Source organism: Cimex lectularius, unplaced genomic scaffold, assembly GCF_000648675.2.
Source record: "Cimex lectularius strain Harlan isolate CLEC.00 unplaced genomic scaffold, Clec_2.1 scaffold100, whole genome shotgun sequence".
Lineage (NCBI taxonomy): Eukaryota > Metazoa > Arthropoda > Insecta > Hemiptera > Cimicidae > Cimex > Cimex lectularius.
Window position 1 is genome coordinate 1,067,667 of NW_019392663.1, and position 144,179 is coordinate 1,211,845.

General features: G+C 34.7%; 4 protein-coding genes across 6 annotated transcripts; 2 read left to right on the plus strand and 2 right to left on the minus strand.

The window, feature by feature from the left end:
* The first annotated feature begins 33,812 nt into the window (after positions 1-33,812).
* Positions 33,813-102,977, plus strand: LOC106663779 (peroxidase-like). Its single transcript, XM_014388871.1, has 14 exons — positions 33,813-33,842; positions 93,220-93,319; positions 97,205-97,418; positions 97,473-97,660; positions 98,750-98,926; positions 98,986-99,185; positions 99,249-99,444; positions 99,498-99,695; positions 99,753-99,900; positions 99,957-100,113; positions 100,573-100,743; positions 100,810-101,008; positions 101,120-101,225; positions 102,575-102,977. The coding sequence occupies exons 2-14, from the start codon at positions 93,220-93,222 to the stop codon at positions 102,747-102,749; spliced, it is 2,229 nt and encodes a 742-aa protein (XP_014244357.1). The 5' UTR covers positions 33,813-33,842; the 3' UTR covers positions 102,750-102,977.
* A 3,053-nt stretch (positions 102,978-106,030) lies between these two features.
* On the minus strand, positions 106,031-110,719 carry LOC106663748 (leucine-rich melanocyte differentiation-associated protein-like). The gene is made up of 3 exons (XM_014388825.2): positions 110,611-110,719; positions 107,104-107,236; positions 106,031-107,019 (listed from the first exon to the last, which is right to left on the minus strand). Exons 2-3 carry the CDS (start codon positions 107,226-107,228, stop codon positions 106,545-106,547), a joined length of 600 nt encoding a protein of 199 aa, XP_014244311.1. The 5' UTR covers positions 107,229-107,236; positions 110,611-110,719; the 3' UTR covers positions 106,031-106,544.
* Positions 110,720-117,114: 6,395 nt separating this feature from the next.
* On the minus strand, positions 117,115-120,237 carry LOC106663771 (telomerase Cajal body protein 1). Of its 3 annotated transcripts, XM_014388862.2 has the most exons (10): positions 119,838-120,063; positions 119,385-119,757; positions 118,758-119,184; positions 118,486-118,692; positions 118,338-118,424; positions 118,128-118,264; positions 117,968-118,060; positions 117,669-117,908; positions 117,425-117,545; positions 117,115-117,364 (listed from the first exon to the last, which is right to left on the minus strand). In XM_014388862.2, exons 2-10 carry the CDS (start codon positions 119,425-119,427, stop codon positions 117,193-117,195), a joined length of 1,527 nt encoding a protein of 508 aa, XP_014244348.1. In that variant the 5' UTR covers positions 119,428-119,757; positions 119,838-120,063; the 3' UTR covers positions 117,115-117,192. The 3 variants fall into 3 exon arrangements, with proteins under 3 accessions (XP_014244348.1, XP_014244349.1, XP_014244347.1); XM_014388863.2 differs by lacking the exons at positions 119,385-119,757; positions 119,838-120,063 and adding an exon at positions 120,094-120,237; XM_014388861.2 differs by having other exon boundaries at positions 119,385-120,063.
* A 2,613-nt stretch (positions 120,238-122,850) lies between these two features.
* Positions 122,851-138,483, plus strand: LOC106663747 (very-long-chain (3R)-3-hydroxyacyl-CoA dehydratase hpo-8). Its single transcript, XM_014388824.2, has 5 exons — positions 122,851-123,143; positions 123,215-123,332; positions 137,554-137,786; positions 137,841-138,007; positions 138,099-138,483. Exons 1-5 carry the CDS (start codon positions 123,052-123,054, stop codon positions 138,179-138,181), a joined length of 693 nt encoding a protein of 230 aa, XP_014244310.1. The 5' UTR covers positions 122,851-123,051; the 3' UTR covers positions 138,182-138,483.
* Positions 138,484-144,179: the final 5,696 nt, after the last annotated feature.

Genomic DNA, 144,179 nt, shown 5'->3' on the forward strand with positions numbered 1-144,179 from the left:
TATATTAATCGGGCAGATCGAGTCATGCCAATCTGTAAAAATAATGAACCCAATTTGAAAATATGGTCCCGGCGCGGGATCTATCATGAATTAAACATAAAACTCGAAGCCGGCGGTGCTATTAACCAATTCTCTTAATATTTGTTGGTTCTACACCGGCCTCTTGGTAAATTAATCATTATTTAAAAGAAACCGGCTAATGGACGCACCGGTGAAATAAATATCCGTGTAATTCGGGGATTAGTATTACTTCGGTGTATTTAACGTTTCAAACCGCTAAGAGCGGCTCGATAAATAACCCTGGACCACGCTCGGTTCAATTTGTAGGAATTACAAATTCAATCGGCCCCGTTTTAGAAAATGAGGGAATTAGTTTGTTAAAAGTCTACATCAAATTTCCGATTATTCCGACTTCCCTCCACTTCCCGGGCTAAATCGATAGTTGTGAAATGTCTCCGCAAGGTCCGCGGGGTGACTAACCCTGCTGGATCGTTTCCGGTGCTTTTAAGTCTTTCTGTTTTTCATTTCGGCTTTTCGCCATCATCAGTACTAACCCTACAGACAAGTCAAGCTTCTAACATTCGTGCTACAAGCAGACTCGATCTGCTACCGTACTGGGTATATGCAAAGCTTAAGCCGGAAACACACTTACCCGATGCACCGCTATGTGATGCTACTCGAATGCTAACCGACGCCTTGCCACGTTTTGGTTTAAAAACATATGAATTTTTGATCTCGTTTAATTTGGTTTACATTAAAATAGGTATGTTGTAATTCATTTAACGACAAAATTGCATATACTTAGTTTGAAATAATCTACAAAAAATATTTGAGTGTCCTGTTCTGACGCTACTCGACGAAAATGGTGTAATTTTATGAGCAAAAGCATGAAATAAATTGTTGGTTAAATTTTATGAGCAAAATTGGGTAATAAATTGTTAGTTAAATTCATTATATCATAAAATCGTATTCCGTTGTTTTTATCAATTTTCTATTAAACTATTAAAATTAATTTTTTTTAAAATCAAAACTAATGAATTTTTGATCTCGGTTATTTTGGTTTATATTAATATAAGTATGTTGTAATTAATATAACGAAAATAATACATGTATTGGGTTGTCCGGAAAATAATGCAGGATTTTAAGTTTTCATTAAAAAAAATCTATATAAAATATTCTGTTTACGTTTACAGGATTACTCATTTGTATGNAATAATAAGTTACCAACACGTTGGGAGAAATGTATTGAGAGTATGGGAAATTATTTTGATTAAAGAACATTGCTTTAAAGTAACTAGTTTCTTTTTTTTTTGTTTAATACCAAAATCCTGCATTATTTTCCGGACAACCCAATAGTTTGAATAAAAATATGAGTATCCGGTTCTTTTGCCTTCGACTGTCCTCGATGCTACCCGACGAAAATCTGGACAGTGGGGATCGCGTAGCGTGGAGTAGGGTAGCGTTTCGTGGCATCTGGTAGATGTGCACGGGGGTAATGCAACCTTATGGAAAATCGGAGTTTGGATTTGCGTCGGGTAGCATCGGGTAGATGTGCACGGGGGTAATGCAACCTTATGGAAAAATGGACTTTGGATTAGCGTCGGGTAGCATCGGGTAGCGTCGCATAGCGTTGCATCGGGTAAGTGTGTTCCTGGCTTTACTTCCGTTGCCTACTTTTATCCTGTTTATTTTTGTTCTTTAGCTGAGAATTGAAGTCACATGGAAGAGTTTATGAATCGGATTAGATTGCCGCCAACTCTACAGGCCAAGTGGTACAAAAGCAAAACGCAGAAAGACAAACTAAATTTTCTCCATCGACAAATAATAATACACTACCCACTGGTTTTTGCACAAAAAATGGCCAATACCCCCCCCCCCCCAATCAACCGATGTTAACATCGATATATTTTTGGGCATAAATTTATTTTGCGTAACCATTTTTGCGTCATAGATTTCGCGTTACGGAGGAGTGCGCGCGGGTTAGGGTCTACCTTCATCTCATGTATCATTTCTATCAATGTAACAGCTACTCAATGGTCGAAGAACGGCAAATGTTTACTTTATGAAACTGGATAGTTTGATATAAATTTTAAATACAATTTCGTACGTTTAGATATCTGTATATCGAGGGGAATGGCTTTTCTGTGTCAAAGAATAAAATCGCATATATACTTGTGTGTTTTCATGTGTATTGAAGTAGTAATTTATCAAGTACTCTGTAAATGAGTCACAGTAATGTGATTGGTCTCAAAAACAAAATAAATTTATATATAATGTTTTTTTTAAATTTAGTCTTATAAATTTTAATTCTCTATTGAGTACTTTGCTTAGCAGTTTAGCACCAAAACTTTTCTACTAGTTACACGCCAAAATGGGTCGATTCACGGCCGTCGAGAGGCAAAACAAGCCCTTCGTCCCAAATATTTCCATTCAGCGCTGACTACACGACCCGGATCCAGGGCGGTATTTAAAAAAAAATCGTGAAACAATGAATTGCTTTATCTCGATGACCGTAGAGCGGTCACCTTGTAGCTAGTTGGAGGCCGGTTGCTCAATCCGTTAGCATGCTACCGGTCCCTGAGAAAGGGACGGGACTTCTATCTTCCAACTAAGATGCATTTCAATTTAAGTTCCCCATATTCCGGTCTTCCACTGAAAAATACATAACAACTTTGAATTTCATTCATGCTACCTTTTTACAGCCGTTAGAAAATTGATTTTTCTTATTTTTCAGGTTATGACGACAATTATTAAATTTTATAAATGGGAACAAAAGGATGAAAAAAAATCCTCAAACATTTTATTTTATATCTTAGGTTTTGGTTTATTACGGAGGCCAGCTTTAAGTGAAGTTTTTAGGGTTCTAAACTCCCGTAAAATTTCCGGCAGATCAGTGTAGTTGTTTCAGTTTTGTGATTTTGGAAAAAAATATCGGATAACAAAACATTTGGGAGAAAAGTTTTACTCGTTGAATTTCCCAAATAGCCGCATTCGGTTTTTTAAAGTAAAAAACTCCTTAATAACCCTACGTAACCTAGCCATAACCTTACTTTAAGCTAGCCTTGCCAAACCTTAACCTTACCTAACCTAATCGTTCACCAGTTACTAACCAACTCATGTGCACTTCCCGGTAATATGAAACCGAGGTTACGTTAAATAGAGTTATGGTTAAGAATAAAATTATGTTATTTTGCTACTTCGCAAGTTTTAAATTAATTCAAGCTAACACAACTTAACCTAACGATAACCTTGCCCTAACCTAACCCTGCCAAGCCTTAACTTTACCTAACCTAATCGTTCACCAGTTACTAACCAACTCATGTGCACTTCCCGGTAATATAAAACCGAGGTTAGGTTAAATAGAGTTATGGTTAAGAATAAAATTATGTTATTTTGCTACTTCGCAAGTTTTAAATTAATTCAAGCTAATACAACTTAACCTAACGATAACCTTGCCCTAACCTAACCGTGCCAAGCCTTAACTTTACCTAACCTAATCGTTCACAACATAATTTAACCCATCCCATACGCACTCCCTGCTAACATGGAATCTATTGCTTGAGTAATAATAGGCTATCAATAGAACCTATGGTAATTTATCCTGTCTATATAGCTCAGCAATCAAGTCAGCAATTATAAGATTGGCTATAGTGCACGTCAGTGTATAGGTACATTACATTGTTGTTGTCTTTAAAAGCAATTATGTCACATTAGAATGAACACGAACCAAAAAACCTGTAATTGGAGGAGTATAATAAAGACGGATTTAGCAAACGGAGAAAAGTACAAAAGTTCATTGTTTCAGTACGAAACCGGCAGGAACGCGGCTTTGTATTTCAAGGTCTGTTCTCGTTTCCAAGTTGTACAAATATTCCCTTAGAAAGTACCGAAAAACTTTCGACAAAATTGACCCGTTGGAAGGTCTCAAAAAGAAATTACGGCGCCAAATTGCCACGCGTTCGAAATGATATGAGTTTGTTAGTTTCTTGTGAAATAATTATAAGGGCGAGAGCTGATAATGAGCAGATAATTTGGATCAATTGAGGTATACGGGTTAGATATAAAAAGTTACGACGGAAATCCGGTTTAATTGGAATTCTCACGAAAAAACACAAATGATAATTTTGAAAGTTCAGACAATCAAACCGACATTAAGTATGAAAATAACACCGCGTTGTGCTTTTGAAATGAAACTAGCAAGTTGAAATACTGAAAGGGTGGAAATTGACCTTTTTTTATTATTTTCGTTTCTGTTAGTCTGTACTGTTTCGTTAACAATAACAATAATTTAAAAGAAAAGTTAAACAAATATATCAGTGTTTTTCTGGTTTCATAAATAAATAAAAATGAAGTGAGTGAGGCTACGGATGTGGGATTTTAACCACCCTTAAAAACCCTTAAATACGAATTTCCTTCGCCATTAAAAAACATACATCTTTTAGCTTTTCTCCTATGTCCGGTGTTTCATCTAAAAATACATAACGGTATTCTACAGTTTTGTCCAAATCTAAAGTTTAATGTAATTAAAACATTGCTTTTAAAACATTAAAAAGTTTAATGGGTATTTAAACAATTTTTAAATTTTACGTAAGTATATAAGTGAGAACAATGAATGGGAAAGACCCTCTGAAACATTTTATTTATATTTCCACTTTCATTTATGTACAGATGCCAGACTGATGCCATTATGTGTAGTTTATAAGGTTCTAAGCTTGTAAAATTTCCTGAATGGCGGAAAAAATTCATTTTTCAAAAAAAAAAAAAATGCACGGTTTGAATTCACGGAATTATTGAGGTACAAAAATCTAACCCTGACTTAAGCTACCCCACCTGTTCCAAAACCTAACCTAACGTAACCAAATTCAATCCGTTCGCACTCCCGGATAGCGTAAAACTGATGACCCAAAAATGTTCTTTCAAAAAATTTGCCCAGAAACTATCCATATTAAAACAATTAAAAACAATTATCTCGAATGATTTTCTTTACTTAAATTACCCCTAATCTAACGCTAACCTAATCCAACTCTAACTTAACCGTGCCTAACCCTATAGTCTTTTTATTAACAAATTATCAAAAGGGGTTACTTATTTACGATACTCGTTTTGAATTAATTGCTTTAATTAATGGCTAATTTTATTAAGCTATTAATTGCTAATTAAGCTTAAGCTACCCTATCTACATAACCTGCCCATAAACCTAGCCTAGCTTAATCATATTCAACTCATGCGCACTCCCGGATAACATAAAACCGATGACCGAAAAATGGTCTCGCGAAAAAATTGTGTATCCAGCCCAGAAACCATCGATATTAAAAGAATAAAGAACAACTATCTCTCATGATTTTCTGGGTGGAGGAAAACGGTTGTATAGCGTTTTTGGATGTGAAAGTAACACATAAGGTTAATGGAAATCTGAGTACGAGTTGGTACTCCAAACCCATGGCATCGAACCGGCTAATACAGTATATGTCCTCCCATTGAACTAAAGTTAACGTGCTGATTGGATTACTAAGAAGGGTTTTCAGTTTGTCGTCGAAAGGTGTTACAAAGAAAGACAAAACACTGGTTCGGGAAATTTTAAAAAAGAATGGGTACCCGAGAAAAATGGTAAATAAATTTATAAACAGTAACAATCTATGGAAGATAAACCCAAACGAAAACTCGGAAATTCTAGAAGATGAAAATGATTCTGAAATTTCCTATGTCACTTTTCCTTACATCCAAAGGGTGGTCAGAACAGTTGAGAAGTTGTCTGAAAAGGAAGTTCCCTCTAGTTAAGTTGGCCTCCCGAAACAGTAATGCGGTTAAAAAATACTACTCACCGCTAAAAGATAAAACTAAGAAAGGACTACAATCAGGCCTGGTATACAACATTGAATGCAAAGACTGCAAGAAAGTATATTATCGTGAAACCAAACAATACCTAAAGAATAGAATTTATCAACATAAATACACAGTCCAAAATAGTAAAAACAATGAAACTGCCTTGGCACAACATACAGTTGTTGAAGGTCATACATTTTTATTTGATGATGTTAATATTGTTACAAAGGAACGAAATAGTAAAAACCGAAAGTTCCTGGAGGTCCTTTACATAAAAAAGGATAAACTGTCTGTTCATTACCGTCAAGACTGTGATATGATAAGTGATTGCTATTTTAATTTGTTAAACAATATATAAAAATAATCTAGTCAATTTTAAAATCTAGAGGAAACTTAAAATCTGTGATAGTTCTAATAATAATTGTTAACATATTGTTAATACAATAAATAAAATTTGTTGTTTAAAAATAGATTTTTAAGAAAAATGCAATTTTAACTGTTGACTGGTTTTTTTAATGTTGATTCGCTGGTCTGTGATAAGATGTTGATAAGAGGTCGAACGTCACATGAGAGGTTGTGATAAGAGTCTAGTCAGGTTCAAATTCTTCAAAATATTAAAACGTTTTTCGTAGTCTGAATAATTACCACACTGACTCTTTTTTAAAATAAACTGTTATAAAATATTAATGACTGACGACCACTTTTTTAACCATTGTAAGTAGTGAAGAAACAATGATAACCATGTTGATCTAAAAATGTAAAAAATATTTGTTCTGTGTATAGGCGTTACACACCTGAGGAAGGATTAAAATAAATCCGAAACGTTGTGGATAAAAACTGGTTGTGGTTTTTTTGAGATGACCTATTATCCCACCTCAAGAAGGAAAAATCATAAGATTAACTGTTGAGGTCGAATATAAGAAAACGATTTTCTCTACCTAATCCAACTCTAATCTAACCTTGCCTAACCCTGTACTCTTTTCATTAACAAAAGGGGATACGTACTTCCGGTACTCGCTTTGAGTTAATTGCTTTAATTAATAGCTAATTTTAGTAAGCTAATAATTTCTATTAATAATTATAGAATTAAATTAAATAACGAGTACAGTACTGATCGTGCGACATTGCTTGATATACTGGGCGTCACAGGGTGTTCAAATGGGTTGGGTTAGGTTAATTCAGGTAACGGTAGATTTGGGGTAAAAGTAAGAGACTGGTTAGATGTAGACGTAGATGTGGGTCGGGGTGTAATATACCGCGCCCTTTAAGAGCTATTGTATTCCCGTTCGGTGCCTATACCGGCGAGTCCTATTTCATCAATTTTCAACTAACTTCATCAAGGATTAGTAGGTCCGGTTTCAATGGTAGAATCTCTTCTATGGTCACATAGTACATCCCGAAGCACATCCTCCTGCGTAGCATCACAGTTTGTTTATAGGTGTGCTTGTGTCTCCTCAGCCTCTTTGAAGGATCTGCATGTGCCGTCTTTAGAAGGGTTAGGTTAGGTAGGGTTATGGCAGAATTAGAGTAAGGTTACTTCACTATCTTGATTTAGTTTTATGGTAACCCTACTTAACTATGCATACGCGCAAAACCAGCCCATGCGCGGTTGTAATCGATGCTGCGAAAATAGTCACACAGCAAACATTTTATTCCATCCCAAAAACTATTCATGTTTCCTGTTCAAAAATAGTTCTAACCTATCAAAGTAGGTATCTCACTCGGTCACAATTATCTATTTCAACCCCTACGGTACACAATACTATGGTTAGGTTATAATACAATTTTGAACTTTTTGGCTCTTAACAAATAAACCCTCCAGATCGGACCATCGCGATCAGGCCCCCTGACGCTAAACACGCAGTTAAAAATATGATAAAAGAAAGATGGCAGCGTCAGTGGGCGGGGTCGTCGGAGAGGCTCTTGCGAGTCAGGAGCACGACCGGTAGATGGCCCTCAGAGAATCTGAGCAGGAGACGAGGGATCGTCCTCACCCGACTGAGGATTGGCCATACTCGGTTGACACATGGGCACCTGCTTTTGGGCCAAAGCCCGCGCAGGTGCCCCTTATGCAGAGAAAGGTTGCTCGATGTGTCCCACATAATAGAGGCGTGTCATCATGCCTTGGCTCCATACAGAGCGCGTGTAGGCATGCCGCCGGACTTAAGAAGAGTTCTCGAACACAGTAGCGAGTTTCAGAGTCCCCTGTTCCGCTTTTTAGAGGAAATTGGATTTTTTATTGTATATAGTATGTCTTATGTGTTGTCTGAGTATTTATTAGCGTAGAGATGTTCTGATGTTTTATAGTTGTACATCTTGAAAAAAGAATTTTATTCTAAATTTTTTATTTATTATCTATATCAACTGCAAGTATTGATATTCGCGTCTTACACCGAACAAATTTGAATAATAACAATGGTTTTTGCTTAAATATTATGGGCCCACCACATCTCATTTACTTTCCTAACATTTTGTATTAACTGGTCGATTTCTTGTTAAAAGAATCTGGTCCGCAAAGATTCGCTATTTGAGTCTGTCGGAATCTACCAAACTATAAGTTCGTCAACCTGCAGACACCCAAACACATGACAATATCTCGCATCAATTTTTGAATTGTTTGAATTGTGACGTATTTTCATACCGCTAATACTATCTTATATCAGAAATAAATTTATGAAACACAACCACTTAGTGTATATAAGTACTACCTTCGAATAATTCGACGCTTTTGCACAACTTGCTCATAAGTTACTCACGCCGGGCCGCGCGCCGTCCATCCGGCTGGGTTTCACCATAATAAAGACGTCTTTACGGCTTACATTTATGTAGAGCAAAACCTTTCGGACGGGTGAAATTACACGAGTCGCTACTGCTCTCTTTAACTTAAAATGCAAAATCGCCGAACCGGCCTCATAATTTGCAAATATTTCGCAATTGAAACACATTGAAAATAATGCGCCCTCTTTAAAGGGCTGTAATCTATTTTCGAAAACGGATTGATTTCTATCATTCCAATTACATTTGCTACATTGATCTAAAGATCTAACAGTTTATTAAGTATATAGCGTATATATTGCATATATATTGCAAGAAGTAGATTAAACGACTGGCCAACATGAGGAGCTAACACCACCATATTTTAAACCGTTCATTAAAAGCAAACCTGTTTATTTATCATTTTATTTATCTCTCAGCTGCTAAAGCAACTTTAATTTCTAAATTTCTGTCACACTTAAGAACGGATGTTTCAATTTTTTACTTGCACATTCACTGTACCTTTATTGCTCTTGACTTATTCTATCCCTCTCGCTCTCTTTCTCTCTCTCTCTCTCTCTCTCTCTCTCTCTCTTTCTCTTTCTCTCTCTCTCTCTCTCTATTTCTATCTATCTATCTCTTTCTCTCTCTCTCACTCTCTCTCTCTCTCTCTCTCTCACTCTTTCGTCTTGTGGGGATGGCTTATTTTCAATGGTTATTTTTACCTCTGTCTTTCTTTCTTTCTTTGGGATTCTTATTTTCTTTCCTCCTTTTTCCATCTCTCTCTTTCTATCTACCTAATCTGTTTATCTATCTATATATCTATCTACATATTGATGAGATAAGTCGATCGATCTACCTATTCTTTCTCTTTCTCTTTTCACTTTTCTTTTTCTTATTTAGTTTTCTAATTCTCTTTCATACTCTCTCTCTCTCTCTCTCTCTCTCTCTCTCTCTCTCTCTTTCTCACACACACTCACTCACTCACACACACACACACACACACACACACACACACACACACACACACACACACACACACACACACACACACACACTCACANTATATCTATCTATCTATCTGTCTATCTATCTATCTGTCTATCTACCTATCTATCTGTCTATTTATCTGTCTATCTATCTGTCTATCTATATATCTATCTATCTATCTATCTGTCTATCTATTTATCTGTATCTAATCCTTCTATAGCTTCATTTTAGTTTTTGTTCTTCTATGCTCCACCTGAACGTCTCTTTTCATCAGTGAAGAAGCTGGTTCTCTTCTCCGGAACATATATGCATATCGGCGACAGGACCAGAACTAGTCGTCTTGGAATTTCCCTTCTTACAAATCTTAGGATTGAAGAAAAAAGTATTCCATGTACTCTCTTTGAAACGGAAACAACTCCAAAAATTAACAGCTTAAAATACACAAGGTTTTTTTTTTAAGGCGAAGCCGGACAATCCTTCCCAAATTTGATTCACTTCGAAGATAAAGAAATTTCTCGAACATCCATTCGATAACCGACGCTTTGCCACTAGATTTTTTGCAAACTACTACCTGCGGGATTCACTATTTTGTTCCTGTTCAGCTTTCCTTAGGAAGATTCTCGAGCAAAATATTATTTCTATTATGTTGTTATATCTCTTCTCATTCACCCTACTACGACCTTTTAGCAAAGGAAACTCGTGAATTATCTTATGTTATGTTTTATTCTATTTCATTTGAATGCGATTTTGTTTATTAGTCGCTAATGCTTACTCATGCGTAATGTCCGTCTCGTATTTTTTATTTTTTTATTTTTTTTTCAAAAATCGCCCCTACTTTATGAAATCCAGGGCGTCAAGGTTTCGAGAGAGGAAACAAGGAGAATAAAAAATCACGCGACTATTACGAAAAGAGATTGTCTATCTTTCCTCTTTCAACTCCGGGGCCAATTACAGTTTGGACCGGTTATACAGCCGGGTACCATTTGTGACAATTTTTATTCACGAAACGGCTTTGATTTGAAACCCCTCCTGCAACGACAACGAATGTCAATTATTTCTTGTTTCTCTTATCACTGAATATTTCGCAAATAATTTAAATTTTCAGTATATTCAAAAAATCTAAGTTTGTCACAGAATCGAAACGTTAAGATAGGACTTAATGAATGTTAAATTTAGATATTTTACCGTGTGATTTATTTACCGTTTAAATTTACACTTGAACAATTATCTTTTTTATTCTTAAGTAATTAAATCATATAAAACATTATTAATAAAGACAAGTACTATAAAACTACACATAACTATATTCTGGAGGTCAAATGGACTAATAGTAGAGTATATAGTCTTTACGACGTCCATAAACCTGAATGGAGGTTATAATAATAAAAGTAACCGTAAATAAATATATAAAATAATGACAAAAGGCAGACTTTCTGGCTGGTCATGTAATTTCATTAAAATAAAGCAACAGTCTTGCGGTTTTGTGGCATTAGTGGGTAAAGGTCGATGGTACACAATGCGAGTCGTTAGTCAACGGATTTTCCAGTACAGGTCTTTGGAATTGTCTCCAACCGAGACCTTCAACGGAAATAAAACTGAATCAATGAATAGCCTTCGTTTTTTCTTAATTCTTGGTCGTTTGAACCTGCAAAATGTCAATCGAGAGCCGGATAAAGTGATTGTGAAGACGAAGGGCTGATGAGAGGGGAAGTAGATGGGTGGAGAGGAGCCTTAATGATTTAGGACAGAGTTGGTTCATTTTGACCAGACTTGTATAATTAAAGGTATTAGTTTCAACTGTACCGCCTCAAATTAAGTCCCTCCTGCGTGTAACATTTTCTGGTGTTTAGAATTTGGTTTTAAATATTAACTATCAAACTGTCATATTTGATTAAGTAACCATACGAATATAAACTTGATGTAGAAAAGAAAGAAGTTTTTGAATATAATAAATATAGCAGAGGACAATATTATCGAATTTGTTACAAAATATGAACTCGACAACAAAGGAAGAAAATTCCCCGAGACAACGAGACATTCTGACGATCTAGAATTCCTCATGAAATTTGCCAAAAAGAATCTTCTCAGGGTGGCATTTTTCCCTCTTTTGTGTATGTATAACGAGGTCACAAACAAGGGTTTCTCCTTCGTATCACCCATCATCAAAGCCGATATATAGAGTAAAAATAAAATAAAAATGGAGCAAACTTACAACATATGAACAACTTTTTACCTTTTTCTCACTCACCTCTTCCCTTGAAAGAAGAAAGACATGGTGCCATTTGGGAGTAATTCTTGAAAAAAAGCTTTACAAAAACACGGTTGTTAGAGGTTGCGTTTTTCTCACAACGGGCTTCATTTGAGGACTTATTTTTATAGGAACTTTTCAGTTCAGCATGAAATTTCCTATAAACCCTCAAAGTATCTTTGTTTCCTTTAGGTCCACCCTGTATATCTCCCTTTATCTATCTATCTACCATTTTACTTGATTTATTTATCCGTCTTTCTATTTCACTCCTGCTCTTTCGCTCTCTCTCTCTCCCTCTCTCTCCCCTCTATTTATCTATCTATCCTTCTATATATCTGGATTGGGTTGGAATTCCAACACAGCCCCTGAAAAAAGGGAGTGGAAGCAAGTGTAAGCTCACAAGCAGTGTAACTCAGACGCACACATCAATTTCCTCTTATATATATATATATACATATTTAACTTATGTATGTATCTATCTCGTTATGTATGTTCCTATTGAATCGATCGATACATCACAATACCTTATATGAAGATTAATTAATTGAAAAAAGTTATTCGGTCAATAGGACCACCAACTCTAATAGAGTTAGGTAGACAATTGATCAAAACTGAGAATCAAATAGATACGACATTTGAAAAATGGTAAAAAAGGAGGGAAAATTTAAAAGGTGGGGTTGAGATGGGAAGTTGGTGTCCGAGTGGATCGAGGTCACGATAGCTCAAGTGGTAGAGCAGTGGCGTAAGATCGTGGGTTCGAATCCCGCTCCTGACACTGACTTTTTTATCTGAACTAAAAACCTTAATTAATTGAAAGATATTAATTGGTCAAGTGGACCACGAAAACTAGTGAATTGATCAAAACACCTGAATACCATTTTTTGATATAATGAATTTAACTAACAGTTTATTAAACGGTTTTGCTCATAAAATTTAACTAACAATTTATTACATTGTTGTGCTCATAAAATTTAACTAACAATTAATTACATGGTTGTGCTCATAAAATTGCACCATTTTCGTTGAGCATCGTCAGAAGAGGGCACTCATATGTTTTGTAGTTTATTTCAAACTATGTTGTAATTTTGTCGTTATATTAATTACAACCTTCTTACTTTAATGCAAAACCAAATTAAACGAGATCAAAAATTCATGAGTTTTTATAAAAATTATTTAATTAATATTGTTAGGAAGAAAATTGATCAAAATACCGGAATAACTTTATATAAAAAAATTAAGTTTAACAATTACATGGTTGTGCTCATAAAATTTAACTAACAATTTATTACACGGTTTTCCTCATAAAACTTATCTAACAATTTACTTCATGTTTTTGCTCATAAAATTACAGCCTTTTTCGTTGAGTAGCGTCAGAATAGGACACTCATATTTTTTGTAGTTACAACATACTTATTTTAATATAAACCAAATTCGGAAGAGGTAATTCCGAAGATCCTCTGAAAAGACTTCTTGTATCCAGCAGGTCGATAATCTAGTTCATCGTTATAAACCAAATTAACCGAGATCAAAAATTAATTAGGTTTTATTTTTGAAAAATAATCATTTTAATGGTTTGGTAGAAAATTGTTCAAAACACCGGAATACCATTTTTTTAAAATGAGTTTAACTAACAATTAATTACATGGTTGTGCTCATAAAATTGCACCATTTTCGTCGAGTATCATCAGAAGAGGGCACTCACATGTTTTGTAGTTCATATATTTCAAACTAATATGTAATTTTGTCGTTATATTAATTACAACCTTCTTACCTTAATGGAAACCAAATTAAACGGCATCAAAAATTCATGAGTTTTTATAAAAATTATTTAATTAATATGGTTAGGAAGAAAATTTATCAACACATCGGAATAACTTTATTTAGAACAATTAAGTTTAACAAACAATTTATTACATGGTTGTGCTCATAAAATTTAACTAACAACTTATTACAAGGTTTTGCTCAAAATAGTGCATTAAAAACAAAAGAGGCGTTTCGATAGTGATTGATTAGTGATATACGTTGTGTGACTGTACGTGGCGTGCGCTTGACGTCGCATAGATGTGCACACCGTACCAAAACGTGACAAGGCATCGGGTAGCATCTGGTAGCGTCGCATAGCGTTGCATCGGGTAGGTTGTGGCTAGAGTTAGGGTCGGGTTAGGAAGTCACATAAGCTCGAATTGCCAAGCATCGGAGTATTCCGAAGATGGTGGGTTTGAATCCTTTCTATGGCAGAAATATTTCATTTAGAAAAATCGTACATATTAAATTATAAAAATTTAAAAAAATTTAAAACAAGAATCCAAGAATCGATTAATAGCCAGGACGAAGTATTGTTTTGTTGTGTGTTAGACAAACACCTAAAAAACGAAATTGTGACTCGATTAGAATGCAACCAGAGCAGAAAAATAAATAAATAATGCGATTAGACGGACAAAGAGTGAGTGGTACGGTTCATATTCAATTTCAAGAATGTGTCTTGCCCGAACCTTTTTTGGTCGCCGCAATTAAATATATATTGTTTTTAATTAGTCTTCATATGGGGCAGGTGTCCTTAAAATAAATATTTGCATACTGGAAAAATGGAGCACAAATGGTAAAGATCTTTCTCAATTTTAACGTATTTTTTATCTCTGATGTACGAATCGTGTCGAAATCGAAAGTGGATGTCAACTGGGTATTTATTAATGGATAAAAATGGAAATTATATTGGTGATAGTTTTTAAATCGTTTCGATTATCCGTATCGCTCGGTTGGCATATATTTAAAAAATGGTCAACATGAGCTGCTAGTAATCTTGAACCTGACTGTTGACCCATTTGTCCGTTATTGGGCAACTTTTTACTCGCGACAACTCCCAAGCAAACCTGATTCGCCTTATGGAGGAAGTCGCGCCTTGCGAAACCCGTCGGACCCCAGTACGATTAACTCAATGGAATTTGAATACTTAATTTTTCACTGAACCATTCACCGGCGAGGATGTTTGAGCAGGCCAATAAAACAGCAGGAAAGACTGATTAATCAAGTTGTAATGTTTGTTTAATTGTTTTTTAATATTTGATGCGTATTATATAATTTTTGTCGTTGTTTTGTATTCTAGATTGTGTAGGTAGACTTATCATAGATTTTGTTATGTCACCAATATCAATGCATAACTTTGGATGGAATTTTTCGTCGTTTTCACAACTATCATTGACTAATCCGGGGTCAGCAGGGTCACGAGTCTGATTTTAAAAATGGTACAAAGATTCCGTTATTGTTTACGAGCACGTTTGGTCTAATTGGGCCAATTATTTTATATTTATTTATAGTTTCGTTTTAGCTTCGCTAAAATATATATATATATATAACTAGAATATGTGTTTTTTGCGTATATAATATTTATTTTGAGATTTAGGATTTTAATTCTTGAAGGATCATTTGCTTAACTCAGAAGAGTCGATAGAGGAAACAAGTATAAAGCCATTAAATTTTTTAATTTTATATCGACTTCCCTCTCTAGCCTAGCATAACCTGACCCTAAATCTAACATAGCATAAACTAACCTAATCTAGCCCGTCCCTGAACCAAGCATAACCTAACCTATACTCTAAACCTACGTAATGTAACATCTCGTCCCTAACCTAACATATCCTTAATAGCACCTAATATACCCTAACGCGTCCATAACCCTACATAATTTGACATTTCGATTGATCTTCGGGAAGGTAATTTTAAAGAGAAAGCGAGAATAGTTTGAGGTTCACGAGTTTATTTCTTGCAGCGTCTTCTGCTTAACGCAGAAGGATCTATTGTAGAGGAGACGTGTATAAAAGTTATTAAATTTTTATCACTCGTCTCGACTTCGATAACACTACGGAACCTAACCTAGCCCGTATCTAACCCTAACATAACATAATCTAACCTAACCCGTCCCTAACTCTAACCTAACATAGCCTTAACCCTAGTTAATCTACCCTAAACGCGTCCCTAACCCTATCTTACTCAACATTTGGTTTAATCCTCAAAAAAACAAATTGTATAATTTCTTATTTTCTTGATCCAATCTTCAACAAATAAATGTATTTGAAACGTACGAACCAAGCATAACCTAACCTATACACTAAACCTACGTAATGTAACATCGCGTCCGTAACCTAACATAGCCTTAATAGCACCTAATATAACCTAACGAGTCCATTGACATTTTGATTGATCTTCGGGAAGGTAATTTTACAGAGGAAAGAAGTATACTTTGAGGTTTACGAGTTTATTTCTTGAAGGGTGTTCTGCTTAACGCAGAAGGATCTATTGTAGAGGACACATGTATAAAAGTTACTAAATTTTTTATCACTCGTCTCCACTTCTATAACCCTACGGAACCTAACCTAGCTCGTACTTAACTCTAACCTAACATAATCTAACCTAACCCGACCCTCTAACCTAGCATAGCCTTAACCCTACCTAATCTACCCTAAACGTGTTTTTAACCCTCCATAAATTGACATTTTGATTGATCTCCTGTGGAGGTAATTTACAGAGGAAGAGAGTATTCTTTGAGGTTTACGAGTTTATTTCTTGAAGGGTCTTCTGTATAACGCAAAAGGATCTATTGTAGAGGACACATGTATAAAAGTTACTAAATTTTTTGACACTCGTCTCCACTTCTATAACCCAACGGAACCTAACCTAGTCCTTACCTAACTCTAACCTAACCTATCCCTAAATCTAACCTAACATAGCCTTACTCCTAAAGGAAAAGGCAAATATACAGAAGAAAATGGTATAATTTCTTATTTTCTTGATCCAATCTTCAACAAATCAATTGTATTTGAAACGTACAAAAAGGGATAAAATCAGTTAATTTTTGGTTATATTCTTGAGTTTATTATTTTTTTTTTGTTTTTGCGTTTGCCATGCTCATTTTTAAATTTATAAGCTTGATGCATTTACACTGCAGGCAGGGCGAGGCGAGCAAGTTCTAGTGCCAACAGACCACGATTATTTCGACCACTCTTTTCTAATATTCAATGACCATTTAAATTCAATCGTCAGATTAACTTCCAAAAAAACCTCATAGAGTAGTGAAGGGCATTGTTGAAAGTTACGTTAGGAGGAAAGGCGCGCTGTAACGAAAATGGTGTTAAAATAGGGCCGAGACCCTGAGACAGTCGAAATAGAACAAACTCAGTAGTGTGTTATTAACAGAACAATTGACTTCGACCGCGAAATGTATCTGTTCATCGTTTCACGGTTTGCTTCTGATTTTGCGCAGCAGTAAGACAAATAACTGGGTCGACAATGCACACACGATTGTTAGAAATAATATAATTACTTTTCAATACGTACTTTATTACAATTGACTACGACTGTAAATCTTTTCACAATAAAGCACACTGAAAAATATGAGCCTCTTATCAATAGAACGTGCAAATCATTTATGGGCACCCTCAACAAGACATACAATAATGACACATCTACACAGAAAATACTTTGAGCCCTGAAGATGATTTCAATAAAGATCGAAACGTTGGCACGATAAAGATTGTTTTTCTAAAATCTACGTCACACCAGACCGCAACTCACGATTTCCAAATAATCAAAGCATTTATATTTTTTTTATTGGTGATATGTGTTAAATACACTAACTTAAAATCTAGAAATTAAACCTTTTTTGGCCTAAAAGAAATTTGTACATTTCTCGTCAGATTAAAACTTCATCTTTAATGAAATCGGTTACTCAATGAAATTATAATACGCTCATTTCCAAAAATTTCTTTTATAAAATAAAATAAAAATAAATAAAGTTCTATCGGCCCCTTTTCAGGATTTGATCGGATAAAAACCGTAAAGACTTTTTCGTGTTAAAAACATTTATTTATTCTTCATACATAAGCACTTACATACATTATAACCCCCCCCCCCATAGAAGTGACCAACGGATTTTGAACATCACAGTTTGACGTCACTCTGGCGCAACATTCAAATTTATTCTCCTACAGTTCTTTTGTTTACATAGACTTTTATAAACTTAGACAACTGTCTATATCGACCGTCTTTGCATTGTGTAATATCAAATCAATAAGAAGGTCCAAAAGAATTTTTTTCTGTTTTCAATGCTTATGTCGCATTCCATCGTTCCATTATGTTGTATATCGTATATCGCAAATTTTATATCGATCACAATCGGAATTTTAAATCCTTTTAAATTAATCAGAAGTAATTATAATTCATTTCAAAATACCACTGGTCTCGTTATCGGTCCTTTTTTTGAATTGACGTCTTTTTTAAACCAAAAATGGAAAGAAAAACGTAAAATTAACATAGATGGAGAATAGAATGGCGATTCGCCTATTGTCTCCGCATCAGATAAAACATTGAAGGATATGTAACCTAGGCTGTCCCTAGCCTAACCCTTACCTAACTTAACCCTACCAAAACTGTCATGACCTATGTTTAACCCTAGATTCACCTAACCTAACATAAATTAGCTCTAACCTAACCTAATCTTTCCAAGAGACGACATGAACAGGATGTTTGAATTTAACCAAAAATTCCGAATACATCTGGGCACCAAAAAGGAATGGGAAGGAAAGGGAAATAACTCCTTTAAAAATGGCACCATCCAGATGGATCGAGAACACAAGAAGGTACGGGGGCAGGAGTATAAAACACCAGTATCTTCCAAGCTGAGATTCACGCAATTGAAAGATGTATCCAATTCAATCTAAGTAAAGGATACAAAAACAAGAATATAGCTATCATGTCAGATAGTCAAGCAGCCATCAAAGCATTAAGCTCAAGTATCATTAGTTCAAGGATGGTGCTGAACTGCAAAAACAAATTAAACACACTAGGTATGCAGAATAAAGTCAGCCTCTGCTGGGTCCCAGGACACATGGGAGTAGAAGGCAATGAGAAAGCGGACACCCTTGCAAGGAAAGGGGCTGCCACACCGCTGATAGGACCCGAACCCTTCTGTGGCATAGGAATCCACACTATTAACGAATATCTCAGACAGAAGGACAAAAAGAAAATGAAGGAACAATGGAATTCACTCATTGGACATAGACAATCCAAGAATCTTCTAACCAATTTTGGCAAGAAAGAAATCACAGAATGTGTCAAAGGAAGCAGGAACAGACTGCGAATTCTAACAGGATTCATAACAGGACACTGTAGATTAAATGGACACCTAAAGAAAATTGGAACAATCCGACATGGCACATGCAGATTCTGCAAAGAGGCAGAAGAGACATTAACACATTTACTAACAAACTGCGGAGCTACATTAGCCCGCAGGAGGAAATGTTTTGGGATGTATAATGTGACCATAGAAGAGCTTCAACCATTAAAACCGGGCCTATTAATCAAGTTTCTTGATGAAATAGGACTCACCGATGTGCTTTAGGCAGAGAACGGGGGATACAATAGCTCTCAAAGGGCGCAGTATACCATACCCTGAAAAAAATTACATCTACATCTAACCTAATCTTGACTCTAACCTAACCCGTCCCTGATTCTAACCTTTACTTGACATAGCCCTAACCTAAACTTCTTTATTGCTTGATGTAAATTTTGAACGTTTTGAAAGCACTACCAAACAATGTGATGGCCCTGCTTATCGGCTCCACCATTTGACTTAGTCATATCATCTGATTGTTTCTAATCGAGGAACATTGGAAATTGCGAAAATATGAAAATATAAAGTGGTTCGTTCCCTGCAATAGGAACAACGGGGTTCAAATCAAATTCAATTCCTGCCTGATGGGATATAAGTATAATGTATGTCGTAACAAAACTATTTTCAAACAAGAGTGAATTTTTTAAAACCTAGCATTATTTTAAATAACAGTTTATATTCACCTGCACCCCGAGGGTTGATATGACCTCTGCTGTTGCGAATCCTCGTTAAAAAAAAGCTTATATTTATTGCAACTTAAAATTCAAAAGGTCTGTACCGTTTATTTAATATAACTTTTCAATAACAAACCTGTTTATTTTTACAAGAGAAAGGAAAAAACAAAATGTATTTAAAAACAGAAAAGGAAAATCCAGCTGGCCAGATATTATTTGGAGTTGACAAATTTAAAAACATGTATTATAGTGTAAGTGAAAAATTTTCAACAGCTTAAAAACAAAAGATGACTACTATCTAGAACAATATTTTTTGTTTTGTGAGAAGGTATGCACTACTTGTTAAGTCAACATTTCAGCACTATCTCCACGATTGAGAAAAATACAGACGAAACGAAATGTAGGCTTAAAAAATAGTATTATACACCTTCTTTTCAATGCGGTTCAATATGACCTTAAAATACATATGTGCAATAAAGTTGTCCAAAATATGAAAAAGAAGAAGGGCGTGAGAAAAAACTCCTGTTTATTGTGAAAATATGTGTTTATATTCTTTGTTCTACGTTTAAATTTCATTATTCATTAATTAAGGTTTTGGTTGAGATAAAAAAGTCAGCGTCACAAGTGGGATTCGAACCCACGACCCTTGGCTAGTGTCCGAGTGGATCGAAGTCACGATAGCTCAGGTGGTAGAGCAGCGGCGTATTCAGCCGAAGGTCGTGGGTTCGAATCCCGCTTGTGACGCTGAGTTTTTTTTATTTCAACCAAAACCTTAATTAATTGAAAAGCATTCATTTGCTCAAGCGGACCACGAAACCTAATAAAATTATTCATTAAGATGATATACCGATCAGATTTGAACAGAAAAATTATGCTCCGTTTTTAAAATATGGTTCAATAATATTTAAAAAAAAAAACTTTCCCAGCCTTGCCCCAAAAACCCAGTCCATTTGGTGCCATCGGTGAGCAATCGTGACGTTCCCCGGATAATGATACAGTTTAGAAATCATTGTAACAAAAATACCGACTATTTTCGACGTACAGTTCGTCATTTTCGATATAACGGAACCTTAAACGTCAATCAACTCATACGGATTTGAACACTGTAATAAAATCCGTACGGTTCTGTAACACCGTGGAATCGTTCTCAAATAATATTTTTTTACAGACAAATATCGACGGTTCTGTCTTCTTTTTTATAGACTTGAACTACAATAAAAGAGGAAAAAGCGTGGGAACAGTCGCCCGGCTTTCCTGAGGACCGAACATTGCCCAGGATTAGAACGACGAACCTTGGAGGTTTCGGTATAACATGCCGCGTCTGTGTTCATAATGAAATTCTTTCCACAAAGGAGGTTTATCTTACCTCATCCCTCATAAATCTTCTTTCATTGAATAAAGGAAATTTCACATTTTTAATCTCACCATTCTTCAGAAAAGATAAATTTTATTACATTTAATTTATAATAATATTGCGATACTCAAATATTAAACTCAATAAAACTCCTCCAAAATTAACAGTTCAAACTGCTCACTTTTCAATGGCTATTTCACTATTATCCCAAACAAATATTACGTATTTAAAAAATTATGAGATGTACGAATTTCAAGAAAATTAATTATGATTATTCGGAGATCGTGAGATGCGGTCTGGTGGGACGTAGGTTTTAGACAAATATTTTCTTTATCGTGCCAACGTTTCGATCTTTATTAAGATCATCTTCAGCGTTCAAAGTGTTTGTTTTCCGTGTAGATGTGTCATTCTTGTCTGTCGTGTTGAGAGTGCCTTTTGGGTCTGATTTGATTGTGCTATATGTGTCGTTGATAATTTTGTTAATTTTTTCTTGTACGCTTTTTTGCTGATTGCTACTGTTTGTTTTGTTTTATCAGCAAAAAGAATGAGTATGTCAGGATTATTTTTGAAAAACTTTTTTGTTTTGTTGTATGTTTGTTGATTTGTAGTGAGGTGTTGTAAGTGATTTGTTATTGTGTTAATGCATTTTGATCGTGTTACGTCTTTTTCTTCTTCTGATTTTATTGACTTTTGGATTGCATAGTCTAAATCAGTAACGATGTTTTCTTATATTTGGACCTCAACAGTTAATCTTATGATTCTTTCCTTCTTGAAGGTGGGATAATAGGTCATCTCAAATCATTTGAGATGACCAAATCAGTAATTAATTTCGTTGTTGGGAAATCTGTTTTGTTGTAAGGAATGTTTGGGACCAAGTGATAGGAAGTTTTGGATTTCCGGAGGAATGTTAGTCTTTGTTAGGTTAAGAAACCAAATTGTTTGTGTTATCAGCTGTTTGTTGATTACGTTTTTAAGTATTGTGGTGTGTTTATTTTTAAATTGGTTAAAGTGGAAATTGTATGTATCTTTTTGATGTTTGTACAATTTTTTAAAGTGCCTGTAGGTATTATGTTGGCGGCACTGAGTCTTAATTGGTGAAATTTTTGTGTTAGTGTCTTAATGCTGATAGTGATTTCTACGTTTAAAATGGTTCTTTTGAAATTGTGGCCTTATGTATGTCGTTAATTCTGGTGTTTGGTTGTGTTATTGTGGCATTTGTGAAGTTAAAATTGTTTTTGACGTGAGTAGGAAATACCTTGTGTTGTCTGCATTTCAACAAAAACGTTCTCTGATTGATAGCCGATGCAAGTTTCTTCTGTTGGCGACTCCTTCAGAATACTCTTTGCTTGGTGTCCAATGTAGTTGAAATCTGTTCAGAGAATCCCGTGTTCTTCGTTCTTCTCGTGTAGAAATGTGTGGTGTTTAGTGATAAAGATCGAAACATTGGCACGATAAAGAAAATGTTTTCCTAAAACCTACGTCACACCAGACCGCATCTCACGATCTCCGAATAATCATTAACTAACGGTCACTAAACACCACAGAAACTTAATTATATTAATTGTATTTAATGCTTAAAATCTTTAATTGTTGGAAATAAGTTTTTCGTGGGGTACAAGCTAAGCTTGTTAAACTGTGAGATTTGCTCTCGGAGTCTGCGGTATGATGAGCCTTGTCCGTTTCCGATAATAGTGGTCTGCCGGTCCTGGTCGTTATGGTCTGTCAGGCGCGTTTCAGCTTCACGTCATCTTCAATAGCGGTTCTAATAGTAATTGTTTACTTTTCATTCTAGAGCCACTGATTGTCTTATTTTTATAAATAAATATTCAACTGAGTCGATAAAGCTCATACAATTCATTTTGATGACAAGAAATATGACGGTTTCTTCAAGAAATCCTCGTCGAAATTAGGTAAATATTGTGCATAAAAATGTTCAATGCTGAAGCAATTGTAGAATTATTAAAGTTAAAGAAGAAAGATTTTTCTACCATACCATGGCGCATGGCTGGATTGCAAAAGTTAACAACAGCTTAAACCTTAAAAATGAAAGAGGGCACAGGGCGACCGACCATGCGGTTGTTCAGCAGGTTGTTCAATCAAGGCGAGTCACAAGTAGGCGTGCACCATAAATATCAGCATAAAAGGGTAGACTGACATCTGGAATGATCTAAGACCCAAACAATCCGCTAAGACGGTAAAAACTTCCAAAAAATGTTCAAAATCCTGGCTTAATTGCAAAAACCTGACATCCCTGGAGGTTGGAGAACGGCTGTGAAACGGCTTTACCGTATGCTACAACCAAAAAAAGCCATCCAGATTGATTTCTAGAACTACGAAGGAGTTATTAATTATTGGAATTTTTTCCTGATAGTGTTCTACGAACTCTAAACTATAGTGCAAACTGTTCGAGAAAAATGGGTTGCGCTGGTTCAAGTTGGGTCTAATCTTCATTAGTTAGAGTTAGAGTGAGTTAAGTAAGGTCAGGATAGATAGAATTAGGGTTAGGTAGGGTCAGGTCAGGTTAGATAGGTATGGTGTAGAATTACGCAGGGATGGGTTAGGTTATTTGAGTGAAAATAGGGTTAGGCTGAAGTTAGGGTTGCATATCAATGATTCAATGTTTTTCCGTGATGCAGATAACAAATATGTGAGTCGATTCTTCTATCTGTCCAATCTCTCTATGTGTTTATCTATCTTTTTATCTCTGTTTGCTCTCTCTTCTCTCTCTCTCTCTCTCTCTCTCTCTCTCTCTCTCTCTCTCTCTCTCTCTCTCTCTCTCTCTCTCTCTTTGTGTCTATCTATCTTTTTATCTCTGTTTGCTTGCCTGTCTCTCTCTCTTCTCTCTCTCTCTCTCTCTATCTATCTATCTCTTTGTGTCTATCTTTTTATCTCTGTTTGCTTGCCTGTCTCTCTCTCTCTCTCTCTTTTTGTTGTTCACTACATTTGTGTGTTGTTGAATTAGGAAAAACTACAATGGCTGAAAACCACCGAACTTCAGTTTCAAGAGGAAATCTCACAGATTATTGACTCCTCATGGCTCACATTGACTAATGAACCGAAAAAAAAACAACCTATTTTGGGAAGAAATTGAAATATCAATTTTTTACTGAAAAATTCGTGCACCCACTACATTGTTTACATTCATTTCCCACTTACTTTCTCCCAAAATTAAATAAAACAATATTATTGCATTACAAATACACATTTTCTTAATTATTTCGTTAGATAACCAACCTGCCAAGCAGCCTATAATTAAATACAATCCCCTCTCCTTGTACCATTACCCTCAAACTAAATTAGCTTTCTACGCTCGTGGAATAACAAAACCCTGCCAATTGGAGGAGCGGTCAACCCTCCCCTAACCACTGTCATGTCGGATATAATAAAAATAAATTGCGCATTACGCTGTAAGTAATTTTCTGTCTCTACTAGACGAGAGCATTAGAGAAAATTGAAATAAATTTATTAATTATGAGTTTGTACTATAAAATGCTGTCACTAAAATCATACACCACGTCACTCAATGTAATCGTGTTTATTCACAAATATTAAATGTTATTATTTTTATGTCAGGTTTGGTTGAAATGAAAAAGTTAGTGTCACGAGCGGGATTGGAACCCACGACCTTCGGCTAAATACGCCGCTGCTATAACCACTTGAGCTATCGTGACTTCGTCCACTCGGACATCAACTCGGAAAATCCGAAAGGTTGTAGGTTGACGGGAGTTGGTGCCTGAGTGGATCAAAGCCACGATAGTTCGAGTCGTTAGAGCAGCGGCGTATTGAGCCGAAGGTCGTGGGTTCGAATCCCCCTCGTGAAACTATCTTTTCATTTCAACCAAACCTTGCATAAAAATATTAATTAATTGAAAGAAGTAATTTGGTCAATCAGACCACTGAAATATCATGGATTAAATGTTATCTTTATTACAGCCATCGTATGATGTAGAAAAATGTTAAGAAAATGCTACATGTTTTAATTCAAAAATTTATTCTCTTCTGAAATTATATATTTTGGTAATAAAAAATGGGAAGAAATTGGGGTAAAAATGAAAAATATAACGTCAACTTCCAAGCACGATGCATATAAAATAAATGATTATTATATATTAAAATAAATATAAATTATAAATGAATAATTACTAAATAAATAATCATCATTTCTGTTCCTTTTCTTTCCATGTTGAATGTATTTTTAAAAATTATTATTGTATATTTAGTGGGATTTCATTGTATAATTTTATTTATTCATTCTACGTTTATTTTTTTAATTGTTAATTTTTTTTTAAAGTTCGCCGCGGACCACCTAGTTAGGACCACAGTTTGGGAAGCTGCAACTTAGAAACTTCCTTTTAGAGGTGCGGGGGGGGGAATCTGGATATTTAAAGAAATGAACTTCTCCCGAAAGCTATTAAACGATCAAATATTTAAGTAGAGCAATTACCATTTCTCTTGACTTGATGAACTTTCGAACCTTTCAGTACTGCACGCTTTTTTTATTATACGCCATCATGCAAATTTGGAACTTTCACTACGTTTAACAACGTTAATTCCATCAATTTTCTAAATATTTAATTCATTAAAATACGGCTTGGTAATTAAAGCTTTTAATAGAAAGCAAACTCTAAGAAAATAAATTAATAATAAAAGATTATAAAATAATTTTTCTATAGGAAAATTGAGATATACTTATCAAATTTAATTGAACATTTAATTATACCGCTTTTTACAGACGTTCCGCATTATTTTCCATTTTTCAATATAAAAGTAAAATAATATAACAATGATCTGGTATGACTGCCCCTCATTCAAGCATACTTTTTTAACGTTGTTTTCTAAGAGATATTAATTTAATAGAATCATTGTTAATGTTTAAAGTATGCTTGTTTTTAATGAAGACATCATGTATGCCTACTTACCCACTTAAAACACCGACATAATTCAAAATTTTGAAACTAGTAAAACATCTAAAATACCAAAAAGACCATCCGGGTCAAGACAGCCAATGGATGCCCGCAGGGGGAGAGTTCTTTCACCTCTCCTTTGGACGACACTGGTAGACGAGCTCCTACAAATAATGAAAAAAGAAGGATTGTACTGCCTAGGCTATGCCGACGACCTTGCCGTAGTAGTAAAAGGCCGCCATGCGAACATCTTGATGGATCGTATACAAAGAGCAATCAGGTTGACAGATGGTGCATAAGGGAGGAGTTATCTATCAACCCTCATAAACCCATAGTGATTCCATTCACAAGGAAGAGGACAGCAGGAAGCATAAAAACTCCAAGCCTATGCGGGACTCTGATTCCATTTTCCAAGGAGGCAAAAATTTCTAGGGATTACAGTAGATCAGAGGCTCACATGGAACTCCCATCTAACCAAAACTACCCAAAGAGCGAAAATTACCTGAGGGAGATGCAAAAGGATCTGCGTCAAGAACTGGGGTCTAAACCCCAAAATGACCCTATGGCTATACACCTGTGTCCTAACACCAATCTTGACATATGGGTCGGTAGTGTGGTGGACCAAAACACTTCAGGCCAAATCAATAAGGCTATTAAGTGGTACCCAAAAACAAGCTTGTCTCAGCGTCATTGGTGCCATGAGCACAACGCTAACTGCGGCCCTGGAAGTTTTGTTCAAACTCCCACAACTTCACATTTTAATCCAAGGAGAAGCCAGAGCAGCACTAAAGGCAAATTCCTTCTGGTACTGACGGCTCCAAAACCGACAAGGGGGATGAACCCACAGACCGAACTGACGATAACCCTAGGCAAGTATGCTACAGTTTTTCAGTCTCATCATAGCGATTGAACGATGTGTTAGAGAATAAAAAAGGCTAGGAATACATTCCCGGACGATAGCCATTTTCTCTGACAGCCAGGCAGTTCTCAGGGCCTTAGCCTCATGCGAGGCGAAGGTAAAGAATGTTTGGAAATGCTAACGGAAGTCAGCGACTCTAATGACCTGACCCTGGCATGGGTAAGTAAAGAACCAACAATATTACGTCCACAAACTCGCTGCAAAGGAAACTCCTATTGCTCTATCATAGTGTGCTGGAGGTCGTCGGTCCCATGCTCCGCTTTTAGAGAAGTATACAACACAGATAGCTAGTTTCCCATGTCCAATAATAATCTGCGCTTAATATTGATAAGCTATATTCAGCCGAACAGATATGGATGAAATGAATTGTCTGGCCTGTGTTTCCCTCAGTGTACTTGCCTACTGCCATATGCATCATTGAGATGTCCACCTTTTCAAAGCTATGAGGAGATACTTGCAGTTAATGCAAGCATCCTTTCTTGATTGGTATCCTTTGCTAAAGTATCTGCATAATTGTTTTCGGTGATTCGAATGTTTCAAAATATTGCAACCCTGCTCCATTCCTACCAGTACTTGTCTGATATCTGATGAGACGTAAGTAGTTGCAATTGCAAGCTTAATTTTTTTCAGTGATCAATCTGCCATCTGGTAAAGGGCATGCCACGTACTCTGCCCCAACCTAAATTTCATTGAGGAGTAATAGATCTCGAACATACGTTTTTCGCTGCAATTGCGCATGCGACAGAGTAAGGAGATTGTACGATACCCCTTTAATAAGCATGTTAGCAATAATTTCCGTACTATTTCAATTCCCTTTCTATTTACGCCGCGCGAAACATGACTGACGTATGAGTATTCATAGAGCTTGGGAGGTAGAAGAGCTACTTTACAAATTACTTTAAGTGCTTCATTAACTCCACCCTGTTGCGATTTAGCCGCACGTGAGAGTACGTTTACCAGCTGCCAGCTTTTATTACATTTGTAGATATCCCAGATAAATTTCTTTTCAAAATATTACCCCTATATATTTCATATTTTTCACAACTATCTTTATTAGCCAGGAAGACGAAAATAAATTCTCCGGATTCAATGTTGGATTTTTCACTTGTAAAACGTTTATCCTGTGTCAGTTATAAACAAATTGATCTGGCACGGTCATAAGTTTAATTTTGTCATCATTATCTAACATCTTTTCTGAACAGGTAGAACTTTAAAATATTCAAGCTGTTCGGAAACATTTTTGCATATCATAGACCCACTCATCGCCTACCCACATATAAAAAAGCTTTGGGAAATATGGTTCATTTGTAAAAACTGATTCGTTGACAGCCTGAACACATTAACAATGTCATTAATCTGTTAATCAATAGTAAAATGTAAACTAAAACCGAGTGAAATATATAAAATATTGATATAATTGTTGATAGGATGAAAGAAAAAAATGTACGATTGATCAGGACATGCCAGGTCAGTAAATAAAACATAAAAAAACATCGACTGATAAGAGTTCTAGTAATTCTCATAAAATATCTGAAAGTATAATAGATTTACATGGGTGAACCAGTTTTGAGAAAAAGCAGCATACTTTACAAATTATTCAGAAATCGTTAGATGCGGTCTGGTGTGATGTAGGTATCAGAAAAACATTTTCTTTATCGTGCCAACGTTTCGATCTTTATTGAGATCATCTTCAGGGCTCAAAGTGTGGCACTCTCAACACGACACGCAAGAATGGCACAATTACACAGAAGACAAACACTTTGAGCCCTGAAGATGATCTCAGTAAAGATCGAAACGTTGGCACGATAAAGAAAATGTTTTTTCTGACTCCTACATCACACCAGACCGCATCTCGCGATTTCTGAATAATTATCGATTAACGGTCACACATACTTTACAAAGAATAAACCTTCATCCTGAGCACTTTAAATCAAAGAATATTTATTTATTTCCATTTGTACAATATACATATTGATGGAGGGGAGAGAAAACAGGAATACATTTAGTTAAGACACGGATTGGGTGAGGATAGGTCACGAGGCCATCGCCGTCTCAAGTGGAAGATTACAAGGGTAGCACTTTGAGGAAGGAGCATTAGGCTGGAGAGAGAGATCATAACCTAAGAGGCAATTGTGGAAAAGTGTTCGGATCAAGTCCGTCACGAAAAGGATGACCATTGTGGATCGTTTGGTCAGCGACTTAGAAGGAAGCGTTGAGGATGCGGCAAACTATGGATTGAAATAATTTGTTGGGTGTTGTAAGATATGGCAAATCTCCACAGCTAGTAGTAAGTACAAATCGGTCTAATGTGCGATTTGTAAGAGGCTAGTTTTTAACTATGTTTAGTGTACATTTTGGCCAAGTAGACGGCATAGTATCCAAGTATACTATCCAAGTAGAGCTCAACGTAGCGGACTTGGCTGGATGGTGGGATTGTCTATTGTTGATTTTTGCTCATTCTGTTTGATCCGCCACCGAATGCAGCAGTCGAGGGTCTAACGAGGGTATTGGAAGTATGTAAAGTATGTTAGCATTGTAGGTTGTGATTTATATATTAGACTTTGTGGGTATGCAAAGGATTTGTTCTAGGATACTTCCTTGCGGAACGCCATATTTGATGGCATGATGTGTGAAAAAACGAAAGATAACCAAAATTTTCCCGAAGATTCCGAATAATGAGATGTTCCCAAAACTTTAATCAATAGCATCGACAGGTTTAGGTAGAAACGGTAATAGAGAGAGAAAGAAGGAGGGAGAGAGAGATTCTCTATTTCAACAAAAACTTTTAAAAAATTTTAAACCGAGGAGTACTTATTCCGTTTTTCCCACCTTTCATTACAGAACTATCGACAGCTTCTTTTCCTATCGATAAATTTTTGACTATTTTTAAATTTATTTTCTTATTTTATTTATTAATTCATTTTTTTGGTAATTTAGAAATAAAATGTTTTTTGTTTTCACATAAAATTGAGACATTGAGATATTTTTCAAAACATTTTGAGACATTTTTAAGATGTGAAACTTATTTTTCACACAAAACTGAGAATGTATTTTGAAAGGCATGACCAAGTTTAATTTTCAATTTATTTTTCAAAAGATTAAGCACTATCAAAAATGTGGAAAAAAGTAACAGGTAATAAGTAATAGAATTAATAAAAATAATAATATTAATATTCCTATTTGACAATAAAAGTTGGTTGGCGGGTTCTGCAATACCTAGGGAAAAAAATCAATTTGTATTGGGCAAAATAAAGTCAGACACCATGAAATATGTGCATTTTATTTATTTATTTATAATTTGCCTTTATTAAAAAAGTGGGTGGAACAGATAGTGTCAATCACCCTGGATCTATCTAATCTATCTATCTATCTATTTACCTTCCTAATGACGGAAAAATCTTGTAATTTACTATTTAGTCATTTTTACCGGCAGACATGTCAAAAAGACCAATTTTGTAAGTCACGTTCGATAAAAAATTGATGTTTTCAGAAGATTAAACACTATCAAAAATCTGGAAAAAGTAATAGGTAATTTTTTATTAGCAATACTAATAATAAAAAATAATAATAATAATTTCCTATTTAAAAAAACAGTTGGTTGGTGTAATCTGCCATACTTAGAGGAAAAAATCAATTGGGCAAAAGAAAGTCAGAATCCATGACATATGTATATTTAATTTATTTTTTATATTTTAAATTTGCATTCATTAAAAAAAGCGAGTGAAGGACATCCCGTCAATCACTCTGAATATCTATTTATTTTTCTATCTGATTTACCTACCTTTTCGTTTACTTTCCTAAAGACGGAAAAATTTTGTAATTTACTATTTCATTTTAACCTGCAGGCATGTCAAAAACACCAATTTTGTAAGGCATATCCGATTAAAAAAATTAATGTTTTCAGGAGATTAAGCACAATCAAAAATCTGGAAAAAGTAATAGGTAATTTTTTATTAGTAATACTACTAATAAAAAATGATAATAATAATTTCCCTATATAAAAAAACAGTTGGTTGGTGTAATCTGCCATACTTAGAGGAAAAAACAATTGGGCAAAAGAAAGTCAAAAGCCATGAAATATGTGGATTTAATTAAATTTTTTTGTATTTTAAATTTGCATTCATTAAAAAAGTGAGTGGAGGACATAGGGTCCAATTTGAAAAAAGTTGATTGGTGCACCCTGCAATACTTAGAGAAAAAATCAATCTGTATTAGGCAAAATAAAGTTAAAACCCATGAAATATGTGCATTTTAGTTATTTATTTATTTTAAATTTACCTTCATTAAAATACCAGGTGGAACACATACCATCAATCACCATGATCTGTCCCTTCAATCTAAAAATTTGATTAAAAACTTGATAAAAAGAAAATGGCAGTGTTGGAGGGCTGGGTCAGCAGAGAGGCTCTCACTTATCAAAAGCACTGTCGATAAGTGGCCCTCGGAGGATCTGACTCGTACAAGATGGATCATTCTCACTCAATTAAGAATCCACCATACAAAGTTGACACATGGACATTTACTTTCGAGCCAAAACTTGCGTATATGTTCAGCATGTAAAGAAAGGTTGCTCGATGTGTCCCACCTATTTTATTTAATAAATAATCAAAATTCTTAACTTTCTTGTGAAATGGCAAAACTTGCCTTTTCAAAAACCATTATGCACTTAATATTGTAGCAAAAATACAAAAGCGAATAATTTTTTTGGGCGATAATATAAAATACACAATTACAGCTGACTTGTTAAAATCGTTATTGAGATGGTCTTATTTTTAGGTTTCTTATAAACAGAAAACTAATAATATTTTTTATAGAAAATTTTTGCGGCGCTTTGTAGCACAGCTTTAATTATTGCTGAATAATTAAAATAAATTACATACCATTCACAATGAAATAGTAGATTACAACATTTTTCCGTCTTTAGGAAGGTAAAAAATTAGACAGAAAGATATCCATTCTCTGTAATTTTTTACCTTCCTAAAGACGAAAAAATTTTGTAATCTACTATTTCATTTTAATCTGCAGACATGACAAAAGGGCAAATTTAAAAAAATGGACAACACGGAGTTATCGATTTTCTATCAAAACTTTAGACATACGGGGTGGAACAGGACCATAGCCATTCGATATCCAGCGTACAATCTTTCCAATCAAAAGTCCTCTGACAAATTGGCAAAGATTCTTAATACGTCGCTAACTTCACTGTCTACAGCGACCACAACATCGCTTTTATCAAAGAACTGATAAGTTCCAGCCTCCTAAAATTCCATATCAACATCTCTTTCCATCTTGACTTTATGCTGCCCTATATTATCCCCTCCACGACCACTGAAGATCTCCTCGCCCCATAACCATTTAAGACTTTAAAAACAATAAATATTTATAAGTGAAATTTTATTTCAAAATTGAAATCGTGTCTCATGACATGAATCCTATCGGAAAAGTATTCCATTTGAGTCAGATACTTACGAGTTACGACTGACTATACCTAAACGGTATAGACTCTCTCTCCCTCTCTCACTCTCTCACTTTCTCTTTCTCTCTCTCTCCCCTCTCTCTTTCCCCCTCTCTCTCTCACTCCATCTCTCTCATTCTCTCCACCTCTCTCTCTTTCTCTCTTTCTTCCCCTCTCTCTCACCCTCTCTTTGTCTCCCTCTCTCTCTCACTCCATCTCTCTCATTCTCTCCACCTCTCTCTCACCCTCTCTCTCCCTTTCTCTCTCTCTCCCTCCCTCTCTCTCTTTCTCTCTTTCTTCCCCTCTCTCTCTCGCCCTCTCTCTCTCTCCCTCTCTCACTCTCTCACTTTCTCTTTCTCTCTCTCTCCCCTCTCTCTGTCTCCCTCTCTCTCTCACTCCATCTCTCTCATTCTCTCCACCTCTCTCTCTTTCTCTCTCTCTTTCTCTCTTTCTTCCCCTCTCTCTCGCCCTCTCTTTGTCTCCCTCTCTCTGTCTCCCTCTCTCTGTCTCCCTCTCTCACTCTCTCACCCTCTCTCTCTCTCTCTCTCTTTCTCTCTCTCTCCCCCTCTGTCTCATCTTCTCTCTGTCTCCCTCTCTCTCTCTCACTCCATCTCTCTCATTCTCTCCACCTCTCTCTCATCCTCTCTCTCCCTTTCTCTCTCTCTCTCTCTCTCTCCCTCTCTCTCTTTCTCTCTTTCTTCCCCTCTCTCTCTCGCCCTCTCTCTCTCTCCCTCTCTCTCTTTCTCTCTTTCTTCCCCTCTCTCTCTCGCCCTCTCTCTGTCTCCCTCTCTCTCACTCTCTCACTCTCTCCACCTCTCTCCACCTCTCTCTCACCCTCTCTCTCCCTCTCTCTCTTTCTCTCTCTCTCCCCCTCTGTCTCATCTTCTCTCTGACTCCCTCTCTCTCTCTGTCACTCCATCTCTCTCACTCTCTCCACCCCTCTCTCACCCTCTCTCCCTCTCTCTCTCTTTCTCTCTCTCTCTCTCTCTCTCTCTCTCTCTCATTCCCGCAATATCATATTGAATGTGGTCAATTGTTGGAAAGTAATGGACAAAAATCTATTTAATATTTTTCCAAGATTCAGGAAGGTCAAATTAAAATCGTAACTAACCGGAGATGATGATAAACGGTAAATTACATGTCTAGCGCGCACATAAGACAAAATATTTTTTTTAATTTGAGTATGATTGTGTTTTATTTATCAATAAATAAAGTCTAAATAACTAAAAATAATAAATTAACAGATCTCAATAAAAAGAAAACCCCTATATTTTTTCAGTAATTTTTTGAAGAAGCAACCGAAGTCCTGGTGCGTGAGATGGCAGGTTTCGGTTTTTCAAGTTTTCTTTATATTTTATATTCCAAATTGTATTAACATCTATACTTTAAGAAGATAAATTTACAAGACGGCGTGAAGGGTGTCGACAGCGCGTGGGGAAGGGTTGCATAAGAATTGGAGGGGTTAGTCGTGCTCGAGGTATATAAGACTAAGTGAGGTGATCTACAGGACTTTTACAATCCAACGGAGTCACTGGCCACGGACTGAAAGAGGCAAGGTGAGTCTGAGCGGTTTTTCAATGCATTTCTATTTCTCCGAGAAGCCGAGGATCGACAAATTCATCGGGTGTGAGCCCGAAGTGAAAGGGCAGTGCGAATATGTTGTGTTCGGCACATCTTCGGGGCCGATTTGTCCATTTTATTTGGGACCTGAAAGTACGCTAAATTTTCCGGTTTCCAACCCGACCCCTCACCGAGAGGAGAGACTTCGAGAGACAAAAGTGACGGAAACGTTTGAGGATCCCGATCCAGGAAACTAGTTTGAGCCAATGAGAACGAGTTAATTGCGTTGCTATGTTAAATTTTGGATTGCAAAATTGGTAAGTTGTCGAAGAATGGCAAATGCTTAATTTTCACAATATTCCATTACCAATTTTGCGATTTCTTATAAAAAATTAACATTCTTAAAAATGACAGTTAACATTTTTTTTATCTAACTCGTCCTCATATGTTCTCTGTATGCTTTACGTCAGACTGCTAAAACAGACTTAAAATATAATCTTAAAAATTCCCTAAAATTTAATAAAAAAATAAAGACAGTAAATAAATTACAATGTTTGAATATATTTTTAATTCAATTTTTCGGGAAAATAGTTGATTTACCGTAAGAAGATCGTGGGTACCAATTCCGCCTGTGACATAAAATTTTCATTTCGAAAAAAACGTGTATCATCAATTGAATATACTACAATTATAAATTTAATTTAAATACCTAAAATAACAATAAAAATAAAAATGATAATAAAAACGTATGGTTTACTTATAAGTTTACTTCTTCACGCCGACTACTAAAACGCACACAGAATTAACCCAAATTTCAATTGGGAAAGATTTTTTCTAAAATTTCTTAGAATTAAACTATTTATGGGAGAGTCAAGACTTCAAATTTTTGAATCTCGATAGTTCGAAAAATACTACCATAAGAACCTAGTAGAAAGACTTTCTTTGAAATAAGACTAGCCATTCATAATTAAATATTTTTATTAAAACTATTAAATTTTTTATCTCATTTAATTTGGTTCACATTAAAATGTAACGACAAAAATACATTTCATTATTTCATTTCAATTTCATAAATTTAATTTGAAAGAAACAAGAAAATACGAAGGTATTTTTTTGTCTTTGAATATACATAAAATTTCATTTCAAAATTAAATTTTTTGTCTTTGAATATACATAAAATTTCATTTCAAAATTAAAACTGTGTTTAGCAGACGAATCTTATGGAAGAAATCTTTCTTCTCTTTTTCTTTCACTACAGTCAAATACTTATACTGCAATATTATTATACTTACATTGCATATTGACGTGGTTTCCTCGTACAAGGCTCTCTCTCTGTCTGTCTGTCTGTCTCTCTCTGTCTGTCTGTCTGTCTCTCTCTCTCTCTCTCTCTCTCTCTCTCTCTCTCTCTCTCTCACACACACACACACACACACACACACACACACACATACACACTTTCTTCACTCCAACTCCGCACCAACGCCTAGATCTATTCTTACTGCCTCTCCACACTTTTACAACCCGAGAACCATCCACGTCACCTTAAACCATTATGGCAACTTGATCTCCTCACCTGTACAGTATTACAGAAAATAAGGGAATATAACCTTTGCTTACAATTTACAATACAGACAGTCTTTTTCCACAAAAAAAGGTAAAATTTTATGAATATCGTGAAGAGTTGGTATTCCTCAAGCAGCCTTTTGGCTTAGTGTACTGTTCCCAGTTCCGTAGTTCAGTTCAGTTGACTTCATCCTTCTTTTAAGACGTAGGTCATTGATTGTGAATGTTTTAATTCTTTTCCCGGGTCTTCTTAGTAACCTAGGTTATGCCTCCATTGCGCGGTTGCGTCCTCTTCTAAGGGAACATGGATGGCAGTCTCTTCACAGAACATAGTCGGTTAGATGCCAGTAATCTGTATATATATATATATATATATATATCACTCCTCTGGGGTTTTACCCTGTCTAACTGTAGAATGTATCTAACTGTGTTTGCCAGTTCTTCAATCTTATGTTAACTGTTTCTGGCACCTGTGGAATTCGTCCATTTTTATTCTATTTTTAAGTCTATGTTTGATTTGGTTACCAAAATTATAAGTTCTGGGCCTATAAATTGTCTTTCAGATCCTACTGGCTAGTTTGCTTGTTGATTACCCAAAATTCCTTGTGACCTGCCAACCGAGATATTGTCATGTTGTTATGTTTTCCCAGGTTTTGGGGCTTTTGGATGTTTTAATGTTTGACTTTGTAATGCTTTTAGGGCCGCCTGGCTGTCTGTTCTTATAAGGATTATCCTTTTTTTCTCCTCCTTCCAGTAACGCTGTAGGGCGGGCGTTTATTTGCTGCCCGTTCGCTAAATAAGACTACGGGTGTAACTTATTTACCGCAACAATTATCTGATAGTTCACTGTTGTTGGTTAAATCCATTATATTTCGTGGTCCGATGGACAAAATAACTTCTTTCAATTAATTAGTCTTTATATAAGGCAGTGGATCGAAGTCACTATACACGAAGGTCGTGGGTTCGAATCCCGCTCGTGACGCTTACTTTTTTATTTCAACCAATACCTTACACACAGATTAATTAATTGAAAGTAATTAATTAATTTACATTATATTGTATTTATAACAGTGACAGTCTTTTTTTAAAACTTTTTTACAATGAAAACTTTGGCTAAATTCACGTTGTTTTTTTTAATAAGTTAGTTATATACAATATAGTTTTAAATGTGCATATAAATTAATAAATAATTTAAATAGCAGGCAAGTGAATAATTAGTCTTAAACGTAGTTAATTATAACTGGAAGTCCGATATAACTGTAGAATTCCAACAAAACAGAGGATTTTATTTATACATATAAAAATACATAGACTGAAAAACTACTGATTATAAGTTTTATTTTTGAAATATATTGACCTAAAAATGTACAAATAAAAATAGGTGTCCTCTTTCTTTAAAACAATACTGTGTAAAATCATAAACAATAATGTATAAATAAATAGTTGTACGAAATTTCTCGAGGTGTCTAATTAAAAAGATACTTGGGCCGTTTCGTTTATTTATATATTTATATCAAAATGTAATCGGGGTTCATAAAAAATGTTTTCTAGTTCATCTATTTTCAGCCGTAATCACTTTTGACGACGTGACGTATTTCAGGCTGCCCCGAAGCCCTTTACATTGATGAATTTTTCCTCCTTCAGAGTCAATTGAATTAATTTTCGAACATTTAAAACCGTTCATCTACTGTAAAGGAACGATTCGCTTTAGTAAACATAAAGACGAATATATCAATTCAAATCCATTTTGGAGAAAATGCGCCATGAGCAATTTGTTAAAAAAAAGAAAGTCGTATGCATTCTGGTTTAAAAGATTGTTCAATCAGGAAATCAAGAAATACGCGGTTGCACCCTGCAAAGCCGCGGAAATGCAAAGTATCGATGAATCGTTTTTTATGTAAATACGACAAACCACAGGGAATGCCACGGCTGAACGATGTAATTTCAAAGATGTAACCAGCTTTTGGTCGGTACTTGAGGTATTGAGATACAAGTTTCTGGTTTAAGATGTTAAAAAGCCTTAAGTTTTTATCGTTACCTTTTTTTAAATAGCAATCGTAATCAAGCGATAAAATGAGCTGAGTTAAAGCTGGATATTTTTCTGCGAGAGAATGAACCGGCATTGGGTCACTTAAATGACCAAAGGGGAGAACAATAATACCATCAAAATTTAACTCGTAAATGCAAAATCGGTATAATTTTTCGAACTAAAATATTTCCACTTCACCGATCGAACTGTTGGAAGAGCGATGTTCAGATTATCTGTACTGAAATGTACAGTTTTTGTTTGTTGTGCTAGTCTGCGAGTCGATGAACCGGCATTGGGTCCGTCTTCCCTCGCGGGTTTATTGAACTACTCAAACGCGTTTCAGTACTCGCTAAAGAAAAGGAAACGAACTTCCGCACTGAAGAAAAAAAAGAGTAGTTAACAAACCCGCGGGTAAAGACGGACCAGTGCCGGGTCGGCATGAGCACCGACTCGCAGACAAACACCAAACAAAAACAATACAATAAAGTACAGTTAAACCGAACATCACTAATCGAATATTTCGATCGGTGAAGTGGAAATCTTTTAGTTCGAAAAAATATACCGTTTTGCATTTGCCAGTTAAATTTTGATACTTTTTAGTAATGTAAAGAGATCAAGGATGGAGCCATGCAGATTAATGAACCAACTTGTTTTTCCGCTGTCCAGCTTTCGGCTGTATTCGACGCCTTCCTCAGGACTGTATTTAATTACAATAAATGTTTCACTACAGATTACATATATAAAAATGATAATGATAATTCAACAACTTACTTGAAAGAAAAGTTCAAGAACAGCTGTTTCCCGGCATTGTCACAAACTCAAACATAAATTTGATGATTATTCGTAGATCTTGAGATACGGTCTGGTGTGACGTAGGTTTTAGAAAAACTATTTCTTTATCGTGCCAACGTTTCGATCTTTATTCAGAAATCGTGAGATGCGGTCTGGTGTGATATAGGTTCCAGAAAAACATTTTCTTTATCGTGCCAACGTTTCGATCTTTATTCAGATCATCTTCAGGGCCTGGGATTTACAAACATTGTTTACATTTAACAAAAATTGTATATTTGTTATATACATTGTATAATATATTTTTCTTGTATAAATTCACTTTTCCACATCCTAAATGTATTTGTTAAATGTAAATAACGTTTGTAAATCCCAGGCCCTGAAGATGATCTCAATAAAGATCGAAACGTTGGCACGATAAAGAAAATGTTTTTCTGAAACCTACATCACGCCACACCGCATCTCACGATTTCTGATTATTTATCGATTAACGGTCACTAATCACCACACGTTTCGATCTTTATTGAGATCATCTTCAGGACACAAAGTGTTGGTTTTCCGTGTAACATGTGTCATTCTTGTGTGCGGTGGATTTTTTTTCTTTTTTGTTTTGCACTCAACACGACACACAATAATGGCACATCTACACGGAAAACAAACATTTTGAGCCCTGAAGATGATCTCAATAATGATCGAAACGTTGGCACGATAAAGAAAATGTTTTTCTAAAACCTACGTCACACCAGACCGCATCTCACGATCTCCGAATAATCATTGACTGACGGTCACTAAACACCACACATAAATTTGATTTTGAGAAAGTAGAGATGATTGATAAGGAACCGAACTTGGGGAGGAGGTTAAGTAAAGAAATGCTCTACATAAAAGCAGACAATTTGACAATGTAATTTGAAAACAGATATCTCTAACTTGACTATTGTATAGTTTTTTATTTATTTTTTTTTAATTTTTTTATTAGTAATTAATTTATTTATTGTTATTATTTATAAATGGTAATTTTTATATGTGAAATTGTTAGCGTTGATAAATCTCGGTAACCAAAGAAAATTACTTTAAGTCATTTTGTAAGTCATTGGCATCATTGTTGTGTGAGATAGGTAACATGTAGTAATTTCTCCTGGTGGTCTAGGTTGAGTTATCGGACTGATTGTAATGTTTTTGCAATAGATTTTCAAGTAAGGTGTTGAATTGTCATTAAATGTTTATATATGTAATCTGTAATGAAACATTGATTGTGATAGAGTCCTGAGGAAGGGGTCGAATACAGCTCGACAGCAGAAAAACAAGATGGTTCTTTCACCTGCCTGGTTTCATCCCTGATCTCTTTACTTTACTATTTATCATTAAGGCGGATACTATACTCAACGATATTTGATGGTATTATTGGTCTTCGTCTTGGTCGTTTATGTTGGCCAAACACTCTACAAATTCTACAGCCTGTAGTAACCTGTAAGTAGTTTTCTGGTGAACGGTCCATCGAGAGCTTGCTGATTAGGCCTAATGTCAATGTTGTGGCCGAGAGAAAAAAAAACTTTAATGTAAACAAGGCTATTATGTATTAAGTACTGTAAGAGACTTGATTAGCCAAACTTTCGGAATTGTGGACCAATTGATTGAAATTCTAAAGCCGGCCAGATTATTACGATTGATTATCGTCAGACCATTTTTCTACCATATTACCAACCCGGCCGACTAATCTATTTAACTATGTCAAAAGGTTTTGCGCAACTCACCTACGGCGGCGGGTCGTACGCGTTTCGGGGAAAGATCCGGCGGTTACATCAACCCTCGAAAACGCCGTGGGTTAATTGCCAAACGGCCGGGTTAATGACGATCCGTGTAATATACTCGCATTTTTAAACATCACGTTGACACGCTGATTTACAGTGTAATTAACGTCATTTTCCAACTGACGGCTTTGTAATTAATTCGTAATAAAACCGGTGATCGTTTGTCTTGCAAAATGCCCGATTCTAAGCTGTAAGGTTAAACAAGAATAACCACAATGAAATTTGGATAAATGCAATCAAATACCAATATAACCAAAAGAGACTGCGAAGAACGCAAAGATTACAGCAGGGAACATACTTACCCGATGCAACGCCATGCGACGCTACCCGATGCTACCCGACGCAAATCCAAACTCCGATTTTCCATAAGGTTGCATTACCCCCGTGCACATCTACCCGATGCTACCCGACGCAAATCCAAACTCCGATTTTCCATAAGGTTGCTTTACCCCGTGCACATCTGCCCGATGCCACGCAACGCTACCCTACTCTACGCCCTGCGATCCCCACTGTCCAGATTTTCGTCGTGTAGCATCGAGTACAGTCGAAGACAAAAGAACCCGATACTCATATTTTTATTCAAACAACATGTATTATTGTCGTTATATTAATTACAACATACATATTTTAATATAAACCAAATTAACCGAGATCAAAAATTCATTAGTTGTTATTTAAAAAAATAGGTTTGGTAGAAAATAGATCAAAACACAGGAATACCATTTTTGATATAATGAATTTAACTAACAATTTATTACACGGTTTTGCTCATAAAATGTAACTAACAATTTATTTCATGGTTTTGCTCATACAATTACACCCTTTTTCGTTGAGTAACGTCAAAAAAGAACACTCATATTTTTTGTAGTTTATTTCAAACTATGTATATGTAATTTTGCCGTTATATTAATTACAACATTCTTATTTTAATATCATAATTAAACGAGATCAAAAATTCATGAGTTTTATAAAAATTATTTAATTATGATGGTTAGGAAGAAAATTTACCAAAACACCGGAGTAACTTTATTTAAAACTATTAAGTTTAACAAGCGATTTATTACACGGTTTTGCTCATACAATTACACTATTTTTCGTCGAGTAGCGACAGAAGAGGACAATTATTATTTGTAGTTTATTTCAACCCAAGTATATGTAATTTTGTCGATATATTAATTACAACATTCTTATTTTAATGTAAGCCAAATTAAAATAAAAAATGCATGAGTTTTTATAAAAATTATTTAATTATGATGGTTAGGAAGAAAATTTATCAAAACACTGGAATAACTTTAATTGAAACAATTATGTTTAACAAGTGATTTATTACACGGTTTTGCTCATAAAATTTAACTAAAAATTAATTTTATGGTTTTGCTCATAAAATGTAACTAACAATTTATTTCATGGTTTTGCTCATACAATTACACTATTTTTCGTCGAGTAGCGTCAGAACAGGACGTTATTATTTGCAGTTTATTTCAACCCAAGTATATGTAATTTTGTCGATGTATTAATTACAACATTCTTGTTTTAATGTAAGCCAAATTAAAATAAAAAATTCATGAGTTTTTATAAAAAAGATTTGATTATGATGGTTAGGCAGAAAATTTATCGAAACACCGGAATAACTTTATTTAAAACAATTAAATTTAACTAACAATTTATTACAAGGTTTTGCTCAAAATAGTGCATTCAGAACAAATGAAGCGTTGCGATTATGATAGCGATTATTGTGATACACGCTGTGTGACTGTACGTGGCGTGCGCTTGACGTCGTATAGATGTGCACACCCTACCAAAACGTGGCAAAGCATCGGGTAGCGTCGCATAGCGTTGTATCGGGTAAGTTAGTTAAACGCTTTGGTTTGGAAGAAGACCAATGCAGCTGCCAAGCTGGAGGGATACAAAATTGGAAACACCTGATATACACTTCTTCATTCCATGAAGCGACTAGATGATAAAACCAGTACTCCAAGAAGGTTCCAACCTTTACCACCTCACGAACTAATACAAAAACATCTAAAATATTTGATTAATTATATGAATAAAATGGACTTCAATTCAATTTTATACATTTCAATCATAATTTTCAACCAACTGCAAAATCTATCTACGTATTTTCTTTTGGGGAAAATAAATGTTATATAATAATAATTATTAAAGTAAATAATTTCCATAAAATTATATGCCAAAAATGTACAAAATTAAAATATGTAAAGTATAAATAAGTGTAAAATAATCCTGCAATCTCAATGGGAGCGGGTTGAATAAACTCCTCTTTGTAAAGGTTACTTACAAGGAGAGAGTAAAAACACAATGAAAACAAATTTTATTTTCTATAAGTTAATCATGAACGTCAAAGTAAATAATGAAGTAATTTATTAGCTTTAATAAAAAAAAACAATTGTACAGTTGTTGAAAGAAACTAAGCCGACATGTGCCAAAGATTCGAGACATACGCGCAATTAGAGAAGTTCGTTCGAATCATGATGCGATTATCTTAATGACGACCTTAATGACTAGCCGGTTTTATAGAGAGATTCTAAAACACACCTGTTTCCCTACCTGTTGATTCATTCACCATACCGGATGAAATAACCAATAGATAATTTTCTCTCAATTGTTATCACAGATGCAGACAATGAAAGATTTTTAATTTTTAATTTTCGCCTAGGTTTCTGCACTTTATTGTACCTTCGTGAGAGCTTTTGTAGAGCCCTGAAGAAGGTACAATAAAGGGACGAAAGTTAGCCGAAGATTTAAAATAAAAAATATATTTCATTGACCATATTATCACTGATAACAACTAAGAGAACACTATCTGCATAAGTTGGTCGATAATTCTATAAAACATAATCAATAGAGTTTTATGGTTGAGATGTTGTTTTCGGGAACCGTTTTCAATGAAGAAAAAAGAGTCTTATTTAAGAATAAAAACTATTAAAATATTAAATATTAATTTAATGAGTTATCGTAATTTTGAAATAAAACTGGACTAAACTATAAAACACTATTGCGAAATTATGCTTGCAAGTGTAGAGATTTAATGATCGGGTACGGAAAAGCCGTTATAATTGGATCAATGATCTCATTTCGATCTTACACAATGTTTAGTTATTTACGGTACGGGGAGATTCGATTCTTGTAAATGTATAGTTTTATTTTCATAAAAGTATTTAATTTCTTTCTTCGACTGCCTCAGTTTGTTAGCGTGTGTTAGAATTTTGTGTTTTGATAGTAATTAAATCCATTATATTTCGTGGTCCGATTGACCAAATAACTTCTTTAAATTAATTAATATTTTTATGTATTGTATTGGTTGAAATGATAAAAGCTAGTGTCACGAGCCGGATTCGAACCCACGACCTTCGGCTCAGTACGCCGTTGCTAGAACCACTTGAGCTATCGTGACTTCGATCCACTCAGACACCAACTCCCCATCTCAACCTTTAGAATTTTCCCTTCTTTTGGCCATTTTTCATTTTAACCAAAACCTTACATAAAAAGATTAATTAATTGAAAGAACTAATTTGATCAATCAGACCACTAAATATATTGAATTTAATAAGTAAAATGAAGTAAACTTCACTAACAGCTCCCCGTGGCCACTTCATATGTCTCCGAGAATCAAATCATCAAATCCTGATTACACGACATTTGAAAAATGACAAAAAGGAGGGAAAATCCGAAAGGTACATTGAGGTGGGGAGTTGGTGTCCGAGTGGATCGAAGTCACAATAGCTCAAGTGGTTAGAGCAGCGGCGTATTGAGCCGAAGGTCTTGGGTTCGAATCTAGCTCGTGACTCTAGCTTTTTCGTTTCACCAATACCTTACAGAAAAGATTAATTATTTGATAGTAATGTTAAACGATTATAAATAGCCAATATTAAAATAAAACATGTTGGTTATTCATGCTCATCATGTATCCTTTGCAGATTGTGTTTAAATGGTATACATTTTCCTTGTTACAGTACATAAGTCGTAAGGAAAAAAGCAGTATTTTTTTAAAATTTGTAGTACATTACAACTACCTTCAAGTAGATAACAAGTAACAATGAGCAAGGTAATATGTATAAAATTAAAAATAAGAGTGGAGAAAATATTCCAACAAGAAATTACTCCAATGATACTGAAATATTGCCTGTTTAATTTATAATTGTGTCATTATCATTTTCACTGTCATCACCATCACTTCCTAGGAGATCTCGCGGCCATTGTGTCTTCAGTCGGCGGGGATAGTTTGAGGGGATTCGTCGGGATGCGTGGTTTCTGATGTGCCGATTTACGGTAGTAGGGAGGGTTTTGTGAAATTTGCGATAACGGGAACGGATTTCATCTTGTACGAAAAGGATATATAACTATGTATGTGTAGGTTCGATACATAAAATGGAGCATCTAGTATTTTTCGAAGGATTAAGGACGGGGCAGTTTGAATGCGGCGGATGTAGGAATGTTTGGCTGAACTCTACATTTCCAGTCCTAAGTCCATACCGGATGTTGTAAAGCACTCTTTTATTTTTGAGAGTAAATTAGAACGTTTGTCAAGAAGTCGTGCAAGAGCTCTATATCGTATCATAACCTCCTGACGTTTCAGTCCTGTGTGAGGATTCCACGTCAGGCGTTTGTCGATGTACATACCGAGGTACCGCACCTTGTACGCAGTCGGGAGAGGAATATTATTTGAGAAAATAGGGGGGGGTCTTTTAACAGAGAGTGAAGGTAATGTGGGTGGATTTGTCTATGTTAAATTTTATCCTTTTCTTTTTACACCAAGACTCTAGTATTGGGTTGTCCGGAAAATAATGCAGGATTTTAAGTTTTCATTAAAAAAAATCTATATAAAATATTCTGTTTACGTTTACAGGATTACTTCCAAATGATATTGTTTGTTTACCTCTGTAGCATTCCGCTACTTGGAAATAATTCAGTCATCCTTATAATGTCAAAGCGAGAATTTCGTACGATTTTCTTTTACGAGTTTAAACTCGGCCGAAGCGGAGCCCAAACGGCTAGAAACATTAACCAAGTCTGGGGCGAGGGTTGTGTTAATGAGTGCACTGTGCAAAGGTGGTTTAAAAAATTTCGGGAGGGAGATTTCAGCCTTGAAGATGAAGAAGGTCGTGGAAGGCCTTCCTCTCTTAATGATGATGTTCTGCGATCAGTGGTGGAAGAAAACCCCAAAACAACTGTTCGAGAACTTGCAGAGCAACTCAAAGTCAGTAAAACGACCGTCGCTGACCACCTCAAGGCGATTGGAAAAGTGAAAAAACTCGAAAATTGGGTTCCACACTCATTAAACGATCGCCAAAAAAATCAGCGCTTTGATGTTTGTGCATCACTTCTTTGTCGAAACAAAAATGACCCATTTCTGGCCAGAATTGTTACATGTGACGAAAAGTGGATTCTCTACGATAACACTAGACGTTCTGGACAGTGGCTCGACAAAGGAGAAGCTCCAATACATTTTCCAAAGCCCCCAACTCATCAAAAAAAGGTAATGGTTACGGTATGGTGGGCTTCATTTGGTTTAATACACTACAGCTTCTTAAATCCTGGCGAAACCATCAATGCTGAATCATACTGTAACCAAATTAATACCATGCATCAGAAATTGGCAGTAATGAAGCCCTCTTTGGTCAATCGGAAAGGGCCCATTTTGTTGCATGACAACGCTCGACCACATGTGTCACGTGTAACGTCACAAAAATTATTGGAGCTTGGCTATGAAACTTTGCCTCACCCACCCTACTCTCCGGACCTCTCGCCTACTGACTACCATTTTTTTAGACACCTGGACCACTACTTAGAACACATAATATTCAAAAATCAAACGGAACTGGAAAATGCATTTATTGACTTTATCAATTCTAAAAATTCTGAATTCTACTCAGACGGAATTAATAAGTTACCAACACGTTGGGAGAAATGTATTGAGAGTATGGGAAATTATTTTGATTAAAGAACATTGCTTTAAAGTAACTAGTTTCTTTTTTTTTGTTTAATACCAAAATCCTGCATTATTTTCCGGACAACCCAATAGTATGAGGTGTTGTTAGAGGTTTTGAGTGGAAATGGCAAGGTCTGAGTTGCTAGAGAGAATTGTTGTTTCGTCTACAAATGTGAATATGCTGGTTTCGGGATGTGATGGCATGTCAGCTGTGAACACCTGGTATAGTCCATCCCTAAACATTCCTAAGCTGTATTAATACCTGAACATGACAGAACCTAAATTTAAAAAAATTACAGTTAATTGTAATATAAATAGAAGTTAAACTTGTTATTATTTAGTTTTTATGTAAGGTATTGGTTGAGATAAAAAAGTCAGTGTCCAGAGCGGGATTCGAACCCACGATCTTCTGCTAAATACGCCGCTGCTCTACCACTTGAGATATCGTGAAGTGGTAGAGAAGCGGCGTATTTAGGCCGAAGGTCATGCGTTCGAATCCCCCTCGTGACACTGACTTTTTTATCTCAACCAATATCTTACATAAAGATTAATTAATTTAAAGATGTTATTCGGTCAATCGGACCACGAAATCTAATGGAATTAACTTGTTATTACTTTTTTAGTTTTCTTCAGGTATCAGAGCGTAAACGATTAAAAATGAAATTTGAGCTTTGATTGGAAGTACGACTAACGATAACAACCAACTTTTGATAATTGCATATATTTAGATGGCAGTTGTTAACTTTTATCGGTCCTTTTATATCTGGATCAACTCGTTCTCCGACTGTTTTCGAAACGGATATCATTCTCGATTGGTGGACAAGTGTGTGATTAAAATTCTCAACATTTCTTTTTATTGCACAAATTGGCGTTTGCCTTTATGGTTACAAATGAGTACGTGGTCCAAAATGCACGCGGTTTCGATTACATATTTCGGAATCTTGTCCATTCGGTTTTATTCGAACGGGCTAAACCAGCCTGGACGGGTGGACCCGCAAATTGCGAGTGACGTGAGCCGGCCGCGTAGACCAGCCGACCAACGTATGCAAATGAAACGAATTTCGACTTGGCGACAGGTGCGGGCTTTGGCGTTTAAGTTGACAGGAGACGAAGTTGATCGCATCGTACTTCCGACGCCTATTCGAAAACGGTAGAAAATAAACTTTATCGTAATTTGTTGCTCGATTTTCAAAATTTACCGTGCATAGGATTATCATAGTTTCACAAATAAACGTCTTTTCCTTTAAATGAATTGTTGTTGAACGGAAAGAGCCGTACAAAGATGGCGCCGCATATAATATTTACAAGTCTATAAGCTGGGTGAGGAAATTACTCAATGCATTTATAATATTTGCCTGTTGTAAAACGCAAACAACGCATCTTCACGTTATACAGTTTTATAGATTCTACCTTAACATCTGTTTGTTACAAACACATATTTTACCCTTCACTTTCACTCTCACTCACCCTCTCTCTCTATCTATCTCTCACACTCTCTCATCCTCTCGATCTCTACGTCTATCTCCCTATCTATCCATATAAGCTATATATTCAAATATATATGTATCTATCCACATAACTATCTATCGATCCATCTATCCATCAATCTATACTATACATTTATCTAAAGATCTATTCACATAACTATCTGTTGATCCATTTATCTATCCATCTATATTATCTCTTTCTCTCTCTCTCTCTCGCTCTCTCTCCCTCTCTCTCTCTATCTCTATCTCTATCTATCTATCCATCTCTCTCTCTCTCTCTCTCTCTCTCTCTCTCTCTCTCTCTCTCTCTCTCTCTCTCTCTCTCTCGTAATATACCCATCTATCCATCGATCTGTACAGAGTGTTCGGCTGCTCGTGTTACAAACTTTGCCAGTAGATTCTACATTCAAAAAGCACCCAAAAAGTCCAAATTAACTATGGACCAAATCTTTACAATTTCGGTGTTATTCCACTTTTTCTGATTTTTTAAAGATTTTACAATCTTCCTTCAAATAAACAATCATAACTTGGAAACAAACGGGTTTTGGACAAATCCATTGATACCATTGAAAACTACGTTCAATTTCCAATAAGATGTGATCAATACTAAACTTGTAAACGTTGGTGAAATAAGCGTTTAGTAGCGAGATCTTTCAAAAGAAAAATTAAAGTTGAAAAACTTACTATGGTGATTCTAAACTACTATTTTCAAACGTATATAGACCAGCAAATTTCAGAAAACGTACTCCAGTTAATATCCTTTTTAGTGGTGCAATTGCTATTTAATTACTTTTTTCAAAGATGAAGAAATTCTATTAAGGAAAAGAAAAAACTGTGGCAGACGGATTGGTAGGGTGGAACATTAAAAAAACTTAAGGAAAATGTGAATGAATTCATTAAACGTTTTAATTTAATTAAACACAACGTCGTAGTCGGAGTAAATAAGTAAACACTTTCACTATTTCGATTTCGAACCCAATTAAAAAAACGTTTAATAAATTCATTCAAAATTTCCTTAAGTTTTTTTTTTTTAATTTTCCACCTTACCAATCAGTCAGCCACGGTTTTTTCCTTTCCTTCATCAATTTCTTTATCTTTGAAAAAAAGTAATTATAAAGCAATTACACTACTTAAAAGGATATTAAATCGAGTACGTTTTCTGAAATTTATTGGTCTCTAGGTTTGGAAATAGTAGTTTAGAATCACCATAGTAAGTTTTTCAATTTTGAAAAAAATATATTTTTCTAAGTTCTGGATACTAAAACGTTAACATAGGTTTCGACTGTATAAACGGATTTGTCCAAAACCTTTTCGTTTTCGAGTTATCATTGTTTATTTGAAGGAAGGTCGTGAAATCTTAACAAATCAGAAAAACGGGAATAACTCCGAAAACGCTGAGATTCGGACCGTAGTTAATTAGGACTTTTTGGTTCCATTATGAAAGTAGAATCTACTGACAAAGTTTGTAACACGAGTAGCCGAACACCCTGTATAGGCAACTAAGACTGGAGTGAACTATAAGAATTTGGGGGTATATCGATTCAACGTACATCCATTTATCAACCTATCTATCCATTAATTCATATATTTATCTACCACCCATTATATACCTAATCGGTGTAACCACCTAAATATATTTTATCTAGTAAGACAGCCATCTATATAAATCTTTTGTAGAGCCCTGAAGAAGGTACAATAAAGTGCCGAAAGTTAGCCGAAGATTTCAAATTAAAAGTATCTTTCATTGACCATATCCCGATAACAACTAAGAAAACATTAACTGCATAAGTTGGTCGATAAATCTACAAAACATAATCAATTGAGTTTTATGGTTGAGATGTTGTTGTTTTCGAGAACAGTTTTCAATGATTAAGAAAAAAAAGTCTTATTTAAGAATAAAAACTCATCCTAAACAGAAGCATAATCGGATTAAAATTATAAAAAAATTAATCAAATCATTCGACCTACCATACAATGCTACGTTAGAAAAAATTCGAAAAATTGTAAGTTGTACTTACTATTTAGGTAAAATTTGTTCCAAAATACGAAATAAACAAACACCAAGCTTTTCATTCAGAACGTTCACTCTATTTCAATCTCTCTCTATTATATATCTATCCTGTTTATTTATCTTTCTATCCACCCATCTATCAAACTAAATAATATCAACTTATCTATCTAGCAATCTAGCTATGTACTGTCTATCTATTTGTCTATTAGATCTAGTAAATTTCTATTTACCCATTTGTCTATATATCTATCTACCTATCCATTAATCTATATGTCTATCTATCTGTAAATCTATCTATTCATTAATCTATCCATATATCTGTATTTCATAGCTATGTCTGTGTTTCTCTCTGACTGCCCGCCTGTCTATTTTTCTATATATCTGTTAGTCGATCCATGTATCCATCTATCCATTCATATGAATAGTTTTGTAACTTTTTATCTCTCTCTCTCTCTCTTTCTTCTCTCTCACTCTCACTCTCTCTCTCTCTTTCTTCTCTCTCAGTCTCTCTCTCTTTCTTCTCTCTCAATCTCACTCTCTCTCTCTTTCTTCTCTCTCACTCTCACTCTCTCTCTCTCTCTCTCTCTCTTTCTCTCTCTCTCTCTTTCTTTCTTTCTTTCTCTTTCTCTTTCTCTTTCTCTCTCACTATCTCATATACATAATACATTTTAAATCGATATTCTATACGAATCGTACACATTATATTTTATAATTGATTTTCTGTGAATTTACTGTACTCTCTGTACAACAATAATATTCAATTTTTTTCGGTGCGTCTGAAATGGACATTCTTATCAATGTCCTTGTATACCTTAGGTAATGAAAAGTGTGTACAAAGAAATTAAGATGGAAGAATAAATAATTATAATAATTCAATTGAGGGAAAGGAGTACCCTTTGTCCGGCCGTTTTATAATATTCACTCGTAAGTACGCGGCACTTAATTTCTTCTCAATATTTCGCTTTTCTTCAGGAGCCAACTTTTGAAAGAATCTCGATTGTTTTTGCCCTTACAAGGCAGTGGTAATTGTCCTGGGATTAGAAGCGTACTAAACGGACAAACGCCCTTTCCTAGCCCAGCGGTGAAAGGAAACTTGCGATAGAGCCTAGTTGAGAATCGATCTCGAAATACCATTGAAGTATTATTGTAATTTAACCACTCACAATGTCGGCCTTTGAACGAAACCGGTCAACGTGATTAAAGAGAATTTTATCGGTTGACACAAAGCGGACCTTCTACTTTCAAGTTCGTACGTGTCCCGGCTCCGCTTTTGCCAGTCTCGGTTAAACGAAAAACGTATAATTGATTTATTATTCACCATCAGCAAGATACTTTTTTTCTACATTCATATACCTCATAAAAATTTGAAATTCCTTCAAAGCAGAGCCAGCCGTTGAAAGTTCACCGAGACGTGCACCGGGCAGGCGGTGGGTTTATCAGTACGAAATGAATATTCATTTCCTACAAAACTAATTAAGTCCTGATGAAGCCACTCGTAAAAATTTTATAACAAAAGGTGCCCATTTGATCCATTCAAATTGATTTAATAAATTAAATTATGAAACAAATGAGGTCGGGTTCTGTATCGACTTATTTCAAGCTACAAACTTACATTAATAATACGTACCGAAGTTTGCTGTTTAAGGAACGGTTTACTCGGTTTCTGTAAACATTTAATCCGTTTACTACAAATATTGGGTTCCCTATTTAACTTGTTTATGTTTCTGTATTGCTCAAAGTTGTTCAGTTATATAAGAAATCTGACAGAACATGGCCTTACGGAATAATTTGTTATTGCGTTAGTTAGCTCAACTTTATTCTCACCTCATATGTATTTATTTCTAACTTAACTATTTACCTCTTTCTGTACCTCTCTATCTATTTTTCTATAAATCTCCAAATCTATCTACCTATTTATTTATTGATCCCCATTTACATCTACCAAACTATCAACGAAATGATTTATCTATCTACCTATTGATTTATCCATCTGCCAACAGTTTTATATATCTATCTCTCTTACTATATATCTCTTATCTAGCTACATATTTTTATGCTGATCTCTATGTCTCGTTCTATTGATTTGTCCTATCGATCTCACTCTATATCTATCTTTCTATATATTTCTATATCTTGCTATTTGTTATTATAATTTCTATCTATTTATCTATCTACCTACTGATTTGTCTGTCTGTCTATTTATTTAACTATTGATTTATCTATCTACCTACTGATTTATCTGTCTGTCTATTTATTTAACTATTGATTTATCTATCTACCTACTGATTTGTCTATCTGTCTATATATTTAACTATTGATTTATCTATCTACCTACTGATTTATCTGTCTGTCTATATATTTAACTATTGATTTATCTATCTACCTACTGATTTATCTGTCTGTCTATTTATTTAACTATTGATTTATCTATCTACCTACTGATTTATCTGTCTGTCTATTTATTTAACTATTGATTTATCTATCTACCTACTGATTTATCTNATTCCCTAACTCCTTGCAATGTTTTTTCTGCTCCATCAAATGATGTTCCGTTCTCTTTTTTCCGCTGGTGGTTTAAAATTCGAGGGGAGTTGTTGTTCCTGAATTTCAGGCCTTGGGTTGGGAGTACTCCTGCCACTGCAGTGTGCTCTCTGTGCAGCTCAGGTGATCGTGAGGATGCATTTCATTTTCTCGCTAGATGCTCGGTCCTGAACGAATTGAGGTATCTGTATGTGGGTAGGGGTTTTCTGACGAGGGAAGAGCTCATAGCCCTTCTGAACGGCTCCGATTGTCGGGGTCTTGTTGATTTTGCTCGGAAAGCCTGGTTTTACAGATATGAATACATTGGAATGTAGGGAATTAATATTCTGTTCGTCTTATTTTGTTTCTTTTTTCTTTTTTGTTTGTCTTTTTTTATTTTTTTTTATTTTGTTCTGTTTGTTTTAATAAATATAATTTGTAATTTGTGGGCTTCTAAATGCGAATTCTGTTGGCCTGTGGGGGACCCTATGTAAGTTAGAATCCTTTTGTTCTTTGAAGTGTCATTTTTATTATTTTCAAAGTTTATCGCAATTCAACCTTGTAATTTGAAAATCCTGTAAATAATTGTAACCTCTGAAGTTGATATTTTAAATTCTCCTTTTCTCATAATTATATAATTATGCATATTCTTGGGATAGTAATGCACTCCGAACTCTGGCTGACGGTTTTAATACCATGCCATAATAATACTGTTTTTTATTTTTAACTTTAAATTTTTTCATTTTGTAAATAAAGTATATATCTATCTACCTATCTCTACATATATATATATATATATATATATTTCTCTCACTAATATATCTCTTATCTACCTACCTATTTATTTGCTTATTCCTATTTCTATCTATCAACCAAATGATTTATCTACCTATTGATCTATCTATCCACCAACTGATTTATATATCTATCTCTCTTGCTATATCTCTCGTATCTACCTATCTATTTATTTGTTGATCTCTATGTCACTTCCTATTGATTTGTCTATCCATCGATCTCACTCTTTATCTATCAATCTTCCTATATATTACTATATCTACCTATTTATTGTTGTTATTTCTATCTATTTATCTATCTTACTACTGATTTATCTTTCTATATATGTAACTAATGATTTATCTATCTACCTATTGATATTTTTATCTACTCTATTTATTTATGTATCTAGTCTTATTTTTATGTATTTTACTATATATCCCTTTATTTACTACCTAATTATTTATCGATCCATATCTCATTATCTATTGATTTATCTATAATTAATCCCAATCTCTAACCAACTATCTATCTCCTCTATTTATCCATCTATCTGTTTATCTATCGTCCGACTATCCATCTGTCTATTTATTTATCTATATGTCTATACCTATATCTCTTCTTGTAAGAATGGGCCCTTATTTTCTTAGCCCAAATTCTTCTAGTATAAATCTTATCAATCATCTAGCTCTCTACGTATATTCATCAATCAATCTATTAATCTCTCTCTCTCTCTCTCTCTCTCTCTCTCACTATCTCTTCTTTTTTTCTGCCTATCTATCTATATCTAGTTTTACTTTTTATCTCTCTTCCTATTTTCTGTTTTTATCACTCAATCTCCTTTCAGACACAAGCCAATGAAAGCAAATAAAAATCAAGACACACATATTTGACCGTTACTTTCACAATTTTCACATATAGAAAAAACAAACACAAAACACATTAATAAAGAAACATAAAACAAATACAATAAAAAAATGCACATTATAGTATCCAAACCTGATGGGCATAACTAAATCAGGTTGCACCATTTTTTGAAAATCATTATTATATGCTGTAAAAATTTGTGGATATATCTATATATATATATATAATAAAGAAGAAAAAGAATATATATATAATTTTTTATTTATATTTATCTAATTTTTTATATATAAAACATATGTTGTCGTTCGTAACACGTTTCTCCTGTTCAATTTCTATTTGTTATATACTAAGCCGGAGATTTTAAATAAGAAAGTGGCACAAAATAATTTACAACGAGGTACAGATTAAAAATAATTCGTCCGACATTTTAATTAACGGTAGTTGTTTATCAACAGGCATCAACACTTTTTGATGTATTGGGGGATATCGTTGAATAATTCAATAGGTATTTTGTCGTGGAACTAATAATATTTTACAAACGATTATCACGACGTTAATTGATGAAAAGCCAAAGACTTGAATTTTCATCGGCTCTTATTTGCATATTGGACGAAGAATTCCTGATTCGTTTGAATTCGTTGATATTGGCGTGGGAGGAAATTTTAAACTGATGCCGACATATATGGAAATCGATATATACTTATAGAATTTAATATGTTTAATTTTAACAATTCGTAATTATTCAGAAATCGTGAGGTTTCAGAAAAACATTTTCTTTATCGTGCCAACGTTTCGACCTTTATTGAGATCATCTTCAGGGCTCAATGGGTTTGCCTTCTGTGTAATTGTGCCATTCTTGCACTCTCAACACGACACGTAAGAAGATGTTCTCAATAAAGATCGAAACGTTGGCACGATAAAGAAAACGTTTTTCTGAAACCTACATCACATCAGACCGCATCTCACGATTTCTGAATAATTATCGATTAACGGTCACTAATCACCATACATTTTAACAATTCTGTTATACACAAACAAGTTATGCAACCTACTGAAGAAGCATGTCCAATTATTCTCCAAGTGTTCATTTTGTTTTGCACCCTTTCTTCTCAATAATAACCTAATTATTTTTTTATGGATGTGCATATTTTCCACGGGAGTCAGGATCGTGAAAAAATCGTAAAAATCCACGTCATATATTCTTTTACCCGCCTTAAAAAGAAATTGCACAACGGCAGTTGTTAAGAGAATACGACTAATAAGGACGCCCCCGGCAATATTCTCCACAACAACAGTGTGTCCAACAAAACAATAATATTCTACATTAATTACGTACACTATTTTTTACATTAGTTAACACTTCACTATCATCTAGCTATCACCTAACCTTACCGTCCGTAACCCTGTATAATTAACCTTACCATCCTTATTGGATAATGTTTAACATAAGAAATTTTAATAAACATTCTGGTCTCAAATGTTTTCTATTTTACGCCATGATCTTAACTTTTGAAAATAATTATTTTAATTAATTTAATTTGGTTGCAAAATGTTATAATCTTATTATCTAAAAATAGGTTGTTTTTTTACCTAAAACTCTATTTATTTTTTATCCCATATGTTTCAAACGCTTATGCATTTTGGACCAAGCCCCCGGTCTCTCTTCAAAGCTGTTATTTAAGCTAAAAAGAACTCTCCAATAATCATTCAAACAAAATTATCTATGTGGGCAAGTTGATTTAAAGACCGTCAATAAGTTTAATTAAGAATTTTGAAACACCATATTTAAAAAACATCCCGAATGTCTATAGGTTCGAAAATTAAACTAATTACTAGATGCATAGGAAATGTGCTAATTTTCCAATATTCAGAAATCGGTCGAAAGGTGGTGATCAGACTGGAAACGAGTATTCCTCCGAGCTAAGTAGGGGCTTTAGAAATGATGCTTCTTCAGCCGTAACGTCATTAGGGCATACACGTTAAACTGATAAACGAGGGAACGACTTAAGAACACCTTTCACAAGAATTATAGCCTGGGCCTGTTTCCTTGATTAATCTTTCTTTGACAGATGTGTAACTTACAATTAATAATGGTTTACTGAACCAGTGTTGAACTTTTCCTGAAAATTAGAAGCGATGTAGATTCAACATGCGGCACTTATAAAAGCAATTTGTGAAATAGAGAAAGGTTAAGAACTTTATTCTTCATCACTTATTGAAAAGCTTTTTAATAAAATATTCGTAGGATCTTTTTGATCAAAAAACTTTTTTAGTGATATAAAATATCTAAACTGGCCTATTTTCTTGATTTCACGGAAAAATATTGAATCAAGGATATGTAACCTTTCACAAAAATTATGGGACTCGGGACTGAGACGGTCTTTAAAGAAATTTGAGATCGCCTGTAAAAAAACTTAAATATGTCAATCTGTAGACATACTTAAGATTGTCCTGGTGAGGACCTTATAGAATCACGGGAGGAAGTTTGGGAATAACAACTGAATTTGCTTTTTCTTCAAGATCATATTTATATCCGGAGTGTTCGTGGGACAAAAATTGTACCTATAATATTATACCTTACATAATCTTACCGCCCCTAACCCTACCTAACCTACCCTTACCGTCCGTAATTCTACCGCCCCTAACCCTACCTAACCTAACCCTTACCGTCCGTAATTCTACCGTACCTAACCTTACAGTTAACCTAAAGCCTTGCGTCTTAAGTGGATCAAATCTTAACGAAATTTGTGGATGATCAGTTTTTATTTAAATGAAAGGAATTTGTTAAATTTTCTCCCGACGAACAATGCACACCTCCAACCCCGGTAATTTCTACTGAAACAGAGCATATTAATTAAATTTTCGACATAACCTTTGCACGTTCTGTTAACGTTAATTTTCTCGATGGTCCTATAAATACTACCTATCTAGGATAATTAATTTTTAATAGTCCATGGGAGACCTGAGGACTCGTTCAACGCAATATTTCGGACAAACGAAACTAGCACAGGTGAAATGAACGAGGGCAAAACTTTCCTAACTCTACCTAACCTAGCATAACATAAACTAACCTGTCACTATTTCTAACCTTACCTAACCGTAGAAAATCCTGAAAAATACGCAATGAATGTTAATTTTTCGTTACTTCCTAAAAGCCTGTTAATAATAAAATATATCAATATAAGTCTTAGGATGTATGGGTGGGATGACCGTCATGACATTTGCTTGCTTCTATTTCTATGAAAACATGTCATAATCAGCAAAACGTAATTAATAACTATTTTGTATTTTATTCTGTTTAGGTAAGAACCAATTTATCGTGTGACTTCATAGTGTATATTACCATACGAGTGAGGTATGTTATGAATAATTAAGTCAATTAATTAATTATCATATATTGGATTGTAAAACATGTTTGCGCATTTTTTACTTTAGTATTACAAAAATGTATTATTATAGTACAGTATTTACATACTCATAAAAATTTAACATGATACAACAAAATAATGAAAAACTGATTGGTTAATTATTTTATTGGGTCCTCGAGTTTTGGTTTCACGCCATCTTCAATGCACAAAAATCCATCTATGTAGGTATATATCTTTCTATCAGTCGCTATGTATCTGGCTATGTATTTATTTATCTCTATCTGTATATCTCTCTTTCTCTATTATATCTATCTACATATCTATTTCTCTTCCCATATTTCTCAAACTCTCACTCGGTCTCCCTAAGAGAGGTCGTTTGCGACCTAAATTTGCGAGATTTTTTAAATAAAAATGTATTAATTCATCTCTCTCTCTCTCTTTCTCTCTCTCTCTCTCTCTCTCTCTCTCTCTCTCTCTCACTCTCTCTCTCTCTCTCGATATGGCATGTTTACATAGTATTAACGCAAGGATAAATCGATTTGGTAAATATATACGGAATAATAGGCGAGGAGCAGATTGGAAAGGGAATTGAAAATGGGCTGGGATTGGCAGTAATAAGCCAGCAATTCTCCCCACAAGGAATTCCTGTTCGTAATAAAGAAAAAGAAAGACCGTTCAAGTAAGTAAAAGGTCGTCAATGGACATCTCAGATCGTTCTGACTAAATAAAAAGGGGAAAAACAGAAATGATTGGTGGAGGGAAAGAAAGGAAATCTTTTCTTTTTCGCCGCTAAATCCAGTTGTAAGAAGCGGACAAACGAATTTTCAAGAAAACAGAAGAATGGGACTAAGATATTTCCATCCATTTCCTTAGAAAAATTGTAATTAAATGAATCGTGTAAAATTAAAGTTTTAATATATAATTTATGGACTGGTAAATAAGCAATATTTGATTACAAGCAATTGAAATCTTGAGGATATTAATTACCCATGTCGTACTTTTTTAGTGTAGCAGAACAAACGTACTTCACGTTTATCATTTTCATTTCTTCAGATGTAAAAACATTACCGGACTTGAACTTTTCCCTATTGGCAGACAAATCGATATGACGGTTTATCACAAATTCGGCCGTATTTCCAGTGTCGAATTCCTTTGTGCTACTGACAACTACAATATAAATACAATACAAACTACATGTATTATTGTCGTTATATTAATTACATTATTATTTTAACATAAACCAAATCAACCAAGATCAAAAATTCATTAGTTTTTATTTTAAAAAATTAATTTTAATCGTTTGGTAAAAATAGATCAATACACCGGAATACCATTTTTTGATATAATGAATTTAACTAAAAATTTATTTCATGGTTTTGCTCATAAAATTACACCATTTTCGACGAGTAGTCCTGGATACTAAAACGTTTACTTCACCAACGTTTACAACTTTAGTATCGATCACACCTTATTTGAAAATTCTTGCGTGTTGTGTTGAGAGTGCCACACAGCCCTGAAGATGATCTCAATAAAGATCGAAACGTTGGCACGATTAAGAAAATATTTTTCTGAAACCTACATCACACCAGACCGCATCTCACGATTTCTGAATAATTATAGATTTACTTTCACTAATCACCACACATTTGATATTAGTTTAGTTCATGTTAAAACTAAATGTTTGGTCATAATAATTATTTTTGTGTTGTATTCAAATTCCTTTCTTTTATAAATGGATGTGGACTCCTGACAGACGATCTCGGCTATTGTCATTTTTTTATTTTTTACACCTTTATATTATTACTTTTGTATTTGTTCTTAATATTTTAAAAGTATCTATCTATGTAACTAAAGAAATGCGCTTTAAAAATGCTATATAAAATACTTTAATACTTATAATGAACTTTTCAAATCGGTACCGCTCAACTTGCGGATATCCCAAATTGGCCAATTCTCGTTACGGTTATATAAAATCTGCCGTTATCACACCATAATCGCATGAAAAAACTCCAGGGTAAAAATTCCCGAAGATCATCAAATGAGGATGCAGGTGTGATTTAACGTGACAGTCGCTTGGGGAGGTGCCGTTGCGTCAGTGCTGCAACCGTGACTACCTCGGGTTATGGATCTTTCGAAAAAATACACCAAAAGAACACAACCACTCTTCTCATTACAGTCGTGATTTTCCTTCATTTGCACAACTTTCGACTTAATCATAGGTTAAGATGAGCATTTGAACGGACGCCTCAAGGGCGACTTGTACATTCAATCTCAATAAAGTTGAGAAAGTAGATTTTCACGTGGACCTAATCCAATTTGCCGCATGAAAACAACGTCTGAGTTACGTTATTCATCATCGTAGGTAATCTTCAAAATCCCGTTATTCTAATTAGCATACCATTGCAAAATAAAAATAAAAACTTTTACCAATGGTACCCTAAGCCAGGATGTTTCTTCTTCGTTCCTAAGCAGAAAGTTTTTCCTACTTGTGATAAAATAAAATTATATTAAAGCTATAATTATGCCGGTGATATAAATATTACAAAATCAAAATTAAAAAAAAATAAAAACATATAAATATAAAGTTATATCGTTGCAAAAAAACTATAATCATTAGTTTTAAAGCATTAAAACCAGTCTTAAGGTATATTTTAGTACTGGTTTTTCTGATTTACGAACAGCAATTCCAATACATTTTCTAAGTTGCAAGTTGTACTATAAATTAATTTTTTTAAATTTATTTCCAACCTGGTTTACTTAGTGCTTCGAAATGTGCTTGGAAGTGGCAAGACTGACATAATTGAATCGTTTTAAAACTCGTTAAGAACTCATTCCACCTCGGGTAAATGCAAATTGCCCTGTTATTCGTAAATAAACATACTGGAATTGGAAGGAAATTGAGTATCGTGTGGCGAAAGGATGAAACCGACTCCAGGTTTAAAAACTACTGGGGACATTTAACGCTATTTTAATATGTACAAGGTAAAAAAACTTAATGGCCTAAAAAGCGTTTGAAGATGTTAATGTAATAAATCCAGGCCTGTTAGCACATCGTTTGGATAAATCTAAATATAAATTCCGGGCAAGAAATCACTTTACCTCGTGGTAACGTTTTTCTCACACTATTACTTTTACAAAATGCTGTTTCATCATCACTCCTATACACTTTGTTGTAATATTATAATTGACAATCGATGGGATTTTTTGTTCTTAAGCCGTTATTCAATATCGTTCATTATTAATTCCTACACAATTAAAAATACATATTATGAAGGACTATCAAAGAAACTTTTTTTCTACTTCCGAAATTCTCGACGCTTATTGTGCGGACCTCATCCAGGATCCCTGTCGATCGAACTAAAAATGTCAGGACACTATTCAATGTTGCACATTTTCTGAAGCGGAGAACAAACACGATGCAACGCTATGCGACGCTACCCGATGCAACCTGACGCAAATCCAAAGTCCAATTTTTCATAAGATGCCACGCAACGCTACCCTGCTCTATGCTACGCGATCCCCAACTCTACAGATTTTCGTCGTGTAGCATCGAGTACAGTCGAAGACAAAAGAACCAGAAACACATATTTTTATCAAACAACATGTATTATTGTCGTTATATTAATTAAAACATACATATTTTAATATAAACCAAATTAACCGAGATAAAAAGTCCATTAGTTTTTATTTAAAAAAATTAATTTTAATGATTTGGTAGACAATTGATCAAAACACCGGAATACCATTTTTTGATATAATGAATTTAACTAACAATTTATTTCATGGTTTTGCTCAAATAATTACACCATTTTCATCGAGTAGCGTCAGAAAAGGACACTCATATTTTTTGTAGTTTATGTCAAACTATGTATATGTAATTTTGTCGTTATATTAATTAAAACATTCTGATTTTAATAGAAATCAAATTAAACGAGATAAAAAATTGATGAGTTTTTTATTGTAATTATGATGGTTAGGAAGAAAATTTATCAAAACAGCGGAATAACTTTATTTAAAACAATTAAAATTCAACTAACAATTTATTACATGGTTTTGCTCAAAATAGTGCATTAAGAACAAAAGAGGTGTTACGATCGTAATAGTGATTATTGTGATACACGCTGTGTGACTGTACATGACTTCACATAGACGTGCACACCCTACCAAAACGTGACAAGGCGTCGGGTATCGTAGCATAGCGATGCATCGAGTAAGTGTATTCCCGGCTTAAGGCTGTCCTAAGATGATAAGACTCCATCATCCGGACAGACGCAATACAATAAAATGAAACAATAATTAAATAAACGAAAAATTTCTGGAATGTGAAAAGAGAGAGAAGGAAAACGAAGAAGATTGGAAGAGAGACTAAGATAGAAAAAGCAAAATAGAAAGAGAAACATATAGGTAGACAGATAAAGGTAGATATAAGATATAAAGAGATAAAAACGGAGAGGTAAAAAGCTGGAATGAGACAAGGAAAAAGAGAGTGTGTGGTAGAAATAGAAAAATAAAGTAATTCATGGGGCTTAACGTCCAACCCGCTGACGAAGGGGCCGACCATTTTACAGTACGTTTTTGTCAACTTTTCTCAAACAAAATTTCAAGGACTCCAGTTCGGCAACTACGAGTCGAGGACCGCGGTGGCTGCTCTAGCGGCTCTGGGTTAGAATCCTGGCCCAGCTGCTGGAAAAAACGAGTGAAATTAAAAAAAGAGAAAGTGGTGTGTGAAACAGAGTGATTTGTTTAGAGAGAGAGAGAGAGAGAGAGAGAGAGAGAGAGAGAGAGTGTGTGTGTGTGTGTGTGTGTGTGTGTGTGTGTGAGTGAGAGAAAGGGAGAGAGAGAAAGGCAGTGGAAGGGAGTGATAAAAAAGAAAGAGAGGTGGGCAAAAAGAGAGTAGAAGAGAGGGAGAGAGAACGAAAGAAAGAGAGAGAAAGAGGGAGAAGGAGAGAGAGTTAATGAAGTAGAAAAGAGGCCAGTGGAAGCGACAGACAACAAAAAAAGAGTGACGGACAAAAAGAAAATGGAAGTAGTACAAGACAGTCTTTGCAAAAATTTAAGTAAGTCCAGTAAGTCCTGTCAAGCAGGTGAACTTAACTACCGTGGAGTGTCTCTGGCTAGTATCGAACCACTTAGCAGTGAATGTTTCTCCACTAATCCCAAATAAATTACAAAGGCTGATTGGATTCGAACTCAGAACCTCTAGCTATGCTTCATGACGGAGGCCGAATGATTAAGGCGTCCGATTCGTATTCGCCAGCAATACAAGAGATTCTGGGTTCAATCTCGGCATAGACCTTTCAATTTTATTTGAGATTAATTGAGGTAGACGTATGTACGTAGGTAATGTGGTTTGACTCATCGTCAATAGAGGTCATTACCTTTCCATGATTCAATGTTTTTTTTCGTGAAGCGGATGCAAGATAATAAGTTCGTAATATAAATAACTAGTTTTAAGTTACCTATTTGAAATATAAGTTTAACCTTAATCTTTAAAAAAACACAACTTCTAAACCAATTGTCCAATCTTCATGAAGCACAGCTCATGTTTTGAAAAAAACGAAATGAAAAACAATTATGGATTGATTTATTTATTATATAAACCAAATCGCCGTTTGGGAATTTGGAAACAGAACATTGATTTGACTGGATGTCTCAAACGGATAAACAATTAGCCTGAAACCCGGGCGGGCATTCTTGCACTTTCAAAGTAAGCCGGTGTTTTCGCGATGGGAACAATTTGAACTTAGTCAATTTCGCAAGCTCATTTACAAGCTCGGTTCATTAACGCCTGGAAATTCACTTGGGAACTAGGAGCGGATAACCTTTTTTTTCAATCACGGTCACGCTTCTGAATTTCCGACAAATTTTCCTTTATCATTTGTGTTACCTGGGGCAATCCAAGGACATGTTTTCCGCCCCGAACAAACCTTTGTTAATACAAAAGACAAAATAATAAGGTTTTAACTCTGATTTTTGTTACTTAATTTATTTTTATCTACAACTGTACATGTATTTTAAACAACTAGCAGATTGGATTTCAAATTATGTTTGTGGCATTACGGGCGTTACAGAGAAAGCTGCCCATTGGCAGGCGCTCTGGATTAATAAAATATTAATTATTTAATTAATTAATTTTTGTGTAAAATTTTGGTTGAAATGAAAAAGTCAGTGTCACGAACGGGATTCGAACCCACGATCTTCGGCTAAACACGCCGCTGCTCTAACCACTTGACCTATCGTGCCCTCGATCCACTCGGACCTCACATCTCAACCCACCTCTTGAATTTTCCCTCTTTTTTGCCATTTTTCAAATGTCGTGTAATCTATTTGAGTCTCGGCGGAAAATGGCAAAAAGGAGGGAAAATTCAAGAGGTGGGTTGAGATGTGATGTCTGAGGGGATCGAGGGCACGATAGGTCAAGTGGTAGAGCAGCGGCGTATTTAGCCGAGGGTCTTGGGTTCGAATCCCGCTCGAGTCACTGACTTTTTTACCTCAACCAATACGTTACTTAAAGGTTAATTAATTGAAAATTAATTTTAGATTTACATATATTTATTTTTACTCACCCCCGACTAAGAATCAGGGTTCTTCCACCTGTCATTATTCTCAAGACACGATGTTAGAAGCTTAGGATGTTTTTCTTTCAGAAAAGCAGAGCCTTGCTTCCTAGGCCATACTAGGTTGACAAGCGGTCACTTTTGAGCCAAAGTTCACATATATGTCCAGCATAGAAACATCTCCAGTGCAGAGAAAGAGTGCTTGTTATATTCCACTTAATTATAATTAATAGAGAGCGTGTAGGGTTGCCACCAATACGAAAATTTTGCTTGAACACGCCAGCAAGTATTTGAATCCCATGTTCCAACTTTTGGAGGAAACAGGGATGTTTTATTGGTTATATTAGTTGGTATACAGCTCGTTTCGAGACTCCTTTTATGTATGTTGAAAGTTAATGTATTTATTGCCCCACAATGATCTAAAAGAATTGGTGAAGGATTAGAGGAGTAGAGTAGGTACAATAGTCGGCCTAAGCAGTTGCCCTGTTGCACACTCTTATAGTTAGCAATTAACGGCAAATGTACGCTTTGTTAGTAATGATTGTATGAACCTACAGCACCAGTCTGGGAGTTTTTTCTTTTTGTTAGCTAGCACACCATTTTGTCAAATGGTCGGTGTGTGTCAATAATAGCGGTAAGTAGTTATAGCAAAATAGTTAAAACGTAAAATGCTGTTGTTGGTTTGCGTTTGAAAGTTTAGAGTTTTTCGACTTTTACTATTAAGTCACAACCAGGAGCTTTTTCGTAGTGGATCATTGGTAGTATTGTTAACTTATGCCGAAGTGAAGAACTTCGTGTAGGGATAACTGCCTAAGGGGTACTTTTAGTTGGTTATTTGCTTTTTGAAGTCTGGATATGAGGGGGTTTGGAGCTAATTGGTTAATCAGATTGTTCGAAAATTTCCTGATCGAAGTTGCCCACTGGTCTAACTATTTACGTCTATTCAAAACTGGATCTGTTAAAAAAAAAGTTGATAATCAACTATGTATTAGTGTGTTGTAAAAAAATTCCGTAAAGTTGGATCCTTGGGTAAAAATATGAGAAGCTACTTTTAATACTTTTTTGTAGTGAAAAGTGTCAGAGAAACGTGTCAATTATTCTAAACGGTCAAACTATTAATTATAGAACCTTTCGTGAGGATGAAGAACGGATGTGGACACTGAAAATATATAGATTTAATCGTTCTTGTTGCACAACCTCGTCACCTCCTAGATTTTCGTTGTGCAACCCGGTCGAGAAAAAAATTACGAATATTGCATATTTTCCAACTGTGGCAATTTGCGGCGAGTGTGCCTGCACGCGGGGGTTGTGGCAACCGCTGGTTAAAACCCTTACGTCGAGACGAGGCGACAATTATAAAACGCTTTCGGCAAATTTTGACCACGTAAGATGGTAAAAATTAGGGGTTTTGGACCATTTTGCAATTCTCCTGGACCAAATTATGGAAAAGGGCGTTACGCCTTTGGTAATGGTAATTGTCAATCCGATCAACTATACGCCGAACGGTGGCAAATTACCTTTTTTTGAATTTGGAGGAAAAAACGCCAGTCATTTTTCTTCTCACAAATTATTATACGATCAACTGTAATAACCAAATTTTCTGCTTTAGGTGAGAAATCATTTTCTTGCTGACATTTTTCACAATCATTAGGTTTTTGACTAAGAATGTATATCAATGTTATTACCGAAGATCATATTAAAATCATAATCAGATATATGAGGGTCAAACCACTTTACAATCCTTTTTTATACTATTCTCAGTTAAAAATCAATGGGCTGTGCCAAGATTCGAACCTAGAACGGTAAATACGTGTCGAACGCCTGAACCTCTTAGCCACCGCAGTCAATAATAATTTTGATTGTGTTTAATAATTAACATTGTATCTACTTATATTATAATGTAACAAACAACCTAAATGTGTGTAGGCTAAGAACCGATGAAAAAAGTAGAAATAATTTAATTTTTAGTTAGTGACCAGTGTATTAAATTATAATAATTGAATTAAATATAATTATGCTATGTACGAAGGTTAGTTCAATGACAATGATTGGTATCAGTATAAAACCGTTAATTCCTCCCTTTCTTCGTCATCAGAGAAACGCTTTTGTGCGATTAGAATTATTTACTGGGGCAAATCTGTACAGATTACATTTGTGATCGATAGCAGTAACAATCTGTACAGGTTATACTGTGTAATCCATTCCTAAAAAATATGTACAGGGTATGTCGTGGGATCCAATGCTGTAACAATCTGTACAGGTTATGTTGATCCATTAGTACCAAAAAATCTGTACAGGTTATGTTGTGTAATCCATTCCTACAAAAATCTGTACAGGTTATGCCGTGGGATCCCGTTTTGTAACAAATCTGTACAGGTTATTTGTGTAATCCATTACTACCAAAAATATGTACAGGTTAGGTAGTGTAATCCAGTGCTACCAAAAATATGTACAGGTTATGTTGTAGGATCCAGTGCTGTAACAAATCTGTACAGGTTATGTTGTTCGATCGATAGCTGAATCAAATTTGTTCAAGTTATCCATCGCTGTAGCCACTCAATACGAAAACATGTACAGGTTATGTCGTGGGACCCAGTGCTGTAACAAATCTGTACAGTTATGTTGCGTGATCAATAGCTGTAACAACTCTGTACAGGTTATATTGTAAGATCCATTGCTGTAACAAATATGTACATGTTATTTTTTGTAATCCACAGCTGTAAAAAATCTGTACAGGTCTGTCTTAATTCTATCACAGAGTTGAAGGTGTTATGTGGTGTTCTGTTTCTGCCATCAAATACGAGCGTCATATAAATACAAACGGGTTTTTTATTGGTTCAAGAAAACAAATTAACTGAAAACATCTCATTTTTCTACACCTTTCTTCAAAATACATTTTTCCCACTAAAATCGGATGGTTTTTTTTAAATTTCGTAACTGTAAAAAGGTCATGAGCCACTTAAACACGTACTACTCCACTTCTTCATCATTAGTGAAATGGTGTCCTCACAAAGCCTCTTTCATAGATCCGAACATTAACCATAAGCGATAGATCCGGACTGTATGATGGAGGATCAACTCTCCTGTAAGCCTTCCTCCAATTTTTGGTCTGTTTGGGTCGCTGTGTGAGATCGAGGGTTGTTGATTGTCTAATCTTCTTGGTTCAAGTGGCTTTAACTTGCTCCAGAGATGTGCAGAGGAAGTAGGCTTATATCGTCCTATGATCATTGGGAAAATCCACCAAAAGCACTACAACTGTTTTTCCAAAGGAAGTTTCCTCAAAAATACCTAGTTTTAAATTTGCTAACTAAATTTACCTATATTTATTTTATAATTGTCTTGATGTGATGGATATCATTTACTTATTTACTTGTAAAGTGAGATAAATCACAAAGAAAAATAGGTCCTTTGTTGCCCGGACACCCGACATACTCGCATGGGGTAAAAACCATTCTAAACTTAACCTTTTAATTGTTCAAAAACTGTTTTGTTCAATGCATACATAAAATAGGCCGTATAAGACGGTCTGCGAGTACACGTATTAAATATTTTGACCTTTCGTGGGTTCGCGTAGTCTGGCTTTGTTCATGTTATTTATAGTGGGTTGTTTGTGTTAGCAATAATTAATACGTGAGAAAAGTCTTTACACCTGAAATGTACCTATTGTTATTTTCTCGTTTAAAATTGTGTTTTACAGTAAATTATTTTGATTGATATTGAACAGTGTAAACAGTGGAAGACTTTGAAGGTTTTTTTTGCTAAAAAATTTTGCACGTTGGACAGTACTATTAATCAGGCGTCTGAAAAAAGTAAATTGAAAATTTATCAACCCTCGATAAATCTACACTTCTTCTTCCACCATCTGGGACTAATTTATATCGTTTAAAACCTCTTCTTTTTTTTGTCCACCTTTTAACCCTATCCTAGGCTAATTTACTAGGACGTCAAATCTTGCTCTTTCGGATTCCCTTGGGAGTCGTCGAATCGGAAATTTATTCTTTCTTGCGAGTCATTGGTAACAGGTACGCGGCTCTTCGGCGGTTTGCAAATAGGAAATCGACCTGCCGGACGAGCGTGACGTTACGTTCATTTCGATTGTATACATCGAAGGACAAGCTGATGCAATTTATGCATTTGAAAAATTGATGCAGTTGAACGCCACTGCAAACCGGCCGTGACGAACATTTCTTCCTTTTTCCTTCATCTTTACAAAGCCAAAACTTCACTCACGACAGTTAAATAAGATAAAATACATGATCAGTCATTCCTATTTTTATCTATTCATAAACACCCGACTAAATAGTACGACCCAACTAAGAGGTGCGTCAACGCGTATTCGGATATCAGACGAATAGAACACGGCGTCCCACAAGGGAGCATTCTTGGTCCAATTCTGTTTGACCTTCGGACTTTACTATACATCCCATTGATAATGATGCAATAGTGTATTTTCCAGGTTTCTCAATAACTCCGCAATTTTGTCTTCTAACCAGAATCTTATCTAAGCAATCTCCAACATCCAAGAACACCTTAATATTATCAAAGATTGATGCGAAAAAATGAAAGACTAGATTGAATTTTAAAAAAATGTTCACAATGCACATTCTAAAAACAGCCTCTGGCTCTCACTGTCAAAACAAGGAACAACCGACTTCTACTCTAGGCAGATACTTAGGCTATCCCTAGACAACGGCTGACGTGGATCCGTAATAGTAGACAACTTAACAAAAGAATAAGACAACTAAGAAGTTTTTACCGAAATTACTTTAAATGTCTAAACTCAACTAACTTAATACAAGACATGACTGCTACCACTTTTGCCACACGGAGAGAACCTTTGAGGTTCTGCCAAGTGGATCCGATCTTTCTAGCCAAAATTTACCACGCTATCCACAACTACCTTAACATACTTTTTGTCAACAAATTAATCCGATCCTGCTTCAAAAAGTTTCACACCAAGTTTTGATCTATCTTGACCCTATTGCCCAGCCTGATCTAATGCAATCACCTTGTACATGTTAGAACTGAATTATTAATCAATCTGATAGGAGAAATCTTTGGCGAATAGACATCAAGTTACAATTCAACAACGACCTTTGACTATTGGTCTCGTTGCGGGAGAAACATCAGACATACTTGGTGCACTTATTCGTGCCGCTAAAACACACACACACACACACACACACACACACACACACACACACACACACACACACATATATATATATCCAATATTCCCAGCATATCCAACATTTCCAATCAAAAATCATCAGACAAAGTGTCAAAGGACTTGTCTATCACTAGGACTCTAACCTCTGTATCCACAACGGTCTCAATATTCTTTTTGATCAGATACAGTTCCTAAATTTCCACACAAACCTCTCGTTCCTTTCTTAGTCTACTGTCCAAGCTTTCCATACATTTTCCCATCACGTGGCCTTAAACAACGAAAACCTCGAGACCTCCTCGTTCCTTAAGCCGGGAACACACTTACCTGATGCTACGCCATGCGACGCTACCCGACGCCTTGCCACGTTTTGGAGGGGTGTGCACATCTATCCGACGCAAGTACACGTCGCGTACAGTCCACAGCGTTTATCACAATAATCACTATCACAATCGCAACGAATCTTTTGTTCTTAATGCACTATTTTGAGCAAAACCTTATAATAAATTGTTAATTAAATTGCAACTAAAAGTCCGCAAAATGACAAAAAGGAGGGAAAATTCAAAAGGTGCTTTTACCGGATTGTGGAACTACTCTTTTTTTTAGTTTATAGTTCATATTCATTGTACTACGTAAAAGTTGATAAGTCGTGAATCAACTAAAAGTATGCAATGCTACAGCAATTCGCAGTACTTACTCATGCGCCACGTTTGACACCTGGCTATATCAGAAATGGATTTAATATCCACAATCATGCCTCGCCCTGCTTATATCCAGGCACGGCGTCATCGAATTTACGACCCCTACTGCTCAAGCCTACATTCGCATCCTGGGAAACCTCCTCGTCGCCTCAAACAACGATAGCCTCCGGACCTCCTCGTCCTTCAATCCTTTTACAAGCCTACCAATGGTTTCTGTAGTCCAGAAAATTGTAGAATTTCGACCTTCGCACCCACAAATCCAATCGGGACAACTAATAAAACATAGACATTTTGGAAAATCACTAATCCCTTGAGTTCTTTGGAACCTTGAAGGTGATACTTTATACTTAAACTTTATAGCTGGACTATTATGTAAAGTTTAGTACCGCTTGGATGAACTATGTAAAAAAAAATAAATGTAAAAGTATGCAATTCAAAGTTCTTGCTCATTGTACGCGTTTGACACTTGGCACTCATAAAAATGAAAATAATCACATCCTGACTCACCCTGCTTATCACCCTAACGCCGCATCATCGAAGTTATATTGTTAGTGCATTCCATGGCTTGAAGTTGAATTAATGAACAAATTTCCTTTAAGTTTTCTTCTTTTTCTCATAAAAATGTATGGGTTTGTAAAACAAGTAAAAAGGTCAATTCAATTAGTGAGTTATTGTCTGACGTTTCAACGAACCATTGACGAAAAAGTACATCTTATGTGAAGAATTTATTTAAGATTTTACAATTTTGCAAGAGAAGTTGAAAAATGAGAAGTACTAAAAGAGATCAAAAGAAATTAAGTGCACAATGGCTTGTTTAACCTTTATGCAAATGTTGTCTAAAAAGTTAGTTCACTTCTCTGACGATCAGCATTTTCAGCATTTACAATTCGTCTTGCGTATACCAAGGTGGGCAAGCTCATCACTCTGGGTCGTTACCGGCATCAATCTCTTTGCGCAACGCGCGGACATGAAAATCCCTTTCACAAGGCATCCGGACCCTTGGGACCGACGGACATTCGTCAAAATTCGCCACGTCCACGGGTGTAAAACCTCCTACGTCCCAGTTGCCCACAGGTGAAATTTATTACGCAAAGGGGTATTTTTTAATCGGAGGGATTTTCAAAGATCCCTCTGTGCAGACGTAATCCCGTGGGCTTCCTGGCCTCGTTGATCTATCACCAAGGGAGAACCAGCATACGGAGAAAGTAAGACACGGAATCGCAATTAGTCTCCGGTCATCGCATCCCGGAACCCTTTCATTAACGAATTTTGGTACGAGTGTTATCATTACTGGGTCGAAAATCGGCAACTCAGTTCCAGACCCTCTCTCAACTCGTTAATCATAAAAATTTGAACAGGAAGTTATCCATACCCAATATTTACAACATCCCATGATAGGATCGTGTTAGTCCAATTGCAATTCTGGTAAATTAGTGCGAAACGATGAGAAATTACATTCCAACGCCGACTAATGATAACGCAGTCTAGGAATACATAACGTTTGACCGTTTCCGATCATTTTGGTCCATCTATCCTCGCTTTGTTTCATCTATCAGAAGCAATTCGGCTTCTCTCCTTCAATCACATACCCAGCATTTCAGAATGCAAGAAGCAGGATATCTTCCGAAAAACTTATCCATATTATCTTGATCAACCAAACTATAGGTTCATCGTCTCCTAGACTTAAGAATAAATCTCGTTGAAAACTAAAATAGAAAATAGCTATTGGCTAAATACGGCAGTAACAAGACCTGAAATATTCTATGGCTCACTAATCTGCGGACAAAAGCTCAGAAAACAAGCCACCCAAACTGTGTGTCACCTATGTATCAAGGGTAACGAAAACAACCCCTTCAATTGCCTGCTAAACCTAACCCCACTGGAAACATAACAAGCGAGGAAAACCCATGTAGACTCCAGAAACAATCCAACTGGATAGGAACTAACTTCGGGCAACAACAATAATTAATAAAATCAGACTGGAAGAGCTGCAAGACCCTGAATCTATTCTTGGGATAACAAAAACAAACATGGAATCCTCTATGAAAAAAGGAAAAGTGGATAACTCTACAGGTGGTAGACACCATAAGCTTATGTTAAAATAACCCTCACCAAGACGGGAAAAAACACAGCTACTAACTCAAGGAATAATAGGACCTTCAGACGCTAGTATCTGAGAAAACATCTAAATATTACGGTTCAATCCAATGGTTATGTACGTATGGGAAAGAAAAGTCCTAAAGAAAATATTCGGCCCAAAGTGTGTAAATGGCGAATGGAAAGTACTCAAGAATGACGAATTAAAGCAATTATTTGGCGAGCCGGATATAGTTGCCCAAATAAAGAAGGGAAGATTGAGATGGTTGGGTCACGTGGAGATAGGCTTCCAAGGAAACTCCTCTATGAGAAGGCAGGAGGTTCAAGAATAAGAGGAAGCTCGGCTTAGGTGTTTGGTCGATGTGCAGGAGGATCTAAGGCGGAAGACCGAAACAAATGGGAAAATTTATTGATGAGGTCCAGATCCCGCTCGAAGGACTATCGCACCGATTAGTAAGTAAGTATTATGGCTCAATATGCCATTGTACGCAATGAGGAGAAAGAAACAGCCACGCGTATCATCTTCGAATACGTAGCAACCGCTCAATGGAGACAACCTGGATACAAAGAAACCCAACGAAGGATTTGTAGCTACGATAATCAATACTATTTAGGGGAAGGTTCAAGTCGATTGCACTGAACTAAAGAACTAGGAAAGTACAAAAAGGCTGCAGTGCTTGGGGAACGAAAAACTCATGCTTCAATCATCATCAAGGGGAAATCTCACAATACCAGTATTTCTGCTTCGTGAAGTTATATTTGTACAAACAGGAATGGTCAGACCTTATTATCGCTTTAATGCATAGCTAATTATTATAAGTGTTGGAACTTAGCAAGTTGTCTTCCATCTTTGTCATCGGATCGCTCCAATATTTCGTTTTCACCCAACTACCTAATACAAAATTATACCATACAGGAGTTAAGCCGGGAACACCCTTACCCGATGCAACGCTATGCGACGCTACCCGACGCGAATCCAAATTCTAATTTTCCATAAGATTGTATTACCCATGCACTTCTGCTCGATGCTATGCAACGCTACCCTACTCTACACTCTGCGATCCCCACTGTTCAGATTTTCGTCGAGTGGCATCGACTACAGTGGAAGACAAAATAACCGGACACTCATATTTTTATCCACACTATATGTATTATTGTCGTTATATTAATTACAACAAACTTATTTTAATATAAACCAAGTTAATCGAGATCAAAAATTCATTAGTTTCAATTTTTTTAAAAAATTAATTGCAATGGTTTGTTAGAAAATTGGTCAAAACACCGGAATACCATTTTTTGATATAATGAATTTATCTTACAATTTATTACACGGTTTTGCTGGTAAAATTTAACTAACAATTTATTTCGTAGTTTTGCTGATACAATAACACCATTTTCGTCGAGTAGCGTCAGAACAGGACACTCATATTTTTTGTAGTTTATTTCAAACTATGTATATGTAATTTTGTCGTTATATTAATTACTACATTCTTATTTTAATATAAAACAATAAAACGAGATCAAAAATTTATGAGTTTTTATAAAAATGATTTAATTATGACTGTTAGGAAGAAAATTTATATCACCGGATTAACTTTATTTAAAACAATTAAGTTTAACAAACAGTTTATTACGTGGTTGTGCTCATAAAATTTAACTAACGATTTACTACATGGTTTTGCTCAAAATAATGCATTAAGAACAAAAGAGGCGTTGCGATTGTGATACTGATTTGGGATACACGTGGCGTGCGTTTGACGTCGCATAGATGTGCACACCCTACCAAAACGTGACAAGGCGTCGGGTAGCGTCGCATAGCGTTGCATCGTGTAAGTGTGTTCCCCACTTTAGTTCTATGTCGAGCTTTAAAGCATCAGTGTAAGTATTTATGAAAAGTGGCACATTTCGAGTTACGTCAGTGCTTTTCTAGTGTAGTGGAGGATTTCATGCTGTACCGGAGTCACATTTTCACATTATGAAAAACAATTGCTAAACCAATTGTACAAATATATTGCATCGGGTAAGTGTGTTCCCGGCTTTAAGGAGGACTACTCTACCATTGATAATCTGTGTACTGACTAATCCAAATTAAATGGGAGGGAGGGTGGAAAAGAGTGTAGGCTTTTTGTGTGGATCTCAAATCGGCATTTCATCCAATTGATAGAGAGGCTTTGTTAATTAAGTTGGCGCAGATAGGTATTTCAAAGAAATTTATTAAAGCTATTGCAGAATTGTACAGTGGTACCAGACTATCTTAATGGAGTGAACTCGGCTAGTCGGTTGCTTTTGAAACATGTTGTGGAGTCTAACAAGGTTGTAACCTCAGCCCTTTACTATTTGTTATTTTCATTAATGACTTAAGAGAAAATTTAGAAGGAGTTACGGTTGGCGGTTATAAACTGAAATTATTACTTTTTTCGGACGATGTAGTTATACTGGATTTATAAAAGATTAAAAACTAAAGATATACACAAAAAAATGATAGCTCAGTTAGGGAATTATGTTGACACTTGGAATTCTAAGGACTTAACGTCAATCTGGACAAATCAAAAATAATGATTTTCCGTAAGGATAGTGGCCGCTACATCAGGAACGAGGTTTGGAGGTATGGTGGATTTGGAATTGAAATAGTGTCGACATACGTCCAGGAGTGGATCTTTCTCCGTCTCTTTCATACAACCGTTACTGGACCAAAAAAGCAGAACAGGCACTTTTAAGCTTAAATTTAGCTTGGTCTAAATTCAGGCTAACAAGAACATAATTTTGAAGATTAAGTGGGACTTTTTAAAGCCGTTTCTATGGCTTCAAAGGCTACCTATGACTGCACACCCTACCAAAACGTGACATGGCGTCAGGTAGCGTCGAAAAGCGTTGTATCGGGTAAGTGTGTTCCCGGCTTAGGCAAGTCGACATTTGAGTAAAAAGTTTAGATATGCTTCTATGAGTCAAGTTCCTCACCCTTTAGCTTTTTACTATCATCTCGGTATTCCTTTGCATCTTTCCTGCTTTGCGTTTCTCCACAAACGTATTACGTTTGAATACAAAGAAACGTTGGCCTTTTAAATTAGCAGTCCTTTATTTATTGTAATCGATCAAGAATTAGTCATGCATGAGTCAATGAATCGATATAAATCTAAAGTTAAAATAAAGAAAAGGATTTCCCTTTTTCCCACTTAAAATTCAATCAAATGATCATCACGTGCGATAATTTGTTAATAATATTTCATTAAAGATTTCACATTAAATGCTAACGGTCGGTCGGTCTCCCGGCTTTGCTAAGTGGCTTACCGCGGAACTTTACCCGGCTATTATCAATTAGCTACAGTGATTTGATGAAGAGTGCACATTATTTGAAAGTTTTTTTCGAGGCTGTTGTATCTCCCACTCTATTAATAAAAGATTCATGTATTAAAAAGTTGAATATTGTAAATACCTGGCAGAAGTTAAATAATAACCGACGACGCCTGTACTGTTCGTAAGTCCTTCCAGTATATATGCAGTTATATTCTTTTTTTAATGCAGATACGAGTTGACCGTTAAAACATACTCTTTTTTATGTAACTAGAGAAAAAGTTTAAAAAATTCGTATATTAAAATATCCAAAAAATATTTACTAGTCATTAGTTATTCATTAATTCAGTTTTGGTGGTATTGTAATTATAAGTATCTACAAGGTAAATTGTAATAATTTTAGATTTGAATTTATGAATGTCATTGCTTAGATTACTAACCAAAATTTGTATAGAAGGTTGTCTATTTGCAGTACTGTATACAGCTAACAGGATGGATGTTATATTTCTGATTTATTGTAGAACTGGCTTAGTTTGATCTCCTTCACTTTAAATTTAATTCTTAATTAAATTATGCTTGAAACAGAACGTTTCAATATTGTAAATAGATTGTTATTTCTAAGGTCTTGGTTGAGATAAAAAAGTCAGTGTCACGAGCGGGATTCGAACCCACGACCTTCGGCTAAATACGCCGCTGCTCTACTTGAGTTAAAGTGACTTCGAATCCCGCTCGTGGCACTAACTTATTCATTTCGACCAAAGCTTAATTAATTGAACGAAGTAATTTGGTCAATAGACCACTAAATATAATGAATTTAATAAGTAAAACGAAGTGTAACTTCACTACTACTACTACTACTATATGTCTTTATTGTTTAATACATATACAAAGTTTACAGACCGGCAGTATATATTACAGAGGAAGAAAGACGTTCCTCATGGTTTAAAACCATCTGAGGGGTAACTTCATAACAGCTCCTAATTCGATAGGTTGTAGGTTGATATGGAGAGTTGGAGTCTGAGTGGATCGATGTCACGATAGCTCAATTGGTCGAATTGAGCCAAAGGTCGTGGGTTCGAATCCCGCTCGTGACCCTGACTTTTCATCTCAACCAAGACCTTAGAAAGAATAATTAATTGATTGAAAGAAGTAACTTGGTCAATTGACTACGAAATGGCTTAATATTTAAATGTAAATAGACGTTAATATTTGTTAATCTTAATAGTTTTATGATGATGAGAATGTATTCCTTAAAGACTTGGCGAAGTAACTGAATGTCTTCTTTCTCATTGGTTGTTAAAAAAAATCTAAGCCAACTGTATTTGAATTAATATTGTTATTTCAGAGGTATGACTTGCTGACATTTATCTATTATTCTCATACTGTAAAATGTGCAAAGAAGAAAGTCTTTTCTGTACCTATGCATATTCACCCTACAAATCAACGTACAAAACGTGCTATCGTTATTAAACTGACAGACATTGGATCATCCTCCTGGTGTGAAACAGAGAGAGAGAGAGAGAGAGACACGGACGGACAGTTAGAGTGAGATGTAGATAGATGTAGAGAGAAAGAGCAGGAGTGAAATAGAAAGACGGATAAATAAATCAAGTAAGAGGGTAGATAGATAGATGAAGGGTGATATACGGGGTGGACCCAAGCGAAACAGAGATACTTTGAGGGTTTATAGGAAATCTCATGCTAAACACAAAAGTTCCTATAAAAATAAGTCCTCAAATGAAGCCTTTTATGATAAAAACGTAAAAACCTCTAAAAACCGTGTTTTTTAGCTCTATTCAAGAATTACTCCCAAATGGCTCTATGTCTTCCTTCCTTTATGCGATTTACTAACAGTCAAAAATTTTCAGTGAATATGAAGTGGCGTCGGTCTCATTTTACGTAGAAAAAATTTCCTACAACGTTTATTTCGAAGTTTTTTTTTTCATTCAATTTATTTTTCTTTTAAACACCCTTTCAAACACTACATTCATACAAATAAATACATTCATACACTTAAGTACATCCATACAATACACTCATTCCGTTTGGTGGGTGGAGTACTTGATATTACAATTTATTACCGGCACAATGTTTTTTTTGTTTTATTAATTTTTTATAAAAAGGCCTTAATCAGTATTGTTCATTTTTAAATATAGAAAAGATACTTATTTGTATTGTTTTATTTTAATTTAAAAAAAAGAGAATTTATTCTGTTTTGTACATTTTTATTTTTTCAAAAAATAGAAAAAAAAGGCGTTCATTTGTATTTAATTGCTGTGGTTATTTTTATTTCATCTCAAAGACCTGAAGCAACTCCTCATCCCTCCACGACAATTTTTATAAGATTTTTTTATTTTTATTTTTATTTTTGTTTTAAATATATATTGTATTTTATAACTTAAACTCAACTACATTGGGGTCGATGGAGTATTTTTATAAATATTCCGCCATCGACCCCGAACACACACTCTTACGCTCTCATCGTTCGAGGGGCGATGATGACGTTATATTTCACCCTCACCCCTCGCCATTCACGCTAATAAATACACGCACCCAGACAAAACATATGACATTATATTTAAAAAAATCATATCTCGGCGACGGATTAAGATAAATACGTGCGGTTATTCTCATCTAATCAAATAGAATACTCGAAAATGTTTTTTCAATGCGTATTTTGAGTCATGGAGTCATTTGGAACTAATTCTTGAAAAAATCTTTTTAAAAAAACACGGTTTTTGGAGGTTTTTCTCATAGAAGGCTTCATTTGAGGGCTTATGTTTACAGGAACTTTTTTATTATTAAAGTATCTTTGTTATTTATTAAAGTATCTTTGTTCCGTTTGGGCCCACCCTGTAGAGAGAGAAGGAGAGATTGGTAGAATGAGAGATTTTGAGTGGTAAATTGTAGGTAAATAAAGAGGGGAGAGAGAGTGAGAGAGAGTAAGATAGAAAGACGAACAGATAGAGTGATATATTGATAGATAGAGTAGAGAGAAAGAGAGAGAGAGAGTGGGGGAGAGAGTGTGTGTGGGCGCGCGGGCATCTGTGTTTTTAAAATATTTATTACCAGTGAAATATTTTTCCGAATAAATTCACCGGTCTGTGCTAAAAAAGCTTGTAAATGTGAGGGTCGAGGACCGATGTAGTAACGAGCTGCTGAATGGCGGAGAAAGTCCCGAGGTCTGGTTCAAGGACTTAGCCCCCGTCCTACGGTCAACGGAACTTGCTTTTTATGAATGAAATCTTTTCCTTTAAGCTCTCGACTTCGTTTAGTAGCATTAAAAATTTATTAAGCTCTCCACTGAGGTCAACGAGTTTTCGGTTTATATTGATACTTATTTAAATTTATTCAAAACTTGCTGTACATTACAGCATACCACATACCAGAGATCGATGGTACATTTGATAAAATATCAATTTATAAAAAGATACTTTTTTTGTTTGTTGTGTTAACAGTGTTAAATGATTGTATTTCACTCATTTGTGCAATAAACTCTAATCCAGTACATCCATTCGTGTATATCGCCATAACTTGGGAAAACTTGGGTTTATTTTACAAGCCTTGCAGTTACAAAAAGAAATGACTAGTGAACATGAACACATTGGGTTTGTTGCATTCCATCACCGTATTGCTTGCCTGTTTACAGTAGGTTAATATAAAAAAATCGACCAAGATTTTTTGTCAAAACCGATTGATTAGATGAATATTGGATCGTATAAAGTAAAAAACACACCCATAGAATTCCCGTAGTGATCCAATTAAATTAGCCCTTAGCCTGATTTTTCTTGCAATTTGCTTTCCTTACAGCGACCTGAGAGGCTTTGATAAGTTTTTACAAAGTTCTTCAAAAAGGTCCTGTTTAACTCGGGTTTATATTGACTTTATTCAACTTTGTTCAGGGAAAAAGTCATAATCTTGATAAGGAATTGCGATTGGCCCCGAACCGGATGCAGTGGTTTTTAATATCAAACCCCAATCAAAATTTGATATACGATCATCTGCTGATTATCTCAATTTGGACAAAGCAACTTGAACATCAAGCAAATAGCACACCCCCACAATATTGTTTGCAACACAAATTTTCGGTTAAAAAGAGTATATTACATAAATCCAGAAGGTCCTCATACTACTCAATCGAGCAAGGAGTCTTGCCTCGCCCTTTTTATATCCTTAAAGTCCCCTCTACCTGCCTGTATCCTTTGAAGAGTCCAGCGAATTGCCCCGCTCCGCTTAGAAACCTAACGTTGCAAAGAATCAACCTTCCTGACATAAACTACATTCGCTGGAATTATTCAGCTTCTTGCCTCGCCCTGTTTATAACCCTGATCTTGCGCCAATCAAGGAGTTTTCTTACAATGGCGACTAAAAGATCATTGGAAGAAAAATAGAGGCTGCGAAGAAACAACCCTCTTGAACATAGATTGTTTGACTAAGATTCGCAGATGTTGTTTGATTTTGCTTTTTGCCTCACCCTAACGTTGCAACGATGCGCCTACTGGTGAGACACTTTGTTCAATCCACGCTGTACGAGAGAAAAACATGTTCTGCGAAAAAACAATCTTCCTTATCTTAGATCGTGTTTGACACTAGCGACCTTCGCAGACATTGATTGAGTCAGCTTGCCTCACCCTGCTTCTAACCCTAAATTACCCCCATCAGTGAGAAGTTTTATTAATAAAATCAATGTTAAAAAGTATAATCTAGGCTGCAAAACTGTCTTGCGATTAGACAGTATTTAACATGAACTATATTCACACATGTTGATTTATTTAGCTTCTTGCCTCACCCTGCTTTTAACCCTAACGTTGGGCCTACTGGTGAGGCGTTTTATTCAAATCCCACTTTAATATGAAAAAATCTATTCGTCGAAAAATAAATTTCCTTATTATAGATCATGTTCTACGTTCAGAGAATTTTTTGATTTGGCTTTGTGCCTCACCCTGTTTATACCCCTAACGCCGTATCTGCCTTATCCGGTTTATCTCAAATTTTTTTAAACGCCGATCGAGATTTTTTTTTAAATTCTGTACGTAAGATTAGTGAAAGAGGAAAGCAATAATGCAACTAGGCAACGCTTCAGCCTATTGTTGGTTTTTGACGACAAATGTTCACATAGAATTCATCGTCTCACCTCACCCTGCTTATATCCCTAACGCCTGATCCCTCAGCCCGTGATATTTTCCAGTCGATAGTAAATTTTTTTTTAAAGTAAAGAACAATAAATGTATCAAGGATGTAGATATTACAAAATGAAATATTTCTTCAAAGCGCAAGTGGTGTAAAAAACCAAATAAATTTTGAAGAAAATTTTGTTTACATACATTATTTTATTGAAGAGATATTAATAATATGATATGTCAAATAGTTGAATTTGTTGTGAAAAACACCTTAAAAAAGAGCTTTTAATAAGCCAACAAGGAAGGAAGAAGAGGAGAAAAAATATCACGTACTTTTTTATTCTCGAATTTTTGGTTAGGAAAAACTGAGTTTTAGAAAATTCTACTTCTTCGGTCTGATGGACACTGTTATAACTTTGAGTAAGAAATCTATTTCTTAACTTCTAATCAAATCTATTTTTTTAATCTATTTCCTACCCATGACAAAGAGACAAGATCGTATACCGTGTCGCTCTTGCCACACTCAAAGTAATCAGATTAAAATTTTCCATTTCTCCGGGACAAAGAAGAATTCTGTAATATTCGTCTAGCGTCATAAATGAAATTTGAGTTTAATAAAAATCAAATTTGAATTTAATGCCGTTCTGACGTGAGAAATGGAGGTTCAGAATATTTTCGTAAATTTGACCTAAGACGTTTTCGACATTTTTTATTTGTCGTCCTTCCTGGGCATTAACAAATCAGACTTCTGAAGAAACAAATGGAGAATAAGTAGACAGTATTAACGGAAAATAAATTGTCGTTGAGACAGACAGGTGAGCCTATCACAGATATGGACCTAGGTCAACTCGACCTGTAAAGTGAAAAACCGCAGGATTCCGATTTCACGGTTAGATACTTAAAAGGCAAAAGTTACCACTTTTCAGTTTAAAAATTTGTTTATTAAAGCAACCTTTCGATGTAATTTCTTAAAAATTCAATCCGATTGCATGGTAGAAATATGTGATTCAGAATTTTTCTCTAATTAGCTCAATCCAAAAAAAAAATTGAGTATAATCAAGCAAAAGCATAAAGTTCTTTTTTTTAAATTGAAGGATGACTTGTCCTTCGTAATTGGCATATGTCAAACGTAACGTAAGGCATGTTTCCAGTTACAGATCCATATCATTAGGGCATTCTTGAAATGGTAAGTTATAATTATTATGAATATATAATGATATATTAGTTGGTTTTCATAATAAAGAGTTAATTAGTGTTGAGTATGTCTTTTCTTTGTTCGTCTGTCTAACTGTTGCAATGGGTTTGCCAGTTTTGATGAAGTTCATGTGTTTGATATGATTCACCCTGGGTGTACATATACTAAGAACTCCATTTCAGCCATATTCAAGTAATCATCCACAATATGGTCTCCATGTATTTTAGCATTACTCTGCATTACCAAGAAATCGATGGCAGTATATCTTCAATAATTTTCTTTAAGAATCTCTGAGGTTAGATACAGATTGGACAAATTCCACCTCAGAACCTCAAGGAACCACCACCTAGGAGTTCCACGTGAAATTTCGACCATCTGAATATTTGAGACCTTCACACATCCCATGTTTAAACCGAAGGCTTCTCATTGCGGAAAGGAAAGGTCCGGGGGTCCGCGGTAGCCGAGTGGTTAAGGCGTCAGACTCTCGGCTAGTAGATCTCGCGGTCGTGGGTTCGATTCCCACCGTCGCCTCTGGACTTTTTCTGACGCCTAAGGAGACCGGTGGCCGCAATTGAAAGAAATTGACACGGCACTCATCAATGAAAGGAGCGGGATCAGATCTCAGCGACACTGAATTTGGTCCCAACCCCCTTCAAAAATGAGTTTCTTCGATGGAAGAACCGGCACACCGGGGGCTCAAATTCACACTTGTGTTGCGAGCCCCCCAAAAAATGGAGCCAGGGATAAAGTACAATAAGCTGTACAGCTGCAGTGCTCAGGAGGACCAAGGGATAGAAAATTAAGGTTATATTTATTCTTCTTACCGTTCTGCTGGATTTGGAAAATTTTCGGACTTGCCTTGTGAGACTTAAAATTTCATTTCCAGTGACGCCAGGGTTACGCAAGTCCTGATCCTTTCGGAATAATATGATTCGACCTCATGTTGGCCTTGCCCATTTAACCCTTAATACATAGTCCTATTAGTATTGTGCTGACTTAAATGTCTGGCTGATATCATCATAAATAAAATTTAATCAAGTGAAATCATCTAGACTCTAGAGAAAAGAAAGAAGACAACGGTTTTTTTAGAGAAATGAAATTTTTAGTAGAATGTATGGGCAAAATGATACTGTTTGTGAAAAATGGATTCACATATATGACTTACTGATTACTCGGACCACCGACGATTTCAGCTTTTGTAATTTACAATAAATTATTGGTAGGGTTCGAGACACCCAAACCCGGGTGTTGGCAGTACGGGGTCAGACCTCGGTCATCCGCACAGCCGCAGCGGTCGGGCTCCAGAGGCTATTAACAGTCAGGTCATTTCAGCCCGCAATGCAACCTTTCTAAAACCAAACCATTCTCTTTCTCACTAACTATTAAATACATTATTTCTTATTTACATATCATTGTAGTGGCGTACTCTATAATCCTCCATCATCCTTATATAACTAACCTAATTGAGGATCGATGTGGTTCTCAATGTACATCTCTTATACAACATGTCAATCGATCACCTGATTTGCTCAAGCAAAATTTCCATATCGGGTTGCATTCCTACACGCTCCCCGTATAGAGCCAAGGAATTCAATGAATTGATCAACCTGACAAAAAACGCGAACTTTGAGACAAAAGTATTCTTGTGTTTTCCTCGCATGGCCTATCCTTAAGCCGGGAAAACACTTACCCGATGCAACGCTATGCTACGCTACCCGACGCTATGTTTAGGCAGGGTGTGCACATCTATGCGACGTCAAGCGCACGCCTCGTACAGTCAACGTGTATCACAAATCAGTATCACAATCGCAACGCCTCTTTTGCTCTTAATACACTATTTTGTACAAAACCATGTAATAAATTGTTAGTTAAATTCAATTGTTTTAAATAAAGTTATTCCGGTCTTTTGATCAATTTTCTGCCTAACAATCATAATTAAATAATTTTTATAAAAACTCACTATTTTTGATCTCGTTTAATTTGATTTATATTAAAATGAGAATGTTGTAATTAATATAAAGACCAAATTGCATAACACAGTTTGGAATAAACTACAAAAAATGTGAATTCTGATGCTACTCGACGAAAATGTATGAGCAAATATAATTGTATCAGCAAAACCATGAAATAAATTGTTAATTAATTTTGTACATTTTTGGCATATAATTTTATGGAAATTATTTACATTAATTATTATTATTATATAACATTTATTTTCCCCAAAAGAAAACATAGATAGATTTTGCAGTTGGTTGAAAATTATGATTGAAATGTATAAAATTGAATTGAAGCCCCTTTTTTTTATATAATTAATCAAATATTTTAGATGTTTTTGTATTAGTTCGTGAGGTGGTAAAGTTGGAACCTTCTTGGAGTACTGGTTTTATCATCTAGTCGCTTCATGGAATGAAGAAGTGTATATCAGGTGTTTCCAATTTTGTATCCCTCCAGTTTGGCAGCTGCATTGGTCTTCTTCCAAACCAAAGCGTTTAAAGCGGGGAACAACTTACCCGATACAACGCTATGCGACGCTACCCGATGCTTTGCCACGTATAGGTAGGGTGTGCACATCTATACAACGTCAAGCGCACGCCACGTACAGTCACACAGCGTGTATCACAATAATCGTTATCACAATCGCAAAGTCTCATTTGTTCTGAATGCACTATTTTGAGCAAAACCTTGTAATAAATTGTTAGTTAAATTTAATTGTTTTAAATAAAGTTATTCCGGTGTTTCGATAAATTTTCTGCCTAACCATCATAACCAAATATTTTTTATAAAAACTCATGAATTTTTGATCTCATTTAATTTGGTTTATATTAAAATAAGAATGTTGTAATTAATATAATGACAAAATTATACATACATAATTGGAAATAAACTACAAAAAATGTGTGTCTTGTTCTGACAATACCGAGGAAAATAGTGCAATTTTATGAGCAAAACATAAAATAAATTGTTAGTTAAATTTTATGAGCAAAACCGTGTAATAAATCGCTTGTTAAACTTAATTGTTTTAATTAAAGTTATTCCTGTGTTTAGATAAATTTTCTTCCTAACCATCATAATTAAATTATTTTTATAAAAACTCATGAATTTTTGATCTCATTTAATTTGGTTTATATTAAAATAAGAATGTTGTAATTAATAAATAAAACGAAAATAAATATAACGGCAAAATTACATATACATAGTTTGAAATAAACTACAAAAAATATGAGTGTTCTTTTTTGACGTTACTCAACGAAAAAGGGTGTAATTGTATGAGCAAAACCGTGTAATAAATTGTTAGTTAAATTCATTATATCAAAAATGGTATTCCTGTGTTTTGATCTATTTTCTACCAAACCTATTTTTGTAAATAAAAACTAATGAATTTTTGATCTCGGTTAATTTGGTTTTATATTAAAATAAGTATGTTGTAATTAATATAACGACAATAATACATGTAGTTTCAATAAAATATGAGCGTCAGGTTCTTTTGTTGTCGTCTGTACTCGATGCCACCGGACGAAAATCTGGACAGTGGGGATCGCAGGGCGTAGAGTAGAGTAGTGTTGCGTAGCATCGGGCAGATGTGCACGGAGGTAATACACTCTTATGGAAAAATGGACTTTGGATTTGCGTCGGGTAGAATCGGGTAGCGTTGCATCGCGTTGCGACGGTTGTGTTCCTGGCTTTAATCGGATGAGGATGACCCTTCCCTCTACGAATCAGATCCAGAGGGCCACCTACATATGCAGATAAAGTTAGGCGCGTTGTAACCAGTTCGGTACGTTTTATTTGGATTTCCCGTACTAATTTTATCTAGGGCTAGTAAATTTAGGTATTTTATAGGATCTTGTGAAGGGAGTTGACTTGGTCTGGCTGTATGCCGTTGTATATACAAGGATAACGCCCGGAGATGATGAAATGAGCAAATAGTACTGGACAACGCGGGAAGAGGGTAAAGTTATTTGATTATAATGTACAATTTTACTTTATTAGAATATTAATAATCCGTAATCATTGGGGTGAAAAAAATGCAATACAGTTTTTTTAATAAAATACGTTCGAACATTTTTCCTCTTTTTCAGAACAAAGCAAAAAGGTCCTTTGTAAAATTTAATATCTGGCCCAAAGTTTACTTAATCTTTTAATTATTGGTGGTAGAGGAATGTTTCTCCGGGTTGTTTTGGCTGTATTTTTTTTTTTTTTTTTTATGTTTTACATATCGAGGAAAACTACGTATTTCAGTCTTTCAGCGACGGATGTCCCGCGAAAAGCCATATCCGTTACGTAAATACGTATAATCGAAAGATCGAACCGACCCGGTCGAGAGTATTGCGTACAGATAATCGTGATTACTGTGATTGACGGGACTGATTGCTTAATTCGGTTATGGAAAACGGCCGAGGCGGAAACGGTGCGGTTTCGATGTAGATTGCATTGCGCGATGCAGCGAGACGGAACGGAAACAAACGGACCCCAGGGGGTTACAGTCCGGTTTTTGAACTTGGCACTTAACGGCCCGGGGGACTTTGCCCAAGTGGCGAAATCAGAAGCACGGTCAACCTCGCCGATCCGGCTGGATCACGTCAACTACCGTGATGTATATCATTAAAACCGACACAATGTCTGCTTAGTTTTCTCTATAAAAAAAGGATTATTTTGAAATAGAGATGAAACACATTGTACAATTTTAAGCAAGCTTGCACTTCGATTCGTCTAATTTCTTCTTAATAAAAATAATAATCAGTTGGGACTTGATCTTTCGTGAACATTTCCACACAAATTAACGAGAAGGAGAAGCATGGTCAACCTGGGCTTTCTATTGGACGTCGACTACCATGATGTATGTCATTAAAACCGACTCAATGTCTGCTATTAGTTCTTTTTAAGAAACGCAAAGGATTATTTTGCAATACAGTTCAAGCATAACTAAGTTGGAGGACTTTAAACAAGCTTTTATTTCAGCTAATTTCTCCTTATCAACATAACATGAATGTTGTGGTCATACAGGAGATAAAATAATTAAAAGCAGATGACAAAGTAGCTTTATTTTCTTGATCGTACAATTCTTGAACAATTAGGATTTAATTACTCACAATCGTTAATGAGAATCAGAAGCACGATCAAGCACAAACTTTCTCAGTATGCCGGACACATATGCGGGCTTTGGCCCAAAAGTAATACCCCTGTGTCAACCGCGAAGGCCGATTCCGATTCGGGATGGGATGATCTATTTGAGTGCCACTACTTACTTAACACCAAGAACTTCTCAGACGGCTCGGTCCACTGACGCTGCGACCTTTCTTTACCGCTTTCTTTATTGCCCGTTTAGCGTCAGCGGGTCGGATCGCTTTGAAAAAAGTATAATGGATGGGCAGTCCCGGCTTTCGCCGCCTTCTTCCAGACGTGCCCGGGTGCCCAGACAACTACTACCGATTTTCCACGTCTCTCAACTCATCGTATCTACAGGACAATTATCTATAGAGAATCTGTTCTTAAGAACTCACATCACACTAGGCTGTCACACCGGAGGTGCTTAGTAACAAAGTGAGTCTCCTGTTACCAGTTACTTGGTGGCAGGTTACAAGTGGCCATACCAGGATGACGAGTAAGTGCTTTGTACTTGCAAGGCCAGAGGTGTTTGAGATTGCATTAAGGCTTTGTCAGACGTTAGAGAAAACAATAAACTTACACTTATTCGGGGGCTCTGTTTGCCATGGTACCCAGGGATAATAAGGAGGGCGATAAATTGGTCATGAGGACACCTATCAGTCCTGAACCCTTTTACCAGGAAGAAGAACTCCTGGGAGAGAAAAAGCCAAGGCCTGAACCCTGATCTAGTAAAAAGTCTTAAGCTTAACGAAGAGCTCCAGATAGTGAATAAAGTGGCCAAGTCCTTTCAACTTTAATCTGCGTATTTTTCGAACAACGCACAACGCACTCAGGGTTTGCACGATGCAAGGGCATTCAGCTTGGCCGTAGTACACAATGCAATGCCAAGATGGTCCGTGAAGTCACAGGTCTTAAACTCGACCAGGAAGATGAAGCGCCAGTTTACCTTGAAGAAAGGTTAACTATGGCGGTTTAGTCGATTTGACCAGAATCGCCAAATATGAGTACCGTTCTTCATCATTCCATCCCACTCCAAAGCGAAGCCGATCAAAGACAAACCTGTTAGCTCATCCTAGGACCATGTCTGCTAGGGGATGATCCCCATAGAAGCCTCATAACCAAGCTGCCCTCCTCAAGTTCAAACGGCAGGACACCAGATTCGTAACAAAGACTAGCCAGGAGCTAGAACAGGGCATATTAACCTCAGCTAACTCGAAGACGAGTACTTTTCTAACTAGTCATTCCGCTTGAGACCAAACCCCTGATAATAGAACCTATGAATAGGCCACACAAGGGCGTCGGTGGCCGCAACGGTTTAGGCATGGCGCTCATCACTGTAAAGTAAAGGTCCCGGGTTCGAATGCAGGGCCGCTGGATTCGAACCCGACATACCTACAAATGGGCTTTTTTCAAAAACACCAGCACCCTGAGAGTTTATATGACCTCTGCTGTTGCGAACCCTCGGGAAAAAAAAATTAAATGTAATTAAGAATTCACTAGTTTCGTGATCCGCTTGACCAATTAATATCTTACAATTAATTAAGGTTTTCAGTTGAGATAAAAAAGTCAATGGCACGAGCAGGATTCGAACCGAATTGAAAAATGGCAAAAAGGAGGGAAAACTCAAAAGGTGTGGTTGAGATGGGAAGTTAGTGTCCGAGTGGATCGAGGTCATGAGAGCTCAAGTGGTAGAGCAGCGGCATATCGAACCGAAGATCGTGGGTTCGAATCCCGCTCGTGACATTGACTTTTTTTATCTCAACTGAAAACCTTAATTAATTGTAATTAAGAATTATATAACTTCTAGTACACTGTGTAAGAACTTCCTATTTTTCAGCAAATTTTTATATTAATAAGATAAAAAGTCTTCACTATCATCTTAAAATAAAAATTAATTATGAATGTAAACATGGCTGAATGAAGTTTGTTAAATAAATGCTGTATTACATGTTTGTTTATTGGTACATGATTTTGTAACAGGCAACGTAAAAATTTTCAAAAACTTTGAAATGGTGTATAATTAGTGTCATTCATTAAACAGGTTTTCTTTTGCATTTTAAACTGAAAATTATTGTCATTCAATTATTGAAAATTTACATTTGAGTTGATATTATGCAAAGTTATTTAAATGTTGATCAAACTTAAATGTTAATTTATCGGTCGATCGAGAGGGAAAAAAATAACCCTTGGCCGATTATGTGATAGTTTAATATCGGCCGAGTGATTTATCGCATTTATTCGTAATATTTTAATATTTAATTTTAATATGATTTAGTACCAGGAAAGTTTCGATTTTGGTTTAAAGTTCAAACAAATGTTTTATTATTGTCAAAAAGTTCTTTCAAAAAGAGTGTGTTTTCAACTTAGATATGTACTTCATAACTTAGATTTATGAAAGAAAAATTATTCCATGATCTAGAAAAAGGCCAGAAGTTTATTAAAAGTTAAACTTTCATTTTAAAATGCTAGTATGCGTTTCATCTAAGCCGAAGGATTTGTCGAGTAAATTTTGTTTAGTACATCACGAATTTTGCAATAATTCCAACTAGTTTCATCCACTTCTCGGTATCAAAGGAAAAAAGCTATTTTGTATTCCAAATAGCAAATGATGTCCTCTATTTTTCCACAAGAAAAAATCTAATACTCCTTGGTATTTTGTATTCAAAATCTCGGATTTATAAATAATTTCACATAGCGTACTTAGAAATTTTTTATTTTAATCATTACTCCAAAATAACATTCGCCGTTTTCAATCAACACTGAAAATTTCGTAACTATTCTGGACATCGTAAGTTCGAATCCTTTAAAAACTAAATCAAATTTTCAAAATCGAAACATTGCTGTATTGATACAAATTGGTTTTTAATCCCCCAAATTTTTAGTAATTGCTTAAATTAAACAACACATTTAATTAGTTTAGTGTTTAAATTCTAGTAGCGGTTTCAGTGAACAAAGTTGAGCAACAGTGCCCCAGCTGGTGTGGTGTAATTTCATAATGATGAATGCATTTAGTCCATAGTAGTTAGGTGTATGTTGTAATTAAGTTAATGCGTGTCATTTGAGCAGTTTAATCAAACCTTAATATGGAAATGTGGAACTGTTAAGTTTTCGTGAATGTGTCACAATAACCATATAGGACAGATAGCTTTGACACTCACAGAACGAAGCTGGTAGGATTTTTTCCTTATTGACGGAAAATTGCCGTACAAGAATAAATTAACAAATTATTTTATTAACCGACTGGATCGAGTGAACGAATTGTATAAATGGCTTGAGATTTAAAGTTTTAGGTTAAAGTGACACGGTCTCTTGACCTAGCGCACTGCGACCAATATTGGCTGACTCGGGCACGTGAAAGACTTTACCAGTCCTGCCGCCAGAACTTCACAGAGAGCAGCTTACCCTATGAGGCATGGTTCTTTGCCAAGAGGAGCTCCTCTAGCGTACATGGTCCTTGGATGAAAACGTACTCGCCTAAGACGATCCGGCGATCCGGGGCGAATCGACTACACCTCCATAATTAAGCTAAGCTCTTCGAACTTTGTTCCCTTTCGGTTCTAACACCGAATTAACGCAGAGTACCGAATATGAGAATGTCCACTTTGACCTTTCCTGACCCTCTTGTTGACCCTCCTTCATTTCAATGAGCACGCAGAGAGTCCACTAATCTGGCATGGCCTTCGAGTCGTGTAATCCGGGTAGGATTCGTCCAACTCATGTGCTGGTTAAATAGTATAGATTAAAAGTGATCATCTTTAGGTCGTAGCACACCGTGACCAGTGGTGTCTTTGATGCAATTTCCACCATCATCGAGCTCTTCGTTAAACCCAAGGTTTTATACTAGGTATCAATGCTTAGCACGCTTGTGTGTCCATGAGGTCATGGTTTTATTGCTCCAGGAGTAGGAATCTCAGCCTGCACGGCTTTCATTATCTTTTTATCAATTTCATAAAATGAAATTATTTCATCCAAATAATAAAAGTAATAAAATAAAACCTAACAGGCACAAAACAGGGGCATTTTCACAGAGTTGCTTTATTTCTGAGAGCGAGATCCGATCTCGGTTTTTTACAGCATCATGTATCGATGATAATCAGAATTGGAAGCGTGATTTAACAAAAAAAACTTTCTCTTTTCAAGCGCAAAGTTGAAATTATTCCCAACGGTCTTTTAAAGACAATCGGTACCAAAGTTATCAAAGTGCTTATTGAAAAATCCAGAGGATGCGATTAACAAAGAAGGAAGAAGTCGAGGGAGTAAACAGACCGTGTCGTCTCTCTTATACGATCCGGACGTCAGCGCTGATCGAGCTTGAAAGCGTTTGCGGTCCAACGGGGAAAAAAAAGAAGCTGTGACAAAACTCATGTGGCCGAAGTTGGACTTGGTCAAGTTTCCCTTTACGTCACCTCGCTTAATAACCGTTAATAATAGAAATAACGTAATAAATAATAACAATATAAATAAAATGTGGGCGACGCGAATTCTCACGTTCTTCAAATCTTTAAAGAATTTCAATTAATTAATCTTTAATTGAGGTTTTGGTTGAGATAAAAAAGTCAGTGTCACGAGTGGGATTCGAACCCACGACCTTCGGCTCAATACGCCGCTGCTCGAACCCCTTGAGCTATCGTGACTTCGATCTACTCAGACACCAACCCACCATCTCAACCTACCTTTCGAATTTTCCCTTCTTTTTGCCATTTTTCATTCCAACCAAAACCTTACATAAAAAGAAAAATTAATTGAAAGAAGTTATTTGGTCAATCGAACCACGAAATATAATGGATTTAATAAGTAAAACGAAGTATAACTTCACTAACAGCTCTCCGTGGACACTTCATTCGTCGCCGAGAACCAAATCATCAAATCCTGATTACACGACATTTGAAAAATGGCAAAAATGAGGAAAAATTCGAAAGGTAGGTTGAGATGAGGAGTTGGTGTCCGAGTGGATCGAAGTCACGATAGCTCAAGCGGTAGAGCAGCGGCGAAGGTCGTGGGTTCGAATCCAGCTCGTGACTCTAGCTTTTTCATTTCAATCAAAACCTTACATAAAAAGATTAATTAATTGAAAGAAGTAATTTGGTCAATAGACCACTAAATATAATGGTCTTTAAAGAATATTAAACAAATTACTAAAATAAAAACTATACATGCTTAAGTAATTAAAAGTAATAATACAATCAGTGCATTTCGAACTTAATAAAGTTATTTGATGATGATGATGATGGTAATAATAATAATATAAAACCTGTCTGGATGATTTTTGTTAGTTTACAAACTGAATCCTTAAAACTTTTTAGAAAGAAAAAAGTGAATAATTGATGCTAGTGAAATAATTTTTTGATTAATTTTGGCCAAACTGCTTTTTAAGCACTGTCATTCGCGTTGCGCCTCGTCTACTAACAATTAAATCCCCATTTTCAGTTGATTCGACGAAATCAACACATTTGACTTAATTACGTTGTTTTATGACTCGAGACTTTAATTTTGTCCCAGTACGATCTAACTTTGGCCATCTTGTTCTGTTGAGTAAATAATAATTGGTAATTTTGTCTTTTTAAGCCCGGGGATTATTTTTGTAATCTGAATGTACGTATAGAAATACATTTTTAAAAAGCGACACCACTCTTGGGATGATCGGGCGCCATTTGGTGGTTTTGGACGGTATCTCAAATACCACAGTAATCCACAATCCTGAAAAACTAGGTGGTCAGAATTTACTCCGGAAAATAGCCAATTAATTTTTAATCAATCTCAAAGTTTCCATTTTTCCACGAACTAGGTGCCTTGTCATACTACGCTTTGTCTTGGTAGATAACTTGGGAAAATTTGATTTAACAGCTCTCTGTGGGTTTTTTCTAATGTCCACACTCCACAGTGGAATAGAACAAACCTGATTCTTATTTTATCTTCTGCAAGATCCAAAGTTGCCATGACCACTCAGTAACTCTCTGCCAAAAGTTGGGCCAATACACAATCATGGATTAGCGTCTCGCCTCGCCCTGTGTATAACCCTGACGCCAAGCCTTTCTTCTATATAGCATCCAAAATCCTAATGCCTTCGTCTTCGTCTTTACAAATCAAATTTAAACGTTGCCAATATTAAAAAGCAAATATTACATGGAAAATATCGTTTTACAAATATTTTTGATTGATGGCACAGGTACGGGATAATAAAGAGATACGTCAAATGGAAGCCTACATGCCTTTAAAAAAACTTTTCTTTTATAAATCAGAACAAAGAATTATATCGTACTGATCTATTTTCGAACTTTTAAATAAACTCGTTATTTGGGAAAATCGCCCATGGGGCTAAACGTACTTTATATAAGGTTTCGCATCTTCAATTTCTTCCAAGTGTTTTAAATGATTTTTTTAATGGTCATAGGTTTTCAAATGAAGGTCGGAACTTGATGCTAGTTGTTTTATTTCAATTAAGATTGTACTTTGATTTTGATTTGAAGATTTGAACTTTAAGCTTTACTTAGCCTGTGCTGATGTTATAGCTCATTTCCAACTTTGCAAACTTTCTTCTCCTATATTTTCCATTTAAACAATTTATCTCACTCCTTGTAATTAATTACAATCGATTAATAATTACGAAAGAAAACATGATGGTACAAACTAGCGTTATTTTCTCTGCAAAACTGATTAAAGGGACTTGCAGCACGACGACTTCGGACCGAATCTCACTCCTTCTAAAGGACTTCGTTACGCAACCACGATACTTTGTATAATCATCGTCATTACATGTAAATCTGTCCATATAATTCATTAATTTTAATAATAATTGACACTGTAGACTGGTCTTAAAATGAAATAATCGTCTAGCTGGATGTTGTAAAGTATGTTTAACCGGGGTGATAAATTTGCGACCGTTTAGCCCATAACGTTACTTTATGTGAGAAAAATTGTTTTAGTATTTTTTGTTATCAGGTTTTTTTACCATTTGTTTTGTTTGTTTCAGATGTCACGTCTGAAAATGTGTATAGGAACGCTGGTTTTTGCACTGCTGGCTGTCAACGCTCTGGCTGTAGATTATCACAACCCTTTTCAAAATTTTACAGGTGAAGTATTGTTTATTTTCTTAGTAATCCTTTTATGATCGACTTGACAGGATCTGAACCCCCAAGACCGAACTGACGGTAAACCTAGGAAAGTATGCTACAGTTTTCCAGTCTGAAATCATAGCGATTGAACAATGTGCCAGAGAAATAAAAAGGCTAGGAATACATTTCCGGAATATAGCCATTTTTTCTGACAGCCAGGGAGCACTTAGAACCCCAGCCTCATGCGAGGCGAAAACAAAGAGTTTTAAGAGTTTTTGGAACTGCATGGAGGACTTGACGGAAGTCAATGACACTAATGACCTGACCCAGGCACGGGTCCCTGGACATTCCGGGCATAGAGGCAGCGAAAAGGTTGTCATGTTGGCCAAAAAAGGGGGGGGTCCTCTTCAAAAAGGGACCATCTCTTCTCTGGGTCCTGAACCCTACTGCGGCTTAGCAGTCTGCCACAAAAGAGGATACATCTCAAAATGGGTCCTTAATGAGCCCAAAATCTGGTGGAACTTACCACAGGTATGAGGCACGCGAAGAGATTCATAGAAGGACCATCCGCAAAACTTACAAAAGAATTACTGGAAGGCAACCGCAACGAACCAGGATTCTGGTTGGACTTCTGAAGGGCACTGCCACTTAAGAAAGCACATGCACCGGATAGGAGTACTGACAGAAGAAACACTGTGCAGATACTGCCAAGAAGAGGAGGAGACCGCAGATTTTATGTTTAAGTAAAGGTCTGTGAAGGGCAGGTTCTTGCAACTAGGACAAGAAAAACCACAAACAAGATCCTACGCCAAGGAACCACTGGCAAAGCTTTGAAAGCTGGTTAATAACCTGAAACTGGCCAGTAAGTTATAAATATTCAGGTCGAGGTGTCCCCTGTCCCTATCCCTGACAGGAACTAAAGTTGACCAGGAAAATTGATCTGTGAACCCAACGTGAAAACTTTTTCACCCAGTGGTGAAAATTACGTCTTGGTTTGAAACCATGGTGCCAGATATGAACAAATGTTGAAAAATAGGGAAATTCAGTTGAGGACTGACAAAAGAGCTGCTATGGACCTGGGATCAACGATTTGAATGAACCTTTTTTTACACTAGAGCGAAAGATTTTAGTGTTCGAGCATTTGTGTCAATGTTTTCTAGGAGTTTAGCTAACTTTACTGAAAGCGTCGTTTCGTTTTTGTAACTTTTTATATGTAATCTTTATTTTAAACGATCCTACATATTATTTTCTTAAACTACTTAATAATACAAATCGAAATATATTAATTCACTAGTTTCGTGGTCCGCTTGACCAATTAATATCTTACAATTAATTAAGGTTTTCAGTTGAGATAAAAAAGTCAATGGCACGTGCGGGATTCGAACCCACGATCTTCGGCATGATACGCCGCTGCTCTACCATTTCAGCTATCGTGACCTCGATCCACTCGGACACCAACCTCCCATCTCAATCCCACCTTTTGAATTTCCCCTCCTTTTTGCCATTTTTCATATGTCGTGTAATCAATTTGATTCTCAACGACAAATGAAATTCAAAAGGTGGTGTTGAGATGGGAGGTTGGTGTCCGAGTGGATCGAGGTCACGCTAGCTCAAGTGGTAGAGCAGCGGCGTATGAAGCCGAAGATCGTGGGTTCGAATCCCGCTCGTGCCATTGACTTTTTTATCTCAACTGAAAACCTTAATTAATTGTAAGATATATAATAATCTTGAAATAAATGCACAACCAAGGCTGAAAAACACGACTTTAAAAAATTACTTACTTAAATTAGCTAAACGAATTTTCTCGGCTCTTGAAGCCCATTGGCAAGAAGATACTTGTCCAATATTTTTCGACCTAGGATTACCAAAAAAAAATTTCATTTATGATCCCAAGTCCCTATGGCCTCTCACTGTTTTCCATTACCCCACGATAATTCTGAGCGGTGAAGTTTCACATTTCCTTTGATTAAATATGTATTTTCAAATAGGATACAACTAAATACAACCTGTCAGATTTTATGATTTTACTGACTCGGAGGAAACTTTCTTTGAGCGGACTTAAAAGGGCAGACAGGTATAAATATTCAGCCGTCGGTCCAGCTCGTACGAAATGCAAATTGAATTGTGTTACACAAAATCTGGATCTAGACCTTATTAAGATGTAAAATCCAAAGAATTTCTGTAAACCAGCTACCAAAAAAAAACCTTACGCCAATTAACATGCGTCCTGTCTTTGCTCAACGTCCCGATTCAATCTCGAATCTCAAAATCAACTATTTCACAGTTGAGTTATCGAATTTTTACTGCCCAATTTGTTCAAAACCGTGGTTCTTGAGCAACAACGAAGCCATTTCCGTTGTGTCTCATAAATTTTTAAAGCTAACATTCTTTTTTTTTTTCAAGCTAGTACAGAGCCTTTTCTGCCGACCGTCGATCATTCACGCTTAATAAACGGCAGTGCAGCATGTCCAAGAATATTACTGCTTGATTGCTTAGTTGAGATTCCGTTACCATTTAGGCAACACGGTATTAAAAACGTTCTAAAATAACAATTTTCGCAAGTGAGATTTTATTTAACTTTCCCGTTACAAACACCCTTGTACCGTATTAAAAAGGAATATTGACTGAAGGGGAAAAAATATTCAGGTACTTTTAAAGTTTATTGCTGAAATTGATGATCTATGAAGTTGTCTTTCAACAAGTCAAATCCTTTAAAGAAACACAAGATCAGGTCTAAAAGAGAAAGCTCTAAGCTTTCAACACACAAAAAAAATTAATAACTAAAGTTTAAGACAAACATTCGGAGTCTGCATCATCCGTCTTATCTTTCAGTATGGTTCTTTAATGAACTTTGTCCATACTCAGATGGATCAATATTTTTGGAAATGTGGTCAAGCTTTCCTTGCCCAACCCAGTCCAGAATGCAGGGCATACAGGGCACCAAAATAAGGGTGATTTTGTTTTTCCCAACGTCTGCCAGGGCCCCTTGATGCACTCCCAAATATCTCTGGAGATTAAAACTTTCGCTTTCTGTGCTCTCAGCCTGCATAGGCCTTCGCACCAGCAGAGGACATGTTCCACAATTTCTTCTTCTTCCTGGCGATATTTGCGCAAGCTTGTTTCTGCTACTCTGAGTTTATATGCCTCCAGAGTTTGCAGTGTCTTGAAAACAGTCCTTCTATCTTACAGTCTAGTCTTTACACATCAATGGCCTTCGATTAATTTTTTTACAAGCCTCTATCCTGGAGTACCCATTGAACTGAGGACTTATACTTAACACATTGTTTGATGGGCAACATTTCTAGCAATTTGTTAAGCAGCAAAAGGGTTCAGAACCCATTAACCCTTGGCCAATTTATCAGCCCAGATAAAGGGCACCCAAACAAGGGTAATAGTGTTGTTATCCAAAATATTTCCCTAAACCTTGATGCAGTCACAAACAGCTCTGGGCTTTACTACCGATGAGGTAGTGCCTTTAGTGCCTCTTGGTTGTCCAAGTAGATGGCTATTCTTTCCTTGGTTTTCCTAGGTGTTTGATCTCTATGGCCCACACTGCCTGAAACCCAGTGGCATAATGCTCAAGGCTTATGTGGATTTTAGCCAATGGTTTATTTTCATATAGCTTCTGACTCATACTTGGTCTTGGATCTATCTGTATACAAACTATTCTCGACATTTATTGGTTGTAATTCTAGCAAAATCAGTCAAAGACCTTCACCTTCATCAAAGAAGAATCAAGTTAATTGAACTGAATTAAGAACTAATAAAGGTACAATAAGCAATAAGTGCATTTACAAGGTGTCCATTTGTCTAAAATATTTTTTACATAATGACTTTTGATTGAATGAATTGTTATATTCTATAATAATAAATGCTAATAAAATTATTTTCTTCTTGCACTAGACCGACCGTACTCTTCAGTTTCCTTCAGTCACAGGGTCTACCACCCAGCACCGAGCCAGTACAGGAGCAACAGGCCTTCATACGGTTTTGGTTTCGGTAAACCATCCAATGATTACTCCGACCAGTCCAGTTACCAAGGTGGTAACGGGCTTGAACAGCATAACAGCTACTTTGGCGGGTTCCAAGGCTCCTACAACCCACAGCTTGACAACTCGTATGTAAAATCTGTGTTTAAAGGATTTTTCAAAATGTTTCATTTTTTCTTTAGTCTTAGCGTAGGGTTTCCTTATGGCGCTGCTCCAAATCCAGAACCAACCTGCTCCTCGAAGGTGTACGGTCCATGTCAAGACTCAAAATACAGGACAGTAGATGGATCTTGCAACAACTTGAGGGATGCTGGACTCGGAAGACCAAATACGAAATACAACAGGATCCTTCCACCAAGATACGCTGATGGTATTTATTTATTTATTTTAATGAGAAGTATAACATTAACCTTAATCCAAGCTGAAAAATTTGCATATATTTTCCTTTGCCATCACTTGTAGGTTAGAATATGTTGAACATGTTTCTCCCTGGAATAATTGTTTCGTTTTTATTCCCTTTTATTATTATTTTATTCCCTTTGCTCTCTGAAAGGGTTTAACAATAATTTTTTAACTGTGAATTGATCTTTGTAGCTTTATGTATGTAATATTATTTATTTATTGGAATGAATGTATTCATTAGTGTGAATGGAGCCTATCCCTACTTACCACGAGGTTATCAAGCACTCTGGGGTAGTGTGAATTGTGGAGTGTGAATGTAATTTATTAGTACGAATGGATGGGCTTACCCTCAATGACTGCAAGTAATATCGGCTACTCTAGGGTAGTTTGAATGCTAACCAGACTATCATATTTTATCTTGCTTATGTTTTTATGTGTATTTGTGTTTGTTAGTTGTGTTATTTTATCCACATTTTCATGGCCCTGAGGCACAGAGAGGTTAGCAGTAGGATTAAGAAAATAGAGAGCCAGTTGCCGTCCTAATTGGTATGATCATAACTTGGCTGTAAAAACATAAAAAACTTGTCATTGGCTAAAATAATAACTTAGATTTTCCTAGTTTTGTTTTCCTGTCAAGCCATGTATGTTTGTTTTCTTTTTGGGTAAAAATGAACCATAAAACGGTTTTTCAATTCGTGGGGTGGACCTTTAATTTGGTCATTACTGATCATTTTGGCCAACCTATCCACACTGGTTTGGTTATGAGAACCTGGACCCAGCTCTGAAGATAACAAAATGTATAAAAATCTGCCAGATCTAATCAATAAAGATAGACAGCCAAAATGATCAGTAATGACCAAGCTGAAATTCTGTAAGTTAAATTTTTCATGTTACTTTCAGCACATCCATCCATTTTTAACCAAGCAAGATTAGGCAGTCCAAAATGATCAGTAAAGGTCAAATTAAAATTCCTAAAAATCTGCTAGTGTGGCAATACCAAATTAAGTATTTTAAAATTTTTTCTTTATTATTAATTAATTTATTTTTTCCTTTAAAGGAGTTCACCTTCCTCCAGCATCAGTCACTGGTCACAAACTACCAGGAGCTCGTCTTGTCAGCATTGTTCTTTTCCCTGATCACAATATCCCTGATCCCGTTTGGACATTGGTCTCTATGCAATGGGGACAGCTCATCACCCATGATATGTCCATGTCTATGGGTACAACCCAGACCAGTAAGTCCTTTGGTGTGCCAAGTGTTCACAAAACGGTTACAACAATGCTGAATGTTTAGAACCACTTGCCAACCATTGCTGCAGTCCAGACGGTAGGCTTCAAGTCCCTCTTGAGCAAGCCCCTGCCCAGTGCTTCCCCATCGAGATCCCTGCAGATGACCCCCTGTATTCCAAGTTTGGCCAGATGTGTATGAACTTTATGAGGTCCACCACAGATGTCGACAGAGGCTGTGTTCCTCCTCATTCACCACATGAACAGGTCTCTTGTTTGCATTGACTGCCCATGTACAAAACATTACATTGTTCCTTTCTTTACTCACAGATCGTAGTAGTCACTCACTACATGGACGCTTCTATGGTATACGGTTCAAACATGCAGGTAATGAATGCTCTTCGTGAAGGTCAAGGAGGTCGACTCAGAGTTGACGTCAGGCATGGAAGACAATGGCCTCCTGCTGCAGTTAACAAAAGTGCTACTTGTGAAGCTCAAGATGACGATGAACCTTGCTACAGATTTGGTTCGTTGAAAAAATATAAAATAGTTTGATTTTTCTAACAATAATGATTTTAGGTGATGTTAGAGCTAACCAGAATCCCCAACTTACTGTTCTTCAAATCATCATGTTGAGGGAGCATAACAGAGTAGCTGATGTTCTCCAGCATTTGAACCCTCATTGGGATGATGAGAAAACATTCCAAGAAGCAAGAAGGATCGTCATTGCCGAGTACCAACACATCAACTATGCTGAATGGCTCCCAATTTTCATCGGTATTTTTCATCATATATAATATATTATTCCCTAATTTAAAAAATATACTTCTTCAGGAACAAACAACATGATGAAGTACGGTTTACTGTACAAAACGGACAAATTCGTCAATGACTACAGGGATGATGTTGATCCTAGTGTTTTGAACGGACATGCCACTGCTGCATTCAGATACTTCCACTCTTCCATCCAAGGACATCTTCAGTAAGCAACTTTTAAACCAAATGGATTTCAGATTAAATTAAACAAATCTTTTTTAGCCTTTTGGGTGAAGAAAGACACGTGTACGGCTCTCTCCGTCTCAGCGACTTCTTCAACAAGCCGAGTGTAATTGAAGAGGGTGATAACATGGACAAATTAACTAGAGGAATGGCTACACAAAACCAAGAGGAAATCGATCCTTTCATTACTAGTGAGGTAAAAATCAATAAACTAATTATTTTGTCACTTTTTATTAGGTAAGCAGAGCGAATCTTAAAAATTCTAATTTTTAATTTTTGGAATTTTTATTGCAAATAATTTGAAGATTCTAAGTATAGACATTTTCTGGGACTGATTCGATAATATTTTATTTGTGATTGGATCGTTACTGATCAACTTGATTTATTAGATACATACTTGGTGTGACATGCTCAAGATGGTGAAATGCCGAAATGTGTATGACAGACCAACCTAACAAAGATAGACAGATCAAGATGATCGGTAATGATCAAATTACAAATTCTTTACCTTGCAAACCAAAGGAAACACACAAACTGTTTTTATTGTTTATATTATGAAAACCTTTTTTCTTTAGTATACTAATGTTATTTACCAAATATACCATATTTTTTTATTGTTTACTCTATTAACATTTTAACAAGCCTTTGCTTGCAGGTTACTGATTATTTGTTCAGAAATGGAATGCCTTTTGGAAGAGATCTGAGAGCTATTGACATACAGAGGGGCAGAGACCATGGAATCGCATCATACAACGACTACAGAGAATTCTGTGGCCTTCCAAGGGCCCGCAAGTTCAAAGACTTTATGGACTACATCATGCCCGAGGTGACAGTCAAAAGGAAAAAACTGTTCATGTATCGAAACGTCTTGTAATAAATATCTTGTTTTCAGAATGTTGAAAAACTGGCTCTCCTCTACGCTCATCCTGACGACGTCGATCTGGTTGTCGGTGGTTCCCTCGAAGCACACGTCAAGGACACACTGACCGGTCCTACATTCCTCTGCATCATGCTCGAACAATTCTACAGAACGAGAGTCGGAGACAGATTCTTTTATGAAAATGGAAACCAAAAGAACTCTTTTACTTTGGGTATGTTTCTTATGATAATTTAAAAGGGGTAGTAAAATTAATTTCTGAAACTGATTACATTTTTATTATCGTTGTGCAATTAAGACAAGCTTATAATTTTCATGTTTTCAGATCAATTGAGAGAAATAAGGAAAGCTACAGTCTCAAGGCTCTTCTGTGACAATGGTGATCACATTCAATACATGCAACCTGAAGGATTCAGGGTTATTGGTGAAAAGTAAGTCTTAATATTTGTGGTTTTTCAAATAAAAAAATATAAAAAAAATTAAAAAGATATAGAAGTACAACCAAAGCTCACATTTTCTAAGTAAAGAAAAGTATGTCATACAGTAGGGCTTAATGTCAAACTACCCATTGGGTATCGCAAATTAGTGCCAAGATTCAACATGAGGCAGATACCCTAAACACTTGATTGTAGTTGCAACAGTAGAGATTCTGGATTTGAATCCTGGCATAACCCTTAAAATTATATTTGAGATTAATTTAAGTGATCCTGAACCTCATCGACAACACCCAAAGGATAGTTGGATGCCCTATCGACTTGGCCACAGTGGTCACGATCACATCACACTAGAGATTTTGGGTTTGAATCTTGGCGTAACCCTTAAAATTACATTTGAGTTTAATTTTGGAAAAATAAAAGTGATTCTGAGCCTCATCTTCAACACCCAAAAATAGTCGGATGCCCTAACCATTTGGCCACAGTGGTCTCGTTCACATCACGCTAGAGATTCTAGGTTTGAATCCTGGCATAACCCTTAAAATTACATTTGAGATTAATTTTGGAAAAATAAAACTGATTCTGAGCCTCATCGACAACACCCAAAGGATAGTCGGATGCCCTAACCATTTGGCCACAGTGGTCTCGTTCACATCACGCTAGAGATTCTAGATTTGAATCCTGGCATAACCCTTAAAATTACATTTGAGATTAATTTTGGAAAAATAAAACTGATTCTGAGCCTCATCCACAACACCCAAAAGATAGTCGGATGCCCTAACCATTGACCACGTGGTTGCAATGGTAGAGGTTCTGGGTTCGAATCCTGCCATGAATTATTCAGAAATCGTGAGATGCGTTCTGGTGTGATGTAGGTTTCAGAAAAACATTTTCTTTATCGTGCCAACGTTTCGATCTCACACTCTCAACACGACACGCAAGAATGGCACAATTACACAGAAGACAAACACTGTGAGCCCTGAAGATGATCTCAATAAAGATCGAAACGTTGGCACAATAAAGAAAATGTTTTTCTGAAACCTACATAACACCAGACCGCATCTCACGATTTCTGAATAATTATCGATTAACGGTCACTAATCACCACACATTCCTGCCATGAATATTATTCGAGATTAATTTTGAAAAAGTAAATGTGGTTCTGACCCCTTGTCTGCAAGGATTGTTGGATGTCCAACCACATGGTTGCAACACTAAAGTTCTGGGTTTGAATCCAGGTATATCTCTTGGAATTTTATTTGAGATTAATTTTGAAAAAGTCCCGTCAGTCGGTTTTGTCTCCTCTTCTCTATAAACAGTAACTAATTTAAAACTTCATTTTTCAGGAACCCACTTCTGCCATGTGAAAACACACATGCCATACCGGTAATCAATCTGAACCTTTGGAAAGAAGAACAGCCCCATAATGGATTTGGCCCTGAAGCATACGGCCACAATGGGTACGACCACGAAGGTTTCGGTCACGAATTCCCATCGCACAACTTTTTTGGAAAGAAATAACAACATAATTTTATAAAGTCCTAATTAACAATTAGAGACAGGCAAAAGTTACCTAATCTTTAATCGCATGAGGTTTATTTTAGGAAAATGGAGTCATTTTTCTCTTTTTTAATTTTCTACTGCCATATAGTGTGTATTTTTCTATACCTAAGAATTTGTCTTGCTTTTCTACCAGTGATCAAAGTGATATATACATATACGAATTTTTTGTACTTATAGACTTTTTATACGACATTATATAATATTTTTGTATATATTTTTTTATAAAATATATTTTTTATATAATTTATTTTCAGTTTGATTTCTCAGTTTACAATACCAAAGTTGTTATTCAACCAATTCAAATATTTTATGCTGTGTTCAAACTGTGAGAGTTTGACACATAAACTGCAGAACGTCATATGCCCTAATGTTTACTGGGCCTGAAGATTGTGTTTATTTTTATTCAGACCTATAAATGGTACTGCTCCAACATCATGTATCAGAACATTAGCATTAGGAGAGTCTCGCGTGTGCAAAAATAATTCTTGGTCTCAATTTTTAATCTTGCTTTTGTGTTCGTTAGTGAACTGTTAAAACCATTTGAAAAAAGCTGTGCAAATAATGAATTGTTTTTTCAAATAAAAAAAGGAATGTTTTATCTTTACTAAAAATGAGAGGGGGCTTCAAATGTTACTTTATTTAGGAGCATGCATAACACTTAACCTTTTATAAGGCCTGATTCCCTTATTTATTATTAAATACACCACAATTTTATCTTATAACTGGAATCCGATCTAAGTAACTCCGATATCCAAGAACACCTTGAGTTTTCCAAAGAATGGTGCAAAAAGTGGAGGTCAAGACTAAATGAAGAAAAATGCGCACAGCGTACATTAACAAAGAAAAAACAGTTTTGTTCTAACTACTGTACATCAAAAACAAGGAGTTACATCCACTGAAGACAAAATACATATGTCTAATATCTAGATGGCAGACTGATAAGGAATTCCCACACAAGTCTAATGAGGCAACTTAACAGCAAACTTTTAGGATTGAAATCTGTTTTAACCATCAAATCTCAAATAACTTTATAAAGTGATTACTGTGACCACTTTGGACATAAGAATGGAACTTTGGGGTTCAGCCAAGCTATCCAATGTCCACCACATTCTCCTCAGAAATGATTAAAGCTCCGTACTACCAACAACCTCATTATCCACGACAAAATTCCTTTGGCCAACAAATTGATCCACTCCTGGTTCAAACATTTCATATCAAGCTATCAATCCACCGAGCCCTCGTCCAGTTTCATAAACAGCCGGTCATACAGTGCTTATGAGGTAAGGATCTATCCCACGGCCTCATCAGTACAGACCCGAGGTCTAACCATCCAAGGTTCACAACTCATGGACACTCCAGGCTGAGCCAGGTATGAGACTGGTATCTGAGGGAGAAATTCAGATAGATCTATATTCAGATACAGTGAGATCAATTACCTGAGTTCAGATTCTGAAGTGAAATTGTCTTCCAAAGAAGAGGCCCAACAATCCACCACCATCAAAATCTACAACCCAGCACAACAATGTTCCTTCCCTGCATGAAGATTATATGCTGGGATTGTGACAGCCGAGTGCTCAGCGTGATCGACCCTTGGCTTTTAGACACTACCCATGGCCCTTTTTTTCATGCTAGCCTTCCTCCCCCCAAAAACCTACATGTGATAACTCAACAGAATACATATTCTGGCTAATATGCGAATTCATAAGGCTATAACGATTGATAAATCTGTTTGTAACCAGAGGCAGTACCACTTAAACTGGAGCATTTATCCAATTAAACCCTTTTTTACCAAATAAGATAGTTCTACCTCCTTGAAAGAGATATCCTGGGGCCCAAGAGAGATCATGCTATAATATTTCTGTAAGGTATTTATAGGGGCGTCAGTGGCCGCAAGGTTTAGTCTTTGACACGGCGCTCATCACTGTAAGGTAAAGGTCCTGGGTTCAAATCCAGTGGCCCTGCATTCCAACCCGACATACTTCCAAATGGGTTTTTTTCCAAAACACCAGCACTGTGAGGGTTTATATGACCTCTGCTGTTGCAAACCCTCATTTTAAAAAAAAAATAAATAAATTAAAAAAAATAAAAAAATACTGCTATTTGTGCATCTCTTAGATAGATAGATATGTAGACATCTCATAGATTTAATTAGATTTTTTTTAATGGATCAATTTTTCCAACATACACACTAACATTTAGAACCTATCCTGTTTGCAAAATCAAGATGTTTGTTTTGCCTCTTAGAAGGCTAAATGTGGCATCTTTGGTACAAAAGTTGCTGACAAGTTGATAACTGAAATGAATCATTGATTATAAGAACTTATTAAGCTTTTACAATGTTATATTTTTTATTATATCTCCCTCTCTTGACACCGATTAATTGTTGTCATTTAAAATAAAAAATGTTCTGAGGAGGCAAAAAGAGCATCGAAATGAATGTACTAAAAAAAATGAAATGTTACAAAAGCTTACAAATTTTTTATAATCCAGATGAAAAATAAATCCGTTTGCTAAAACTTTTAGAATTTAATTGTTTATATTGGGATTCTTCAAATTAATTTTTTTTAAAATACAGATTAGAGAGAAAATGCTTTAGTTCTATTGTCAAAGAAATGTAAATCATTATAGTATTGTAAACTTAAGACATTTACATATTGCTTAAAATTACCAAAATTACCACGTAATGCTATGAGGTGCCTTTGGTGCAAAGGTAGCCAACATTTATGATTTATGAGCCCTATGGCTTAATGAGTAATGAGTATAATATAAAGGAGTTTATTGTAAAAAAAAAAAATGTTCACCAATGTTAATACTCAAATAATTTGTACAGAATAAACGCAAACAAAAAGTCTCTTCTTAAAAAACATTTATTGAAAATTATAAATTTACATATATTAACAATCTAATAAATATTCATTCATACAACGCATATTAAATACATTTCTTTTTACAAATTAAATTTTCAATACCACTACATAGGTCAACAAGATCTTTATAAATGCCTCTTTTCAAATAAAAATAAATAAATTTAATACGAAAATTGACTTTTGAGCTTTTATATGTTTGTGACAGAGATCAAAAGAACGATAAATAGCCAATTCTGTTGATACGGTTCAAAAACCTACAAAATAGGATTAACTATGTACGTATTAAAGGATAGTCATACTGCTGATAAGATTAAACGCATCTTTGATACTTTCTTTCTATTGCTATATATTTAAAAAAAAATTTAATCATCAGTCCAATAAACACAAAAATTAATTGCTAGTCAATAAGTTTATCCGAAAATCATAAATATGCAAGAAAGTATTTATTATTCATATAAGCTCGTACTATCCTGGGTATTTTATTTATTTTTTTAAAGTAGCTAATGGTCAGTTTTCTTTTTATTATTAGTCATCATTATTATTAGTAGCTTTTATCGTTTATTTACTTTTTTTTTTTTACCATAGCTTATAGATCAGTTAAGAAGCGTTCTTTAAACATTTTAAAATGGGATTTTCAAAAGAAAAGCCAGTTGAAATTTAAATTTTGTTGAAAAATTACAAAAGTAAAACAATACAATTCAACAAAATAGTACATATTCAATATGTTAACCTTTTCTACAATATGTAGATAATTATTTAGCTAACCATACTTGATAAAAGATTGTTGTTAGGAACTATCATCACTTCATCAAAATATCTCTCAGGTTTACAAAAAAAAAATATATATATGTAAAAAATAATAATAAAAATTTTAGAAAGATATTTTTCACACAATATCCGAACTGACTCTCTCACCCTGGACATGAGGGGGTGTTAATATATTCCTAACTCTCCCGTACGCGTTTTGTAAAACACTTGAAATGATGGAATGCCTGCTCCTGTGCTTTTGTTTGAAGAATCTCTTAGCCTCTTCTCTCTCGTACTTGGTCACTCTACTGTCGTCCAAGTATTCTAATTTGTCCAACCAAGACAACACGTAGAGCCGATACTGCACGTATTCGTAGTAGGTGTCTTCGCAGCAAGACGGCACAATGGGGTTCCCCATCATCGACAGGTGTTTCAGGTTGGGCATGCTCCTCTTCAGTTTCAGGATGAACGGGAAAAGGTGGTTGATCCGGTTGTAATTCAACCACAGGAGGTTCACATTCGGCATGTGCGGGAATTCGATGTTCTCGGTTAAATTATTGTGATCCAATATGACGGATCGTACGACACGGAAATATTGCAGGAATGAAACATCTCTGTAAAGAAAAAAAAATTTACATCGTTTAGAAATTTAATTAAGCCAGTCAGGTAACTAAAGTCATTACTAAAAAGGTAACTACATTAAATTGTTGTTGCTGACGTCCACGATAGATGCGACATTACAAGTCGGACTTACAAGGCGCAATGCAACTTCGTCTAGCTCTTTGTGGACTAGGTTGATTCGTTCATCTCTTCCCTGAGACATTGTTAAAACTGTAAAAACAAAAAAAAATTATTAACACGATCTATTAATTTAATAAATTCACAGGATGCAACGAGAAATCTACTGACTAAGTGAACTACCCAAAGCTGGATTTTTTCCCTAACAATCCCTAAATAATCTTAAAGCGTAGATTGACTACATTTTTGCATGTTTCTACACCTTGAAACGACTAAAAATGGTGTGCAATAATAAACAATAATTCTTACAAAACAGGAATTGAATAATCAATAAAATCAGAAATAAAACAAGTTTAAAACAAGTTGAAACCGGCCCAGGTCAAAACCCCTGCCCGATTAACTATATGTTTTGTCTAATGATACACATGAAAATTAAATTATTATTACAAACCAATATCGTAAACATCAGTGAAATAATGATCTCTTTATTAATTATGACATACTCATAAGAGGTGAAAACATTTTGATAATTAACTGACTAATAAAAAACTAAGTTCTGAATAGGATTTTAAAGAAATTTGCAAGCTAGTGATTCAAGTTTAAAATTGAATAAAAGCTAAGGGAAAATGTTCAAAACATGAAATATTTGGAAAATTTTCATTTTAGTTCCTTCCTTTTTCATTGCCATATTTAAATAGTTTTATTAATATTAGTATTCAAAAATCAAATATGTACAGCATGAAATAATGATTTTATTTGTTAATTTTGACATACTCACAAGTGCTAAGGACATAATAATTAAAAGGCAAAAAGTAAGTTCTGGAACGAGTTTTGAAAAACTTGCAAGCTAGGTGATTTAAAGATGGGAAAATATTCAAAATAAGAAACATTCGGACAATTTATGTTCTATTTGATTTAAATTGTCTTCTTTCTTTTGTAATTTTCACATTTGAATTGGAAATAAATAGAAAAGAAGGAAATACAATCTGGCTGATTTTTATCAATCATAGAAGATTTGTTCAATGAATCAAGTCGAAACAGGCTCAAGTCAAAATCCCTGCCTGATTAAATATCATTTTCATCTTTTGATACACACAAAAAATATATTAAAAATACCAAACATGATGAAATCATTACATCAGTGAAATAATGATTCTCTTTGTTAATCTTGACATATAAGTGCTAAGAACATGATAATTAAAAGACGAATAAAAAGTACGTTCTGGAATGAATTTTTAAAAACTTGCAACCTAGGGGATTTAAGTTTAAATTTTATAAAAGCTAAGGTCAAATATCAAAATAACAAACCGTTGAAACATTTTCGTTTTATTAAATTTCCTTCTTTCCTTTTTCTTTTCCATATTTAACTAGTTTTACTATATTAATACTTAAAAATCTAATATCAAGTATAGCAGTGAAATAATGATTTTCAAGAAATAATAATCAATAGAATCATATATAAACAAAAAAAAGAAAATCTAATATGACATATTTTTAGCAATCTTAAAGCATACTTTGGTTTTGCATGTTTTACACCATGAAACCACTATCAATATGTACGGTTTGCAATAATTCTCATAAAACAGGAAATATTATCAATAGAATAGTCTAATTTTTTTGCGATCTTAGAAGCTTTGTCAAATGAATCCAGTTGCAACAGGCAAAAGTCAAAATTCTTGCCTGAATAACTTGTATCTAATGATAAACACACAAAAAATTATTAAGAATGCCAAATATCATGTACAGCAGTAAAATAATGATTCACTTTGTACATTCTGACATAGTCACAAGTGGTAAAAATACAATAAAAATGAAGAGACTAATGAAAACTAAATTTTGGATAGGGCTTTAAAGAAACTTGTAAGCTAGGCGATTTAAGTTCAAATATTATGTACAGCAGTGAAATAATGATTCTCTTTGTTAATTACAATATACTCATAAATGGTAAAAACATAATAACAATTAATATAATAATAAAAATTAAGTTCTGGATCAGGTTTTAAGAAAATTTGCAAGCTAGGCGATTTAATTAAGGGGAAAATATATAAAATAAGAAACAGTTCGACAATTAATTTTCTTTTTCCCTTTTTCTTTTACATTTTTACTCAATACTTTTATTATAATAGTATTCAAAAATTAACTATTATGTACAGCAGTGAAATTATGATTTTTACTAGTTAATTATGACATATTCATAAGTGGTAAAAACATAATAATAATTAAGTGACTAATAAAAATTAAGTTCTGGATCAAGTGTTAAAGAAATTTGCAAGCTAGGTAATTTAAGTTAGGGGAAAATATTCAAAATAAGAAACATTTCGATAATTAAATTTTCTTTCCCATATTTAAATAATTCTATTATATTACTATTCAAAAATCAAATATGTATAGCAGTGAAATTAAAATTTTTACTTGTTAATTATAACAGTCATAAGTGGTAAAAACAAAATAATAATTAAGTGACTAATAAAGAGTAAGTTCTGGATCAGGTTTTAAAGAAACTTGCAAGCGAGGCGATTTAAAATCAAATAGCATGTACAGCAGTGAAATAATGATTTACAGTTTTCAATTATGATGCGCTCATAAGTGGTAAAACATAATAATAATTAAGAGACTAATAAAAATTAAGTTCTGGGTCAGGCTTTAAAGAAACTATCTAGGCAATTCAAAGTTGATCTGAGCGTGAATTTATGAACTCATGCTGAACCGACATGCGGCCTGTCTTTTCTCGCGGATGGACCCAATGAGCAACCCAACGATTCAGCACGAGGCCATTTAAGTTTAAAAATTTATAAAACTTACAAGAAAAAATTCAAAATAAGAAAAATTTGGACCGTTAATTTTTTTAAAATATTTCAATAGTTTATATTAGTTCGCTTTTTGTTTTACGAGATGCAAGCATCAGTTCAAAAAATTTAAACGAGTAGTTTAGTATAAAATCCCCGGGTTTTATTAAATAATTGTCTTTTGTTCGCAAGTCCATCATCCCTGATCAGATTTTCTGCATATCAGACATGTCTGAACATTCATCATATCCGGAAATTTTGAATAAATAGTATTTTGGAAATTAGTTTATTGGAGTTGGATCATTGCACGCACTGACCTGTTCTTGATAATCCCACTTGCTCGGACGAATAGTTATCCGAAAAATTTCATAATTGCGATTCTATTGCGCGTAAATGTTAAAAAGCAGAATGATTAAATTTAAAAAATTATTAAAACTATAAAAAACACTATAAATAAAATAATTAATAATACGTTTTGAAATAAGAGAACTTCATATATGAAAAAAAAGCAACAGGTTTCAACATGAAAATCTTCTTGAACCTAAAAAATTTTCTTAAAAATACAGTCTGACTTTAAATAGAAAAAGATACACATATATATAAAGAATACAAGCACGAGAATGTTACATAATCGACCAGACCCTTTCAGGGGGCAGGCCAGTTTAACAGGAATGTGCTCACCTTTGTACAAAAAAATACCACGGAGTCAACTCTGAAGAGACGTGAGATGGGCTGTGGAGAGTTCGAGGAAGTGCAACGGAATAGTGATCCCCAGGTGGGGCATCGATCTTTGGACCCACTTATCTTATTCCTGTTTTAACTGATCCGATAGTGGAACAGGGATGATCCGACTATAAGCCGGCAGAATGTAAATTTCCCTCGGAAGAGGCGGAAATGGAAAGATCGCGGGCGAAATTACTGGCTTCCATTGACGAAGACCGCAGCTTTAAAAAAATAATTCATTTACTTTTAAAAGAAAGAAACGATAATGTCGTGTATTTTTCACCCTAAAATAGCATCGAAACTCCATAATAATCAGCTAAACATTGTAATTTAATAATAGAAATAAACAAAAACAAAAAATATCTTAATAAGTCAAATCTTCACCGAATATACCTAACCGTTAAACACCACAATGTCTGAAAAACACGCGTAAAATCTATAAAAAAAAATTAATAATCCTAGTGGAAAATAGGTCTACTTTATTTTTGGACGTATTTAAACCCTCAGTTGCTCAAAACACCAGTTCTGTTCAAAATAAACAAAAAATATAATAATTATCAAGATTAACAGAAACAATAAAAATAAATTAACCTGAATTTCGGGCGTTTTGGAATGTTTAAACACATTCAAACTACTGAAAAAAAGAACATATCCTACAATTATTATAAAATAGATAATATATGACAATAGAATTAGGAAATAAACATTCTGAAATAATTGTTAACTACTCTGCAATGTCTTTTGACTCATTTCTTGCACATTGTTGTCCAAAAACACGTTTAGTGTGCTAGAATAAACAATAATTATTATATAACAATAAATAATTATCAATGGAAGCAAAATAAACAGAATATAAAAAATCTAGCCAGATAGATATTTAGTGATTTTTAGAATCTCCATTTTTGCACATTCATGGCCAAAAATACAAGTAAAACATTATAGTGTGCAAGAATAAAAATAATTATTATAGAACAAAATATAAATCTATGATGAAGAGAAAAAATCCAGACGCCAGATTTTGAGGAAACTTAGAACTTCATGAGACTTGATTTTCGCTTGTTTGTTACCATAAAATGCCTACAGTAAGTGCAACATCTCTCAATAAACAATATTTACTTTAAAACATCAAATAATTACCAATGGAAGGACAAATAAATAGAATATAAAAAATTTAGCCAGATAGATATTTAGTGATTTTAGTACCTCCATTTTCGCACATCCATGGCCAAAAATACAAGTAAAACATTATAGTGTGCAAGAATAAAAATAATTGTTATAGAACAATAAATAAATCTATGATGAAGAGAAAAAATCCAGTCTGAGTGAGGGATCCGTTTTGAGGGATCTTAGAACATCAGGGGGACTTGATTTTCACATGTTCGTGCACGATAAAATGCCTACAGTAAGTGCAACATCTCTCAATAAACAATATTTACTATAAAACAATAAATTATTATCAATAGAAGGAAAAATATAAAAAATAAATCTATCCTGACAGATATTTAGTGATTGTAGAATCACCATTTTTGCACATTCTTGGCCAAAAATACAAGTAAAACATTGTAGTGTGTAAGAATAAAAGTAGTTATTATAGAACAATAAATAAATGTATAATGAAGAGAAAAAAATCTATTTTGCCTGATTTTGAGGATCATAGAACATCACGGGACCTGGTTTTCATAGGTTGTGCACCGTAAAATGCCTACAATATTTGCGACACCACTCAATAAAGAATATTTACTATAAACCAACAAATAATTAACAATGGAAGGGAAAATATAAAAAATAAATCTATCCTGACAGATATTTAGTGATTGTAGAATCACCATTTTTGCACATTCATGGCCAAAAATACAAGTAAAACATTATAGTGTGCAAAAAATAAAAATAATTATTATAGAAAAATAAATAAATCAATAATGAAGAGAAAAAATCTATTATGACTAAGTTTGAGGATCTTATAACATCATGGGACTTGGTTTTCACAGGTTTGTGCACCATAAAACAACTAAATATATGCAAATCTCTCAATAAACACTATTTAGTATAAAACAACAAATAATTATCAATAGAAGCAAAAATAAACAGAATATAAAAAATCTAGTCAGATAGATATTTAGTGATTTTTAGAATTCCATTTTTGCACATTCATGGCCAAAAATACAAGTAAAACATTACAGTGTGCAAGAATAAAAATAATTATTATAGAACAAAATATAAATGTATGTTTAAGAGAAAAAATCCAGACCCCAGATTTTGAGGAAACTTAGAACTTCATGAGACTTGATTTTCGCTTGTTTGTTACCATAAAATAAGTGCAACATCTCTCAATAAACAATATTTAGTATAAAACAACAAATAATTAACAATAGGAGAAAAAATAAATAGAATATTTAAAAAATCTAGCCAGATAGATATTTAGTGATTTTCGTACAACCCTTTTTGCACATTCATGCCCAAAAATACAAGTAAAACATCGTAGTGTGCAAGAATAAAAGTAATTATTATAGAACAATAAATAAATGTATGATGAAGAGAAAAAATCCAATCTAAGTGATTTTGAGGGATCTTAGAACATCAGGGGACTTGATTATCACAGGCTTGTACACCATAAAACGCCTTGAAGAGAAAAAATCTATTATGACTGATTTTGAGGATCTTATAACATCATGGGACTTGGTTTTCGCAGGTTTGTGCACCATAAAACAACTAAATATGTGCAAATCTGTCAATAAACACTATTTAGTATAAAACAACACATAATTATCAATAGAAGCAAAAATAAACAGAATACAAAAAAATCCAAGCCAGATAGATGTTTGGTGATTTTAGTACAACCATTTTTGCACATCCATGCCCAAAGATACAAGTAAAACATTGTAGTGTGCAAAAATAAAAATAATTATTATAGAACAATAAATAAATCAATAGTGAAGAGAAAAAAATTTATTGTGACTGATTTTGAGGGAACAGAACATCATGGGATCTGATTTTTGCGTGTTTGTTACCATAAAACGCTTACAATATGTGTGACACCTTTCAATAAACAATATTTACTATAGAACAAAAAATAATTATCGATGGAAGGAAAAAAAAAACAGAATATAAAAAACCTAGCCAGGCAGATATTTAGTGATTTTACTATCTCCATTTTTTACATTCATGTCCAAAACCCCAACGAAAACATTGTAGTGTGCAAGAATAAAAGTAATTATTATAGAACAATAAATAAATCAATAATGAAGAGAGAAAAATATATTGACTGATTTTGAGGATCTTAGATCATCTAATGACTGATTTTTGCATGACTGTTACCATAAAACGTCTACAATTTGTGTGTCATCTCTCAATAAACAATATTTATTATAAAACAACAAATAACTATCAATGGAAGCATAAATAAACAAAAAATAAGAAAATCTAGCCTGGCAGACTGATCTTAGAATTTCAATTTTTGCCCAATCATGCACCAAGAAATAACTACAACCATGCTAGAATAAGCAATAACTATTGCAAAACAATAAATAATTCACAATAACACATAATAATAAAAAATCTATTTTGACAGATTTTTAATGGATCATAAAAACATAGTTAAACTTCAATATTTCTGGTAATTGCATACCTCCAAATGCTTGAAACATGTGTAATGCCTCCAAATAAACAAGGGTGTTAAATAAATAATAAATAACATTAAAAATAAACAGAAACAATAAAAGGGATAATTAGAAGAAAGAAAATTTGTTTTGCAGGCATTTAGCAAACATAATTGAATTTAATATATTATATGTTTTTAATTGGTCCTATGAACGTAAGTAATTACTTTAATTGATTTATTATTTGTTATGAAAAGTACGGTTGAGTTATAACAAAGCTGGAACCCACTTTTTGAAATCCCATTTTAGACAATAAAATGTAACTAATTTTCTACATTTTTGCAGAACATTTTCCTAGATGTCTAAATATACCTAAACACCCAAAATAGGTGTAGTGTACCATAATGAAAAATAATTTTTATCAAATAAATAATTTTGTAGTAATTATATGATTGAAATTAAGAAAAGTTAATTTGAAAGTGTCTTACTGAACATAGATTGATGCTTGATTTTTTTTTAAGCTTATTCACCTCCAAACACCAACAGATTGTGATACAATAAAAAATAACAGCCCGTTCAGGCATCAAAAACCCAAACTATCTGGGATTCCATAAGCAATTGCAAATTCCTACTATAGTAGTAAGTAAACTGCACTAGAGATTAAACAAAAAAAGAAGATAGATTTTGCGGCTATGTTATTATTGATAATTTAAGTGTTATCAGTGTGTTTGCTGCTACAATGCAGCCTCATTGTGGCCAGGTGCCGTCTATGAAGCCAATATAGAAAGCAGAGGAGGCCTTTAGAAGTTCAGCAAGCAGCTGGCTACTACTCATCCAGCAACGCTTTTTAAATTTTTCAATTTCATTGGTCAGCAACATTGTTATGGCCGATTTTTTAAAATTTTGTATGAAAAGTTGCGTGGTGATTGTCTCCTAAACATCCTGGTTCGCTAATTATCTCTACGTCAAAGGACATCCTGCCAAAATAACCTAACCAAAATATATTAAAGATGGCAAAGATATGTATCTTTACAAAAGCAACATTTTGAACATCTTCGGTTGAAATCTTGTCTTGTTAATTTGAGGAAAAAGTGGGGGGAAAACAGAAAGACCCAACAATCTCAGCAGGATCAACGAAAACAATCTGAAATACAGTGATAGCAAGGGTCCCAACACCAGCAACATGCCCACCACAACCTTGACCTCAGCAACTGTAGCACAAACTACTGGCATGCAGCTCAGCAATCACTACCACCACCCTGGTCACAATATGGCTGCACTGCTAACACTTTAACTATCAATAATAAAGCCATATCAATATTAAATCTATTGCCCTTGTGTTGAATTTTTAGGGTGTTTTGCATTTGCATTGAAATGCAGCTGCATCATGGCTAGGTGTTGGTGTAACTGCTAAACTACTGCCAGAGAGTGCTGCAGTGAGCTGCTGTTAATATTTGGTTAGGTTATTTTGGCAATATGTCCTTTGACCTAGAAATAATTAGCGAATCAGGATGTTTAGGAGACAATCACCACGCAACTCTTCATACATAATTTTAAAAAATCGGCTATAACAATGTTGCTAACCAATGAAATAACCCTCAACGCCTATATCTGTAAGTCACACACAGACTACTTCATAGCTAGTTTGTGACTGTTGCTTTTGCACTGGTTAATCTTAGCCAGTAACTTGTTGTCCCTCAAGCTTCTACTTCCCATTTTTACGTAATTTTGTCATTTCTTAAAAATTTATCTGTGATTCAACCGTTGAAAATATGTGTCCGTCAGATACTTGTGGCTCATTTTCAAAATTTGCATTCCACATCATTTACTTCAAAGTATCATGGTTTAAAAAATGTACGTGTTCTAGAAACATACACGTGGTCTATACCAAGACATGAAGACCTGTGGTGATAAGGATTTTAACAACAAACGTATGCCCAGGCTCTCCCCTCAATGTTAGAGGCAGAAAAGTGAGTGTATATCATAAAAACATAGTTAAACTTCAATATTTCTAGTAAATGCATACCTCCAAATGCTTGAAACGAGTGTAATGCCTCCAAATAAACAAGGGTGTTAAATAAATAATATATAACATTAAAAATAAATAGAAACAACAAAAGGGATAATTAGAAGAAAGAAAATTTGTTTTGCAGACATTTAGCAAACATAATTTAGTTTAATATATGTTTTTAGTTGGTCCTATGAACCTAAGTAATTACTTTAATTGATTTATTATTTTTTATGAAAAGTACGGTTGAGTTGAAAAATAATAAATCATATAATTTATAACAAAGCTGGAACCCACTTTTAGAAATCCCATTTTAGACAATAAAATGTAACTAATTTTCTACTTGAATATTATAAGTCTAGCCTTATCATTGTAAGCCTGAGCAATCAGATTTGTATCAATTGTTATTTTACACAAAAACTCATTTCTGTTGCATGACCTATTTTTATTTTGGTTTTATCTTTCTTTTTTTGTTATTTTGTACAAAGTTGATTTTTTTAGGTTATCCTTAAGACACGCATTGTTAATACTTTTGATGTCCCGTTATTGTTATTTATTTGCTTGAAAGCAAAGGTTTATGCTTTATTTATTTTATTTATTTTTTTGTGTGACAGCCACAGCTTGACGTCTTATCATATATACTTTTTGTTATTGAAACAATATAGAAGAATCTTTCTGATCTTATATTTTTATAATTTTATTTCCCAAACAAATTTCTTGATTTTGAGCCAAGATCACCGGCTATCCACACTTGGGACATTATTGAGTTCATAATTTCTCGGAATAATCATTCCTTGGAAAGTCCCATTATAGGATAAAACATAGTACACACATACTCACACAAACAGATTTTTGACGTGATAGAAAAGAAAGTTATGTTGATGTTTATTTACAGTAGCATTATATACATATTTACATAGATTTTTAATAGTACGACTAAATTTCCGATGGTTTAACTCTTCCTATCCACCAGAGTTTGACGGTGTTCTCAATATTCTTTAAATCCTTGACTTTATGGAACATTTCTTCGTCTTCCTCATCACTTACGATATCTACATAGCTTCGTTTCCCAGATGTTGTTGCAATTACAGGTAGCCTTCGGTTGAAACTGAAATAGAATTTTCAATAACCAACCATTTTTAAATTCATGTTATTTTATTTTTTATACCTGACTCCATTGGTGCAATCTAGATGAGGGGTAAAGTGGCAAAGTTCGTCCAACTGCTTTTCATTCTCAATGGTGCTTTCATTCGTGATATCATAGAACGTCACCTTACCATCTGTCCCTCCTAAGAAAAAATAAAAATTTACCCTTTTATTTATAAAAAAAAACAAAAAACACCAATCTGATAACTGTTCATCAATAAAATCAATCGTATTGTTTAATTACATTGTAACTCAATAATATTAACCTGTCATTAAAAATCGACCGTCTGCAGTCATATCAAAATATATCCTCTGGTTGGTCTTCACAGTACGTTTTATTACGTATAAAACGTCTCCTGGGTTTCTCAGATCCCAGCACAAAATTTCTTCGTCGTTCCTTCCGCCGGAATACAGCTTTGTTCCATCAGTTGAATACATTAAATGTGTCACGCCACCTTTCTGACCTTTCATAAGGCAAATTGCGTCCTTTTCATCCGTATACAGACCTAGAAATGAGAATGATTAATGATGGAGATTTGAAGGAGAAAATATTAAAAAACAATACCAATCGTGCTCCTATAGGTACCGGCTGCGAAAAGATTTGTGATTGCTGGGTTTTGAGCGATACAAGACACCATCCCCCTTTGATCATTAAGATCTACCATCAAATTTTTTTACGGGTTAATGGGTTAATCAAATAAAAATTATCTTTAAAAAATACATACGTTTCAAATTTAAGGTTGTACATTTAGACCCGGGTATTGCTGTATCAAAAATTTTCAAAAAGTTTGTGTATCCGCAGTAAATTTTATCACCGGAAAGGCTAAATTTCACACTGTAAGCGTTCGTTATTTCTTCTGCACTGGAAAATATTAAATTTAAAAATTTCACCTAATTTTCTTTAAAAAAGGTTTACAAAAAAAGCAAAAACTTACTAGTTCAAACCGTTATATGATGCTCGGATGTCGCCTGTGAACGCGTCAAATAGATGAACTGGAGTTTCAGAGCTCGAACTGAGAAAGCTGTAAAATATTTAATTAATATAAATTTAATTGAAATATTCCGAATAAAGAACCGATTTACCAACAGGTCAGCGGTGACCAAGAAGACATATGAGGATACCAATCGTAATCGTAGATCAGCCCTCCATCAGCAACTGTCAGCGATGGTTTAAGACAGGTAACTTCGTCTGTTTCCAACTCCTGCATGGTATACAAGTGGTTCGGAAGGTCAAAGAGCCTAAGTCTGCAGTCCGCACAGTTTGTCAATAAACAAGAACCATCAGGTGACCTACGTGATATGAAAATAAAAAAATCTAAGGTACAAAGAGGTGTGTAATTAATAAAGATAATTACCACTTGCATCCAACAAGATATTGATTAGGTGTGAAGTAATCGTTTGAACTGGCGATCAGTTTTATGTTGTCAAAGCCGTAATCATGTGTTATAATATTCTCAATTTCCATTTTTATACCATTTTGAGCTGAGTTTTCTTCGTTCGAATTTTTTGTTTTTTTCTCATCAGTCGTACTTCCATCGTCAGATATTTCCAGTTTTCTAATGGGGCTTACGATTGTATCTGAGTCGTATTGGGGTTTTAGTGCTGAGCTTTCCATCTCATCTGGCTGGCAGAGGATGTCAGACTGGATGTCAGAAGGCCTAGGTGGCGACGTAGCATATTCACTCGGAAGAACTGCTTCTTCTAAATCTGGTTTTTCCTGCTTCGTATCTTCAGCTTCCATTGAATTCACATTTATGTCTTCGGCAATGACGTCCATGATGACTTGAAAACAAAAAATTGATAATTTTAAATCTACAAAAATGCAACTTTTTACTAATGACACAAGCTAAACTTTCAGCAATCATAGCTAAAAACGGAGCTTCAGAACAACACAGACTCAAATCCATTTTGTAAATAAATCTTGGATTAAATATAAGATATAAAAAGTTCAGGGTGACTGAGCTATTCGAGAGATATTGTACCTATAGTTCTACACCTATAGCACACCGCTGAGTCCCAATTCATCAAGGAATTTGATTATTAGGCCTGGTTATATTTCTTCTACGGTTGCGTTGTACATCCCAAAACATTTTTTCCTGCAGATAAGTGTAGCACCATGGTCTTTTAGTAGATGTCTTCTACTTCTTCATGTTGGTTTATACCAATCTTCCTCAAATTCCATTAATCCCCAGTGCCCTGTTAGTATTCAGTCTTTTGCTTTTTCATTGGAAGCAATGGTTTCAAACTAGTTTGAGTTATGAACGCTGAAAATTCCAAAGTCCTGTTAAGGACCCGTAGTTTGATCGTCTCCGATCTGCGTCTAATTCTCATTGGTTTTGGAGTTTTGCCATCTTCCTTGGAACATGACAGGAAATAATAAAATAAAAAATTAAAAAAAGTTTCACATGCAGATATCTAAAATGTCATAAAGGTACCTAATGTAGTTACAGGCCAATACCTCGGTACCTTAGGACAACAATCTGACTCGTCATCAGCACATATATAAAATGTACATGCAAAGAAATCTATATGTGTTTTAAATATACAATCTAAAAACATTCTATTCCTTCATTTTAAGAGGATTTTTTTTCACAGTTTTCTTGAACAGATAAATACAAACCTTTTCATATATTATACTCTATTGACCATGGTAAATTTTATTTATTCTACCCAAATTCTTATTTATTTTACCTGTCTGAAAGGAACACGATATCACTCATCAATCTTCCTTGATAGAGAAGTAAAAAGAAAAAAGTTCAGAGGAAAATCTTGAAACTGTTTTTGATCCAAACATAAACAAACAAGCATGAGGTACAAAAGCATTGAGGTTTCTTTGGTACTGCAATGACGAAACGACCCAAGGGTTCATCATTAATGATCATCATAAATGATGAACCAAGAACCTAAGGGTTTATCATTAACGATCATCATAAATCACAGACAAAACACGTTAGACAAAGAGCTGCAATGAATTATTTAAATACTCAAGTTAAAACTAATTAAATATTTAAATAGTTATAATTTATTTTCAAATCCACTTTTCATCATCAGACATGACACATCTTGATAAAGGATAAATTTTCATATTTTCGCACATTTCAAATTTACTTGAATAAAATTTAATTATTATAAAATGTATTTATCATTAAAAATAAATAAATAAAAGTGTACAATTGTTTTAATATTATTGTGTAAGTTTTTAAAACTTTCATTTGTACAAAAAAAAAAAAAAAAAAAAAATCAGCAAAATTTACTTGAAACAAGTATTAATATGATTCTTAACAGAATGGTAAATCAAAGTGAAATTTTGGAGCATTGGTATGTTTACAATTATAAAATTATATTTTCAAGAACTTTTTAAATAATTATTGTTTATTTTAAAATATGCATAACAAATTATTATATTTACATAACAATTTAAGGATTAAAACTAGTCCACTTATATGGTTTGGGTGATTTTTTTAGTTAAGCTTTTCCGTTTGCTTTTATTTATATTCCTTTTTGAGGCATCTCCAGCTTCCTCCTCAGTATAACTCGTATATTGCGCCTCCAAAATAAACTGAGGTAGAGGCTGGAGGTGCGTTGAAATGCATATTAATAAAAATATGTTCAAAAATGTTGAAAAAGCATATTTGTTGCGGTCACAATAAATTGCGTGTAAAATAAACAAGAAAAAATTTGGGCTAATCTTGTTAGCACAGTCTCCCCTTGAAAAATGGTGGTATGGTATGGTGGTTGGATTCTTGGGTTAAAATGATACATGAAACAAGGTTGGACAAGCTTCTAGATCAAAATTAAAGAAATTGGACATCATACAGCACAAATCTCTCAAAACTTGTATGGGGTCTCTTAAGAGCACCCCCAATGAGTCATCAAAGCTGAATGTAATGATCAGCCACTTTCACGTAGAAGAGAAAAACTGGCAGGACGGTTTGTCTGCCACTATCACGCTCCTATTAAATCTTACTTCAATATTTCTGATCGTAGCTGAAGAAGAAAGTATTTTGTGATTGTTTTTATTTTCAAATTAATAAATAATTGTACAGCTTCCCCAGAAATCCTTGGTAAACTCCAATTGTACCAATAGATCCTGCCAAACCTTCCACATTCCTTTCCTAAAAGCTGATTTTCTCAAGTTCACCAGAATTAACAGAATATTGAAAGATGTCAATAATTCACAAATAGATTTTTTCTTTTTTTGTATTATTTTCTTTAGTATTTCCTCTTAAGCAATATTATTCTCCGTTATATTTTTATATAGGTATATATTTTTTTCTAAATTTTACATATTTCTATTACCTACTACATTATATTTACTTTAGTTTTCAATAATGCTAAGTTTAACCTGTAATTGTAATTTGATTAGTATTTTTCAATATGTTTAGTCTAATATTATTAAGAAAACTTATGTATAATTTAATTTCAATCTACGTATATCTTTATTATTGTTTTACTTTTACTTATAAGTATTAAATGGGCTCTGCTAGTATGTAAAATACAATAAAATAATAATAAAAAAAATATATATTTATAATTCCTAGTCGTTATAATTATATAGACAGGGTTTTTAATAAGGAGTTTATAAGGATTTTATTGTCTTTTTCATTGGTGTATTGTATAGTGTTTTATCCTTTATTAATGTTGAGTACATATAATAAGTATGTTGAGTATATACAATAAGCATTGTATTGTATATTTTTTCTCCTTACTTTTGCATACGTTTATTTAAGAAATGGGTTTTTAATAAGGAGTTTATAAGGATTTTATTGACTTTTTCATTGGTGTATAGTATAGAGTTTTATCTTTTATTAATGTCGAGTACGTACAATAAGTATGTTGAGTATATACAATAAGCATTTATTTAAGAAATGGGTTTTTGACCCATTAAAAAAACATAAATAAAATAAAAATAAAATACTGTGGATAGGTCAATGGAGAATATCGAGTACTCCACCAACCAATCAGAATGAGTACAATATATGAATGTATTTATTTGTGCGAATGATCTATCCAATTTAAGTGTTAGGCTAGATTATAGATTGCATGTATTTTGAGCTCGACCTAGCTGTCGGAGCCTAACCCCAGTTGGTAGGGAAGCGACGATCTCCCAGGCATTTGGCTTAAGGAGGATACTAGCGACCCAGCCACATAACGGGGTGGTTGAACTTCCTGATGTATAGACACTAAGGTCACCACATCGGGGTGAAAGTCCGAATGTTATGTTATGACATGTTGAAGTTTTAAGTATTAACGAAATTACAAATGATCTAATCCATTCTTGTATGTCGGTATGCAAAACCGTCTCGGTTTTTTTTCTCTAAACCAGTTGGCTAAGCTAGTTGGAGAATCGATGTGACACGTCATCATGGAAGGTCATGACGTGCGTCAATGTCTCCAACGAGACTTGTAGGATGTTTTCTACATTTGAGAAATGTTTTTCATTCTGTAGGTAGTCAGAACTACACCCATGTCGTGAAACTGGTTTTCAAACACTGGTTTTGTTAGTAGTGGGGCGTCTTGGTTTGGTGGAAGGCGTTCTCACTCCTCAGTTCATAGGCACTCGGCCGAATCGAGTACATCTATAGTTCCTCGTAGCATAATAATTTGTCATTTCGGTTAGTTTTTTTTATATTTTAAATTTTTTTTTAAATGGCCAAGAACGATTCTAAGGCCGAAAAGCCGGCGATGAGCGAGGGTGCTAAGTCCTACCTTATACTTTACAACTCCGTGCAACTGACAGCGTACGTTTTGAATTTTTTGTAAGATTTTGAATTTGAACAAATTTAATTTTAATAATTCTGACCTTTTTTAGCTGGACTTACCTCCTATCGAGAATCGTTTCGCACTTTCTCGCCGGGAAAGGTGCCGAAACTTTATACCAGGAGAACAAAGTTTTGGTCCAGGTTTTTCAGAATGCTGCAATTCTTGAGGTGAGCAAAAAAAAATGCTTGTGCATTTAAACAAGAAATAATTATTTAAAAAAAAAATATTTCAAATAATTGTACTTTTTGTGAAAAAGAGTCACGTGCAGCGGTATTCGAACTCGCGAGCTTCGGCTTCGAACCTAGTTCGAATCACGCTCGTGACATTAACTTTTTCATCTCAACGAAGACCTTAGATGAAAAGAATAATTAATCGAAATAATTAATATGGTAAATTATGACCGCTAAACATATATGGATTAAAAAATCAGTTTATCGGGAACAGGTGATTTTAAATTAGATAAAGAGACGACTTGAGCACATATAATTTTTTCAATAATCTATAATTAATCAATAATATCGAGGAAAATTTTTTCAAACAAAATTTTGGAACAGGAGCAACCAAGTTTTACGTCGTGTTTGTATAAAGCGATAACAATCAAATATATATTTTTTATTTCGTCTATTGACGCCGTTAAATTAATTAAAATTTATAGGAGGATATTTTAAAAAAACACCGTCCCTTAAATTTCAGGAAAAGCTGTTCAAAATTGAATTTTCTCTAATTTTTATTAAAATTTTATTTATTACTTTTTTTAATATTTTGTAATAATCATAATTTATTATAATTATAGGGAAATACTTGATAATTCAACTGACACCGATTATTTCACCTCGCAAAGATCGAAGATAATGTTTTAGAAAAAGAAATTTAGGAAAATCTGTTTAAAATTGATTTTTCTCCACTTTTTATTTCATATATTTATGCCATAAAAACAATGGATGATTAGTAACAGAGAAATACTTGATAATTCACCTCACAAAATATTTCTTCTTGAACCATCGTGTGCCAAAGAGGAAAGATTTTTTGAAAAAAATGTACTTCTAAAAATTAATTCCAAAATGGCATTTTCTCCACTTTTTTAATGTATTTATGCCATAAAATCAATCGTTGATTAGTAACAGACATATTTGATACTTGACCTCACAAAATATTTCTTCTTGAACCATCGTGTGTCAAAGAGTCACAGTCAGAAAAATCATTTTTTGAAAAAAATGTACTTCGGAAAATTAATTCCAAAATGGCATTTTTTCCATTTTTTCTATGCACTTACGCCACAAAATCAACCGTGGATTATTTATAGGGAAATACGTGGTAATTCACCTTTTCACAAATTATTTCTTACTAAACCATCATTTATGAAAGAGAGAAGATAATTTTTTCCGAGAAAATGAACCGAAGAAAATTGTTCAAAATTGATTTTCTCTATTTTTTATTATATGTATTTATGCCATTTATGCCACAACATAAGTTGTAGATTATTTATGGGGAATTTCTTGGTAATTCACCCTCCCACAAGTTATTCCTTGATGAACCATCATTTATGAAAGAGAGAAGCTCATTTTTTCCGAAAAATGAACTAAAGAAAATCTGTTCAAAATTGATTTTCTCTATTTTCCATTGTATGTATTTGTGTCAAAATCAAACCTTGATTGTTTGGAGGACATGATCGAAAATCCAATCTGTACAAATTATTTCTTACAGAACCAACATGCTCCAAAGAGCGAAAATTATTTTTCGGAAAAATAAGCCGAAAAAAAATCCGTTCAAACTTAAATTTTCGCCATTTTTTCAATTTAACACCGCATGCAATGCTGCTAAAGTAAAAAACGTATTTTTTCAAAATTGAGCCAAATTCTACAACCAGATTGAGGTCTCGAGGTATACATGCCTGTGAATGTTACACGAATGTATAGAAGTATAATTTAATCGTTTCGACATAGTTACAGCTAAAAGTATTTTAAGTAAAAGTGTATGAAACGACATGGGAACCATTTCAATTTCGATTAATTAAATTAAATTAAGAATTAAACAAAGTTTTGTCCCAATTCCTTTCTATCCCTCAGCTATTGCTTTGAGGAATAGGAAGGATTTTAAAGTAAAATCTTCCCATTTTAAGCCCCCTTTTTCAAAAAGTATGGCGCGTCCACGGAATTTCGGCTTATCCACTTACAATTAGTATTTCGTAATTGACCATGTTCAATCAATAAATGGCTTCATTTTTTCGAAAAAAAATAGTCTAAGGAAATAATATTTATTATTTAATTTTTTTCACTTTTCAATTAATATATTTATTCAATAAAATCAATCGTTGATTAGTTACAGGGAAAATTCAACTTTTAACGATTAAATAACTTTAATCATAATTTATGCAATCTCATCTTAGGGATTTTTCCAGCCGTCAGCACGAAGAACCCATATTTTATTCTGCTATAATTAAAATTATACAATGTCAAAGAAAACCTGTCTTGCATTCGTAACTCCTGTTTTCCAGTTGTTTCCTGTATGAAGACAAACTTTGAACCACTAGTATATAATTATGTGTGATTAGTATGTCCATACGGTTCCTAACCACTCTCTTAGATAACGTCTAGCTCTGTTAATTTTTTGTTAAAATCACTTTTCTTATTCTCTGTATATAAGAATCAATATAACAGTGCATTTTGCGCTTCGAAAACGTCCTTTTTTTATTCGTACACGTATTAAATGTGTTTATTGTAAATCCTTGTTTAAATCGATTAGCCATCGTAACCAATTGACTAAAATATACAGTTTCCATGTAAAGTAATTCGTTAAAATCTTAATTAGGCCGTTGTTATTGTTGGTATGATAAGTTAGTTAGCAGGACGTGCAGTAATTTTTGCCGCGTCACTAACGAAACATGAGACCTGGCATTGTTATGGAGAAAGTAGACTCCATTAATTCTCGCTAATTGAAGTCTGTTGGCAATTTATAGCTCTGTATATTTTTTTAAAATAATATTTTTTTTTATTTAAAGGAACTTCCCACAATTATACATTTTATACTTTTAATCATTACAATGAATTAACTTAATATAATTTACAATTTTGAATTAATTAATCTTTATGTAAGGTATTGGTCGAGTCAGTGTCACGAGCTGGATTCGAACCCATGATCTTCGGCTCAAACACCGCTGCTTTACCACTCGAGCTATCCTGACTTCGATCCACTCGGACACCAACTTCCCATATCAACCCGACCTTTCGAATTTTCCCTCATTTTTGCCATTTTTCAAATTTGTTTTGAATGGATCAAAGTCACGATAGCTCGAGTGGTTAGAGGAGCGGCGTATTTAGCCGAAGGTCGTGGGTTCGAATTCCCGCTCGTGACACTGACTTTTTTACCTCAACCAATACCTACACAGAAGACAAACACTTTGAGTGAGTAGAAAACTTTGTTTGAATATAAAATTTTTGCATTGTATAAATTCACTTTTCCACATCCTAAATGTATTTGTTAAATGTAAACATTGTTTGTAAATCCCAGGCCCTGAAGATGATCTCAATAAAAGATCGAAACGTTGGCACGATAAAGAAAATGTTTTTCTGAAACCTACATCACACCCGACCGCATCTCACGATATCTGAATAACCTTACATAAAGATTAATTAATTGAAAGATGTTATTTGGTCAATCGGACCACGAAATCTAATTACAATTAAGGATAATTTACAATAATATTTTTTAGTTTAGATATGCTGTCAGAAGACCAGTCAAAACGTAACAAATTCCCTTCCGTCATAGACTATATTTCATATAATTTGTCATAGGAATATTTGTATAAAATGAATTGCAATTACTCATATTGAGCCTAGGAACATTTAAGTTTATACATTCCAACAGTTTAGGACTATTTATCATTCCACTTATGATGGAACATAAATAAACATATCTAGATACCATGTATCTCTATGTATCTAAAAACAGTGGTATGGTATGGTATGGTTAAAAGGGATACTAGAAGCGGGCTTTGCGCTCCCCAAGCACTGCAGCCTTTTGGCTTATTGTATCTACCTAGTGCCTTAATTCAGTGCAATAGACTCTATTCGTTTCCTTAGAAGTGTCAGGTCATTGACTATCGCTGCTGCAATTTGATTCCCTAAGTTTTTTCCTCACGTTGGGTTAAATCTCCATTGAGCTGTTGCTTCGCATTCGAAGATGATATGGGTGGCTGTTTCCTCCTCTTCATTACATAATCTACAGATGGTATGTTATGGTATGGTATGGAGATAAGAATACTAGGAAGCGGGTTTGTTCCCAGGCACTGCAGCCTTCTGGTTTATTCTACCTTCCTAGTTCCTTAGTTCAGTGCAATAGACTCAATGCTTCTCTTAGAAGTATCAGGTCATTGTCTGTCGCTGCTGCAATTTGACTTCCTAGGTTTTTTCCGTACGTTAGGCGAAATCTTCATTGAGCTGTTGCTTCGCATTCGAAGATGATATGGTTGGCTTTTTCCTCCTCATTACATAATCTGCAGATGGGATTATCGTGTTGTGTAGATTTTTTCTCAAATGACAGTGACCGGTTAGTAGTCCTACCACTCCTTTTAGTTTGGCCCTCTCCAAATCTAGATACATACTTCTGTTCTTCTCTTTTCAAGTCACAGCAGACCCATTTTCTTTCGCATTGGGGTCTATTTGGGGGTTTCTAACAAATTTGATTGTATGAGCTGTATAGCGAAGGAATTTATTTTTCACAATTTCTAGACTGTATGCATATTTACCATTGCTTGACGACCATACAACAGTGTTATATTCTATTGGGTTGTCCGGAAAATAATGCAGGATTTTAAGTTTTCATTAAAAAAAAATCTATATAAAATATTCTGTTTACGTTTACAGGATTACTCATTTGTATGAATGTCAACACTTATTAATCCTCTTCCAAATGATATTGTTTGTTTACCTCTGTAGCATTCCGCTACTTGGAAATAATTCAGTCATCCTTATAATGTCAAAGCGAGAATTTCGTACGATTTTCTTTTACGAGTTTAAACTCGGCCGAAGCGGAGCCCAAACGGCTAGAAACATTAACCAAGTCTGGGGCGAGGGTTGTGTTAATGAGTGCACTGTGCAAAGGTGGTTTAAAAAATTTCGGGAGGGAGATTTCAGCCTTGAAGATGAAGAAGGTCGTGGAAGGCCTTCCTCTCTTAATGATGATGTTCTGCGATCAGTGGTGGAAGAAAACCCCAAAACAACTGTTCGAGAACTTGCAGAGCAACTCAAAGTCAGTAAAACGACCGTCGCTGACCACCTCAAGGCGATTGGAAAAGTGAAAAAACTCGAAAATTGGGTTCCACACTCATTAAACGATCGCCAAAAAAATCAGCGCTTTGATGTTTGTGCATCACTTCTTTGTCGAAACAAAAATGACCCATTTCTGGCCAGAATTGTTACATGTGACGAAAAGTGGATTCTCTACGATAACACTAGACGTTCTGGACAGTGGCTCGACAAAGGAGAAGCTCCAATACATTTTCCAAAGCCCCCAACTCATCAAAAAAAGGTAATGGTTACGGTATGGTGGGCTTCATTTGGTTTAATACACTACAGCTTCTTAAATCCTGGCGAAACCATCAATGCTGAATCATACTGTAACCAAATTAATACCATGCATCAGAAATTGGCAGTAATGAAGCCCTCTTTGGTCAATCGGAAAGGGCCCATTTTGTTGCATGACAACGCTCGACCACATGTGTCACGTGTAACGTCACAAAAATTATTGGAGCTTGGCTATGAAACTTTGCCTCACCCACCCTACTCTCCGGACCTCTCGCCTACTGACTACCATTTTTTTAGACACCTGGACCACTACTTACAACACATAATATTCAAAAATCAAACGGAACTGGAAAATGCATTTATTGACTTTATCAATTCTAAAAATTCTGAATTCTACTCAGACGGAATTAATAAGTTACCAACACGTTGGGAGAAATGTATTGAGAGTATGGGAAATTATTTTGATTAAAGAACATTGCTTTAAAGTAACTAGTTTCTTTTTTTTTGTTTAATACCAAAATCCTGCATTATTTTCCGGACAACCCAATAATATTGGTCGGACAAATCTACAATAAAGAGATTTCAAACATTTCTTTATTGCTGAAATCTGCGCTTTTACTCATTATAAATCCCAGAGTTATTATTATTTTACTAATTTTTTTTTTTGGGGGGGGGGAACCGCGGTTGCCGAGTGGTTAGCGTGAGAGACTCTGGGCTCATAGACGCCGCGGTCGTGGGCTCGATTCCCACCGTCGCCTCTGGCCTTTTTTTCACGATACTCCCCCCCCCCAAAAAAAAAAGTATGAATTGAATTGCTAATAATTCCGGTTGAGCGGAGAGTTGCGAGTTAACGAATGTAGCCTGTCGACTAGTTCAACTTGATTTCGTGTATCAATCTTGTTAAAATTTGGTCAAAATATCTAGAAAAACTATAAAACTAAGGAAATATCAAAAGTCTAAAAAAACTTCGTAAAAGTATGTTGTTTTCCGATTTTTGCAATTTGAATCCCCAGTTGAGTCGAGAGTTGCGAGTTAACGAAAGTAGCCTGTCGACTAGTTCAACTTGATTTCGTGTATCAATCTTGTTAAAATTTGGTCAAAATATCTAGAAAAACTTCGTGGATTCGTGCGAATACACAAGGCGTTTCAACGGCTAAGGTAATTTCACGCTGTAACATCCAAACCTTATATCTTAGTCATTATTTGGTGATCGTGAAATGCGGTCTGGCGAGACATAGGTTTTTAGAAAAAAATTTTCTTTATCGCGCCAACGTTTCGATCTTTATTGAGATCATCTTCAGGGCCTTGTGTTGTCTGGATTTCAACAAAACTGTTCTCTGATTGATTGCCGATGCAAGTTTCTTTTCACTGTTGGCGATGTCCTTCAGAATACTCTTTGCTTGGTGTCCGTATGTAGTTGAAATTTGTTCATAGAATCCCATGCTCTTCGTACTTCTCGTGTAGAAATGTGTCTATCAATCAGAGAACTTTTTTGTTGAAAAGCAGACAACACAAGGCCATGAAGATGATCTCAATAAAGATCGAATCGTTGGCACGACAAAGAAAATGTTTTTCTGAAACCTACATCACTCCAGACCGCATCTCACGATCTCCAAATAACCATTAACTAATGGTCACTAAAAACCACACATTTCTATTTTAGGTTAGCTATATCCCTTCTGAGTGCTATAAAGCTCTGACTCCAAACATTCACTCCTAAACTAATTTATCCTATTGCCATCCAAACCTTTAATTTATCCTTTTAAAATTCTTAATTTGGAAGGCCAAATGTATGCAAAAATTCCATTTTAAATTATAAAAATCCAAGAGTTTTTAGAATTTAATTTTAAATAAAAGATATATGTTTATTAAAAGTCATTTCATTATCAAAAACTATACCTAAATCTTTTACCACATTTAACTTTTCGATTGGAACGCCATTTATCAAACACGTATAACTAAAATTAGAGTTCTTTTTTGAATAGGTATCAACTTTACATTTTGGAATGTTCAAGTACATATTTAGGCTACACCAACGGACAATAGAATTCAAGTCTGATAGTAATAGGTTACGTGTGTGGTGATTAGTGACCGTTAATCGATATTTATTTAGAAATCGTGAGATGCGGTCTGGTGTTATGTAGGTTTCAGAAAAACATTTTCTTTATCGTGCCAACGTTTCGATCTTTATTGAGATCATCTTCAGGGCCTGGGATTTACAAACATTGTTTATATATTACAATTACATTTTGGATGTGGAAAAGTGAATTTATACAATGCAAAATATATTTTTTTTATCACTTTTCCGCATCCAAAATGAAATTGTAATATATAAACAATGTTTGTAAATCCCAAGCCCTGAAGATGATCTCAATAAAGATCGAAACGTTGGCACGATAAAGAAAATGTTTTTCTGAAACCTACATAACACCAGACCGCATCTCACGATTTCTAAATAAATAAAGTAATAGGTTACAATAAGTTACCGATTGTATCGGCCTATATATTTTTACATCATCTACAAACATTTTTATATTGCTATAATTTAATACAGAAGGTAAATCATTATAAATAATTTAAACAAAAGATGGTACAAATGTCCTCCCTGGGGAATACCCGAAGTTACTAATACTTCAGTGGACAAGAGATTCCCACGCTTAACAACTTGTCTACGTCGAGAAATAGAGGAATACAACCCGGCTAATATATCCTTTTCAAAATTGAATTCTCGAAGCTTACTTATTTACGTCTAATGACTAATCTTGTCGAAAGATTATTTGGAGGTCGTGAGATGCGGCGTGGTGTGACGTAGGTTTCAGAAAAACATTTTCTTTATCGTGCCAACGTTTCGATCTTTATTGAGATCGTCTTCAGGGCTCAAAGTGTTAGATTTCCGTGTAGATGTGTCATTGTTGTCTGTCGTGTTGTAGATGTATCATTGTTGACTCTCAACACGACATACAAGAATGTCACATCTACACGGAAAACTAACACTTTGAGCCCTGAAGATGATCATAAACATCTCGCGACCTCCAAATAATCATTATGTAACCGTCACTAAACACCACACACTTGTCGAAAGACTTCTCAAAGTCGGTGTACATCACGTCGACGTGCAACCCTTTATTAAATGCCTTTAGTGAACATATACGTTAATTAAAGTTAGCTGGGAGTTGCTGTTCATTGTTTATTCTATATGCAAAAAATATCTTGTTACATCTTGTCGGATGACTCTATTTACAACATAATTAATTATATAGTTACCGAACTTATAATGAAAACTGGGTCAATAAAGTCTTCTAAGTATGCAAAGTTCTTTTCTTTCTAAATTAGCCTCCAAACAAACGAAGGTTACAATTGATTTTTTCCCTAGACATCTGTCAGCATACTTATAAAACATTGCTTAATTTTCATAAAGATATACCGCAGAAGAAAAAGCGCGAAACGTATTAATACTGATTAAACCGATCTGTTTCTTTTCGTTATTCTTTCTTGTAAAATACTTTTTTCCTCAGCTCTTACCTCATACAAGGGTCTAATATGTTTCTACCTGCGTCCGTAGCCTCCCCTTGTAAGTCCTTCACAATAATTAAGAAAGCTGATGGATGAATAAAGCATTCTTTGGTAGAATCGCAAATTTTCACCCTCTTCATTAAAAAAAAAAAATAATAATAAAAAAATTGAATCATGGATGTGCAAAATAACCCGTCTATAATACTTGACCTAACCCTAACTTTCTCTAACCTAACTCGTCCCTAACACCAACGCCATCCTAACTATTCCTAACTTTTTTTTTTGTGGCCTTATCCTAGATATTCGTCCAATTGCAAGGGCACGATAATTTATCACTTACTAAATATTATACACTAGGTAGAGGGCTAAGTAGATGTATATAAATAACAACTGCATATAAATTATTCCTGTAAATAACAATCAGAATTCCATAAATTAAATACTGTACAGGTAAATAATGCAATTTGGGAAAGATAAATAAATAATTACATAAATAGATAAATAAATATCATTAAATTCACTTATGTAAATGTAACAGAATACAAAGATATCCGAGCACCTCTAGCTTTTGCACCACTTTATATATCCAGTACATCTTTATTATTTTTGAGCAGCAGCGAGCTTAAATTATGGCCTCTTTAAGTTTTTTCGTTTATAATTTTCTGCTGTCTTTGGTCGTCATACACAACACATTCGAGCAATAAGTGCTCGAGACTCTCCTCAACATTACACGGTGCGCAGTTCCTAACTTCCTCCTAAATTCCTAACTTTACTCAACCAAACGTAACACTAGTCCTAGACTAACCTAACGTTAACCAACCCTAATTCGGTCGTTTTAAAACGATAGTTCCTACTCACAGTAATTTGTTTTCAATGATCCGGATTTCGAGCTTTTAGGTCATCATCAGGTTGAATGAGTTCTCTCCTCCTTTAACTCCTTCAACCTGATGATGAGCTAAAAGCTCGAAATCCGGATCGTTGAATACAACTTACTGTGAGTAGGAACTATCTTTTTGAAAGGATTGAACACCGCACTCATTCCACCATTCATCATTTCTAACCCTAATTCGTTCCAAATACTAATGCTAGCCTAACCTAACTCAACCCAACCCATGTTCACCCCCCCCCCCGTAATGTGAAAACGAATGATGATTAAAAACGAAAATGTTCATGCAAAAAAATTCTATAGCCAGTTCAAAAACATAGGCGCAGTATTTTATATGGCAATTTTAAACAAAATTAATGACTTTTATTAGATTTCTAAGGACAATGAACATTAGATAGAAATATTTCATTTAGGTATTCAACTTTGAAAACAAGAGTGACAACAGGAAATAATTTTTAAAATATTTGAAATGCAATAATTCGTTAAAATAAATTTGATTACATACAAAACAAATTACAGGTTCAACACCCCACAGTCTCCAGGAGAAAATCTCATGATTTTAGGGCATCCGGGAATAATTGTTTGATAAATTATCACGCGGTAATAATTCGACATTAAATCATTTACAATTAATTAAGGTTTTTAATTGAGATAAAAAGTCAATGGCACGAGCGGGATTCGAACCCACGATCTTCGGCTAGAGATAGGAAGTTAGTGTCCGAGCGGATCGAGGTCACGATAGCTCAAGTGGTAGAGCAGAGGCGTATCTAGCCGAAGATCGTTGGTTCCAATCCCGCTCGTGCCATTGACTTTTTTATCTCAACTAAAAACCTTAATTAATTGTAATATATTAATTGGTCAAGCGGACCACGAAATTAGGGAATTAAATCATTTTCACACCACTTTTTGATGACTTTTGAAATCCATGTGTTTCTTAGTAGAACAGAAAATTCTTTCAAATGAGTCAGCAAAAAGTACACCAAGTTCCAGAATAAAAATTTACCTTAAACAGCAGCTGAAACGGAGTTCATTTTTAAATTCGGACAGCACCATTAGATTAAATTTTAAAAATTGATTTTTGAATTTTGATTTTTTCTTAAAACAAATTAATTGGCGGTATGAATGGAATAACAGGCAGGAAAGCAACATCACATTGTATACTTTGTATTTGGCCTTGCTTTTATCAAAACACTTAGAAACGTCGAACTTGGACATACCAGTCTTTTTAAATTTCACGTCCAAAAATAAAGTAAAAACCTTTAGGCAAGATTTTGTATTTTTTGGTATAATTCTGGAACTGGTCAAACTACTTTCATTAAAGGCAGTTTGGAAGCATTATTAGAAAGCTAGAAATAATTCGTGGTTTCTCCTTATCTCTTCTTCTTTATCTACTTGTCCATTCTTTTTCTTTACATATTTTATCTATTTCTATTCAGGTTTGAATTATTTGTATGATTGCCTTCTTTTCAAAGCCAGATCAAAAGGCATCGCCGAAAAAATGTGCAGGCAGTACAGAAATAAAATATAATCAGATTATTGCCATATCGTTGTCTAGGGTTATCTCAAAGAACAAAAAAATAATTTTTCCGTGGGAAACATCACTCAAAAGCAACCAAACCTTGAAATGTCATTAGCGTAGCACCGTGAATAGCTATTATGTCAACCCGGCTATCTTATTGTGCATTACAAGTTATCAGTTCAATGTAGCCCATCAAACGTAAATGTAAAATAGCTAATGTTACTACAAAAATCCAAGAAAAGTTGCATATTGCTATAACTTTTATTAATAAAATGATCCAATATAATTTTAAACAATAGCTCTGAACATTTATTTTCATTGTGTATTTTACTTTGTCTATTCTTCCGTATTTTTCTAGAAACAATCAGTTTCAGGCATTACAGTCATTGCTCCTCGTCTGTATTCTTGGTTGAATGTCCGCATGTTACTCTCGCGTTCTCTTCGCGGCGGAATGACGAAACGCGCCTTCACTTTGCCTCGTGGCCGTGAAAGGACGGTAAAATTAGTTTTTCGCCATTTCGACATTTTGAAAACAAATAACGTTTGGGGAAAATTTGCGTTTCTATTAATGTGACCGTTTGTAAATGGGACGTTGGTGAAACTGGAAATTATTATTTTAATATATCACGTACTAAATAGTTTTTATTTTTGTACTTGTTTGTCATATTTAAAATAAAGCCGTGTTATATATGATAAATGTATTTTAAATGAGTAAGTTCCTATATAAAACCAGTTAATGCCAAATTTCCAAAATAATCTCCTGGTTGTGTATAATTATTAATTATACATGTTAAACAGGGTCACTTACTGGGTCGAGTTCCTCACTAAAGATGGCTTAAAATTTGAGTGTCATCAAAACCCACAAGTGTAAACAGACCCAATAAGTGACTTACAAACCAACATCTAAAAGCGAAATTAATAATGCAGTTGTAGATGAATAAATAAGGTAAAAAGAAATAAATAATACAAAATAATTATACCTGCCATTTTAGTCAATGGTATATTGGATTTATTTTCACTCATTTTATCTAAAAATAAAATATGAAACTGCAATTAAATGAAAATATTTGTTACTCCATTTGGCTCAATGCGTTTAAAGAAATATTACAATATTTACAAAAACTCTAACACTAATCCTACCTAACTTAATTCTAACCCTAAACCTCCTAACCTAACCCGTTCCAATTCTAACCCTTATCATTCCTAACATAGCCTAATCCAACCCAACTCATGTGACTCACCATAACATGAAACTGATGGTGTGGTACAACAAAACAAAACCATACCATCCCAAACACTAACTCTACCTAACCCAACCTAACCCTAATGCTATGAAACCTAACCTAACTCGTCCCTAATTCTAATCCTAACCATTCCTAACCTAACCTAGCCTAACTCAACCCATGTGACTCACATGAAATTAATGATATGAAACTAATCATAGAAAAAATTATGTATCCAGCTCAAAAACATATCTATGATTAAAAAAAGTGTCTTTATACAGTAATTTAAAAGAAAGCCAATAAATAAATTCTATGTTTGTATTAGACTTCAAAGGAAAATGAACGTTAGATAGAAATGTCGCATTTGTGTATAAATAAAACGTTCAAACAAGGGCAACAACAATACAATAAATAATTTTTAAAATGTAATAAATTCTGTAATCAACTAGTTTATCCTTATGTTTTCCACGGTTGAAAACAACTCCATTTTTGTCCATAAATGCTGAAAGTTACTTTTTAAATGCTAAACTTGGCTAATGTCTGATATTTCTTTCTTAAGATGATATTTATTTGTCTATGTGAAATATAAATTTAAACAGAATGCGACGAAACTGTTTATAATAATTTGCTATATTCGTTCTTGCTATAATTGAATTTTCTCACAAGTGGGCACAAAATGAAAATGTCGATATGCCATTAGCCAAAGTAGGAAAGTAAAAACATTAACCAGGTCCTTTAGCCCAATTTTCTTTTTCATGATGACTATTGAAAGTGGAGAACGGCAAATGTTAATATTTCAGTTGATCAAACTGGTCAAAGGTCAAACATGTCTCGAAAATTTACAATTCAATTATACTTTCCTGCTGGTCATGTCGTATTATATTTAATTGATGCAGTTAAGCTCTTAGTAGAATAATAAAATTAATTAGAAATGAGCTGTACAAAAGTTAAATATATTACACATATACAATTTTAAATATACAACGTGTGCACTTATATACAATGCTTTCTCTATAAAACCAATTAATGAAAAATTTCCAAAATAATCTGGTTGTTTATAATAATTATACATGTTGAACAGCCCTTGGGTCACTTGCTGGGTCGAGTTCCTCACTGAAGCTCAAAGCCGAAACTCGTTTGTGTGTCATTGAAATCCACGAGTGTAAGGCCCAGTAAGTGACTCGCAAACCAATATCTAAAAACGAAATTAATTATGCAGTTTTAGATGAATAAATAAGGTAAAAATAAATAAATAAAATAAAATAATTATAACTGCCATTTTTGTCAATGGTATACTGGACTCATTTTATCTAAAAATAAAACATGAAATTGTAATTAAATGAAAATTTTTGTTACTACATTTGTGTATATAAGTATAATTAATTGAAATAAGCCTTTTTATTGTTTTTCATCCTTTTTTTTTAATGTATAATAGATAAAATAGTGATGCAATGAAATTATGCCCATTTTTTTCAAACTAATATCTGTAATTTGATTGTTACCAATCATCTTGGTCTGGCCATCATCGCTGGTTTGGAAAATTCAGTGTTCAGTCTGAAGATAACAAAATGCCAAAGCAAACCCAGCGAGAAAAAGCATACCAAGATGATCGGTAAGACCATAGGAGGTAATCGCATGATCTATTATGTGAAATAAAACAATAAGTCATAAAATATAGATTACACTTATAACTCAAGTTTTTTATTTTTGTATTGACTTTTTCAGATCTTTCACGTTATGTTTGGTTTAGTCAGGTCAGATTTGATGACGACAGTGATGCAAGTGTTTTCAAGAGTTATGCTCTGCCTTGGCGTCCTCGTGCAGTCTACTGAGGCACAGGGCTGCTTTGGTATAACGCCTATGCTGACGGCATGGTCGTTGTCTGAGATAGTCAGATATTCTTTCTACACGGTCAATCTTCTCACAGGGAGCGTACCGTATTTCATCACTTGGTGCAGGTAATTTGTGTTTACTTAAAAAAAAAATTATAATACATAATACAATTTTTTTAGATATACATTTTTCTACATTCTTTATCCTGTTGGTGTGTCTGGTGAGCTCATATGCTCATACTACTGCTTGCAGACTCTGAACGAATCAAAAGCGCACTATATTTCTCCAGAATATGCTACCTATTTTAAGTATTTCTTGGTAGCTGTGATGGTTACTTACATCCCAGGTAAGTTTTTTGTTAAATAACTTAAATAAAACAACACACTTACAAATCACATTTGCTACTTCTTTTTAAAAATTTTGGTTTCACCTTTCAGGCTTTCCCAAAATGTACTACTACATGATCAATCAAAGGAGGAAAGTCATCGGTGGCAGTTCGTCCACAAAAAAGACCCAATGAGGATAAAAAAAAATACACTATGTTTTCTTGCCAATATATTTATATATTTTTTTTTTGTATTAAACGATCAGCATGTACATACTAATATCTACTTACAAATAATATTTACATGTGTGTGTGATATGTTTTTACGTTTTTAATTTTAAAATAAATTAATGCAGACCTACCAATCTCTGATTCTACAAATTATAAATTCACAACTATCATTTTGTACAGACAATATGGATGATGTTGAATTTGTTCAGTTTTTAGTGTACAAAATTGTTCTTTTATCTTTGATAATAAACGATGGAAATTTTAAATTTCAATTTCTTTTTTCCTTTTGAAGTATTTTCAACTGGCTTATGTAATGCTTTTCTAAAAGAATCTAATCGTAATATTTTTCTGTGTGGTCTACAAGGTAATGAACATGTATTCAATCTGATCCTCCTGCTATTTGGCATAATTCTGTCTGACTGATCCAACCAGTGAAGATGAAATAATTAATAAAAAAGTCAGTGCCACGAGCGGGATTCGAACCCACTTATCTCAACTAAAAACCTTAATTAATTGAAAAATTTTAATTGATCAAGTGGACCACGAAAACTAGTGAATAAAATGAAAGAAATTAAAGAATTTACTTTCTGATAATATATGTTTTTCTGAACTACAAAGGTTGCCAAAATGGAACATATGAATTTTACATATCAAAACGTTTTTCTTTCTTAAACCAATTTTATCCATTTTTCAGCTAGTTTGAATTTGGTGACAATACCAATCCTTTGGTTTTTGACATGCCTCCTAGATCCAATGATTTTAGGTTAGGTGTAAAGGATGAAGTGACATCATTCTTTACATTTCTTACTTTTCTTTCTGTCAAAAGTGTGTAAACATTGTCTAGTAAAACATTGCTTCATTCTACTTTTGAAGCTGGGTGTGACGAGCAGTTTCCCTTTTTCCGTGCGTGCGGCTCGCGGCTCGTTCAAATACCGTCTCTCGCTAGGGTGCTCCGAGAGGGTAGCGAGCTACCCCACTATAGGCTCATCAAGCCTTTTAGGGGTAAGATTTGTCAGGTTGCCCGGCTTGACGGGTGAACACCCTTTACTTACTACTAACTCTGGACAAGGAGGTTTGGGGGGAAAGATACACCAATTCAGACAGAACAACAGGTCCCTTTATTTGATATGACTGTACAATTCCCACTATGTATAATCAACTAGTGAATAACGCCCTAACCCTTCTTATAAATAGCAACCCTTATTTCCTATTAAACAATTCATACACAAAACTTATTACTGGAAGACTAATTCTAGATATAACTAATGCTCCTACTCTCTTTAACGAAACCTTAATACTAGGGGCTTAATTATTGTGATCGTAGTACTAAAAGTAGCCCAAAATCGCCCAACTGTTCTCCAAATCTCCCGCAAACCAATTGACAAAATTTGTACTCACAGGACTGGAATACGTGCATCGGTTTCGTCGGTTCGGTGGTACGGATCCTGCGAACTACGCTGACTAATCTGCCGCACCAGTTCCCCTTTTTACTCCGTTTGACAGACTCACTCGTCGTCTCCACGGGACACTCCGACTGACTCAACTGCGGACTCTCTTCGGACTCCACCCAGATTCTCTCTTCGGCCTCCACCCGGATTCTCTCTTCGGCCTCCACCCGGATTCTCTCTTCGGACTCCACCCGGATTCTCTCCGATTGTCCTTTTTATATCAATCCGTTCAGGGAGGAGGGGGGAACAGTTGCATTTCGAAAATACTCTATGCTTCCGGGTGACCCGATTGCCCTTTGTCCTCTCCAGATCATTGAGCTATTTCGGATGAGTCCGGGCATCAGCTAATCCTGAGGGTTGAGCAATAAGGCACTCAACAGCACAACAGCCAATTTTTCTAGGGTGATTGCCCCGGGATCAACTCACATTTCTCAATCGGGAAGGTCCAGCTGTTATTATTTTGGCAGCTTTTTTCTTTTTTAGCTGCGTCTGGAGTTCTCAAGAAGGACCGGGTCGGCTCCCGTGATTCCAGGCCACCTCCGGTTACTCACCCCGGCACAATACACTTTCCCAACAATTAGCTAACCTATTTCTACGTCTAATTTTAATATTTATATCAAACTTAAATTTTTACAACCCCGTTTAAGATTCCCTTCTGGTGATCTTCACACTGGGTTATTTTATTTTCAAAATCATAAATGCTTGATCAAACTTTTATGAACCTAATAATTGTTTCATAGCCATCCTCTGTCCCTGTATACCTAGGTTGACCCTATACCTGGGGACCTGCAATACTCTAAATTTATTTCAAGGGGTGACATTAGTGTTTTATGTTATACTAAACTTCCCCCTCATCAACTGCACCACAAATCCTCTTAATTTTTAGATGTAAACAATAGGCATATTTCATATAGATAAAGCATAAATTTATACCATTATTAATACCATGCAGATAAAAATTGTAATTTAAAGTACCTCCAGCCTTAAATTTGTTTGGACGAGATTCAAAAATCAACAAGATTAGAAAGCATGGTTATAAAGCAGCTTTGTTTAATTTTTAATAATTTTGAATGCATCTCCCATTCTAGGTTAGGTAGCATGGTTAATAATCTTGCATTTCTGTCATTTTCTTTCTTCCAGAAGCGTATGAGCATTATCTAAGTGCAGAATTGCTTCATTCAGGTTGATCAAAGCTGGGTGGGTATTTTTTTTTTTTTTGGGGGGGGGGGGTTACTCTGGCATATTACCCATGAAGTTTTCTTTTTCATTTTCTGTCGAGCGGGATTGGCCGACCAGGACCAGGTCCCCGCCGTGCGCCCGCACCCACTCATTCAGCTCCATCATCTTCTCATCTTCTAAATTTTTATGGTTGAATATAATCAAAAAGAAACGTTTATCAACTTTAGAAATCCATAGATTATGTTGAAAGCTGATGGATTGTTGCTTATTAGGACAGATTCTAAGTTTATTGGTTTGGAAATGTTTGGGACTTTGCTCAGATTTTTTAGCAGTTTGTATTTAGCCCATTGAGCTCATTCCACGACTGCCATTTGCTTGTACTACAAACAAGCCTGACTTTGGTACATACATTTCATTTTACTTGGGCTTGTTCAGGCTTCCATGACTAAAATTAATCCATCTTTATCTTGTTCGCTATTCGCTAAAGACTGCTTGTGCAAAAATATTGATCATACTGTTTTGTCAGGTCTCTGGTATCTATTACATTTCCTGTAAAACGGTTTCATAAAATTACTAGTAATAAAAATAAAGGATTTGCAATAAAATTTAGTTACACCCTGAATTAAAATTAATTTATACTGTTATTGAAGCTACGGTCTCCACCATAGGTTCAGAACCCCCAATCTAACCTATAATCTTAGGGAACCTGGTGGCTGAGTGGTTAGAACCTCTGACTAGTATTTGCCATTGCAGTTCTGGGTTCGAATTCTGGCACACAACATGGAATTTTAATTGGTAATAATGTATAAAAAATGTAAAGTGGTTTGAGGCGTGTCCACGACACCCAATAAGCCCTACTTATATGTCAGGAATTACTTTATTCGATTTTTTAGTTACTTGAATTTGAATTTATATAAGCTCAAATCCACACATGTATGTAATACATACAAACATGTGCCGGGTTGAGCCTATTCGCTTCCCATTGTCCACTGGTAATTTCAGATTTTGCTGTTTACAGTTAACTGCCAGGAGATTCGAAAATCACCCACCCCAGGTGTTGGATGTCCAGGGGCAGACCTCAGACTTATCCGTACAGCTATACATTTACTCCTATTTACTTATTATGTTCTTCCATTACCTTTTACAAATATAGCTAACCTAAGCGTGTTCCGCCATCAACCCTCTCACATCACACATTCATGCTAATAAATACATTCATACATCAACATAAACTAGATATACACAGCTATTAGTACTATATACAAACAGCAACCCTGTTTCCTCCAAAAATTGGAATGGGACCCAAACACTCGCTGCCATGCCCAGGCACAATTCTCAAATCAAGTTGCATTCCTGCACACTCTCTGTCTGGAGTCAAGGATGAAGGAATTATACCCTTCAATTAGAGGGAATACGAGTAACCTTTTTCTTTCAGTTACGATTATTGATCGTTTGTTAAATTTAATTTCTAAGAAGTTAGCGCCCAAGATGGTAGAAAAAAATTTAAAAATAGACACATTTGTCATTGAATTTATCATATTTGTTGTTTTGATCCTTACTGTGTATTAGGAATATGATCTTTTCAGGAATTAAAAAAATCAATCAATCAGTATTTCATCAACGGGAGGTTTATTTAGAGGCATTTCGATTACATGCAACCTATACAGTAATGTTCTCCTGTAAACAACAATACTCTCCTACAAAAATTATATTTAATATATATTTATTTATATTAGCACACACCATTTAAAAACATTTTACAACAAACGATATATCTACACACTTTGAGACTACGATCCAATTAAATGGTCATTAGCTCACAGTCTAAGACACCTTGATTACAAATGAAAATCCTTAAAATTTTACATTTTTTTCAGTGAATACATTCAAAGACAGTGATTTTTTTTTCTTTTTAGTTGTATTGACGGCAAGTCTGCTAGTTCTAACATGAACTATAACATAGTTTCTACGGCTTAACCAGTGGCAAAAAGAAAACTTTAAAGGAACATCATCATCTTGATTCACACTGTTCTCAAACTTCTAATTTTTTTCTGAATGTCAACATTTAAATGATAACAATCGCCTTAAAACACTGACCAAATTCAGCACTTTTATTTTGTCAATTTATTAAAAATCGTCCTAAAAGTTATTTTATTAGTGGTTCAGAATATAAACATTTTATTTTACTTGTATCAACATAATTTTTTTTAATATGCATTTTTAAAAGTTTATTTTTAGCATGAATGTGCATTATTTTGGCCTTTTTTTGTCTGTATTTTTTTAAAATATTTATTTTATATATGAAACTAACATCTAGCATCAAACAACAAACCGTACAAAACATGCACAGTCTGTTTTGACAAATCTTTTAGCACAGATATAATTTTTTTCCTCTTAATGATTACCCTAATGAGCATATTCTACAAAACATCAAATTGCAAATATATTGATGTAGTAGTAGTAGTAGGCATATTTATACATATATTCAGTTCTAGCTACATATTTATTACAGTGAACAATTAGCTACAAAAATAACATGTTTTGCTATACAATAATTCTTTAATTATATATAGTTGATACTATATATATAAATGTAGTAAACGTTTACAAATGCATTATTATTTTGAAATGTTAGTGATGATACATTCACTACCATTTTAAAGATATTGTATTCCATCTCTTTTGGTCCTTATTAAATTTACTAAACTTTCTGAAATGTCAATAGAAAAGAAAAGTTATAAAAGAAACAATGAAATGTTCTATGATATTGCAACCGTACTTGTGGTCGATCGAGCGTGGAATCTCGACGGTACAAAAATTATTGTTAACGACGTCTCGCTTCTTCGATAGATTTACTCCAGTAGAAAACAAGTGCTCTCTAAATTTACAAATGGTACAATATCAAATTATGATACTTTTTTGATTGACTATTATGCACAAGCTCATGTTTTTGAACCTTTGATAAAAAGTTATTTTTATTGTACAGGGTGAAAGCCTCTTAGTTTTTAAAACATTAATGTTTTTTATAAAATATTGTTTTTATTAAATATATAAATTAGTTTATAATTTGAAAATGTTTAATGGAAGTTTTAATATCTTTTTATCTTTTTTATTTTTAGATGTAGTTAAGTTTAATATTTGATAATATATTATAGGATACAGTTAAGGGCCGGCGATGACCTCAACTGTTTGTCAGCCCGTAAACCTCCCACTTTATACATATAGGATACATTTTTGTTAAAAATTATTATTGTTTACCTTTAGACAAATATCTGAGTAATATTTTTTTAGTTTTTTATATATTTATACAAATACAGAGACCTTTTTGTACCACC

Excerpts from the sequence above, each read along its gene's own strand:
- LOC106663771 (XM_014388862.2), bottom strand. The coding sequence starts at position 119,427 with ATGAATTGGGACTCAGCGGTGTGCTATAGGTGTAGAACTATAG. Across the intron at positions 118,425-118,485 it reads TGGTCACCGCTGACCTGTTG|CTTTCTCAGTTCGAGCTCTG; the intron begins GTAAATCGGTTC and ends AATATTTTACAG. Across the intron at positions 117,365-117,424 it reads GATTGCACCAATGGAGTCAG|TTTCAACCGAAGGCTACCTG; the intron begins GTATAAAAAATA and ends ATTCTATTTCAG.
- LOC106663748 (XM_014388825.2), bottom strand. The coding sequence starts at position 107,228 with ATGTCTCAGGGAAGAGATGAACGAATCAACCTAGTCCACAAAGAGCTA. Across the intron at positions 107,020-107,103 it reads GTCAGCAACAACAATTTAAT|AGATGTTTCATTCCTGCAAT; the intron begins GTAGTTACCTTT and ends TTTTCTTTACAG.
- LOC106663779 (XM_014388871.1), top strand. The coding sequence starts at position 93,220 with ATGTCACGTCTGAAAATGTGTATAGGAACGCTGGTTTTTGCACTGCTG. Across the intron at positions 97,419-97,472 it reads AACCCACAGCTTGACAACTC|TCTTAGCGTAGGGTTTCCTT; the intron begins GTATGTAAAATC and ends TTTTTTCTTTAG. Across the intron at positions 100,114-100,572 it reads ATCCTTTCATTACTAGTGAG|GTTACTGATTATTTGTTCAG; the intron begins GTAAAAATCAAT and ends CTTTGCTTGCAG.
- LOC106663747 (XM_014388824.2), top strand. The coding sequence starts at position 123,052 with ATGGCCAAGAACGATTCTAAGGCCGAAAAGCCGGCGATGAGCGAGGGT. Across the intron at positions 123,333-137,553 it reads AGAATGCTGCAATTCTTGAG|ATCTTTCACGTTATGTTTGG; the intron begins GTGAGCAAAAAA and ends TGACTTTTTCAG. Across the intron at positions 138,008-138,098 it reads GATGGTTACTTACATCCCAG|GCTTTCCCAAAATGTACTAC; the intron begins GTAAGTTTTTTG and ends TTCACCTTTCAG.